General features: G+C 36.8%; 6 protein-coding genes, 2 long non-coding RNA genes and 2 pseudogenes across 14 annotated transcripts; 3 read left to right on the top strand and 7 right to left on the bottom strand.

The window, feature by feature from the left end:
- The first annotated feature begins 18,930 nt into the window (after positions 1–18,930).
- LOC144545894 (uncharacterized) lies at positions 18,931–24,863 on the top strand. Its single transcript, XR_013508621.1, has 3 exons — positions 18,931–19,513; positions 20,826–20,907; positions 24,402–24,863. It is a non-coding gene; the product is annotated as an uncharacterized LOC144545894 (long non-coding RNA).
- Positions 24,864–26,369: 1,506 nt separating this feature from the next.
- LOC144545801 (uncharacterized) lies at positions 26,370–30,461 on the bottom strand. Of its 4 annotated transcripts, none has more exons than XR_013508590.1 (9): positions 30,360–30,457; positions 30,041–30,157; positions 29,865–29,932; positions 29,487–29,769; positions 29,007–29,210; positions 28,233–28,643; positions 27,404–27,888; positions 26,991–27,130; positions 26,370–26,904 (listed from the first exon to the last, which is right to left on the bottom strand). XR_013508590.1 is itself a non-coding variant. In XM_078294367.1 (9 exons), the coding sequence occupies exons 2-8, from the start codon at positions 30,138–30,140 to the stop codon at positions 26,991–26,993; spliced, it is 1,752 nt and encodes a 583-aa protein (XP_078150493.1). In that variant the 5' UTR covers positions 30,141–30,157; positions 30,360–30,461; the 3' UTR covers positions 26,370–26,904. The 4 variants fall into 4 exon arrangements, 3 of the variants coding, with proteins under 3 accessions (XP_078150493.1, XP_078150494.1, XP_078150496.1); XM_078294367.1 differs by having other exon boundaries at positions 26,991–27,191; positions 30,360–30,461; XM_078294368.1 differs by having other exon boundaries at positions 26,991–27,191; positions 29,007–29,204; positions 30,360–30,460.
- Positions 30,462–34,526: 4,065 nt separating this feature from the next.
- LOC144545708 (putative inactive leucine-rich repeat receptor kinase XIAO pseudogene) lies at positions 34,527–36,103 on the bottom strand (annotated as a pseudogene). Its single transcript, XR_013508573.1, has 3 exons — positions 35,972–36,103; positions 34,935–35,884; positions 34,527–34,865 (listed from the first exon to the last, which is right to left on the bottom strand). The product of XR_013508573.1 is annotated as a putative inactive leucine-rich repeat receptor kinase XIAO pseudogene (transcript).
- LOC144545802 (uncharacterized) lies at positions 35,934–58,344 on the bottom strand. The gene is made up of 9 exons (XM_078294371.1): positions 58,195–58,344; positions 57,410–57,810; positions 55,439–55,587; positions 37,272–37,416; positions 37,101–37,182; positions 36,871–36,937; positions 36,598–36,767; positions 36,210–36,279; positions 35,934–36,108 (listed from the first exon to the last, which is right to left on the bottom strand). The coding sequence occupies exons 2-8, from the start codon at positions 57,486–57,488 to the stop codon at positions 36,213–36,215; spliced, it is 759 nt and encodes a 252-aa protein (XP_078150497.1). The 5' UTR covers positions 57,489–57,810; positions 58,195–58,344; the 3' UTR covers positions 35,934–36,108; positions 36,210–36,212.
- Positions 58,345–61,176: 2,832 nt separating this feature from the next.
- Positions 61,177–63,000, bottom strand: LOC144545827 (uncharacterized). Its single transcript, XR_013508601.1, has 5 exons — positions 62,775–63,000; positions 62,352–62,588; positions 62,182–62,265; positions 61,967–62,043; positions 61,177–61,710 (listed from the first exon to the last, which is right to left on the bottom strand). It is a non-coding gene; the product is annotated as an uncharacterized LOC144545827 (long non-coding RNA).
- A 9,652-nt stretch (positions 63,001–72,652) lies between these two features.
- Positions 72,653–74,917, bottom strand: LOC144545707 (protein FAR1-RELATED SEQUENCE 5-like). Its single transcript, XM_078294255.1, has 2 exons — positions 73,146–74,917; positions 72,653–72,751 (listed from the first exon to the last, which is right to left on the bottom strand). Exons 1-2 carry the CDS (start codon positions 74,892–74,894, stop codon positions 72,653–72,655), a joined length of 1,848 nt encoding a protein of 615 aa, XP_078150381.1. The 5' UTR covers positions 74,895–74,917.
- A 4,670-nt stretch (positions 74,918–79,587) lies between these two features.
- On the bottom strand, positions 79,588–84,606 carry LOC144545798 (uncharacterized). 3 transcript variants are annotated; one of them, XM_078294365.1, is made up of 10 exons: positions 84,206–84,606; positions 83,730–83,874; positions 83,551–83,618; positions 83,235–83,466; positions 82,476–82,586; positions 82,407–82,442; positions 81,758–82,063; positions 81,318–81,488; positions 80,908–81,020; positions 79,588–80,612 (listed from the first exon to the last, which is right to left on the bottom strand). In XM_078294365.1, exons 2-10 carry the CDS (start codon positions 83,833–83,835, stop codon positions 79,938–79,940), a joined length of 1,818 nt encoding a protein of 605 aa, XP_078150491.1. In that variant the 5' UTR covers positions 83,836–83,874; positions 84,206–84,606; the 3' UTR covers positions 79,588–79,937. The 3 variants fall into 3 exon arrangements, with proteins under 3 accessions (XP_078150491.1, XP_078150490.1, XP_078150489.1); XM_078294364.1 differs by having other exon boundaries at positions 82,407–82,577; XM_078294363.1 differs by having other exon boundaries at positions 79,589–80,612; positions 82,407–82,586; positions 84,206–84,605.
- Positions 84,607–89,351: 4,745 nt separating this feature from the next.
- On the bottom strand, positions 89,352–89,738 carry LOC144545800 (cotton fiber protein). The gene has a single exon (XM_078294366.1). The coding sequence runs from the start codon at positions 89,725–89,727 to the stop codon at positions 89,353–89,355; it is 375 nt and encodes a 124-aa protein (XP_078150492.1). The 5' UTR covers positions 89,728–89,738; the 3' UTR covers position 89,352.
- A 10,546-nt stretch (positions 89,739–100,284) lies between these two features.
- LOC144545569 (secreted RxLR effector protein 161 pseudogene) lies at positions 100,285–100,851 on the top strand (annotated as a pseudogene).
- A 17,380-nt stretch (positions 100,852–118,231) lies between these two features.
- Positions 118,232–118,642, top strand: LOC144545706 (uncharacterized). Its single transcript, XM_078294254.1, has one exon. The coding sequence runs from the start codon at positions 118,232–118,234 to the stop codon at positions 118,640–118,642; it is 411 nt and encodes a 136-aa protein (XP_078150380.1).
- Positions 118,643–123,636: the final 4,994 nt, after the last annotated feature.

Here is a 123,636-nt window from a genome sequence, read left to right as displayed (position 1 = left end):
ACCCTAAACCCTAAACCCTAAACCCTAAACCCTAAACCCTAAACCCTAAACCCTAAACCCTAAACCCTAAACCCTAAACCCTAAACCCTAAACCCTAAACCCTAAACCCTAAACCCTAAACCCTAAACCCTAAACCCTAAACCCTAAACCCTAAACCCTAAACCCTAAACCCTAAACCCTAAACCCTAAACCCTAAACCCTAAACCCTAAACCCTAAACCCTAAACCCTAAACCCTAAACCCTAAACCCTAAACCCTAAACCCTAAACCCTAAACCCTAAACCCTAAACCCTAAACCCTAAACCCTAAACCCTAAACCCTAAACCCTAAACCCTAAACCCTAAACCCTAAACCCTAAACCCTAAACCCTAAACCCTAAACCCTAAACCCTAAACCCTAAACCCTAAACCCTAAACCCTAAACCCTAAACCCTAAACCCTAAACCCTAAACCCTAAACCCTAAACCCTAAACCCTAAACCCTAAACCCTAAACCCTAAACCCTAAACCCTAAACCCTAAACCCTAAACCCTAAACCCTAAACCCTAAACCCTAAACCCTAAACCCTAAACCCTAAACCCTAAACCCTAAACCCTAAACCCTAAACCCTAAACCCTAAACCCTAAACCCTAAACCCTAAACCCTAAACCCTAAACCCTAAACCCTAAACCCTAAACCCTAAACCCTAAACCCTAAACCCTAAACCCTAAACCCTAAACCCTAAACCCTAAACCCTAAACCCTAAACCCTAAACCCTAAACCCTAAACCCTAAACCCTAAACCCTAAACCCTAAACCCTAAACCCTAAACCCTAAACCCTAAACCCTAAACCCTAAACCCTAAACCCTAAACCCTAAACCCTAAACCCTAAACCCTAAACCCTAAACCCTAAACCCTAAACCCTAAACCCTAAACCCTAAACCCTAAACCCTAAACCCTAAACCCTAAACCCTAAACCCTAAACCCTAAACCCTAAACCCTAAACCCTAAACCCTAAACCCTAAACCCTAAACCCTAAACCCTAAACCCTAAACCCTAAACCCTAAACCCTAAACCCTAAACCCTAAACCCTAAACCCTAAACCCTAAACCCTAAACCCTAAACCCTAAACCCTAAACCCTAAACCCTAAACCCTAAACCCTAAACCCTAAACCCTAAACCCTAAACCCTAAACCCTAAACCCTAAACCCTAAACCCTAAACCCTAAACCCTAAACCCTAAACCCTAAACCCTAAACCCTAAACCCTAAACCCTAAACCCTAAACCCTAAACCCTAAACCCTAAACCCTAAACCCTAAACCCTAAACCCTAAACCCTAAACCCTAAACCCTAAACCCTAAACCCTAAACCCTAAACCCTAAACCCTAAACCCTAAACCCTAAACCCTAAACCCTAAACCCTAAACCCTAAACCCTAAACCCTAAACCCTAAACCCTAAACCCTAAACCCTAAACCCTAAACCCTAAACCCTAAACCCTAAACCCTAAACCCTAAACCCTAAACCCTAAACCCTAAACCCTAAACCCTAAACCCTAAACCCTAAACCCTAAACCCTAAACCCTAAACCCTAAACCCTAAACCCTAAACCCTAAACCCTAAACCCTAAACCCTAAACCCTAAACCCTAAACCCTAAACCCTAAACCCTAAACCCTAAACCCTAAACCCTAAACCCTAAACCCTAAACCCTAAACCCTAAACCCTAAACCCTAAACCCTAAACCCTAAACCCTAAACCCTAAACCCTAAACCCTAAACCCTAAACCCTAAACCCTAAACCCTAAACCCTAAACCCTAAACCCTAAACCCTAAACCCTAAACCCTAAACCCTAAACCCTAAACCCTAAACCCTAAACCCTAAACCCTAAACCCTAAACCCTAAACCCTAAACCCTAAACCCTAAACCCTAAACCCTAAACCCTAAACCCTAAACCCTAAACCCTAAACCCTAAACCCTAAACCCTAAACCCTAAACCCTAAACCCTAAACCCTAAACCCTAAACCCTAAACCCTAAACCCTAAACCCTAAACCCTAAACCCTAAACCCTAAACCCTAAACCCTAAACCCTAAACCCTAAACCCTAAACCCTAAACCCTAAACCCTAAACCCTAAACCCTAAACCCTAAACCCTAAACCCTAAACCCTAAACCCTAAACCCTAAACCCTAAACCCTAAACCCTAAACCCTAAACCCTAAACCCTAAACCCTAAACCCTAAACCCTAAACCCTAAACCCTAAACCCTAAACCCTAAACCCTAAACCCTAAACCCTAAACCCTAAACCCTAAACCCTAAACCCTAAACCCTAAACCCTAAACCCTAAACCCTAAACCCTAAACCCTAAACCCTAAACCCTAAACCCTAAACCCTAAACCCTAAACCCTAAACCCTAAACCCTAAACCCTAAACCCTAAACCCTAAACCCTAAACCCTAAACCCTAAACCCTAAACCCTAAACCCTAAACCCTAAACCCTAAACCCTAAACCCTAAACCCTAAACCCTAAACCCTAAACCCTAAACCCTAAACCCTAAACCCTAAACCCTAAACCCTAAACCCTAAACCCTAAACCCTAAACCCTAAACCCTAAACCCTAAACCCTAAACCCTAAACCCTAAACCCTAAACCCTAAACCCTAAACCCTAAACCCTAAACCCTAAACCCTAAACCCTAAACCCTAAACCCTAAACCCTAAACCCTAAACCCTAAACCCTAAACCCTAAACCCTAAACCCTAAACCCTAAACCCTAAACCCTAAACCCTAAACCCTAAACCCTAAACCCTAAACCCTAAACCCTAAACCCTAAACCCTAAACCCTAAACCCTAAACCCTAAACCCTAAACCCTAAACCCTAAACCCTAAACCCTAAACCCTAAACCCTAAACCCTAAACCCTAAACCCTAAACCCTAAACCCTAAACCCTAAACCCTAAACCCTAAACCCTAAACCCTAAACCCTAAACCCTAAACCCTAAACCCTAAACCCTAAACCCTAAACCCTAAACCCTAAACCCTAAACCCTAAACCCTAAACCCTAAACCCTAAACCCTAAACCCTAAACCCTAAACCCTAAACCCTAAACCCTAAACCCTAAACCCTAAACCCTAAACCCTAAACCCTAAACCCTAAACCCTAAACCCTAAACCCTAAACCCTAAACCCTAAACCCTAAACCCTAAACCCTAAACCCTAAACCCTAAACCCTAAACCCTAAACCCTAAACCCTAAACCCTAAACCCTAAACCCTAAACCCTAAACCCTAAACCCTAAACCCTAAACCCTAAACCCTAAACCCTAAACCCTAAACCCTAAACCCTAAACCCTAAACCCTAAACCCTAAACCCTAAACCCTAAACCCTAAACCCTAAACCCTAAACCCTAAACCCTAAACCCTAAACCCTAAACCCTAAACCCTAAACCCTAAACCCTAAACCCTAAACCCTAAACCCTAAACCCTAAACCCTAAACCCTAAACCCTAAACCCTAAACCCTAAACCCTAAACCCTAAACCCTAAACCCTAAACCCTAAACCCTAAACCCTAAACCCTAAACCCTAAACCCTAAACCCTAAACCCTAAACCCTAAACCCTAAACCCTAAACCCTAAACCCTAAACCCTAAACCCTAAACCCTAAACCCTAAACCCTAAACCCTAAACCCTAAACCCTAAACCCTAAACCCTAAACCCTAAACCCTAAACCCTAAACCCTAAACCCTAAACCCTAAACCCTAAACCCTAAACCCTAAACCCTAAACCCTAAACCCTAAACCCTAAACCCTAAACCCTAAACCCTAAACCCTAAACCCTAAACCCTAAACCCTAAACCCTAAACCCTAAACCCTAAACCCTAAACCCTAAACCCTAAACCCTAAACCCTAAACCCTAAACCCTAAACCCTAAACCCTAAACCCTAAACCCTAAACCCTAAACCCTAAACCCTAAACCCTAAACCCTAAACCCTAAACCCTAAACCCTAAACCCTAAACCCTAAACCCTAAACCCTAAACCCTAAACCCTAAACCCTAAACCCTAAACCCTAAACCCTAAACCCTAAACCCTAAACCCTAAACCCTAAACCCTAAACCCTAAACCCTAAACCCTAAACCCTAAACCCTAAACCCTAAACCCTAAACCCTAAACCCTAAACCCTAAACCCTAAACCCTAAACCCTAAACCCTAAACCCTAAACCCTAAACCCTAAACCCTAAACCCTAAACCCTAAACCCTAAACCCTAAACCCTAAACCCTAAACCCTAAACCCTAAACCCTAAACCCTAAACCCTAAACCCTAAACCCTAAACCCTAAACCCTAAACCCTAAACCCTAAACCCTAAACCCTAAACCCTAAACCCTAAACCCTAAACCCTAAACCCTAAACCCTAAACCCTAAACCCTAAACCCTAAACCCTAAACCCTAAACCCTAAACCCTAAACCCTAAACCCTAAACCCTAAACCCTAAACCCTAAACCCTAAACCCTAAACCCTAAACCCTAAACCCTAAACCCTAAACCCTAAACCCTAAACCCTAAACCCTAAACCCTAAACCCTAAACCCTAAACCCTAAACCCTAAACCCTAAACCCTAAACCCTAAACCCTAAACCCTAAACCCTAAACCCTAAACCCTAAACCCTAAACCCTAAACCCTAAACCCTAAACCCTAAACCCTAAACCCTAAACCCTAAACCCTAAACCCTAAACCCTAAACCCTAAACCCTAAACCCTAAACCCTAAACCCTAAACCCTAAACCCTAAACCCTAAACCCTAAACCCTAAACCCTAAACCCTAAACCCTAAACCCTAAACCCTAAACCCTAAACCCTAAACCCTAAACCCTAAACCCTAAACCCTAAACCCTAAACCCTAAACCCTAAACCCTAAACCCTAAACCCTAAACCCTAAACCCTAAACCCTAAACCCTAAACCCTAAACCCTAAACCCTAAACCCTAAACCCTAAACCCTAAACCCTAAACCCTAAACCCTAAACCCTAAACCCTAAACCCTAAACCCTAAACCCTAAACCCTAAACCCTAAACCCTAAACCCTAAACCCTAAACCCTAAACCCTAAACCCTAAACCCTAAACCCTAAACCCTAAACCCTAAACCCTAAACCCTAAACCCTAAACCCTAAACCCTAAACCCTAAACCCTAAACCCTAAACCCTAAACCCTAAACCCTAAACCCTAAACCCTAAACCCTAAACCCTAAACCCTAAACCCTAAACCCTAAACCCTAAACCCTAAACCCTAAACCCTAAACCCTAAACCCTAAACCCTAAACCCTAAACCCTAAACCCTAAACCCTAAACCCTAAACCCTAAACCCTAAACCCTAAACCCTAAACCCTAAACCCTAAACCCTAAACCCTAAACCCTAAACCCTAAACCCTAAACCCTAAACCCTAAACCCTAAACCCTAAACCCTAAACCCTAAACCCTAAACCCTAAACCCTAAACCCTAAACCCTAAACCCTAAACCCTAAACCCTAAACCCTAAACCCTAAACCCTAAACCCTAAACCCTAAACCCTAAACCCTAAACCCTAAACCCTAAACCCTAAACCCTAAACCCTAAACCCTAAACCCTAAACCCTAAACCCTAAACCCTAAACCCTAAACCCTAAACCCTAAACCCTAAACCCTAAACCCTAAACCCTAAACCCTAAACCCTAAACCCTAAACCCTAAACCCTAAACCCTAAACCCTAAACCCTAAACCCTAAACCCTAAACCCTAAACCCTAAACCCTAAACCCTAAACCCTAAACCCTAAACCCTAAACCCTAAACCCTAAACCCTAAACCCTAAACCCTAAACCCTAAACCCTAAACCCTAAACCCTAAACCCTAAACCCTAAACCCTAAACCCTAAACCCTAAACCCTAAACCCTAAACCCTAAACCCTAAACCCTAAACCCTAAACCCTAAACCCTAAACCCTAAACCCTAAACCCTAAACCCTAAACCCTAAACCCTAAACCCTAAACCCTAAACCCTAAACCCTAAACCCTAAACCCTAAACCCTAAACCCTAAACCCTAAACCCTAAACCCTAAACCCTAAACCCTAAACCCTAAACCCTAAACCCTAAACCCTAAACCCTAAACCCTAAACCCTAAACCCTAAACCCTAAACCCTAAACCCTAAACCCTAAACCCTAAACCCTAAACCCTAAACCCTAAACCCTAAACCCTAAACCCTAAACCCTAAACCCTAAACCCTAAACCCTAAACCCTAAACCCTAAACCCTAAACCCTAAACCCTAAACCCTAAACCCTAAACCCTAAACCCTAAACCCTAAACCCTAAACCCTAAACCCTAAACCCTAAACCCTAAACCCTAAACCCTAAACCCTAAACCCTAAACCCTAAACCCTAAACCCTAAACCCTAAACCCTAAACCCTAAACCCTAAACCCTAAACCCTAAACCCTAAACCCTAAACCCTAAACCCTAAACCCTAAACCCTAAACCCTAAACCCTAAACCCTAAACCCTAAACCCTAAACCCTAAACCCTAAACCCTAAACCCTAAACCCTAAACCCTAAACCCTAAACCCTAAACCCTAAACCCTAAACCCTAAACCCTAAACCCTAAACCCTAAACCCTAAACCCTAAACCCTAAACCCTAAACCCTAAACCCTAAACCCTAAACCCTAAACCCTAAACCCTAAACCCTAAACCCTAAACCCTAAACCCTAAACCCTAAACCCTAAACCCTAAACCCTAAACCCTAAACCCTAAACCCTAAACCCTAAACCCTAAACCCTAAACCCTAAACCCTAAACCCTAAACCCTAAACCCTAAACCCTAAACCCTAAACCCTAAACCCTAAACCCTAAACCCTAAACCCTAAACCCTAAACCCTAAACCCTAAACCCTAAACCCTAAACCCTAAACCCTAAACCCTAAACCCTAAACCCTAAACCCTAAACCCTAAACCCTAAACCCTAAACCCTAAACCCTAAACCCTAAACCCTAAACCCTAAACCCTAAACCCTAAACCCTAAACCCTAAACCCTAAACCCTAAACCCTAAACCCTAAACCCTAAACCCTAAACCCTAAACCCTAAACCCTAAACCCTAAACCCTAAACCCTAAACCCTAAACCCTAAACCCTAAACCCTAAACCCTAAACCCTAAACCCTAAACCCTAAACCCTAAACCCTAAACCCTAAACCCTAAACCCTAAACCCTAAACCCTAAACCCTAAACCCTAAACCCTAAACCCTAAACCCTAAACCCTAAACCCTAAACCCTAAACCCTAAACCCTAAACCCTAAACCCTAAACCCTAAACCCTAAACCCTAAACCCTAAACCCTAAACCCTAAACCCTAAACCCTAAACCCTAAACCCTAAACCCTAAACCCTAAACCCTAAACCCTAAACCCTAAACCCTAAACCCTAAACCCTAAACCCTAAACCCTAAACCCTAAACCCTAAACCCTAAACCCTAAACCCTAAACCCTAAACCCTAAACCCTAAACCCTAAACCCTAAACCCTAAACCCTAAACCCTAAACCCTAAACCCTAAACCCTAAACCCTAAACCCTAAACCCTAAACCCTAAACCCTAAACCCTAAACCCTAAACCCTAAACCCTAAACCCTAAACCCTAAACCCTAAACCCTAAACCCTAAACCCTAAACCCTAAACCCTAAACCCTAAACCCTAAACCCTAAACCCTAAACCCTAAACCCTAAACCCTAAACCCTAAACCCTAAACCCTAAACCCTAAACCCTAAACCCTAAACCCTAAACCCTAAACCCTAAACCCTAAACCCTAAACCCTAAACCCTAAACCCTAAACCCTAAACCCTAAACCCTAAACCCTAAACCCTAAACCCTAAACCCTAAACCCTAAACCCTAAACCCTAAACCCTAAACCCTAAACCCTAAACCCTAAACCCTAAACCCTAAACCCTAAACCCTAAACCCTAAACCCTAAACCCTAAACCCTAAACCCTAAACCCTAAACCCTAAACCCTAAACCCTAAACCCTAAACCCTAAACCCTAAACCCTAAACCCTAAACCCTAAACCCTAAACCCTAAACCCTAAACCCTAAACCCTAAACCCTAAACCCTAAACCCTAAACCCTAAACCCTAAACCCTAAACCCTAAACCCTAAACCCTAAACCCTAAACCCTAAACCCTAAACCCTAAACCCTAAACCCTAAACCCTAAACCCTAAACCCTAAACCCTAAACCCTAAACCCTAAACCCTAAACCCTAAACCCTAAACCCTAAACCCTAAACCCTAAACCCTAAACCCTAAACCCTAAACCCTAAACCCTAAACCCTAAACCCTAAACCCTAAACCCTAAACCCTAAACCCTAAACCCTAAACCCTAAACCCTAAACCCTAAACCCTAAACCCTAAACCCTAAACCCTAAACCCTAAACCCTAAACCCTAAACCCTAAACCCTAAACCCTAAACCCTAAACCCTAAACCCTAAACCCTAAACCCTAAACCCTAAACCCTAAACCCTAAACCCTAAACCCTAAAACCTAAAACCTAAAACCTAAAACCTAAACCCTAAAACCTAAAACCCTAAACCCTAAACCCTAAACCCTAAACCCTAAACCCTAAACCCTAAACCCTAAACCCTAAACCCTAAACCCTAAAACCCTAAACCCTAAACCCTAAACCCTAAACCCTAAACCCTAAACCCTAAACCCTAAACCCTAAACCCTAAACCCTAAACCCTAAACCCTAAACCCTAAACCCTAAACCCTAAACCCTAAACCCTAAACCCTAAACCCTAAACCCTAAACCCTAAACCCTAAACCCCAAATAAATCAATTCGCATAAGCAAAATAGCAAGTTTATCTGCCACCACGTCTGAATAAACCTAACAAACGACTAGTTCTTCTGGTACCAGTGGAAGGTGCGGCATTACTTGTAGAGGCTTGGCTACTAGATGATTGGCTTACAGGAGGAGGGGGTTGTGTTCTACCGGTTGCTTCAGCAACAACTCTGGCATTTTCTCTTTCGTTGTGTTCGTTTATTGCATCTGAATATAACAATGCAATTCAGTTAGTAATATAATTAAAGCATAAATAAATTTTGTACAATTCTACGTACCTGCCCTGCGCCTGTCGGAAACAGAACGGCGAGCCCGATTTTCCGACGGTCGCCTACCACCCATCTCGTCCATGGTCATTACAATACGCTTGTGTCTCCTCCTGCCCTTTCTTATCCATCCTTCTGAAGGGAGTATTCTATCACCGACATATGCAGGCCACTCATGCTGATCGGGATAAGAATGGAAAGATCCACCCCAAGTGGAAGCAAGGTAATCGGTACGGTACATGTCAGCAACATAGTGATCCTCACAGTAGTTCCTCACTCGGCATATCGCCATCACGTGACTGCAGGGTATGTGACTTAGCTAGGGTCCTTGGCATGTACAGGTTACCGCCCTGGCATCTCCGAATTTAACCACGTACTTGCAAGCCCTCTTGACAAACGCCATAGTGCCTTCTGGTTTACGGCTGGTAGGAACGTACTCATTTGGATTTTGCACTTCGAATTCTGTTTCATCATTACCTATCGGGATCACGGTCATAGTTGCACCTTTGTCCCTGTGTCGTCTTAGTTTCTCCTCCACCCTTGTTGAAAATGACTGGTTTATCCTTATTAATTCTGCGGCCTTAGCACGCCGTTCCTGAAACCAGGCATTTAACTTGTAGAATGTGTCCTCTACAATTGCAGCCACAGGCAACATCCGGCTCTGCTTGAATACTGCATTCAGCGACTCGGACCCGTTGGTTGTCATAATTCCCCAACGCCAACCTCCATCACGGGATTGATATATTTTCTCGTATGCTGGATCTTCGTTGACATCTCGGGGATTATTTTTGCCCACCTTCATTAGGTAGAGATTTTCCTTTGGCATGTACTACACAAAAAATAAGGAAATAGAATAATGTAAGTAAACAATTGTACTAAAAAATCATTTTCTTAAAGTACAATAGTATATGTAAACAATTGAAATACATGTACCTTTGCAAAACTGCTAGTCATCTCTACCACCCTTCTCGGTTTTTTCTTTCTGCAATTCCATCTAAATGTATCAGTAACCCACTTGTCACCCCCGGTTGCCTTGGAAAGGTTCTCCGCAACGTGTTGCATGCACAACCTGTGCACACACTGGCCAGTACGGGTTGATCAACCGTAATCTTCACGATCAAAAACATATTTTATTCCTTTATGCTGGTCTGATATCACGCAGAAAAACTTCCCTTCCCCAATCACCCGTCTTCTTAAAAACTGCATAAAGAATTCCCAGTTCTCGCCGTCCTCTTTATGAACAATGACAAACGCCAAAGGCAACAGCTGGTTCTCAGCATCATATGCGCATGCTATCAGTAGCCTCCCCTCGTAACGGCCAGACATGAAGCATGCATCAATGCTGATAACGGGTCTGATGTATGGCACAGCCTGGATACAAGCACCGAAAGCCCATGCTATGCCCTTGAATTGTTGAGCTCCCTCTATTAGTACTCCGTCTTTTTCAAAAAAAGGGCCATGCCATCGCTCATATACGGTGCCGACATTTGTACTTGCCATGGCCTGGAGCAATGGTGCCAGATAGCCATACGAATCCTTCCAACTACCGAATATCCTGCAGATAGCAAGTTCACGACCTCTCCACAGCCTGTTGTATTTTGAGATTACATATTTGTATTTGTGTCTGACGGTCATAGCCACCGCCTTGATGCTCATCGATGGATCCAACTTAATGTCCTCCTCAATTGCATCGGCAATTAGTGATGTCGTCAGCTGCGCATGGTCTGTCCTTGTGGACGCAGACTTGCATGTATGAGGTGGTTCACACTTCTTAATCATCCATGCTTCCCCTGAACCCACAGGGGTTGCAAAAAGGCGGAACTCGCAGCGCGGGTGAGTTTTACACAGCACAACTAACCTTGTTCGGTCCCTTTTGTGTAGTATACATTCCCAGTTGCCGTGAACATGAGTCTCATTTATTTTCTTTACAAGTTCGTCTATGTTGGTATAAACTTGCCCTGCGGCAAGTTCTTTATTGTATTCAACACGAGGACCGAAGAAACTAATGTCTGCCTCTTCGAAAGCTGTGGTGTCGTTGAATGTGGCGACCGGATGCTTACTTCCCCGACCTGTAATCGGAAATTTTTCTGCCCTGGATAAACCTGGTACATTTGCATCACCATCTAATAAGTCATCAGCTTCCCAAACCCCTTGGTATTCGTCCCCCGTTTCCATTTCCCTCTCTGGTATGGCATCAATAGCATCAACATCAATATCAATATCATTTCGATTAACGGGTACCGATCCTGACTCTGGCATAGTTGGAAATCTAGGGATTATGGGTGTCTGTCTGGGTGGTGGTGGCAACTCTTCAGTATTTTCTGGGGAGTTGTGGTACCCCTGGTTGTCATAACCGGGGCTATGGTACCTCTGGCTGTCATAAGGGGACTGCTGGTGATATCCCTGGTTGTCATAAGGGGATTGCTGGTGGTACTCCTGGTGGTCATAAGGGGAGTGCTGGTGGTACCCTTGGTTGTCATAAGGGGAGTGCTGGTGGTACCCCTGGTTGTCATAACCCGAATTGTCATAACCTGAAGGTCCGGCCCTCGTTCGGGGAACCCTCTTCGAATATATGTCCATTACCGGGACCCCACAAGCTACAAATTGAGTATACACAACTCTCCACAAATTGGCATCTGTTATTGGAAACTTAACAAAGTAAGGTCTACCCCCCCCCCCCCCCGCGTGAGTTGTCAATCCGTGTAGCCAATTCTATTTCATACCTGTTGGGGTTTACAAATGTCTTTTCGTATATTAGCTGCTTCAGTTCCTCATATGTAGTATTTTCATTAATCTCGAAGCCAAATGCGACTTCTTTCGTGTAATGCACGCCATCTTCATCCATTTCTAGCTTGCCGCCGACATACAGTGCAACTAACATCTCTTCTTTAACAAACTACATTTTAAAAAAAAATTTACAAGTATTACATGACATAATAATGGGTACAGTAATAAATGACTAATTGAAAATAATTTTAAAAAAGTTTTTAAAAAATTACAATTTTTCTACAGTACGATACAGTAATTACAACAGTCAGATACAGTAAATGTACAGTGCGCTACAGTAAGTACGATACAGTAATTACAACAGTCAGATACAGTAAATGTACATTGTGCTACAGTAAATGTACAGTACGCTACAGTAACTACAACAGTCAAAATTAACTACAGTACTCCGTCTTTATCAACAGTAATGACTAATTATTATAATTAAAAACATACCTATTCACTCAGTTTCTCGCCTCGAGCGAAATTCTCAAATCGGGAAGTGACAGAGGCAGAAAACGAAGGGTTAAATCAGATTAAATATGGGGCGCCCGGCTGTGTGGCGCCTCACTTGTGCTATGGGCCGCCCCAGGGGCTGGCACCCCATGGGGAATTTTGGGCCGCCCTGGGCCCAGGCGGTCAGGGCATTTTAAAAAAAAAATGGGGAACAAGGGCATTTTTAAAATTTTGATTTTTTTAGGGATATTAATAAAAATGGCCGCTCTATTGTTGACTGAAAAAAAGAATTTATTGTTTTGGAAGGGATTATGTAAACTTTCTAAATTTTACTTTTAATTATATAAGTTGATTTAAATACAACAATTTCTATCTTTTAATTTGAATGCTCACTTGTCACTTGATTTATTTTTATTTTTATGTTTTGTATACTCAACTGAAAGAAAGAATACGTTTCAATATATTTTTGATACTTCCTAAATGATTTTTGGATAATTTTATTTTTTACTTAAGTACTTTAAGAAATATATGTACCTCAGTTTTTTCAAAAAAAAATTTTATTTTATAGTTAAAATTTAACGCATGCTATTTTGGACCGAAATTTAATTTGATATTTTTAAATATCAGATTTATTTTATTATTCTAAAGAGCCTTTAGAAAATATTGTGGCGATGTTATTTCTAGTGAATTCTACCATTAGGTAATTAGTGAATATGGTACGAAATTTTTTTATATGGTACCAAAAATGAACAATTGTTATTAAAAAAAAAAAAAAACAATTATAGCAGTTTTTTTTATATATCTGTATATTTTAAAATTTTAGTAATATAAAAAATATTTAAAAAATTGAACAATTATAAGTCCATAATTCTGACATTTAAAAAGAATTCTAAAAATTTAGCAATTCAAAAGAAAGTGCAAACTTATCTTAATACCAAAAATAATGTAAAAAATTAACAAACAAAATTTTCGAAAAATACAAAAATGGCATAAAATAAACATGTGTAGGTAAGAATACCAATTAAGTACAACTCGCAAAATCAATAATTACCCAATAATGAAAGTTGTGAAGCATTAAATGATCAGCACAAGAAATTTAAAGGAATTCTTTTATAAATTTAATTGAGTTGTCATATGAGTAGAGTTTGGCAAAAACCCGGGTCGGGTATACCTGTCCGTACCCGCCCGTACTCGCCACCCGGGGTATCCGTGCCCGAGTCTGGGTATGGGTCGGGTACTCGGGTACGCGGGTACGGGCAAAAACCGGACCGGACCCGTTATTTTGGACCAATACCCGACCATACCCTACCCGAGTTTACCCGTACCCGACTACCCGAGTACCCGTACTCGTATACCCGACCACTGTTCATCCCATTTCAAAATTCAAAAAATCTGATATTTTTTCCCCCCCAAATCAACAAAAAAACAAAAAAACCAGAAAAAAAAGCAAAAAAAAAAAAAAAAAACCAACAAAAAAATAAAATAAAAAACAGCAAAAAAAAAAAAAAATACCCGTACCCGTACCTGCCTTACCCGTTAAGGGTACACGGGTAAGGGTATAGGACGGATAGGGTATGGGTTTTGAAAATTATACCCGCCATACCCGTACCCGAATACCCTTGTACCCGAGTATACCCGTACCCGAGACGGGTATACCCGGGGTACCCGTACCCGCCCGAGTATAAATACACTACATATGAGGACTCTCTCTTGCGTGCGCTGTTGAAGCTGCCTCTTGGATCCCACCTCTCTAGTCTTAGTCTACATCTTCTCCTGTCGCTTCTTTCTTAATATATATAAGAGAAATGTTTTGGTATCCCCAAGCCATTATATCCGAGCGAGTCCCCCAAGTAGTTTAACAGAAAAAACTTTCAATATTGTCTAACTTCTAATTCCAGCGCTAATATCCAAACATTTAAATCTATGTTTATAACATTTTATAATACTACTCACAAGCATAAAAACTTTTGTATGAAAGCATTAAAATTCTAAATCTGTATAGTTTTAACTCCTAACTACTTTTGTCTTCAAGCCAAAAATGAAAATATTCTTTTTACCCACTTTTTTTATATTTTTCTCTGATTATTATAATTTATTTTTTCGACGATCCGTGATTAATTTTACAAATCTAAAAATACAAACGTCTTCTATTCGATTGTATCTTTCAAATAAGATCCATGAATAAATATTTTTGAGTAATTTTAAAGTCATTTGTTTTTTTTAAGTAAAACTCATGAGCATTTTAAATTTTCAAGTTTTTAAATCTGAGTCTACAACCATTAAAATTTTTAAGGCTTTGTACATGATATTTATATGTTTTGTAAATGCAATGTTGTTGTTGAGGTTTATATGCTTTGTAGTATTGATAGGCCTAAATTATATACATATTCGATCTGATTTTTATCACAAAATAACACCAAATATCTTGTATTTTGAATATAAAGTGAATAGAATACACCTAGGATCAAGTTACTGCGTTTGTTTGGTTTTAACTTGCAGGAAATGAAGAAAATGAAGAAAACCGAAGAAAAATATCCACTGCGAATGCACGGTTTACGATACGGCCGCACTAAGTACTTAGATGGATTTCTGGACGCGCACCAATTTTAAAAAGGTATAATAAGCTATTCGTCAAAATCCGTGCGGATGCACGGATATCGATGTGGACGCACGGATCTCGATGCAGCCGCACTCTGGTCGCACAGGAAAAGTCCGAGCCTAGTGCGGATCTCGATGCAGCCGCAGTGCGGGTGGTGAAGACGCAGTGCGGATCCCAGTGCGGATGGTACTGTAGCAGTGCGGGTGGCCTGGCCGCACTGTAGCATAACGCATAATTGGAGCCTGATCTTAAAATAACCATAACTTTTGACTCGTAACTCCGATTTAGGCTTGCGACCACTTTTTGGAAAGCTAGGAAGAAGATCTACAACATGAGAAACTAAAAAAATGAAATTTGGAGTCAGTAGGACGCAATAAACTCGCAGACTGCCAAAATTACACGTTTTCAACACGGTTTCTATTTTTGGCGCACCAAGGACACGTTTTTACAGCTAAACTTGGACAAGGCATCCTGGGAAACAATCCAAATATAGCACCCACTAACTCCACTTCCTAGCCTCTAAATTGGGCATGGTCTTTAGTTATAAAAGAGGGGGTTCATTATCCATTCAAGGCATCTCTTCGCAAAGATCAAAAACACATCCATATCCATTATCTCATTCTCTCTCTCCACACATAGCGATAAATTCTGAAGTAAGGAAAGCTTTCAAGCAAGGAGAAGAAGGGTTTCCTGAGCAAGAAGTCGGCAAGCTTGAGGGCTTTGATCAAATAAAGGGTGTAATCATTTCTTTATTTCATTTCTTACTTTGCCAAATTTTTGTAATGGATTTCTCCATGAGGGAGTAGTTCTCTCTCTAGAGGTTTAGGTCAATGCATGAACTTGTTTAATTGTATCTTATTCGGTTATTTGTCTTTGTTATGATTGTTTATTGGGATTTGATGTTAATTTCTGTGATTTACCATTTGTGTTAATTACATAATTAGTACTTGAAATCGCAGTAGTCCCGCTTTGGTATCTCTTTGTCAAAGGATCCAAAGAAGTTAGGACGAGAGGAGAGTACCAAATTATGAATGCAAATACCCTAGGTTTAGATTAGGATTGTAACCAATTTGTAATCTAAGCCGGAACTACAGAAATTAAGGTTAGGAATTTGGTGAAGAACCTAACCGTGAAGGCAAACCCTAATTAGGACATCTCAAATCGAATCGGGTATTGGTATGAAGGACTTAATCGTGAAGTATCAATATTTGAGGAGATGAGAGACTAACAAGAGCTCAATGGGTGTAGGTAACTAGGGTGGGGGACTTCATCTAGAAGTTCGAGTTACCTAGGCATGTTATTAATTCACGAAAGTGACCCTTAATGACATATTAGGTTAGAAACCTCATCAAATCATACATGAACTTAAACAAATACCGAATAGATAGAGTTAGCAAGGGAATGTAGACCAAAGACCCCTAGATCTCTAAATCTTGAAAGCAAACCAATTCCTTTCTTTTACTTTTATTTACAATTATTGTTTCGAACTCCTTTCTTTTGGGTATTGAACCCAACCTTAGGAATCGTTAGAACAAACCCCCCCAATTTACTTTCCTTTTATTTTCTGAAATTTATTACTAAAGTTTAAACTAAGTATTTATCATACTCCCTGTGGATCGATACCCGACAATATACTACACGATAGGATTGTATACTTGCAATCTGAACCAAAAGTGTATTTAGGGTTAAAAGGTACATCTCATTGTACTGAAGCTTTTTACCATACCATTTGGTCGTATCAAGTTTTTGGCGCCGTATTATTGTTGAGGTTTAAATTATTTGTACATGAGGTTTATATGTTTTATTCTAAAAATTTAAAGTGTTATTAATGAGGTTTATATGCTTGTAAACAAAGGTTTAAATTATTTTGAAGCAAAATATAAAAAAAAAACTGAAAGTCACAAAGATTTAAAGTGGTAAAAAAAATTACGACACAAATATAACTCAAAAGTTATTCTTCATGGATCTCATTTGAAAGAGAAAATCAAGTAAATAGATGAGAATGATTAGAGAAAAAATTAAAAAAAGTGGGTGAAATAAATCTTTCCGTTTTTAGCTTGAAAACAAAGGTAGTTAGGAGTTAAAACTGTACAGATTTAGAATTTTAATGTTTTCATATAGAGGTTTATATGCTTGCGAGTAGCATATATTGTAAAATGTTACAAACATGGCTTTAAATATTTGGATATTAGTGTTAGAAATGTAAGTTAGATAACATTGGAGGTTTTTTCTGTTAAACTACTTAGGGGATGCGCTCGGAGATTTTGTTTGGGATACAATTATCAGGCAACTATATATAATATATATTCTCAATAAAGAAAGAAATATCTACTGGAGATATCCATTGTTAATTATATATAGAGAAAATTTCTAGTGTACCCATTCAAACTTTCAAAATAGCCAATTTCCCTATCAAAACATTGAAATTTCTTATTTCTCCATTCTAAATTGAAATCTTTTATAATATCCCCATGATGTGTTGATTAAAGCTAAATATTTTTAAAAAAATTTTATAATTTAATTATTTTTTCAAGTTTAAATACCTATTTTGCCCCCTCTTCTAGTTCTAGAGATCATTTCTTCTTCTCCACCTCTATTTTGCCCCTTTGCTGCCATTAACATTGAAATGATAAGATGTAAAACTAAATACAACACTAGAGCTCAAACTGCACAATAGGCCCATAGAGAAGCGGAGGAATTTGGACACATACAAACATACTACACAGATACAAACTAAAAAAAAAATAAGAAGTAAGAAATGACTCAATAAGCAGTGAAGTGCTACAACAGGTTTGACAAATCTGACCCCTTAATAGCTCAATCACGTTAATTTTTAATTTTTATTTTTCTGATTCCATCAAAGTCCAATGTCTAGACGGATAATATTCGAAGGGAATTGGACTAATTAGGGCAAATTTATCCCAAATTAAACTGCCATCTTATGAGTTTGCTAATTCCTTTGGTGTGCTAAAGCAACTAAAACGAGTATTTGAGTATTTGAGTAATATTATTATAAGTTTCTTTGTTACAAAACAACTGAATAATTAACAACTTTTTATTAATCTGTATGATGGTTTTAAGTTTCAGTAATATTAAATAATCTTAAAAAAATCGAACAATTATAGGTCTGTAACTGTATCATTTAAAATAAATCCTGAAAATGTAGCAATTCAAAAGATAGTACAAACTTATATTAATACCAAATACAATGCAAAAATAAACAAAATATTGAAAAATACATAATTGCAGAAAATAAACATATATACTATATAGTTATGAATAGCAATTAAGTACATACAACTGCTCGCAAAAATCAATAATTGCCTAGTGTTACATTCCGAAATTTTAAAACTTGATTAAATTGATAAATCGATCAATTGGCTTAAATAAAAAGTTTAATTAAGTTAACGATCGTTCAGAAATTTTCTGACCGACTAAAACGAAACAAAAATTTCGTAATATAAATAATGTATGAAATTATGTATAATAAAATTTAGAGATTTAGAAATAAAATAAAATATAGCACTAGGAATAAAATTATAATTATTCGGTAAATTAGAAACTTAGAAAGTCCGTTACAATTCTTTTGAATTTTTAGGAAAAAAGAAATTTATTTAATTAGATTCGTGTGAATAAATAAGTAATTGAATTCCAAATAAAAATATAATTATACGAAAATATTCGTACAAATAAAATATAGAATTTATAAAGCTCGTTCATTTAGAACTTTTAGATAATTAATTGAATATACATAATTATATAAAAGGAAATCAAATTATTCGAATCTTAAATTGAGAAATAAATATACGAATTTTATGTGCGAATATATTTACAAAAATTTACGAACTTTCGATTTGAATTTATAAAAGAAATAGACTTTAAAACCAATTAAAAGAAACAATGTTTATATTCTGAATTATTTGGACCATTGGATTCCATCCAGCACGGATCTTGAAGCAGCCCCATTTAATACACCCCTCTCCCTCTCTTTCTCTCTTCTCCCTCCCTATCCGTGAGCCCCAGCCCCCCCCCCCCCCCCCCAGCCCCTTCCCTCTCTGTTACGCCAAAACCAGAGGGGCTCCGCCCCCTCCCCTCTTCCGTCGCCGGCGAGTCCACCAGACCCGCCCCACTCTCTTCTCTCTTTCTATGCCTGTGAAGCCCCCACAACAGCGCCTCATCTCTCTCTTTTTCGCCTCCCCTCCCCTCCCATGAAACCCTAACCCTCACCCTTGCTCGCTGACCGGCGGCTCCCACCAGGAAAAAACCTCCTCTCTCTCGTGCACGCCTACTACCCGCGCCGTGCCGTTCTCTTGGCCGATCAGAGATGGAGGTGTTCTTGCTCTCTTCTCTTGGAGGAAGGTTGTTTGCCTTCAAGTGCAAATTTGAAGCAATAACCGGTAATCGAAACTCCTCTTCCTTTTTCTAAATTGTTGTTGATAACTGGAATTATTAAATACCCTCCTTATATTCCTATTTTTCCCTTGTTGGGGTTGAACCTGATCCGGCATACACGTGGCGTCGAGGTCGATGGAGAAGCAAAGACGAAGAGACAGCGGCAAGCAAGGTTCGATCCCCTCTGTCTTGGTATCAGCTTTCCGTTGGCTGTCCTCCTTGTGATTTTTCTCTCTCCCGGGTAAATGTTGACCTCTTCCTAAAATTTTTCGTAATTAATTGAATTACTAATTTTGAGTGCGGGTTGTTAATTTCCCCGACTCGATCGAATTGATGATAGTTATGTGACTTGTTTGCTAAGTTGAAATGTCGCTCATGTTAGTACTTAATTCATTGTGAAATTTTGCTTGAATGATAATATGGGTTTAAGCCCTTTATGTGCACTGATTTGCTCGTGCCCTTTTTATGTGCATATCTTATCTCTTTGATATGTGATGTAAATCACTTGAATTCTCTTTTAACCTTTGACATGAATAAATTTGATTAAATGAATTAATGGGACAATGATCTTCCTATAACTGATTAGGTGATGTTGGGAAATTTATTTGGAATGCTTGATCTGTTTTGGTTGTTTTAATCAAAGAAACTTGTTGCACACCCTCTAATACAAAGCACTGCAACAATAATTCTAAATTATCTATCTCACTGGTATAGCCGGTACCACTACTGGTACGGTTTGTGTTGTTAGGAACCAAAGTATAAATTTTATAAGATAAGGGACTGACTTGCTAAATTTTGAGGTCCTTGACAAATTCTCCTTGTCAGAGGGACTAAATTACAAAATAGTTATGCCTTTTTGGCCGACAAAAATAAATAAATGAAGAGATTTTGGGATAACTAAATTAATTAATTTAACTTGATCTTTTGGTTGGATAGATAAATAATATAGAGTGGATACATAATTTTAGTTGAGCTCTCTCGGCTTAGTTCCAAAAAAAAAATAACATTTATGTAAATAAGAAGGGATTGTACAACTTGCCCCTGGTTCGAAATATATAATAGAACCGTGTATATTCAACATGTAGACTTGATTAAACTCTTGAATTATTGATTAGTTGAATATGGCATAAATGAAATAAATTGTGTAATTATTATTAAATATAAATTGCATATCTAGCTTATTATGATTTCAATCCGAATTATCTTACATACTTATTTAGCATGTGTTAACTCATTACATGATATAATAATGAGAAGTTATGAACTATATATGATCTTATTTTACCTTGATCCTTTAGGTCTGTGATATGTGATAAGAAAATTTAACCTAGTCTCTTCTAGGCACTGTCTGAAAATTTAAAGGTAATAATGAAATTAAGTATATCTATTATCTAGATTATGTTCATATTATTAGAACACTTGATTTCTGTTGAGCAATAAAATTTATTATCAAATAAGATTATGGTAAGGAAAGTATAAAGAAAATAATATCACTCAAGTAAGCAAATAAATCGTCGAACAAAGATTTAAATTAAGTGTATATGTTGATATAGGTGTAGATTCGGTCGAACAAGACTTTGCGGGACAGTTCGAGACGTCTGATCCTTAACTAAGCGGTACGCTCGTCGTAATCAGGTGCGGGATTCTTGGACTTGTTTGATACTTTATTTTCAGGAATTAAACTGTTTATTCGTTTGTCATGTTGAATGATTACTTGTTGCATATTTTGGAATTCATGCTGCATATTGATTCTTGCATAAATGAGAATGATTGAATTGTTCGGTTAAGATTACTTGGCATGCTGGTATGGTTACTATTTGATTAGTTCTATTAATTGTTCTTGGTGTGAATGAATATGCCAGGCCGACCTGTTTAGGTGGCTGGATAAGGTGACGGTGACCTATCCGTTGACCTGTGTTTATGAATTTGCCAGACCGACCTGTTTAGGTGACTGGATTAAGGTGACGCTGCTGACTTATGCGTTGACCTGTTAGAATTTGCCAGACCGACCTGTTTAGGTGGCTGGATTAAGGTGACGCTGCTGACTTATGCGTTGACCTGTTAGAATTGGCCAGACCGACCTGTTTAGGTGGCTGGATAAGGTGACGGTGACCTATCCGTTGACCTGTTTAATGAATTGTGCAAAGCTGATAGCTGATTGTAATTCTATTTGAATGAAATTGCAAAGTTGAGCGGTATGGCTGACTTTGATTCCGTGTGATTGCATTTGTGTCAAGTTGACCTGTATAGGTGACTTGTAACCGGACCTTAGGAAATGGTTAAGCCAAACAGCAATTGCAGATGGGTGTCTGATAAAGGGTCCAGCTTGGTTGGCCATCTGTAGGCGTCTGTAACCCTACAGATGTGGGTTTGATAACGGTTCAGCTCGAAAGAACATCTGTGGTTGCTACCAGTCATAATGAAATGAGTTAAGCCAAAATATATGTTGTGTTTTGAAAACCATCTTGGAAATTCCGTGAACTGTGTTTCAGGTTGATAAATTGTTGTCGAGCATTGGCATTCTGTTATTTATGATTATATATATCTGTTTGCATTGTTATTGTTTGGGTTTCATTGTTGAATATAGAGTTTGATTGCAAGTCCAATAATCTAAACTGTGGCAAATTTCGCACTGAGGATTTATTCTCACCCCCTCTCCCCGATTATTTTCAGGTTTGTTACACGGAGCCAGCGAATGAGGATATTGGCAATGCATATAAAAGATTCACTGCCTTGCGTGTATAGGTGACACTAGATAAATACACGCGGCAGGCTGTCAGACCCGGTGGATTTGGGGTGTGACAGTTAAGATGGTATCAGAGCATGAATATGTAGTGCCAATAACTCATTTGCTGTCGAGTGAACGTCAGTGAGATCGTATTGAGTTATTAGTATTATTACGAATTCCATTTTTGGTTTATTGGTGTTATCTCTGATATGAAAAGTGAAATGATATAGAAACTGAGTTGGTATGAAAATTAAACAGAATATTGGAAGGATCTATTGATGGTAAACATTGTAAAGAGGGGTACATATGGTAAACGTAAACGGTTATATATATGATACGATTGTTATTGAATTTGTGAAATAAATGTGAAAGTGTAATTCTGACGATTGATTATAAGAATCAATGATATAGGTACGTTTATATGAAAATATATTATAGACTAGATCGTATTATAATGGTTGATCTAAATGTAAATAGTAACGTTCTGGTGAATATGTATATATAAAAGAAGAGATTGTCAAAGTATAAATACAAGGAAATATATAAATATATTGAAATTGAATCTTTAATGATTAAGCATGAATCGAAAATAATTTAATTATGTGACTCAAAATTTTGATTCCTTGAATCCATTAGTTTCCTTTTGTGATGGTGAAATCTGTTCAGAATTGTTGCACCGTTTATTGATACTGAGATTAGTCAGCATTTGTTTTATTCTTGTTCTCCAGATGTGATTTGAAATATGGTTTGATCAAACAGTGAAACTTGAAATCTGATGAAGTGTATTTCTGTAGAGTGTTGCGAGTAGATCTTGTCAGGACAATCAAACTGAAAAGTTTTAATTATAAGACTTGTAAAAAAAAAAAAAAAAAAAACCCGCTAGATAGGTTTATATGTACTGGACATATTATATTAAAAGTAATGATAATTTCTTTCCAATAAATATTAATAATCATAGAGAAAAGAATATTGATAGTTTTGATATTGTTATGGCATTAGCACAATGTTAATTGTTACAAAACTAATAGTAAAAGGAATTCACTAGAGGACATAACATATATTGTTTTGGATAGTAAAAATGAATTGATTTGATTTACTTCAAACTTTATAGATTTAAATATTATTAGAAAATTTCTTTTAATTCATTGGAAATAATTAGTAGGTAATCTTTATAAGATTATTGCATATACATCAATAGTTTTGTTAGTTAAATATGATTTATTTTAGGGCTTTCTTGATTTATGGAGTCGTTGCATATATGTGCCTTATTGGTTAAGAGTATTGCATATGTACACTAATATATACTTATGGTTTATAATTATTTATGTAAAGACCAGTATAAAGATCACTGAGATTCGATCAAGTCATTATTATCGTTTACAAAATTCCCTTGTTTATTAACGACATATCTTAATGGAAGTCGAATAGGGTATTATATTTTTAATAGACTCATCTACAGATATAAAAGAGGAGTTTAAGATATAATGGTAACACTTTGAAAATATAATCCAAACTCTAACATATAAATTTTCATGATAGTTATAGTACCAAGACGTTGTGACTGTGAACCATTTTAAGTAAACATCTATTAAGAATATCTAGCTAGATTATTTAGTGATATTTGGTACGAACACATATGGTAAACATTGTTAGAAAAATATATAGTTTTCTAATATAGTTACGTATAAATGTTTAGCGACACAAGTAAACTAAAATATATAATACTTCTGTAATTTTTAAGTAAAGTGGCGCCAAACAATTATGAGAGTGATATGAATTTGTTATCGTGTGTACGCAATATATTATATTGTTTTATAATTGTGATAAACTTGTAATAGTAAATTAACGAATAATTATTTTGGAATAATCTTAATGTTGTGGTACCAGCTAAATAATTTTTGAATGAAATCATAATTCTTGTCGAATGGCAATCATTAGTAATTATTTTGACAGTACTTGATGGAATTTTCGTACAAAATATTTCGATCAGAGTAGCGCAGCGGAAGCGTGGTGAATTTATACAATTAATTAAATTGGTTAAACTATGCATCTTAAATTTTCGTCTAACTATTTTAGATGAAGAAAGATACTATTTTCTATTTTGATTTTTAATTTCGAGGACGAAATTTATTTTTAAGGGGGGAAGAATGTTACATTCCGAAATTTTAAAACTTGATTAAATTGATAAATCGATCAATTGGCTTAAATAAAAAGTTTAATTAAGTTAACGATCGTTCAGAAATTTTCTGACCGACTAAAACGAAACAAAAATTTCGTAATATAAATAATGTATGAAATTATGTATAATAAAATTTAGAGATTTAGAAATAAAATAAAATATAGCACTAGGAATAAAATTACTAATTACTGACCTGATGTACTTCTCCTTTTTCAAAAATAGACTTGTCTATGAAATGTGCCACAAGCTTTTCGACAAAGGTGATGATGGTGTTGCTGCTGAGGAAGATGACGGCAATTATACTAATCTTCTTCAGTTGAAGGATGAGGCTGCGATGCATCTTCGGTGACTTTCGTATATGGAAGATCAAGAATTCATCAGATTGGTGGGGCCATCAATGGCTCGCAAATATGAGGATGATCTAATAGAGATCAAGAACTCCATCACAAGACTTAAAATGAAAGAATTCAGGATGGGTTATTGAATAGTTACTACAATTCTTCGGTAGATTATTGTGAAATTAGGAGGAAGTTGAAGTTTTTGTAAGTTTTAACTATATATTCCTCTCCTCTATGGTTGTTGTTTTAATTTGAAGCAAATATATATTTTGTTGTTGCTTGTTGCTTCTGCAAAAGCAAATATTTTGTAAACATTTCAATATATATAGCTGCCATGTTGAAATTATTTTGTTGCTTCTGCACCGGCATATTGAGTAGTAGTGGTACAAGAATTTGAGGTCAAAATGATTCTGGTTTGGATGATACTATCTTGAAATTGCAAAACGAACTAACAAAAAATAAATAAAATCGCAAAGGTGGCCAGCAAATTAAATTAACAGGTACTTACTGGTAGGTTGACAATAAACTATGCATGCATAGGTGTGGCATTTAGTAGATAAGGTATTGACATGAATGTTGAAATTGTTTTACTGGTAAATTGAAAATTTATCATATGTCCATCTGGTTGTTAACATACTAGTAATGTAATACAAAGAAAAACTAGCTCATCTCTAGAGGGAAGATGTAAATTACTGATTAAGAGTCTAATCATTCCGACCACACCATACATAGTTCCCACTTTTGCATTTTGCATGTGCTGCAGCATCTCTCCTGCACACAATTTTCATAATTCCTTAAAATTGAGAGCACTCATATTTTCTAAATGTCTTACAACATTGCTCAACAAATAAAGAATGTATAACGCTAAGAATAAAAGCCCCATAAAATGAAGGATTAAGTGATTGATTGATAATTGGAAGAGATAATTGTCGGGTCTCGGTTGGATTCAAAATTAGATGGGTCTATAATGTTCTTTGTCGATACTGAGAGAATCAAGTTCGAATTATAAGTACAACTGATTCAAACTCAATTTCTATTCTCTACAACACGAGCTCCGTTATAAGAATGAAAGAAGACGTGTGGACTATGTACTTGAACTAATTAATACAGCCTTTTGAATTGAACTCTTCAAATAAACCGTCGTTAAATATGCCATTTACCTTCTCTTCTCTAATCTCTATTACCATGTGTCTATGTCCAGTAGCAGTGCCTCCACTGAAATATGCCATTAGGAATAATTATCAAACTCAACTGAAATACAATAGTTAATAATGAGCACACAATGAAAATTTATTACTACATCAGTCTTGAAACCAAGTAAGCTTAAACCAACCTCTATAATAATCAATATTAAAAGATTGCACCACACATAAATAGCCGTAAATCTCCATCACTGACACTATCATCATTTAAACTCAACAACAACCACATTATTTCTGTACCAATGAAGCCTCTAAAACAACGATTAAAGAGAGACTTACCTTCATCTGACAACCCCAGCATTCGCTAATAATAATAAGATTCTTAACACTCGTATCTTTGCATAATACTAAGATTCTTAACAAAATTGAGGCTGCTGAAATCAGATATGAGGCTTCAGACTTTTCAACAGTAGCTGAAATCCCATAATGGTACAACCTTTTTTTTTAAGAGAAATGGGGGTCATGTCCTCATTTGTATTAGAAGAAATAGTTCAGTTATAAGAATATGGTAACTACCATTGAAATTAGAAATAAATATGCTCAAAACAGTTGAGCCATTGCAGAAAAAACAGAGGTAAAAACGAAGGGTATACCAGCATCTGTGCCGTAGTGAGCAATTCCGATCTTGCTCTTGCACTGTGCCCGGTATCTGATTCCGTAGGGCATACCAGCATCTGTGCCATAGGCATATTTGAATTGGTGCCAGCAGCCACCCCCTCGTATAATGCCCTTGTAAAACCACATTAGTTGAAATATGATGTACTGTCTCAGCCTCGGCCTTGCACAGTATGATGCCCATGATGGTTACAACTTAGTACCAGTTTCAACAAAAACAAAATTCTTCCAAAATCATTCATCTTTGTCATAAAACAACTAAAAATCATATATTAAGTAACACTTACTGATTAGCATAAGTGGATTAACATAATCCTTAATTTGGCAACAAACACAAAATTCACAACACAACTTAAACTTCGTGTAAAGCTCTTGGAACCTATACTTACACAAAACCAAACCAAACCAAACCACAAAAAACCCTTAAATATAATAATCAGCCCCTTGGATTACACTGGAGCATCAGACCTGGTGTCGTTGCCATAAATAGTGTTTCAATAGGAACCAACATGTGATCTTGGGGTCTCACATCTGCCTCCTTTCCAGTGCAGAATATGGCATATGCATCAGCTGCATACCTGAAAAGCAAAAATAAAATGGTTCACAAAGTCATTTGTTCACATTAATTGTAGAATAAATATACATGATGAAGCAACTTATTTTCCAATGCCATGGAGAGAAGTGACGTGAGTCCAATCAGGACTTAAATACTCCTCCGAGAGGCGTTTAATCATTTTAGCACGCTTCTTTTGCAATCCCAGAGTGCAAATCACATTTTCAATTTGTTGTGCGTCAACTTTTGTTGTAGTGTCAGCATCAGGACATAGAGAAAAGAAGTCCTCTATTATTTTCTTAACCTATTTATCAATTTATAGCATTATTAGTTTGACTGATCGATGTTACGATTATTTCTTTTTGTCTAATATAGGTTTGGTAATGGGTTTCTCCAAATTAGTCCAGAATACTTGGGATGAAAAAATTGATAATGCAAGGAAGGTGTCTGATGAAATGCCAAAGAGCAAAATGAGCATATGATTTTTTTTTATGGGATGAGAGTATATGTATATACCTGTTTTCCGGTTGTCATATTAAGAAACATGCAGATGACAAGGACCCGCCAGTGATCAAAAGTGTGATCCTCTTGAATGAGGTGGTGACACGAACGAAGCGGCTTAAAGTTGAAATCAGGAGGCACTCTGCGGTACGCCTCCAACCTTTTCTCAGCAGCCCTAAAAGGAGTTGTTTTCTTCTTCACTGTCACGGTCTGAGGAGGAGCAACAACCCCAGCAGCCACGGAGGCATTTGCCTTTGCTAGCTTGCGTGATTTTCTCACTTTCTTCACATTGCCAGTACTAACTGGGGCTGAAGTAGTATTCTCAGCAGCAAAAGAAAAAGCAGTTGGGCGTGTACATTTGAGAGGTGAGGGGGTGGGTTTCCTCTTACTAATTACAGAGAGGGAAGGAATCCAACAAAGACCTCCTCCTCTTCTTCTTCTGCTGCCGGTCCAGGTACCGGTGTAGCGGAAGGAATCGAGCAAATCAAATATCCCTTTCCCTGCCATGTATACACACTACTTCAATATATTCTTGTTCACAAACTGCTATACTAGCATCATAGTTTCTGCTTTTCTAGATTTTCCCTTCTTGGCATCACAATAGTTATTATTTGATGGTCGATTTTCACCATGGCTTGATTTAGTTGAATTTCTATTCTCAATCTTCTATTTTAAAGTTATGTAATACCTATAGTAGGACTGGAAATTAAGCATACATATATATATGAACAAGTATTTAGTTGTACATAATTTATCACGGAAATTAAGCTTCTTAACTCTATAAGAATGACTAAATCAATTTATGACCATCTAATCTAATTCCTCTTGAATGGCGTGTACGTACCTTGCAACTCTTCTTCTCCTTCTGTCCTCTGTTGTGTTGGTATTAGTCCTAGAGTAGTAGGATCTTCAAAAGATGCATTTCTCTTGCACTTCTTCTTCTTCTTTAAAGAAGTATTTATAGCTTCAGTTGGGCCAGCAAAGCAAACAACTGGTTGGTTATCAGTATCAGTATCAGGCCTCACTTGATTTCTATCTTCTATTTGAGGTTTATGCTTAACCTCGGATGGAAGTTCAGAACAGGGGCCCTTTGTCTTTGTCCTATCCCTTTCCTTTTTTTTCTCCTCTGTCAAAACTACTGTACCAATTGTTTGAGTCACCTCTAACAAAGATCCATCCTTCTTAATTATGTCGCCATCTTTTGTAACTACTTTCTTCTTTGCATCATCATTTTTAGCTTTCTTCTTTGCTGGTCCTACACCACACACACACACTTTGGTTAATTAGCATCTTTAATCATATCTCATTACTCATTTTCATTTCTTCCTTGATCAGCAATTTGGTTGAATTTGGTTGTATTAATTTACTAGGATTGCAGAAATCAAAAGGCATTGTGTCTAAAGCTTAATTAGGCTTTAAATGGGATCTGGGCAAATTTCAAATTGGTAAAAAACAATACCTAACTTTTCATGTAACATTTCATTACCGGTCAGTGCAGAGAGTTGGCATAACAACCATAGACAGGCAATTCAGAATGCTGTTTTAGCTGTATCTGGTTCAAAAAGAAAAGAAAAACTTGTGATTTTTAGAACAATTGTAGTTCATAACAGTCTATTACCTGGAATTTCTGGTGACTCAGAATCATGCCTCAAGTTTTTTCCAGATATGCCTTTCGCTTTCTCCGAGCAGAGAGGTTCTTCTTTAATATATTCAGCTTCACAAACTGCTATACTAGCATCATTAGTCTCTGCTTTTCTAGATTCTCCATCCTTGGCATCGCAATAGCTATCATTTGGTGGTCGATTTCCACCATGACCTGTCACTAAATTGATTAAGCTGAATTTCCATTCTCAATCTTCTGTTTTAAAGGTGGTATGTAATACTTATACTACGAAAGGAAAGGTATTCAATTCACTTAGAAGAGAGGTCTTGACATGATTAGAAAATTCAAATGAGCTTATATATATGAACAAACTATCATTAAGTTGTACATACATTTAATTTCTCAAGGAAATTAAGCTTGTTAACGCTCTATAAGAATGACTAAATCAATTTATGACCATCTAATCTTAATTCCTGTTGAATGGCGTGTGCGTACCTTGCAACTCTTCTTCTCCTACTTTCCTCGATTGTGTTGGTCTTAGAGTGGTAGTATCTTCAAAAGATGCAATATTTCTCTTGCGCTTCTTCTTCTTTTTTATAGAAGTATTTATAACTTCAGTTGGGCCAGCAAAGCAAACAACTTGCTGCTTATCAGTATCAGTATGATGCCGCAGTTGAGTTGCCACCAAAGCTTTGAGAAAACAGTCCCCCTCCATCTGAAGGACAACAGAGATCTGCAGGGTTTCCGACAAGCGGTACTCTTTTCCTTGCCAACGTGTCTGCAAGGCCAGGCCAGGCCATTTGTATATAAATTAAATCAAATTAAATTACGTGTACAGCACAACACAACACAGCTTAAAGGAATATGACCGACCGTAAGAGCCTCTATGTTGATTTGTCCAACTTCAGGGAAGCAAATTTCATGCTCGCTCACAAACTTTCCTGATTAAAAAAAAAAAAAAAAAACTTTCTTGTCAGAGATTCTGAGAGTGAAATTGTTTGTTTGTAATGAGTAGAAAAATTGTGAGAAGAAGAAGAAGTAGTAGGTACTTTTGACAGAGGCAACGGTGTCATTGGGAGAGACAGCTATGGCCAGATGAGTGTCGAGAGAGGTATCAACAAAAACCGGGACAAGACCTGACCTCACCATCGGCGCGCGCTTGAGTGCTACAGAAAATTTACACAAAAGTGCTTGTATTTATAATATTTTGGTTTTGGTCCCTGTCATCACATTTCCATTACCAGAAAAAAGAAAAAAAATAGAGTGGAGCCAGATCCAAACAAGTCTACTTTCCGCAATTCAACTCAACACCGAGCACAGGGGTTAAAGCAAAAAAAAAAGAGGCTAGTTGGCGAAATGGTGGCTTACCCGAAATTTGCTCCAATGGTGAAATGGGCCAAGGTCGGTACGGAGGTGGCCAAGCCAACAACGAGAAATGGGAAATCCCCTTAATTAATTAATTATCGGCTTCTTATTTCTTAAGGGGTTAAGGGTTTAGTAATTCGCACATTCAGAGAAATAGAAATAGAGAGATTGAGAGAGAGCTTCGTTGCAGACCAAAAAGGGTTTAATGGGGTGGGGGGTCGCGTGGCCTTTCGTGTGGGGAGTTGTTTTATTTCCTTTCGGGTGCAGAGTGCAGACTGCAGACTCAAATCTATTTTTAATTTTTTATATTTAATCCTGGAAGGCTCGGTTAGTGTTCTAACAATTATAATTGTTGTTTTTCATCCGTCCAATATGTATCCGACGGTTTTCAGCTATCATTATTTGTTCTCTCTTTGCACTGTGGACATGTTATTTCCCCTTGAACACATTAGTTGTGTATCAATTTTTATTAAATTCCGAAATTATTTCATGTTTCACAAAAGATAAACTTTTATCAAATTTCAATATTTTTAGTATAGATAGTGGACCAAAATTATTTTAATTTGGCATATACACACATCACTCGTAAAGTAGATGGTTTCAATGGTTTGGATTCGTTGTTTAAAATCAATCCGATATAATTTTTTAATTGTGCTCACTAAATTCTCTTGATGAGCATAACACACCCTAACCTCGCTCTAGTGTATGAAATATATATGATATTTACTTGAAATTACACGTTATTTTATATGGTTGTGAAGGTTAATAAAGTATTAATGCATTGTTAATGAATCTCCATTTTTTTATTGCCTTAAATATTTTATGTCTTTAATTTTCTCAACAATTTACTTAAAAAGAAAAAATCTCAACAATTGATAAAAATATATTGATTGGATTGCGTTGTTGAATGAGTAATTAGGAATTCATGGACAGACCACTATTCAATCTATGAATTTAATTATAATTTCAAATCTTTTGAGTTAATATAAAAATCACGTCAATTAATCTTATCAGTTTCTACGATTTTCTACTCATATTACTTGGATAAATTATAAATTACTAATTAATATTGGGAGAGAGAAAGAAAAAAAGATGAGATGCTAGATATGTTCCGACTTGCGAGCAGAGATTAGCAGATATGTTTTCTCAATTCTCATAATCTCTGCTTGAATCGAAATGATCCCACATATAAAGAACCACAGAACATACCTTCCGCCTTCCTCGTGAGTCGGGAGGCAGTGCATTACAAATGCATTGAGCAACACCCAAAAACACAAACTTGATAATTAATAGTGTACGTCATGTGCACTCGGCAATTTTTAAATTCCAGTCAATTTTTTTAAGTTTACGAATAAATATATTAGCTGGGTCTGACCATGCATGCTTATAAAATTTTGATATAGTTGCTTAGAAATCCATATGTTTTAGATATGTTTTATTTTTTTACTTCTTTACTTTTTACATGATTTTGTTAGTCCAGACTCCAGACTCTACACGCGCGTAGTATACTTGTAGAAAGGAAAGAAATATCCGTAATTTTATCCTACCATAAAATTATCAATTTAGTTGTTTGTTTGTTTCGTTTCTTCTTTTTTTTCTTTTTCTTTTTTCTCAAATTGCTTAATTTCTTAAAAATTGTAAATAGTATCAAGAAAATCAGATGGAATGTGACACGGTCGAAATGTGAAAAACGAAATCTTATTATTTTTTTTTTTTGGGTCAAAATAACAAGGAAAATGAAGTCAAACTGTCAAAGCCTCTGTATATTAAATTACATGTCACATTCATATAGAAGTAGATATCATGAGTTGTGTGAATCATTGAATTGTGCCAATATGAGAGCACCCACTTTGATCCATGCAATTAATTAGTTCAGATTCCTGCGCAATATATTAAACATTATCTTGTTAAATAATACACGGTCAATAGTCAAATAAGAATATAAATCACACCCAATAAGAATTTATATAATTGTAAAATGTAAATCCAATAAAAATAAATATAATTGCATTACTGCTACATGAGATCCCTTTAATTTAGCAAAAATGCAAATCCAATATATATATATATATATATGAGGAGGGATCAAGTTACAACATTTTTTGAGTTACAACAAGCATTATTTACATTTTTAAAGTCCAAATCATCGATCCAAACCGTTAGATGTGATCTCTACAATAAAATGTGCTTCGACACCAAATTTTACATTTTTTGAAATTTTTTTACTATTTATTAAGATGGGTACAAAATTCAATGGTATGAATTTGACTAGTTTTTGTACCACCTTAATAAATAGTAAAAAAATTCCAAAAAATGTAAAATTTGGTCTCCAAGCACATTTTATTGTAGAGATCACATCTAATGGTTTGGATCGACGATTTGGACTTTGAAAATGTAAATAATGCTTGTTGTAACTTGTTGTAACTCAAAAAATGTTGTAACTTGATCCCTCCTATATATATATATATATAGAGAGAGAGAGGGAGGTTGGCTAAGATCAAAGTAGTAGTTCCTGAACTTTGGTGCTACTAATTCGTTTTTCAATTTTCAAAGTTCAAGACGTCAATCCGAACCGTTCAAGTTGTTCTCCATATTAAATTGTGCTTGGAGACCAAATTTTACATTTTTCTGAATCTTTTTACTATTTATTAAGCCACTTTGAAAACAGCTGATCAAACGGTGACTTCTTATTTTACTGTTTTGTTAAGCCACCGTTGGATCAACGATTTTCAAAGTGACTTAATAAATAGTAAAAAAAATTCAGAAAAATCTAAAATTTGGTCTCCAAGCACAATTTAATATGGAGAACAACTTGAACGATTCGGATCGACATTTTCAACTTTGAAAATTGAAAAACGAATTGGTAGCACCAAAGCTCAGAAACTACCACTTTGATCTTAGCCAACCTCTATATATATATGTATAGAGAGAGAGAGAGAGAGAGAGAGAGGATTTACTTACAACATCTTACAACAATTTGATTTTGTGATTTTTAAATTACAACAATTTGATTTTGTAATTTTTAAAGTCCAAATAATCAATCCAAACTGTTAAACATGATCTCTATACTAAAATGTGCTTTAAGATCAAATTTTATATATTTTTTAATTTTTTTACTATTCTGAACCACTAAAAATGACAGTTTTATAAAATACATAATAAATAGTAAAAAAAATGAAAATTTTGATCTCCAAGCACATTTTATTATATATATCAAGTTGAACGGTTTGAATGTACTATCTAGACTTTGAAAATTACAAAATCAAATTGTTGTAAGATGAGACAAACGTAATTTTGAAGTTTTTGACGGGTATACACAAAGTTCTCACTTTATCATAGTTGGCTACAATTTCAGTAAATTTGAGATAACAAAAGGCATGAAAAGTAACTAAATGCTGAGCTGCTTCTAACAACAATGCCTCACAGCAAATCAGTCCATTGAATACCCTCAACAGTTTTACAAAATAGTCCAAACATGTATTAATTCTTTAATAATGCTCTTCTTGTAGTTAGTACTAAGTATGGCTAATATAACATCAGTGTCATTTCAGTCTATATAATACCAACTTCAAAACCTATCAAATCAAGTTCAAATAGTGAATTCAAACCGTTCAAACCAATTTACTTTATTAGTGATGCGTTTACATGCAAACTTTTTATATTTTCAAGTTATTTTAGTATCAAATCAAGTGGCAAAAAAATTAAAAAATGAATGTATTAAAATTAACTTAAAAACTCAAACATTTGATGACTTGATATCAAATAAACTCAAAAACTTATAAATTTTACATGTAAATGCACAACTAATGAAGTAGATCGGTTTGAACGGTTTGGATTCATCATTTTAACTCGATTTGATAGGTTTGGAGTTAGTGTTATATAGACTGAAATGACACTGATGTTATATTAGCCATACTCGTTAGTACTAGCTCAAAAGTTACAATAATGCCCTTCTCGTAGTTTGAATCCTTAGTACCTAGCCTAGCTCAAAAGTTGCACATATTTTGAATTTTTCAACACATACCCCCTTGAAGCATATCAAACTGATATTGATTCGCTATTGCCAATGAGCCCGTCAAAAGGAAGTGCCTGGGCAAAGGAGAAATGTTAACAATGTAATTTAGGTAACTTCTTGGCTAAGAAGCAAAATGGAGAAAGAGACATAAATACTTGGATTGTACAGCATACATGAATAATATGATTTGTTATCAAGGCATTTTCCTGAATCTTTTCTAGTTTTAAATTATACCAAACAGAACTTTTATCTGAAATATTACAGCTTTAACTAAGTAGCAGTCATCTCCTAAAATGTAAGTTACTGGTACCGGCATATAATACCACTGGTACTAGCCATTGCCTAATATCACCAGCTCACCGCTTCAATAATGAAAAATAAATTCAAAAATCAAAACTTAATCAGCGAGAATACATCAGTCATTCAGTACCTGATACCAATATCACCAACAATCAGTCAGTCTCAAAGAAGAAGCACCAGTACAATAGGAGGAGCTGAAAATTTGAAAATGCGAAAATTAGTACAAATCTATCTTTTCAACTACATGAAAATTTGGAGGGAACATCAACAACTAGCTACCTTTTCAAGCAGGGCAGTGGTGGGAGGTGGGGTCAGCAGAGGAAGGAATATCGGGCCCCACACGGCAGCCTTCGAGCATGAATACCACATCTGTCATAGCTGGCCGTTCCAATGGATCGGGTGCCGTGCACAACAAGCCGACTTTCACACTGAGCAAAAACTCCTCCCACTCAGAAGACTACGGATCCAGTACAAGCAAACCGGCTCCAATAACTCTGCAACTTGCCCGGTTTGCAACTGCCGCTTCACCCGCTTGACTATATCCTCCTTTCACCTTCAAACATACCGGATTTCTTACCCGTTAACATCTCCAATAGCACAATCCCATAACTGTACACATCACCTTCTTTAGTGGCTTCTCCTACTGCAATGGTATCTGGCACCGCGTAACCCAACGACCCCACTGGTGCCGATGACGTGGATGTCGCTGCTGCAGCAGCAGCAGCCCCCGCAGTGACTACTATTGGTTCAAGGCCAAAATCTGACAAGTGGGGCTCGAAATCTGCATCAAACAAAACACCTTGCGGCTTCACGTCCCCATGAATTACACCTGTCTGATGCAAAAACACAAGCCCTCACAAGACACCAAGGGCAATCAGGTGATGCATTGGCCAATTGAGAATGTGACAGTCTGGTGCGATGCTTCCTGTAGCAACGTAGCGAGATTGCCATTTGGCATGTAGTCATAGATCAGCAATCGAACATCTGGTGGGGGGCCCGCGTAGTACCCGTGAAGCACAGTTGGGTTACAGTGCTTCACTTTCCCTAGAGATTTGGCCTCTTTCTTGAGTGCCCCCTCTTCTACCACAACTGCACCGTCTGATAACGTTGGAAGGGAGGCGAAGAATGGATAGAATGGTTCCGTCAGAATAATTCCACTGTGGGCATTACACTTGTGATTCCCAAAATGACCATACACAAAACACTTAAACCCCTATAAGTTGCAATCAATCAACTAATCACAACCAAAAACTGTTAAAACATGTATCAGTTAGAAAGCAGGAGCGAGTCTTTTCAAAGCCTCAAGAATGCCGTAGTAATAATTCCACTGTGGGCGCTGATGTGGTGTAATGGCAGATTGCCCAAATGGGTTTTCCTTCACAAATTCTGGAATGTTCTCAACTGCAGCTATTTTTTCTAAATATATCCTCATTTCTCCTCCTCTACCTGCTCATAACAAATTCTCAATTATAAGAATTAACCAATTAGATCATGCATTTATTATTAACATTTATTATTTTGAAAATGAAACAAATAACAAACTAACCCCAAGGAATTGTCCTCTTTGTTGTAGAATGTGTATGGATATGGAAAAATCGCTGTGTAAGGCTGCAATAGAAATTTAACAAGTGATAATTAGAGACTATTAAACATTGACAAATTGATCATTCATACTAGGTTTGGAAATCATGAACATATATGCACAATTGTGATCATTTTTGCTTTACTAATCCTTAATTTTCACATCTTGTAAATAACCAACAGATGCTAACGCTAATGGTTATATAAACTTGTAACTCAGTAAGATGTTGAGATAAATTGCAAATCAAATGAATCTGTTGATATTCTCAGCTGCTGCTGCAAGTAAAAAAAAAAAGCCAAAAAAAAGAAGAAACAAATAATAGGGCTGTAGGTTAAGCAACATACAGGGTTATGCAAGGCCTTGCAAGGAGAATCGTCAACAAGAAGCATATTAGATGGTGTAAATCACCCCTTTTCCCATGGCAAATTAGCTTCAACAGTTTGTTTAATTCTTTAAAAAACAAGGGCTTATTTTCCACGGTTTTGAACTTTGTATCTATGCATTTTGATTGGTCCTGTGAGTAATCAAGGCAAATAAAATGAAAAAAATATCAATACAACTCAAGGAAGAGAATTTAAAATGTATATAACTGAAGACTATAAATAAATTTTGCGTACCCAACAAAATAATAGCTTATTTTTCATTTCTCCAAAAAGATGGTGGACAGCTTCCACTAGGTTATGCCTACAGAATCAGAATAATTAAAAAATATATATATCAGTAGGAAGATCAAACTTATGTTAAAAATCGAGACTAGCCAAAACACAATAGAACTGGTGCTTCAAGAAAGCGGAAAACGCATACCTACTTCTATATAGTATTTATATAATTCAAAGATCAAACTTACTGCTTTCTTGATGACCAAACTCCAACTTCAAAGTTTGCGAAACAAAACTTGATAAAATCAACACAGAAGGGCCTCTTGAAACCTGACAGACATAAAAGAAAAGTAAATTAACACCAAGTAAATACATTACTCTGTAGTATAAGAATTAAAGAGTAATAATTGTTTTGTTACCTATTTTGCCGCTGATCTTGAAATCTGCATATTGTTGATATTTATAATCTGAAGTAATATCAACTAATATCCCATTTATATCAAGAACAAGAAGATTTTTCTTGCATGGTGGCAGCAATTCTTTGCACAGAAGGACATTATTACTGTTAAGAATCCTATCAATATCTGTCAATAATCCTACCAAAATCTGTCAAGAATCCTATCAGTCCTCTAAGGATTTCCTTCTATTTAGGACCTCTCCTCTCTGCACTACTTTGGAAGTTTATTCAATTTAATTATCTTTGTAAATATTGTTCCTTATTTAGAAAAGCTAGGTTACAACTGTGTATATAAACAGATGTATATGGCTCAGAAAGATATATATCAGTTTTGAGAGAATTTTCTTTTTCTTCATATCTACTTTTCTGTCATGGTATCAGAGCCGTGATTTTACAAACATCGCGGTTCTCTTGTCTTGGTACTCTGTTGAGAGGTTTCTCTCAACTTCAAGGGACTTGTGCACTTTAGTGAGATACAGTTGATACGGGTCTGATTTCTGACTCGAACCAGATCTGTCTTAGTGTGCCCGGCTTGTGTCTTGCGGTTTATTCATCTGATACGGGTCTGATTTCTGACTCGAACCAGATCTGTCTTGGTTTGCTTGACTTCTATCTTGTGGTTAGCATCTCTATAGAATTTGTTTACTTTTAGTTTTCCAAATGGAATTTGGTTCAAAGAGTGCAATTATCCCGGTGTGTTTGAATGGGAAAAATTATGGTTTATGGGAATTCAACCTCAGATGTTTCATCCAAGGTCATGAACTATGGGGTTATATAGATGGCAGTGAAACTAAACCTGTAGCTGGTAAGGTGGGGTCTGATAAGGATAAGGAGGAAACTGATAAGCAGAAGGTGGACCAAACACAGTTAAAAAAATGGACTAGTGAAAACTCTCGGGTAATGAGTTGGATTCTTGGATCTGTTGAACCACATATCGGTCTCAATCTAAGACCCTATCAAACAGCAGCTGATATGTGGACATACCTTAAAACTATTTATCATCATGAGAATGATGCTAAGAAATACCAACTTGACTTGGAAATTCATGAGTACACTCAAGGGCAGAAAAGTGTTCAGGAATATTATTCAAGTTTTATGTCCCTTTGGCTTGAATACAACTCTATCTTGTACTCCAAAGTTCCCATTGCAGCACTCCCTACTATACAGGAACTACAAGAGAAGAATATGAGGGATCAGTTCCTTATGAAGTTGAGATCAGAGTTTGAGCCGATTCGACGGCAACTCATGGCTCGATCACCTATACCCACCTTGATTGAGTGCTTTAGAGAATTGTTGCGAGAGGAACTGATACGGATCAAGTCCCGGAGAACGAGACCGTAAGGGTTTGGTGGTTTCGGCAGCTCGACTCGTCCCAACCCCGAAGAGCTTGGTACGAGTCTCGCGATGGGAACTTGGGGTAATTATGGAGGTACTCGTACTCTAACCTGTTGGTACCTTTAATTGTCCAAAAGTTCAGCCCCTAATACCTTGGGATTCGGGGCTTATATAGATCATTCTCTGACAATCATTCCGTGTTGTCAGAATTGTCAGAGTCCGCATATTGTCCTTCGTGGCGTCCCTGCGGACGCCCATAGGGTGACCCAGCCGAAGAGGCCTTCCGACCGGGTCAGTGTTGGGCTCGTATCGCTTTGCTTGGGATCGCCCTGGGTAGGCCTCGGGCCTTGGTTATGCCGAGCAGGCTTGACTGGGGATGAGGGTCTTATTCTTAGTCCCGGCCTGGCCCAGTCCGGGATCCGAGACCGAGTTATTCATGACCCAAATCCGTTCTTCTAAGGCCTTGTCTACATGGGCCTATCATTAGCCCCCTAAGCCGAGATGCATTCGAGCAAGGGGCATCCGAGTGAGAAGCATTTTGGCTTGAAAATGTCATTTGCATCGGCGTTGTATACCTGTGGGATACTAAGTACTTTGCAATTCATCAGGAAAAATGGATCACAAGATAGCATAATTTATAATAAGCGGGACTAATTTATAATAAGCGGGACTGTTGTTTTATTGCTTTGCGAGACCGTTATGTTCATAGTTTATGATAGTTTCTTTGAGTGCGTTTCTCGTCTGTGCTTCTCAATAGCGCATGCAGGGTGGGTGAAATACTCCTATTTATTCCTCGTACGTGAACATCAGGTGTCGTTTGCCGAATTTTTGGCACGTCGGTCAGAAGTCGACCTTCTCTTGTAGGCGAAACGTGGCGTTGGCTATTTTCATGTGTCTCCCTTAGTATGATGTTGGATTGTTGTTCATATTTTAGGACTGGGCATTTGATAGGGTAGAATGAGAGAGTCAACTGCTATCCTGCGTGGTTATTATATGTAGTTGTTTGCCAGTACTATAGGTATCGATCGCTATGTCGAGCCCTTTGTTCATTCATCATCATTTTTTTTATTTTTTATTTTTATTTTTTTAGAGGCGATCAAATGTCGTCTGGTGAAACTATGTAGATACATGCGGGACCCATAACGAGTTGGTGGAAATTGTAAATAGTGCGAAACAGTACCAATTCATAAGCGAAAATAAGAAAACTTATCAAAAACATAGTCATTGGAATATAAAAATAAGAAATCCTAAAACGGGAAACTAGAAAGGATTTCAGCCAAATGTTTCTGGTGTCGGTGTGGGACACTTAGACGGAAGAAGCGCATCTCGTTAAATCGGGATCTTGTAGTCAGACTCCATTTCGGAGTCTGTGTCTTCGTAGTGGTTGTCCTGCTCGATGGCGGCTTTGGACCTATAAGTGAACTTGTAGCCGGGGTCTACTTTGGGATCGGGTTTGCATTGTGGGCAGAGCCAGAAACTAAAGTATGGGTCTTGACGACCATCTCGCTCAGGCTCGTCTGCACACCAGGTGTGATACCAGTATCCGCATTGGCGGCATTTGACCATGTCATCCTTGTGACCAAAGTTGTTGCAGGTGATGCAGTGGCGGATGGAAGCGGTTTCCTCCTCGGTGTCGTCATCGGTCGGTGGTTGGTAGTCTTCACGGAGGAGATCGTCAAAGTGGTGATCTGGGAAAGACTTCTTGGGGGTAGGTGGTCTGGCGGCTTCCTGTGATAGGATCTTATCAACGAAGTCACCAACTCTGGTCTCGGTGTTATGCATGAGCCAGTAAATTTCTGATATGGAGAATCGTCGGCCAAGGCGATGCCATTCGTCTTGGGTGAATTCACGCGCGGGCGTCGGTTGTTTGGGAGCGTGCGAGTTGCTGGTCCCGCCCACAGCGAAACGAGGTCTGCGGCCTTTAGAGGCAATACGCTTGAAGTATTTAGGAGGCATAGTTAGAATGTGAATGATGGTTGTCCCCCTGGTGGGGAGTTTGTTAGTGTATTTATAGGGGCTGGCTGACACCGGTGGGCCCCATGCAGTCGTAACGTCGTGATGACGTCAGGGGCTTTAGTACATTTAATGTGGCGGGTCGTGGATGATATAACGAGCAGAGATAACAAGCTACTGCAATTAAACATAGTGACAATAAGCCTGAGACATGTTTCGCATACATTTAGTGCAGACAAATGCGAAGTAAAGACTAGCATGTTTGTAAACAGAAAATAACAGATAAAATGACTTGTTACGACAACTTGTCATGGTAATGTTGTGGGCACAAAATATGTATGCGAACTAAATTATTCATTGAAGTCATCATCCTCAGAAATATCTCCGCAGCTTGTCTCATCTGTCTCATCTGCAGGGATGCGACATGCTGCCAAGTCGGAGCAAGCAAAACCGTCGAGATCAGAACTGTCGTCATCACTGTCAGGTGGCAGGGAGGCGTCGACACCGGGGTTGTCATCTTCGTCATCTGTCTCAGCAAACAGGAAAGCCGGGATGGTGATGGTGTAATCAAGGGGGAAAACATCTTCCGCTGTGGTTGTGGTGTTATCCTCGTTGCCGATGTTATCCTCATCAGCATCATAGAGGGAGAACTCGTCCATGTGAATCCAAATGTCAAGGAGTTTCTTATTGCTTGGGTCGGAAGATAGTAATAATGCCCTGATATCTTCGGCAGGGGCCTCTTCAAGCAATCCGCGAAGGTGTGGCTGGGGGATTGTGTGTAGGATGTCAGGTGTGTCAGCATGAGCTGAATCCGGCGCCATATTCAATTGCAGTGTTGGGGGAGGTGTTGGGTGCAACTCCGGAGACGAATTGGGCAATGAGGGGGCACCGGAGGTCTTAGCGTCGGCGGGGGATGATGGGTGGGCCTTAGTAACGGCAGGGTTATATCGGGCGACATCAAATGACTTAGGAGTCGTGATAAAGGAGTATCAGTATGCGTAGTAATGTTGAGGAAAATCCGGAATGAGGGGGGAGGCTTGTGTATTTATATGATGTAGTGTAATAAATGCTGCCAACTACCAGGTAAGATGCATTAATGATACTGTGTAAAAGGAGGTGCATGCGAGAGGTGTCTGATATTAACAAGTGCACGCAGCTACAATTGTAAACGATGTTCAAGTGACAAGTTTAAACATATAAGGGGTGAGTCAATTACATCAGGACAATGCTTCATGTAAACGAGACCTGGTGATGACAACAGATGGCGGAAATTGTAAGCAATACTGGCTATCAAGAAACGTGCACAACGTATTTTATTGACAAGTCTTATTCTAAAAATAGGTGTTGCCGCTTGGCACAAATGGGGCACATATATTCGTGGAACCGTCGGTCGTAGGTGCTACTGGGAGGGCGTCGAGATACGCGCTTGGGGTGGAAGTTTATCTCGCGGCCGTCGCAGGTAAACATGCGCGATGCATGGTCACGCGTGTCACACTCAGGGCATAAGTCCCATGTCAGGTTGTTATCTAGGATTGTTGCATGCGGGACGGTTGCTGGGAAAGATCGGTTGGGGGTAACGGCGCCACTTCGGGGATAAACTTCCACTAATGAGGGTGGTCTGCCGGAAGGGTTTATGCCAATTAGGGTGGAGACAGAAGTCGAGGCGTCCGAGGAGGCTCCGTCGATACCGATAAGTGGTGTTCATGCGGGTATGGAAATCCATGAGTTACTTCCTCCCGACAACCAGGCGACTCGAGTTAGGTTTACTTCCGGCATTCCGCGGAGAGAAAAGGGAAAGGATGTAGCTGCCGAGGTGGGTGCTGGGTCTCAAGGGGCAGAAGCTGCTGTTGACGACTTAGTTGTGGGCATTGGGGAGGAAAACTTGCAGCTGGATGTGTGTGACCAAGTCGAGGGGGCGTGTAGTTTGGGCAAGGGTACCATCTGGAGGCGCCCTTTCCCGGGAAATGATCCAGATACCTTTGCGGCATATCTGCCGCGTCTCTCCGAGGGTATGGGGGGAGAAAGGACGGAGGCTTGGGACCAGATGTGCACGGGGCTGGCTACCATGGTATGCCCTGAATTTTTGAAGAACGATTTAACAGAAAACACTGATGCCGCCTTCGACCGGGCCATTGGGCATGCTATGTACAACATGTGTTGTTTCGCGCGCGCCCGATGGTTGTCGCTAGAGAGCAGCGATAGAAAGAAAATAAAGGAAGCGACAAGTGGTAAGCAGAAGGAGCTTGAGGAACAATTTGGGGGTACTGTTGAGGAATTTATTCATGAGGCGACCAAGAAAATTGAGGTTCAGCGAGAACAGTTGGACCGAGACTTGAAGGATGTCTTGAAAGAGAAGGAGAAGCTGGAGGAGGATGCTGTCGTCAGGGATGCTGAGAAGGCGATGGTGTGTGGTGATCTAGAGGAAGCTAACGCCAAAGTTGCATTGCTTGAGGCTGAGGTCGCGAAGCTAAAGAAGGACAGGGATAGCTTGGGCGACAACAACAAAGAGTTATCAAAAAGCGTTGCAGCGGAAAGGGAAAAAGTAACCTTGGCTAGAGCCGAAGTGGCGAAAGCGGAAGAAGAAGTGACTCGGGTAAGAGGCGAGGCGAATGACGTGGTTGACCGTTTTTGCGCAGTGAGGCTTTTAGGCATGCTGCACTGATCGCATCGGAGGATGCTATGAAGGCCGTAATGTATCAGGAACTGTGTAAATTATCAAGGCACTACCCTTTCACGCCGGAACAGCTCAGCTTTGCGGCACCACCAAAGGATGAGGTGGAAGTGCAGGCACTGGGAGGATACACATGGAATCAAAAGGACGACGAATTGAAGGATCGTAACGGCAAGACCCCGCCTAGTACAGTTAAGTTGGTTGGGTGTCAAGGTGTAAAGGAACTGCCTCATAGGTGGCTTCATGTGCATCCGTGGCCTAAAGATGTGAACGTGAGCGGGGCATATGGGTGGTTTGGTTCCCCTGAGAGGGAGACACCGAAGGAGGATGTTGAAACTGAGGGAGGTCGTGCCGCCATAGCAACTGAAAGCACATCGTCCGGAACGAGCGCGAGTACCACGGACTCTAGTCATGACGGGAGTGCCACTGAAAGCGAAGGTACCGGCAACGGGGAAGGTAAAATAATTCGTCTTTCCTTTGTTAATTTCAAAGATACGTATTTTAGCAAAAGGGCGTGATATAGCCTTGATGTTATGACAGATGAGAGGACTGAAGATGTCTGAAGACGGGGCGCCTCGCCTGTGCGACATCAAATGTGTTGTATGATTGTGTGGTGAAGGTTTGTGGATGTAAAACATTACGCCCCCGGGATGTGGGGGTTTGTCAGTGACTTTTATGTAAAATGTGTGTGCCTTTTTTTTGTATTATACGGAACTTAATCGACTGTTTTGTGACAGGGAATACACCTGTGCTTTTGTCTTCTTGTATTGATGTCGTAAGTCATTTTGTTGAAATCTTCTTGAGTGTGGAATTTTGTTGTATGCGAGACTTGATACGCGTAATGTCGGTTTAACTGTTGCCAACGCATCTGAGCGCCATGCAAAGCCCGAAGTTGTTGGGCGAGAATTCATAAGTGTGACAGAGGGATGCGTTGCCCAAGGGCTTTCGTTTATTCCGCTGCCGACACTTCGTTTGGTGGTACGCGTGAGTGTAGATGTATTCAGGCGAACCACCCATATATTCATGCTGTGTTTCCCAAAGGACTTTGTTGATTACCATACAAGAGTGGACATTCGTTGTTGCTAAAGTCATTCATGATCCTGCGGGATATTCGTTGTTAGTGGGGTTATTCATGATCCCGCAGGATATTAGTTGTTGGCAAAGTTATTCATGACCCTGCAGGATATTCATTGTTAGCGAAGTTATTCGTGATCCTGCAGGACATTCATTGTTAGCGAAGTTATTCATGATCCTGCAGGACATTCATTGTTAGCGAAGTTATTCGTGATCCTGCAGGACATTCGTTCACCTTAATTCATTGATTCATCCAACGAACACATAGGGAAAGCAAACATTCATTAAGTAGTGCTCATAGTTTTGCACAAATAAAGTGTTGTGAGCAGACAGAACTTGTCTGATGTAGAAACGAGAAAAACATGCATAAAACATAGATAGGGTACAATGATAAGAATTTTACAAGCCATCGGGCTCAGGTGTAGAATTTGCGGAGATGTTCAATATTCCAAGGTCTCGGGAGAGCGGTTCCTGTGGAGTCCTCCAGTTCGTATGATCCTATCCCACGGGTGCGGACGACTCTGTATGGCCCGTCCCAGACCCGCTGCAGTTTACCAACCGACTGTCCCGCAGCGGTTACTTTCCGTAACACTAAGTCGCCTGGCTGGAAATGCTTCGGCGCAACATGCTTGTCGAAGGCGCGTTTGATACGCCTCTGATACTCCATTGTACGGATTCTTGCTGTGTCTCGTACTTCCGCGACTAAATCCAATTCCAACCGACGTGCCTCGCCATTGTGTTCTTCGGAGTATGTCTCGATCCGCAAAGATGGGGAGACCAGCTCCAACGGAGTGACGGCTTCCATCCCGAATACTAGCGAGTATGGTGTGTTGAGTAGCTTCGCGTGGGGTAGTGCGATATGCCCACAGGACTTCGTCTAGCATATCGGGCCAATCCTTCCTGTTTTCGGCAACCTTTTTCTTAAGACCGTCTACAATGGTTCTGTTGCTGACTTCTGCGAGACCGTTGCTTTGCGGGTGACTGACAGAAGCGAAGTTGCTGCGGATGCCCAAACCCTGTAAAAAAGACAACGTACTGGTCGCATTAAACTGAGTGCCATTGTCCGAAATAAGCGCTCGCGGTAGGCCGAAACGGTAAATAATGTTTTTCCAAATGAACTTTTGGATGGCGGTAGCCGTGATGGTTGCCAAAGCTTCGGCTTCAACCCACTTGGTGAAATATTCCACTGCGACCACCAACCATTTCCTCTGTCTAACTGCTGTGGGGAAATGGCCGACAAGATCAATCCCCCACAAATCGAACGGCCATGCACTGGAGATAGACACCTGGTCGTAAGCTGGAGTGTTGCTCAACTTGCAATGGAACTGACATCGGTCACATTTGCGGACTAGGTTGGCTGCGTCCTGATGGATTGTTGGCCAGTAGAATCCAGCGCGGAGTATGCGCTTGGCGAGGGTCTTGGCACCTTGATGGCTGCCACATATGCCCTCATGTGTTTCAGCCAATATTTCCTGTGCTTTGTCCTCGCGGAGGCATTTTAACCAAGGGCGAAGATAGCCTCGCTTGTAGAGGTGATTGTTAAAGATTGATTAAAGGGGGGCGATCTTTCGCAGTTGACGCGCCTCGGTTGCGTCCTCTGGTAGGTGACCGGTAGTAAGGAAAGTCCACATTGGCGTGAACCACGCGCTCCCGGTGTCGCCGACTACAGATACATGCCTGATACCTGTGTCAATACTGGATGTCGGGACTTCCATTACGATAACGGGCTTATCTTTGTCGAGGTTTCCTGCCGCGCCGAGCTTAGATAGGGCGTCAGCTTGACAATTTATGTTGCGAGGAACGTGGACAATTTCGACTTTACGAAATATCTGCATTAGGGACCGTAGTTGGTCATGGTATTTGCGTAGCCTTTCATTGTCGACCCGGATCTCGGCATTGATTTGCTTTACAGCTAATTCTGAATCACTGTGAAGATGAATTTCCTTCGCTCCCAATTCCTGGGCCAACTTGAGCCCTGCGATCATAGCTTCATACTCCGCTGTGTTATTAGTGACGGGGAAAAGGAAATGTAAAGCGTAGTTCAAGGTCTCGCCCATGGGTCCTGTCAGAGAAATGCCCGCCCCGGCACCTTGGATGGAAGCAGCACCATCAACGTAAATAGTCCATTTTCCGTCGGTCGGGTCCGGGGTGCCAAAGTATTCTGCTATGAAGTCGGCGAAAATTTGCGATTTGATAGCTGTCTGTGGGAGAAATGAAATGTCGAACTCGGATAATTCCAGGGCCCAGGACAATAGTCGGCCAGAGGAATCGAAATTAGTGAAGGCCTTTTTGAGCGGAATGCTAGTGTAGACTTTGATGGGATGTGACTGAAAATACGGGCGCAACTTTCTAGCTGCCACCACCAACGCGTATGCAGCCTTCTCCAATTGGGAGTACCTGGTTTCGGCGTCCCGGAGGACGTGCGAGACAAAATAGATTGGGCGTTGTTCATTCTTTTCCTCACGAACGAGGGCTGCGCTGACCGCGTGACAGGTAGTAGCAATATAGAGCACCAGTGTTTCTCCATCGGCAGGTCGGCTGAGGCAAGGAGGCTTGGCGAGGTACTGTTTTACTTGTTCGAAAGCAGCGGCACACTCTTGTGTCCACTCGAAACGGGCCGACTTGCGCATAGCTTTGAAGAAAGGGAAACAGACATCGCCTAGTCTTGCTATGAACCTGTTCAGAGCGACTAGCCGTCCCGTGAGGGTTTGCAACTCCTTCAAGTTCTTTGGGGGTGTCATGTCTAGAATCGCTTGGGACTTAGAGGGGTGGATTTCTATTCCCCTTAGGGAAACCATGAACCCCAGAAACTTGCCCCCAGTAAGACCGATGAAGCTCTTTTTTGGATTCAACTTCATACGAGCCCTGTTTAGAGTGTCGAAAGTCTCCTTCAAATCCTCGACATGTCCCGCGTCAGTCATACTTTTGACTAGGAGGTCATCCATGTATGCTTCGAGGTTGCGCCCAAGTTGTGGTTTGCAGACAGTATTGATCATCCGTTGGAATGTGGCCCCGGCATTTTTCAGTCCGAATGACATGACCCTGTAACAATAAAGACCAAAGTTAGTAATAAACGAAGTCTTCTCCTCATCAGCCTCGTGCATCATTATCTGATTGTATCCAGAGAAGGCGTCCATAAAACTGAGGTACGCGTGTCCCGAAGTGGAGTCCACCAGTTGGTCGATTTTCGGCATGGGGAAAGGGTCCATCGGGCAGGCCTTGTTGAGATCCGTGTAGTCGATGCACATCCGCCAATCGCCATTAGATTTTTTGACCAGTACAGGATTGGCAGTCCACTCGGGGTATTGGACGGGACGGATGAAACCTGCCTCCAGCAGTTTCTCCACTTCCCGTTGGACAGCCATCCTCCGTTCAGGACCCATGTTCCGTTTCTTTTGTCGGACGGGCTTGGCATCGTCCCTGATGCATAGCCTATGCTCGGCGATGTCTCGCGGGATACCTGGCATGTCGGCTGGGGACCAAGCGAAGATGGAGAGGTTCAAACGAAGGAACTCGAGTAAGGCGTCTCTTGCCTTGCCCGTGATTGCTTTGCCAACATTCAACAACTTGTCGGGCGCGACTTCTACCTGATCAACTTCATCCACGGGTTCCGCAGATCGTGGAGGGCTCTGGTCCTTGGGGTCTAAGACTAACACAGTGCCGGGTGGCATGAACTCGTTCTTTTGGCCCTTGCCCTTATGTTTACTTGCACTGCCTCTATCGACTTGATGCGCGGTACCACCTATTTCGCGGATAGAGGTCATGTAGCATTCCCGTGCAACGTCCTGTTGCCCGCACTCTTCACCAACTCCAGTCGGTGTATGGAACTTTACTTTTAGATGTGGGGAGGACACTATTGCGCCAATCTTATTCAGGGTACTTCGCCCGATAATGGCGTTATATGTTGATGGGGCATTGACGACAAGAAAGTCGACCAGCACCTCTACGGTTCTTGGAGGAGTACCGAAGATGACCTTGAACTGCGCGATACCGCGCAGTTGTAAGGTATCGCCCGTAAATCCCACTAGGGGAGAAACGCCCCCTTGTAGGTCCATCATTTTACCCTCCATTTGTTTGAACGTGGACCAGTACAAAATATCCGCCGAACTTCCTGTATCAATCAAGATGCGTTTTACCCGGTGTATTCCTATCTTGAGCGATAGGACGATCGGATCCTCGTGAGGCCACGTCACGTGTTTCATGTCCTTTTCTGAGAAAGAGATGACCTCGTCATGTCGAGGTCATTTCCGGTCTATGTCTTGCTCGACCGTCATGACTGTCGGAAATGGTTTGACACCATGATGAGTTTTTGGCTTTTAAGCGGTATCTCTGTGCCCCCCACTAATAACATGTATCACGGGACTACGCGGCGGGCTTTGCTGTCGCTGTTCCGTACGATGGTTATCACGGGTGTTCAGTAACGGATGCCTTGGCCCTGCGTAATCGTCCCGGTAAGGAATCTTCTTTCGGTAGTCTTGTTCTGTACCGTCATACCTTCTTTTGTATTGCTGAAAAAACCTCGGGTCTAGAAATTCGGGCAATTTTCCTTCCCTAGCTAGACGCTCCAGGATATCTCGCAACTGCTGACAGTCTTCTGTGGAATGCCCGTGGAATCCATGGAACAGACACTTCGCGTTGCTGTTTTTTACCTCAAAAATGGCCTTTGGCAAAGGGCGAGGCATGCGGAATCTCTCGAGAGCGATATGGTATAGCTCGGGTGCGGTGGTGTTAAACTTCGCGTAATTAGTGTAGTGTTGCCGGTATTCATTGTTACGCGGTCGGATTTCTTGCTTATCACGATTGTTCCGTCGAGGATCATCTGGTTGCCGAAGAAGATCAAGTAATGTGCCGCCCTTGCCAGCCATTACTAAGTTGTCGGGGCGACCGAGACCTTCATTGTATCGTGTCTCGGACATCGTTCTCTGCTCTAATATACCCTTCTGCTAGTTTCAGGAATTCGCCGAGGGTGTGTATCTCTTTGAGGTGAGCGTCATGTCTCAACGTTCCGACCCCGCCTCGTCGGAGTCCCTTTCGCAAAGCTGCGATGGCAACCTCTTCATTCAAATCATGTACCTTCCTGGAAGCATGCATGAACCATTCCAAAAATTTGCCGGTTCCTTCTTTCGGTCCTTGTTCTAAGTCAAACAGCATTTCACAAGTGACTCTGGGCTGGCGGACCGCCAAGTACCTAGTCAGGAAGGCTTTGACCAAATCGTCAAACTTGTTGATGGATTTGCGTGGTAGTCGCATGTACCACTCCCAAGCTTCGCCTTCCAGACATGTAGTAAAAACGCGACACATTATTGAGTCCGAAGCCCCTTGGAGGCGAAGTCGCTCTCGGAAGCCGAAAATGAAGCTTTGCGGATCTTGGGAGTCCCCACTCCCCCGGAAGGAAGGAAGGTGATTGTGGTACTTGAAGTCAACCATTGACTCGGCATACACTCCAGGTGCTAAGGGGCCATCTTCCTCATTCATAGTATAGGTACACCATCCCGACTTCTTCGATTCATATTCCTCAAGCTTAGCTGCCACTCGTACCTGGATCATTTCCTCTATTTGCGTCAAACTCAGCCTTCCAGCTGGGCTCCCGGACTTGCGTTTCTCTTGTCGTCCGTGTTTATCACGATATCTCCCTTTTTCTTGGGAATTCTGTCGCTTTCGCCTGTTATTCTCGTGACGTTCCCGCCTGTCCCTATCTTTGGGGGGCGAACGTTCCTTGTTCCTTCGGGAGGATATTTCAGCATCGTGATGAGAGGCTTCCCTTCGCAGGGAATGTGGTCGACGATCTCGCCTATCGACAGCGTCCTCATTTGGAGGGGACCGCTGGCGTCTATCTTCCTCATCCCGCTGGATTCCAGTGTTATTCCCCGCATTCTCTCTTCTGTTGCCTCCCGCTGATGCTGGCCCTGTCCCTTCGGGATTGTCCATGAGGTGTTCCGGCTGCGATCGTTCTGCGTGCCCTGTTTCTCGAGCAGTGGAACTTTCGCCGCTCCCTTCGGTTCTGACATTATAGAATTCTTCATCCAGGTTACGGATCGGGATACTGGGACCTGTTCTGTCACGGTCCGGGTTGTTAAGTTGGAGACCTAGGTGAGAGACAGTTGGGCGGACCGGTGCTATGGGTTCCCGTTGTCCAGCTGGTGAGGGATGTGGAAAGTAAGCAAGGGCAGGAGCAGAGTATTGGCCTTGCATTGTCGGATGGGTCTGGTATGCGTAATGGGTGTGCGGGTGGGTAAGGTGCGCATAAGCGTATGATGGGGGATATGAAAATATTTGTGGAGCATAGGAATACGAGAACATCTGGCTGTATGGGTCCAATGACGGTTGTTGCCCTCCTTGGGGGGTGTAAAGAGGTGGGAGTTGCCCTCCCGGCAGAGGTGGGACGAATGGTCTCGGGTTGACCGAGACATCGGTGTTAGGCGAGACGATATTCCCTCCTCTTGTCGGTGGGGCAATAGGTCTCAGATTGTTCGAAACCTCGACGAAAGGCCGGGTACTGTTGCCCAGCTGCAGATTAGGAAGAGTCTCGGGAGGGTCTAAAGGCATTCCTAAAGGTAATGTCCCTAGGTCTCCTCCCGTCCCTTCTTGCGTCATCTAAAACTCAGGAGGTGAAGCTCATCTAGCCCCACGGTGGTTGATACGGATCAAGTCCCGGAGAACGAGACCGCAAGGGTTTGGTGGTTTCGGCAGCTCGACTCGTCCCAACCCCGAAGAGCTTGGTACGAGTCTCGCGATGGGAACTTGGGGTAATTATGGAGGTACTCGTACTCTAACCTGTTGGTACCTTTAATTGTCCAAAAGTTCAGCCCCTAATACCTCGGGATTCGGGGCTTATATAGATCATTCTCTGACAATCATTCCGTGTTGTCAGAATTGTCAGAGTCCGCATATTGTCCTTCGTGGCGTCCCTGCGGACGCCCATAGGGTGACCCAGCCAAAGAGGCCTTCCGACCGGGTCAGTGTTGGGCTCGTATCGCTTTGCTTGGGATCGCCCTGGGTAGGCCTCGGGCCTTGGTTATGCCGAGCAGGCTTGACTGGGGATAAGGGTCTTATTCTTAGTCCCGGCCTGGCCCAGTCCGGGATCCGAGACCGGGTTATTCATGACCCAGATCCGTTCTTCTAAGGCCTTGTCTACATGGGCCTATCAGGAACAAACTATGGCTACTCGGGTTAGTCTAGAAGAAACTATGGCAGTAGGAGACACCTCGAATATGGCACTCTTGAGCAAAGGTAAATTTAGTAACAGAATTGGGAGGGATGTTAAATGTTACTCTTGTCAAGGTTTTGGGCACATTGCCAAAGATTGCAAAAAGAAGTTTTGTAATTATTGTAAAAGGGAGGGACATGTAATCAATGAGTGTCATCGGAGGCCACAAAATCGGAAAACTGCACTACATGCTCTGGCTGTACCTACGTCACAGGTTTCAGCTGGACATAGCCAAGCCAACTCGGGGCAAGGTCAGGTGCCTACACCCGAACACATCACTCCTGAGGTAATCCAGCAAATGATACAATCTGCCTTGTCTACTATGGGGCTGTCAGGTAAAAATTCATGCAAATGGTATATAGATTCAGGTGCATCAAATCATATGTCTGGTGTACCTAACAAATTTCTAAGTTTGGCACCTTATTTGGGTCCTGAGAAAATCTCTACTGCTGATGGTACAGACCTTTCAATTGCTGGTGTTGGTACAGTATTAGTAGACAACAAACCATTGAATGATGTGTTATTGGTACCAAAACTGTCTACAAATTTGATTTCTGTCGGACAGCTAGTTGAAAATAACTGTCATGTGCATTTTTCCCCTAATGGTTGTGTGATACAGGACCAGGAAACTGGGAAGGTCATCAGGATGGGGCATAGAAGTGGGCGACTCTTTCTTGTTGATGATAAACAAAACCTGAAAAATTCAGTTGGATCTGCTTTTGCTGTTTCTGAAATAGATAATCCTTGGGTCTTGTGGCATAGGAAATTAGGTCATTTAAATTCTGATAGCATGTCTTTGATGTTTCAAAAAGGTTTAATTCCAAACAAAAATGCCAGTTCTAGTTCTTGTTCAACGTGTACTTTAGGAAAAAGCAAAATTCTTCCTTTTCCAATTAGTACAAATAAAAGCAAACGGCCATTTGAACTTATTCATTATGATGTGTGGGGTCCATCACCTATTTTGTCTGCTACTGGATACAAATATTTTGTACTTTTTATTGATGATTATACTAGATTTACATGGGTTTATTTGTTAAAACAAAAATCAGAAGTGTTACAGATGTTCAAATATTATGTTGTCATGATTGAAAATCAATTTGACAATACCATTAAAAAGCTCAGATCAGATTCTGGAGGAGAATATATGTCAAATGATTTTCAATCATTTCTCTTAGAAAAATGAATTCTTCATGAAAGATCTTGTTCAGGTACTCCTCAACATAATGGAGTAGCTGAACGAAAAAATCGACATATTTTGGACACTGTAAGAACAATTTTATTAGAATCTGCCATGCCTTTTACCTTTTGGGACGAGGCAGTACGAACCTCTGTATTTCTAATTAATCGTCAATTATCAAAGAACTTGCAAAATGAATCACCATATTTTCGACTCTATAAAAGACAACCTAATTATGATATACTTCATACATTCGGTTGCATTTGTTATGTTCATCTTTTACCATCTGAAAGGACAAAACTGACCCCACAATTAGTTGAATGTGTTTTTCTTGGTTATGCTATGGGACAAAAGGGATATCGGTGCTATGATCCTAAAATAAAGAAAATTCGCGTTTCTCGTAATGTCTTGTTTCGTGAATCTGTTTTCTATTATCATCATTGTACAACTCTATCACCAAATATTTCTGCTTCAGTCTTGCATTTGTTCCAACCACTAAATGATATTCAATTTTCCTCCACTAGTTCCAACCGTTTCAAACCAGGTTTTGTTTATACTAGGCAAAGAAAGAATGGACCAGCTACTATGTTACAACCTGAGAACAACCCACAAAACCTAACCCTGTGTCCTCAGCCTTTAGTGGAATGTGATCCAGAAGAAAATTCAGAACTGATGTCGAGATCAGTTCATGGAATAGAAGTTGAGGCTGATCAATGTGATGCACCCGACACAGATCAATGTGTTGCAACTGAATCTGATTTAAATGGATCACATGTGCAAGACTTAGTAGATCATGAGTTGAACCCGAGTTTGAACAGATCATGGGTAAGACGATCAACTCGTCCAGTTAAAGTTCCAGACAGGTATGGTTTTTTGGCTACTATTCCTATGAATTCAATTCCCGGATCATTCAATGAGGCAATTGCACAAGAATGTTGGAAAAGTGCTATGAAAGAGGAGTTGGATGCTTTACACAAAAATGAAACATGGGATTTGGTTTCTTGTCCAGTTAATATGAAACCTATTGGGTGTAAATGGGTATACACTATCAAATTAAAACCAGATGGTACTTTAGACCGGTACAAGGCTCGTTTAGTGGCTCTTGGTTACAATCAGGAATATGGAATTGATTATTTTCAAACCTTTGCACCTGTAGCCAAAATGACTACAGTTTGAATTATTCCTACTATTGCGGCTGCAAAGAATTGGTCTATTAAGCAGATGGATGTGAAAAATGCATTTTTGCATGGTGAATTGAAAGAGACAATTTACATGAAGGCACCTCCAGGTTTGCCACTCTCTAAGGCAAATGAGGTATGTAGGCTAAGGAAATCTCTATACGGGCTTAAGCAAGCTCCACGCGAATGGTTTCAGATTTTCAGAAACGCTGTTCTATCTGCTGGATTTCAGCAGAGCCCGTATGATCCTTCTATGTTCATCTTCAAGTCTCCAAAAGGTATTGCAGTGGCACTTGTTTATGTTGATGATATTCTAATCACAGGTGATGACATGCAAAGCATATCAAGGCTTCAAAATACCTTATCAGCTACCTTTCAAATGAAAGATCTTGGGGAGGCACAGTACTTTCTCGGTCTAGAAGTACATCACACCCCAAAAGGGTTATTTGTGAATCAGCACAAGTACCTCTGTGAGATTATAGAGAAGGCACATCAGCAACATTCTGCTACTGTCAGAACCCCAATGGAAGTGAACCTCAAGCTAAGCAAAGAAGATGGGGACTTGTTACCTAACCCGGAGATGTACAGAAGCATAGTTGGAAGTTTGGTGTACCTTACAATTACAAGACCAGATATTTCTTTTGCGGTACATGTGGTAAGCCAGTTTATGCATGCACCGCGACATTTGCACCTAGCTGCTGTTCACCGCATTATTCGGTATTTGAAAGGTACACCAGAAAGAGGATTATTCTTTCCCTCTGAAAATGATCTCAAACTTTCAGCCTATGCTGATGCCGATTGGGCTGGATGCCCGGATACTAGAAAATCTACTTCAGGATGGTGTGTTTTTCTAGGACATGCCCTTCTGTCTTGGAAATGTAAGAAACAAGATCGAATCTCAAAGTCCTCAACTGAAGCGGAGTATCGAGCAATGTCATCAGCATGCTCAGAGGTTGTATGGCTTAGAGGGATACTTGAAGAACTGGAATGTGCACAGACCTCACCTACACTTCTCCACGCTGACAACACCAGTGCCATTCAGATTTCAGTAAACCCAGTTTTTCATGAACGTACGAAGCATATTGAGGTCGATTGTCACTACATTAGGGATGCATTCGAGCAAGGATTGATATCACTCCCTCATGTACCCTCCAATCTTCAAACTGCAAATATTTTTACAAAGGCGCTAACCACTACCCGACATGATTTCTTCGTAAACAAATTAATGCTGGTTTCTTTACCATCATCAATTTGAGGGAGGGTGTTAAGAATCCTATCAATATCTGTCAATAATCCTACCAAAATCTGTCAAGAATCCTATCAGTCCTCTAAGGATTTCCTTCTATTTAGGACCTCTCCTCTCTGCACTACTTTGGAAGTTTATTCAATTTAATTATCTTTGTAAATATTGTTCCTTATTTAGAAAAGCTAGGTTACAACTGTGTATATAAACAGATGTATATGGCTCAGAAAGATATATATCAGTTTTGAGAGAATTTTCTTTTTCTTCATATCTACTTTTTAGTCAATTACTATAAGTAGATGAAGCAGCTTCCATCTCAGTAATGGCAGCTTCCTTCTTATTCTCATGGCATGATGACATAATTTCTTTTTCATCACCTTCCCTTTTCTTTTTGGTGTTCCCTCCCTCATGACTGCCACTCCATGTATCTTCTTTTTCACCTAGTTGTAAAAGGGCATATATCAATGTTAAATCAAGACACAAGTATCACCTTTGCTCATAATTAACTATATATATATAGAGAGAGAGAGAGAGTAAGGCTACGCTACTTCATGAATTAATGAGGTTGTTTTAATTCGCGCTCATATCTCTAGTTTCAAAGACCAAATAGCCGATCCAAACCGTTAGATGTTTAATCTATATTAAAATGTGCTTGGAGACCAAATTTTTACATTTTTTGGAATTTTTTTACTATTTATTAAGATGGTTTTAAAATCGTTGTTTTTATTAAAATTCTGCACCATTAAAAAACAACGATTTTCAAACCATCTTAATAATTAGTAAAAAAAATTTCAAAAAATATAAAATTTGGTCTCCAAGCACATTTTAATACAGATTAAACATCTAACAGTTTGGATCGGCTATTTGGACTTCGAAACTAGAGATATGAGCGCGAATTAAAACAACCCGTTTAATTCGCGAAGTAGCGTAGCCTTACTCTCTCTTTCTATATATATATATATCCAAATAGCCGATTCAAACCGTTAGATGTTTAATCTATATTAAAATGTGTTTGGAGACCAAATTTTATATTTTTTGGAATTTTTTTACTAATTATTAAGATGGTTTGAAAATCGCTGTTTTTTAATGGTGCAGATTTTTAATAAAAACAGCGATTTTCAAACCATCTTAATAAATAGTAAAAAAAATTCAAAAAATGTAAAATTTGGTCTCCAAGCACATTTTAATATAGATTAAATATCTAACGGTTTGGATCAGCTATTTGGACTTCAAAACTAGAGATATGAGCGCGAATTAAAACAACCCGTTTAATTCACGAAGTAGCGTAGCCTTACTATATATATATATAGAGAGAGAGAGAGTTGGGCTATGGTGCATTGCAATGCATGGAGGGGTTTGTGCATTGGACCATAAATCTTAAATTCAAAATTCAAATGGCCGATCCAAACCGTTCATCTTGTTTTCCATATTAATATGTGCTTGGAGACCAAATTTTACATTTTTCTGAATTTTTTTACTATTTATTAAGTATTTTACAAAATTGTTGATCCAACGGTGGCTGCTAATTTTACTGTTTTGTTAAGCCACCGTTGGATCAACAATTTTGTAAAATACTTAATAAATAGTAAAAAAATTCAGAAAAATATAAAATTTGGTCTCCAAGCACATATTAATATGGAGAACAAGATGAACGGTTTGGATCGGCCATTTGGATTTTGAATTTTATATTTATGGTCCAATGCACAAACCCCTCCATGCATTGCAATGCACCATAGCCCATCTCTCTCTCTCTCTCTATATATATATATATATAAAATGGGCTGATTGGTATGGTAAGAAAGACCTTGTAATCACCTACCTGGTTTCTCTACTTTCTCCTTGTGTGAAATTGAAACTTGATTTCTATCTTCTTCTACTTGAGGTTTATGCTTAATAATTTCTGGGGATTCAGAATCATGTCTGGAGTTGTTTCCAGATATGTCTTTCTATTTCTCCAAGCCTCTAGTGCTTCTTTAATATATTCAGCTTCACAAACTGCTACACTAGCATCATTAGTTTCTGCTTTTCTAGATTTTCCCTTCTTGGCATCACAATAGCTATCATTTAATGGTTTAGTTTCACCATGGCCTGTCACTAATGGTTTATTTTCACCATGGCCTGTCACTAAATTGATTTAGCGGAATTTCAATTCTCAGTCTTCTATTTTAAAGTTATGTAATACCTATAGTAGGACAGAAAAGGTATTTTTTTACTGTTTAATATAATTCCTCTTGAATGGAGTCAAAAAAGGTATTTTTTTACCTTGAAACTCTTCTTCTCCTTCTTTCCTCGATTGTGTTGGTGTTAGTCTTAAGAGTAGTAGGATCTTCAGAAGATGCATTGCTCTTGCACTTCTTCTTCTTTTTTAAAGAAGTATTTAAAACTTCAGTTGGGCCAGCAAAGCAAATCAGTACCAGTATCAGGCCGCACTTGATTTCTATCTTCTACTTGAGGTTTACGCTTAACCTCGGATGGAAGGTCGGAACAGGGTCCCTTTGCCTTTGTTCTATCCCTGTGCTTTTTTTTCATCTCTGTCAAAACTACCGTACCAATTGTTTGAGTCACCTCTAACAACGATCCATCCTTCTTAATTATGCCGCCATCTTTTCTAACTACTTTCTTCTTTGCATCATCATTTTTAGCTTTCTTCTCTGTTGGTCCTTCTATACCACACACACACACACACGCACTTAGGTAAATTAGCATCTCATTACTCATTTTCATCTCTTCCTTGATCAGCAATTTGGTTTTACTCATCAATTTGGTTGAATTTGGTGTATTAATTGTACTAGGATTGCAGAAATTTGGGTGTATTTATTGTACGTGTCTAAAGCTTAATTAGGCTTTAAATAGGATCTGGACAAAATTTAAACTGGTAAAAACCAATACTTAACTTTTCATGTAACATTTCATTACCGGTCAGTGCAGAGAGTTGGCATAACAACACAAATAGGCAATTCAAAATGCTGTTCTAGCTGTATCAGGTTATAAACAAACAAACAAAAAAGTTTTTTTAAAGAAATTGTAGTTCATAACAATCTTTTTACCTGGAATTTCTGGGGACTCGGAATCATGCCTGGACTTCTTTTTAAATATGTCTTTCTCTTTCCCCAAGGAGAGCAGTGCTTCTATAATATATTCAGTTTCACAAACTGCATCATTAGTCCCTGCTTTTTTAGATTCTTCCTTCTTGGCATCACAATAGCTATCATTTGATGGTCGATTTTCACCATGACCTGTCACTAAATCGATTTAGCTGAATTTGAGAGGAGAGCGCTGGTAACAACTGGAGAGAACTGGAGGCAATTTATTGAAGGACTCTTATGCCAAATCAGCCAATTAAGGGAAGATTTGTAATATAGACAGGATTAGAAGGAATAAGTAACCAAATTTCTGTTATTTTCGTATCTCTATTCTCTACCATCGCCTATAAAAGGCCTTGAAGTGTATGTACTCAGTTTATGAAATAAAATAAGATTTTCTTTACTGTTACTTATATCTTAGATTCAGTTGTTTGAAATTGAATCGAATTGCTTGATCTTGTGTTCAATTCACGATCTCTGTTGCTTCGCTACGTCTTGGACGTAGCAGAGATGGAGTTTTGAAAGTGAAATAGAGAGAGAGAGAGAGAGAGAGAGCTTTGTTTGTTAGTGTAGGGTACCTTTGGGCAGAGTCGCCGAGAGAGGGAGGCGGAGGAAGACCAAAGTAGCCTCAGCGATCGAGCAGCGGAGGCCGGAGGGATTCAGTTCAGACTTCAGAGAAAGCATAGCATATACGGATGGATCGGTTGGTTGGGGTCCGCATGTAAGAGGTAGAGGGGCAAAAGCAAAGGGTTTAATTGGCGGTGGGATACAGCTAGTATGTTTTAGATATAAATAATCAAATCGGATCCGTTAAAAGGTTTAGCAAATCTGTTCCCAAATTTTTATTAATAGAAAATTAATTAAATAAATATTGATAATGGAGAATAAATCTGATTTTTTTTTTCGAAAGATAAAGAAAACGTGACAATATATAATAACGTCATCTGGACATTATAGATTATTATGGCTAGAATTAACAATAAACTAATTACCGCACTTATTAATTAACTTTAAAAAAATCACTAGACGTGATTGTTAATCACGTCCAGCAATCAAATTGCCAAATGCAGCTATTTCATTCGAATTGGCCCAATTGATTGCTAGACATGATTAACAATCACATCCAGTATTTTTTTTTTTTTTTGCTTTTTAAGTTAATTACTAAGTGTAAGTGCATTGGCCGTGATAGTCTATAACGTCCATATGACGTTATAAACTATCACGTTTTTCCTATATCTCGAAAAAAACTCATATTCGTTTTCTATTATCGATATTTATTTAATTATTTCTTATTAATAAAAATTTCGGCAAATCTGTCTTTGTACTCACTGACGAAGGAGAGGCGATCAAGATGAATGATGAATGACGGAGAGGGTCTAAGGCCAATGATGAATGATGAATGAAAATTAACATAATTAATATCTTCATGTTTGAATGATTAATGAGAGAAAATAGTTTTTAACTTTTATTTTTGTCTTATTTTTTATTTGATTGATTAAAATTTATAAAGTTAATGAGAAATTCGATGGTTGCTGTAGGTTTGTGACAAAAAACTTGTATGAGAATTATATTAATAAAATATAAAATTGAACATTTGTGTATCCATCAGTTACACCTCTCAAATTGAGAGGGAAACCAATTCTATTAATTACAATGATATAAACATTTCACCTCTTATATCCTTCACCTCCGACATAATTTTATCAACCAATCACGATTCAACGGAAAATTTTCTTTTCTTTCCATTCTCTCCCTTTCTCTATTCTCCATCCAAACAAGGTGTTAATATTATAAAACATGATAATAACTTTTCAGAAGAAAATAAATTAGTACCTCATGCTATGGAATGTAAACAATAATCAGTCTGGAGAGCACCTGATGAAGAAAAACAAATAATGCCATGAGGCAAGAGGTTTTTATCATGTAACAAGTTTTAAATCAAAATTTATGGTTTAAAGCAGCAATTCATATATAACAAGCACACGGACATTGGGTTCTCTAAATAAAGATATTTCATCATATATAATATTAGTGTTGCTAACTTGAGATTGGCATATATTTGCACTTGCAAATTTCTGTTAGAATAAAATATTTACTTTCTCATTTTATGATTTAGCAATGTTGATTCTATTCAAAGATTAATGTTACATTTTTGTGATTTCTTCATAGAAGCTTACAAAATTGTAATCAACTTTTGTTCAGCTACATTAGCATAGAAGACCTTGTCAGGAACCAAAAATTTCAGGAAATTTGCGGGGTTTGCTTCTGTTAAATGTTATAGTTCACTATCCAAGATATTTTCCGACCTGTTATGATACAAAAACATCAGGTATTGCATTTTTTTGGGGGCTCCCAGTAATTAGCCTGAAATAAATGAAAGTAAAAAATGATATTAGCTAGGAACATAAGGTTTCTTTACTAGTCATTAAGCAATGCTGTGACATTCGGCATACAATTAACCAAGTCAAAAAAAATGTACAGTGTTTTCCAAAGAACACCCTGTAGTATTTGCAAATAGCACCCAATGTTCTCATATCCACAAATAACATGCATATCCTTGTATTTCAAGATGTAGAAGGGAATCAGTAGTGAACCATATCATATAAGTTAGAATCAAGAAATTACAAGGTTAAATAAAATACAAATGATGTTGACTAAGCATTGTGCGCTCATATCCCATTCCGTTTTCACCCCTGGAAGGAGGAAGTGGAAAGAGATACCCCGACTAAGCTTAACAAGAGCAAGAGAAAGGATTTTAATGCAAACATTGACACCTTAACTTACCCTTCTGGTATTTATATCACTAAAAGGAACCCAGTGTAGCAAATGTACATATGTATCCTTGGATCTTAATAATTGGAGAAGGAATCTCCTTTAACATCAGAAAAGTAGAAAAGGAAAAAGTTTCAACATCAGCATATAATCCAAGCAAAAACAACCACAAAATGAACCCACCAAAAATCATTAACAACAACTTATATCAAGACGCAGTTGATTTCATAACAGAGAAAAAAAAAAGACTATTGATTCCATTAACACTTGGTTTTCATTTTGTCACTTGATTTCATAAACAAGACCGAGCCCGCTCCTCTATGTATCACAAAAAAAAGCCACCATTTGGTTGTCAATTTCGCCCCCTAATTGTTAGTCATCTAGCAACTTAAATACCATAAAGACGTCTTCTAAGCCTAGTTGCAATTGGGCCAGGAGATGGAGATAAATTACCAGTATGCCCCTCTCCTTTCTTTCTCTTAACCTAACGATGATGTTTTCCCATATTTTCTCCATCATTAATTGTACTAACCACTATTATGCTCTCATCAGTTTTCTCTGATATAATCATTTCAGGTTTTGGTTCATTTTCTTTGGAAGCTTATCTGACTTGGCACCTTTTATTTCAGAATAAGAATTCGAATTGGCTGGCTTCCGACGAGTTTGGATCAGATAATGTGCCACTGATTTGTAACCAAGTTTGACAACCTACATTTGCAATTACAAATAAATTATGACAAGTAGGAACATAGTTGAAAGACAAAAATAATTCTTTTCATAATATGTATACCAACCAAGCAAATTCCTACAAGAATTTGATGGATTGATTGACCATATTTTATTAATTTTACAGAGGCATTTGTGATATTTTGGGGGTTTTGTAGGGGCTTTTATAATATTTACAACATATCAGCAAGGGGCCAAATTTCTATGAAAATAAAAGAAAAGAAAAAAGGTCACTTACTTTCTTATAGAGAGCTCCAGTGGGGTTCCATCCTTTTTTAAGCCTACATAGGCTGCAATTGCAAATGCCTCTACAAACTGGACACATTCAGTCGGGATTCTTAATTGCTTCTATAACATTTTCACCATATTTGTATTGCTTTAACAAAAGAATACAATTAAAATACACTTTAGAAGCTTATAAAATAAGCCAATTACAAATTTACAACAATTCACCTCATATAAAGATAGTCTCCACAGAATTGACCCTGCACAATTTGACATTTGCAACAGCGGGTACGATAACCCATTGTCTTCTGCCTGAAAATAATTATTACATTTTTTTAAACCAAAAAAAAGTCACTTATATCAATTTAATTGAACCATATAAATATATAAATATCCACCTGCATTGGTGACATGTTTTCCCTTTGACCGGGTCATAAATGCGCTTGTTATCGTTACCATATCCATCCACAAACAAGGTCTATGGTGCCTCGCATGAATCAAGCAATTTGCCATGCTCTTCAGTATACAATTCCTCTCTCCTGCCTTCTTCAACCAATGCTACATCTGATTCAGTAATATCATTGCTTTTCTTGCCATGGGCTTCTATGTAATTTACCGACGCCACATTTTGCAACCTAAAAATATTGTTTTATATAAGATATTCATATTTGCCTATGATACTGATATATCTCCTCTATTAGTCCAATTAAGTTTTTAATTTTCCTATTAACATTTAACTGGCACATGTAGTTTTTACTTATAATTACTCTATCTTTCAGGGGTTTGATAGAAATAAGTCTCAAAAATCATAATATATATACCTAGATGAGCGCCTAGAAGGCAAAGGAGGGGTTAGTGTTATAAAATCAACATTCTTCGTTCCATCTGTCAGCAAAAGAACCTGCCTTGAATCAGGGGTTTTGAAAGCAGTATTGACATGGCGAGAGAGATTGAGGATGCCAAGCTATTGCATCCTCTCCATGTTCGATTTGATCCTCTTCTCCCTGCACTTTTCGTAATCCATGGCTTCATATTTCATCAATCGCTCTCTTTTTGTTGCTAAAACCCTCCTAATTAAAATCTCCATTTCTTTCTTGGGAAACTTAGTGCAGTGCCTTTAGTCCTGTACAATTAGACCGTTCAGTGGGGCCCACATCCCAGTGACTTTGTCAAGGAGCTGAATGAAGAAACTCGTCCATATATACGGATCTGTATCCTCCCAGGTACCTGACTCATCACAATTGAAATGGACGACTCAGATTTACTCTTAACCGGTCGGGATTCGGGATGACAGAGGGCGCAGGATTAGTTGTGCTTTGAGATCCGTGCCAATCCATTTTCGGACCATCCGATTAAATTCTACTCAGTCAGGTAACCTGAGGGGATACGAATTCTCATTTATACGACTTGCTCGGAAGTCGGGACCCGTTCAGAAAGGAAAATTGTAGTATATCATATTGTTTACTCTCAGAGCATAGAGCACAGTTGGATTTGATAAATGAGGCAGATGTCAGCGTCTAGAACAATTGTTAAGGAATGTAGGCCAAGTCCAGAGAGATATCTTGATATCCAAACGATCGCTTCCAAGAGGTATTCGTATCCTCTGAGATATCTCAAACTTTGCGTGACTTTATGGAAAATCCCAACCGTTTAAATACGTTATGCACAAATCTGAAAGCACCCCTACATCACCCCCGAATAGGCACCGGACACGTCGGTCACGCAAAAGTTGAGATATCTCAGAGGATACGCACTCTTGGAAGAGGAGGAGAAGACAAAATGAGAAGTATATTGCATTTGATTTGGTACTGAAGGCGATGCAGCGAGTGTATTCCATTGGTCGGTGGATGGGAATCCAACGGATAAGATATGAGTCGGAAGGTTACAAGGTAAACGATCGAACAAATAAGTTTGGATAGAATCATGCATACAAATTCTTTCTTTTACCTCGGAAAGGTAAAAATCCCCAAAGCGGCACTTCTTCTGGAACGCACTAATAATATTTGTTAATCAATTTTCATTTCCTTTTTCGTAAAAAAAATTATATAATTCCTTTGTGCCCAAATTTCTATTCATATTCTAAAAAAATAAAAATTTCGAGTAAGGATCAATAGGTATTTCTTTTGCTATTAATTCATGATCTAGGTCTAGTTAAAGAAATCAAGGAGTTATTGTTTTAAATTACATAATTACAAAATAGATAATTATTTTAAATACAAATTTTTTTTTACAACTTTTTAATATTTTTTATAAATGTGTATCAATATTTATATTTTATAAAATAATAAATAATATTTGTATAACTCTAGTTATGTGCCCACGCCGGCCGTTCTAGTGGGGATTGATAGTATTATATATTATTGTAATTTTCTAATGGATGAAAATTAAAATGACGTACTGTCTCTTCACTTCCTCTTTTTTTGAGAACTAGTTTTTCTTCTTTCTTTAGTTTCTTAACTTTGAAACTTACTCTTTTTTTTCCTTTATAAAGACACAAGATGTGTCTAAATTACACAAGTCAATCAAAACAATAAATTATTTGAAAGATCGAGTGCAATTAATTCAGAAGTTAATTAATTTGCCGTTAATAGATCGATTGCATGTTATTAAAACAATATAGACTATATATTACGTACATGAAGTTTATGTTGACTCAAACCAATCTTTAAGTTTACGTTGACTCTATTTGGTACAGGTTTTGATTAGGAGTAGGTAATTAAAGTAATGAAGTTAATTAATTATGAGATAAAATTCTTTCTCCAAATTAGTAGTGCATATTTAAATAGAATATTGATAGATTGTACTACAATTAATGATCAAATTTTATTTTATGTTAAACTTCCTCACTATGAAATTATGGCGGGTATCCTCCCTTGCCTATGATAAAACCGGTACCATAGACTTTAGACTTAATTTACATCAAAATTGTAACTACCTAATCTAAGAGCCAATATCAAAAATCAATGACAACAATCAATTACTTCTATCCCTTACATTTCCATCTGTACCAACATTTACATAGTCCATACTCTCTACATGTTGAAAATTTTTTATCTATAGAAATTATTAAAGTCACACGTACCGAATCATAAAAAGTACTTGATTTCCAATAAATCTAGAAAGGTCTTGACTCAATGAGTCCAATCTAAATATATGGATGGGTCTCAATGATCTAGATCCACACACACATATATATATATAGAGTTAGGCTGGGGTGCTATGGATAGCATAGTGGCCTCCCGTGCTACGGCTCAATATTCGAGTTTTCAAAATCCAAACGGTCGATCCGAACCGTTCATCTTATTCTCCATATTAATATCTGCTTGGAGACCAAATTTTATAATTTTCTGAATTTTTTTACTATTTATTAAGCCACTTTGAAAATCGCTAATCCAACGGTTTTACTGTTTTGTGCAGCCACCGTTGGATCAACAATTTTGTAAAATACTTAATAAATAGTAAAAAAATTCAGAAAAATGTAAAATTTGGTCTCCAAGCAGATATTAATATGGAGAATAAGATGAACGGTTCGGATCGACCGTTTGGATTTTGAAAACTCGAATATTGAGCCGTAGCATAGAGGCCTCTATGCTATCCATAGCACCCCAGCCTAACTCTATATATATATATATAGAGAGAGAGAGAGAGAGAGAGAGAGAGATGGGCTATGGTGCATTGCAATGCATGGAGGGGTTTGTGCATTGGACCATAAATCTAAAATTTAAAATTCAAATGACCGATCCAAACCGTTCATCTTGTTCTCCATATTAATATGTGCTTGGAGACCAAATTTTATATTTTTCTGAATTTTTTTACTATTTATTAAGTATTTTACAAAATTGTTGATCCAACGGTGGCTGCTGATTTTACTGTTTTGTTAAGCCACCCTTGGATCAACAATTTTGTAAAATACTTAATAAATAGTAAAAAAATTCAGAAAATGTAAAATTTGGTCTCCAAGCACATATTAATATGGAGAACAAGATGAACGGTTTGGATCGGTCATTTGAATTTTGAATTTTAGATTTATGGTCCAATGCACAAACCCCTCCATGCATTGCAATGCACCATAGCCCATCTCTCTCTCTCTCTCTATATCTCTCCTCTATATTATGCATCTTAAATTGAATTGGATGACAGAAAGTTGTGTGGCTGGGATTTATTGATCTAAATTCGGATTGAATCTGAACCTACGGTCAAATAATCTTCCTTTCTTTGATTAAATGCATCCTTTATATGTATATAAGTCTAAATTTAGTTCAAATTGGACCCGTTACATGTATAGCCACACATCTTGTCACAAATATTTTTATTATGCACCGTTGGATCTGAATCAAAAATCGTACTGATTGAATCTTAGATGTGCAATTTTTTTCGCTGGGACGCTTGTTGCCTGTCCCCCTCTCCCAGTCCCCCTCCCCGATCCCTTCTTTCCAAAGAAAAAGAATGAGAAAAAAAAACCTAATCGCCTCAGCATCTCCGCAACCTCTCTCGCTCTCTCACCTGACCCGTGCCGAGAATGAGAAAAAGAAATTTGAAAACTACTTGGATCGGAACCCCAAACCCTTCTCCAAAATCTATCGTCTTGCCTCTCCCTCCTCCGGTGCCGATCGCCTTTATCTCCTCTGGTGCCTCTCAAGCGGCCCCTCTCCACCGTCCGCCGTCGCCTCTCTCCTCCTAGCGCATCACCGTCGCTTCTCCAGGTGCCTCTCTAGCGATACTCTGCGATAAAATCTCCATCTCTTCTCCAGTTGATCTCCGATTGAGTCGGCCATGACAAGGAGCCCACCAAAGCATCGCCACGATGGCACCTCTCCTTTGCGGTACTGGAGTCCACCGCCCAAAAGATGGGTATGTATAACTTTACGAATCTCAACTAGCCTATTTTCTGGTATTTATTCAGTAAACCGAGGTGAACAAGTTGTCTGGTAGTTTTCACGATAAGTCCGGATCTTGCTTAAACTGGCAATTTCATGTTCTCTCTCTTGCTTGTACTGATCATGACCTTGTTATAACTACTGAGCTGTACCTAATTGCTAAATTTTGATCATGTTTTTGCGTTAGGACATCCTATTTGGGTGTTGTTCCAGTAACAGTGAGCTATCAGCTGTTGCTTGTTTCATTGGCTTTTCCAAGTGCCAATTATTTGCATTTTATAGTCTGAATTTGATTCTGTATTTGGTTTATTATGTTTGTATTGGCAATAGATAGAAATTTTTCAGAGAATTACAAAACCAAGGGCATCTATGAAGCTCGAATCAAAGACATCGTTGCTTCAGCTGTTTCAGGATTCAATGGTAATTAAATTTATTAATATTTGATGATTAGATGGAAACTAAAAGAGGGAGAAATTTTTGTTTTTATTTTCTTTATTGAAAGAAGGAATTGAATAGAACTTGATGCTTTTCATGTTTTACCCATTCCACTGTTTTGCTCTTTGCGGTTCTGATTTGTTGTCTTTGGATGATGACATACAGGTACCGTTTTTGCATATGGACAAACCAGCAGTGGTAAAACACATTCTAGAAATGTTAATTAATGTGTCAATTGAACAAATTGCATCTCTCTCTTCTCTCGATCTGCGAAGCTCCTCCCTTCTCTCAAAGGTCAGTGTTTAATCTCCTCTCCTCTCTTCTCTCACAATTTGGTGTTGGAATTTGACCAATTTCTGCCCAATTTGATGAATTAGAGCTGTTGTCCCATCCTATCCTGAAGAAATACTACGATATTTTTGGTCTTGATGAGCAACAAGAGCCTTTGATTTCATTACCTAATTTAATTCCAATGTATGATTAGATTAAAACGATGATATCTATTTTCTTACATTTTATTTTCTGGTGTTATATAGGATGTTTATTAATTGCTGGTCATTATTTGCATAATCAAAAGTATGTTGACTGTGATGCTATCCAAGCAATAGTGGATAGTATTTGCGGACTTGTTAGCCTCTTGTGGTAGTTTATTATTTTGTGAAAAGAAATCATGGTAGGCCTTAGGAAGATATCTAACATGCATTTTGTTATTTTATTTTGGGTATCTGATAAAGTCTTTTTTTTTTTTACTTGTTTGTTTAAAGCCTTTGCTTATTTATATCTAGGTATCAAGGAGAGCTTTCAGTTGATGCTGTTATTGATTGGACAGCAACATATGTTCTCGGTTTGCCTCACATTTTGTACTACAAAGAAACACTGGTAATTATTATAGTTTCCTTTGTATGGATCCAGCGCCAAGATTTAGCTTTGTTTGCTGATACATCTAATTGGTATTTAAGTAGTATTGATAAATTAAATGAAAGATTAAATGTCCACTTGGAATTGAAAATGTTTCACTTTTATAATTCTAAAATGGACTATGCCATCTTTTATTCTTTACTTATTTGTTTATTTACATATCTGTATGATGCAAAAAAAAGGTCAAAATATTGCTCTTTTCAAGTACGGGTGAACGTGCTGCCCCATTCCTGCGCAAACTAGCACTGGAATATTCGAATTATGTGGCATTTGCAAATATTTTATGGACGGAAGAAGATTCTCAGTTTTGGTGGAACTCGTATGTTTTCAAATTTGAACTCTTAATTATACATCAGCTTCTTTCATTTTGTTACTTGTATGCTGGTACTGTACCTGAACCAGATTTTTGTGAAGGACTTTTTTACAACTGTACATGAGGAGTTAGTTTTGATCTGTATAATACAGTAGGGACTTTGAAAAATTAATATGTAAATGTTATTTAGTAAATTTGAATTATGTAAATGTGATATGAATTAATGTGGAATTAATATGTTATTTGTAAACATGATCTTCATGGAAAGAAACAGTAGTGTGATGGAGTTCTACTCGATGGGGTGGAAGAAGATGGCTGGCTCTGGGCAGTATGTCTTTAGGTGGCTCGCAGACTGGTCCGGGATGAGGCACCAGGGAGCCTGGCGTGACAACGGGGGGCCCCGCTTGCAAGGGCACGACCGTAAGGTTGGAATGGTTCACTTCATTCAAGGATTGTCAAATCGGGCACGATGCGGTTTACTTCTCTAAAAGTGGTAAAACTGTAAATTGAATGAAATTTTAGGAACTCTTTTCATTTATTCTCCATCAGAATGCCTGTTACTGATATTGTGTGCATTACAAAGTGTTTCATCTCCTTGCTTTTATTTTATATGTAACAATGTATCTTTAATTTATGTATAGATTGATTGTAGAGTATGTTATAGAGGCTTCCATCCTGGAGATAAGGTGCATAGTTGCTAAGTGCAGATCAGCCTTTCATCATTTCTGTGGCGAATCTAAATTTAAACTACCTAAACGAAAGATCAGCTAGCATGGTGAAATAAACAAAAAAAGAAAAAGAAAAAGCAAGCACAAATTTGCTGGTTCAATTTGGGTCTTTTTAGAATTGTGTGATTTGATTTAGTACCAACCTAATAATTACCAATTCTGTGTTTTTCATTTAAATATATTTTTTTCTCAATTATGTGTGAATGTCAAATAAAGATGTCTTTTTATATTCTATTTAATCTTATAATGTCTCCGCTGCAACGCACAGGCACGATACTAGTATATATACTAGTATCATACCCGTGCGTTGCAACGGAGACATTATAAGAAAAAAAATATATCAATTAAAATAATAATTATCCAAAAATTAAGACAGATGTTAATAGAAAATTATATGATTATGTATTTTTAATTAACTTTAATCGTGATCTCTGATAACAATTTGATGATGTGATAATTCTTTATTTTTTAAGTTCCAATGATATCAAATAATAGCTCGATTCAAATCTAAAATCAAATATCGTACAACAATTCAATATCGACATATAATATGATATCAAAAAATATAAATAAAAAATGTTATCGTGTGTATGTATAGGATATATATACACACACATACATATTATAAGAGAAATATATATTCACACACATGTTGCAATTTATAATCTTCTTTGTTTCTAATTTATATTCTTCTTCTTCTTTAATTTGTTTCCAATTTAGAATACACACACACACATTGATATATTATATATTGGAAATATATTCTAAATTACCCACAACAATATGTATAGAAACAAAAAAAGAGAAATGAGGAAATATAAAAAAAATATTTTCCATTGTGATCCGTATAGAAACGAAGAAGTAAGGAAATAAATAAATAAGAAGATGGAAAGTGGAGTCTTCTCAATTGAAGAGGAGAAATATGAAAACAAATAAATATTTCGCTAAATTTCAGAGTTTATTGAATTTTAATTGTAACGTATCGTGTGACAGAACATGCGGTGAGTATGTTTTTAACTAAATTTAGACTTCTGTACATAAAACATATGCATTTAATCAAAACAAGACAAATTATGCAATTGGATGACTGAGATCTAATCCGAAGTTTTATCTTTCAATCGTAGCCGTTGGAGGATCGGACACCCAACGTGCTTAATAATAGAATGGAGATATATATATATATATATATATATATAGGGATAGGCTATTATACATTGCAATGCACAGAGGGGTCTGTGCATTGCATTGTCAGCCGTTGGATCGTTGTTAAGATTCGTGCAATGCTGATAGATCTGATTTTAAAATTTGTCGCTGGATTTTAAAATTTTCGGAAATGGAGGGTCCATTTCACAAACCCTTCCCACCCGGTCCCTTCTTTCTCTCTTGCGCGGAAAAGGAAAAGGCGACACCCTAGGCGATCCGGCGGCGATTTCTTCTTCCTCCACGCGACCTCACCCCAGCCCCGACCCTAGACACGGCAGAGAGCTCCGACCCCCATTTCGCAGATCCTTCCCTTCCCAGTTCCCACCTAGTCCCTCTTTCTGTCTTACGGCCCAAGCCAACCCTAGGCGATTTTGAAACCGCTCATCTTCTGTCGGCGCCACCATCTCCCCGATCAGAGCCGACTGAGAGAGAGAGAGCGGCAACACCATCTCCCCGATCAGAGGCTACTGACCAGCCCAGCCCCGACCCTCCTCCCTAATCAGAGCCGATGCTCACCAGCTCTCCCATCGGTGCCAACACCAGTGACCTCGCCTGACCAGCTCTAGGCGAAACCGACGCTCACCAGCCCTAGGCGAACTCGACTCACCAGCCCTAGGCGAAACCGAGGTTCACCAGCCACAGGTACGACCTATGTGAACTAGCTAGGCAATAAGGGTCAGGTTCTTCAACCACTCAATTGGGATCATGATTACGAGATCTAATTAAAGTTTAGCACAATAATAGTTTGTGTGCTATAATTATGGTGCCATTAATTGTAAGTTTGTACATATCAAAGATCAGATGGATATGTATTTGGTTATGATAAGAACTTTTTGTGCTTACAATAAAGGTCAGGTTCTTAAGTCTGCAATCTACATCCAAGGAAATAATTAACCAATCTATTTGGGTTTCATGAAATTTGGGTTTTCAATAAGTGCCTGAAATTTGTCGAAATGGCTATTGACATGAAATACATATGAAAATAGAAACCTCCAATTACTGTAATTTGTCGAAATGGCTTCGGTCCCTCCCTTAACTCAACTGATGTTGAACTTCACTGAAAAATGTTAAATGTTGAACTTGGCTGTTAAAATGTGAAACAATGAACCAAAAATTGCATGTATAATGATAGTTTATAACAAGTGATGAAGAAAAAAAAGTTCATGATCTTTCTATAATCATCTTATCATCTTTTTAATTAAATTGTCTTTTATTTTTCTTTTCAGGGAATTGCACAAGGAGTGCTTTAGTGAATTCATGGTTGCATTTTGGTAGATTAAAAAGTGGAGTTTAATTTGACAAAAAGAGTTACAGTAGGAAATGTACTAGTTTGGTGTATCTAGAAAGGTTGTAATAGAACATATGATTGTTTTTGTGCTTGTGCTCCTGTTATGGATCTTTCACTGTGTTATCATTAATTTGTTGGTACCGATAGTATTATCATTAATTTGCTTGTGCTTGTATATTCTTTGTTAATTTATCCTTTGTATTTATGTTGTATGAAAAAGAATTTGCATTTACTGAGAAGTTTGATGGTACTTGTATTTTAATGACAACATTGCCTCTTCACCATTAATATTTTCATTAAAGAAGTATGTCATGGTTTTTGAAGGATAGTTAATTAATGTGAAATTGGGTTGACAATTGGAGTTTTTGTAATATGTGTGGTTGATGTCATTTCTGGCATATTTTGGATGCATTGTCCTTCTCATGAAATTAAGAATCAAATGATTTAGGGGAGATGGTGCTCTATGATGATACGTGTGGATAATATCGTTTCTAGCATCTCTTTGTGCATTGTTGCTAATATGTGGTTGTTTTCTGTAAAGCCTTAGTATATACATGTTTGTTGTTAATATTTTTTTTTCAATTTTCCATATGACACTCGAGAAATATGAGAAAGTGCACAGAAACTGCAGTTTGAGAACTCTCTTTAACATAACAAAGAACACTCGGCAAAATACCCTCGGCAAACCTTAACATAACAAAGAACATTAACAAAGAACATTAACATAACAAAGAACAATTCCACAAAATACCCTCAGCAAACCTTAACATAACAAACAAACATTAACAAAGAACAATTCCCAAAATACCCTCGGCAAACCTTAACATAACAAAGAACAATTCCCAAAATTCCCAACCCGATGCTTCTGCATTGTGGCGTGCCATCAGAGACAACTCAACGACACTCTCCATTGCTGAGCAGCTTACCGTTTGTCTCTTCATAAGCCTTCTTCGTCAGATTTGTTTGTCTCTTCCATATGTTGAACACCACTCTCCTCATCATTAGCCTTTCGTTTGCCTTTTCCATTTTTTTTCAGCTATTACAATGAGCAATTCACGAATTAAAATTGAGTTAAAAAAATATGTAATTGGTGCTTTATACTATGCATTATGTACTTTATACTAAGCAATAACCTTTCGTTTGCCTTTACAAAACTGGTAGTACCACTTTATACTATGCATATATAGTACAGACCAATTTTATACTATGCATTTAATATGCATCTATCAAGTTATTCAAGGTTCAATTTTTACTATGCATTTAATATGCATCTACCAATTTATACTATGCATAAGAAAACAATGAGCAATTGGTGCTTGCATAGTACGGACCAATTTATACTATGCATAAGGATAAACAGTGAGCTCCATAATATGCATTTTAAAAAAAAAAACTTAAAATTAAGGAAAAAGATGTAAATAGAATTGAACCATTGGGCAAGTTCTTGCGTTGTGGCCCTCTTTTTCGCCGCATATGCTACAAGTTCTGAGCTTCTTCAAAGAAGGAGGCACCATTCGTGTCGAAATCTTCTTTCTACCTTTACATTGCGACTCTCGTGGATCATGAAATATGGGATTGGCATGTGCTTCTTCAAAGGAGGCATCTCCCTGCGCTTTTTCAAAGAAGCTGGCACCTCCTTGCGCTTGCTTATCTAGCACCGACAACAATTTCTGTTTTCCACTTGCAATTATCTCCTTCATACAAATAAAAGCCTCTGCACTAACAGCCCCTAGTTCAGTAAGCTCTATCCAATCTAATTTTAAAGAAGCTTTCCTCAATGTCAGCAACTCTGCCGACTCTCCCGAATCCATACTTCTCTCACTAATGGGTCTCTTGGCACTTGCATTAACCCCTTTAGTCCACCGTCTCAAAATGTAATGGTCGGGTAGATCTGTTATACCCACGTATTGCATTACTTTTATTGCATGTGGGCAAAGAATTCCACTTGCATTATACCCCTTGCAATCGCAAGAAACCCTACACCTTTCCTTGTCCACTTTTACCGTGTATGACTCAGGTACATAATTATAAATTTCAGGATGTTCGAAAATATTAACCTTATAAGAGGCACCTCTCTCAACTTCGAGAACAACACCAAGTGTACTATCTTGTACCATCTCTTTGAACAACAAGAATATTTGCCGTGTATAAACTTGGCGTGCTTTGACCTCTATTTTGTATCTTGACCATAGTTGCTGCACCTCATTGATGGTTTTTATATCCTCATCACTCTCCTTTTGCCAAATACCCTCAATTAGCTTCTCAATCTGCAATACGAATTGATAAATAGATTTGTGGTTGTTTACCAATAGCTTAAAAAGAGCATTCATACTCTCACTCCTCTGAGTAGTTGACATGTCGGCCATAAAAGTGTCTCGAAAATAGGCTGGCACCCATTGCTCCCGATTTCTGTACATCACCTTGATGTAGTTAGAATTGTGCACGTTGTACGTGTCACACATAGCTTTCCAACGTTTCTCAAAATCTGAAACCGTCTTACTACGGATGATTGTAGCCTTTAATTCATCCTCGAAACCGGCCTTCTCATGGTACAGCTTCGCAAAGCGTTCCCTTGCCTTTCTCATTATATGCCACTGGCAGCATCTGTGGACAGTTGTTGGAAAAATCAACTCAATTGCCTTCTTCATCGCAGGATCTTGGTCGGTAATAATGGCAGAAGGATGCTTGTCGTACATTGCCTCTAAGAAGGTTTTGAACAACCAACAAAAGTTGTCTGCCATCTCGCATTTGAGAAGAGCCATGCCAAATAAGATGGATTGACGGTGGTGGTTGACTCCAATGAACGGTGCGAAAGGCATGTTGTACTTGTTTGTTTGATAGGTGGTGTCAAAAGTCACAACATCACCAAACTCTTTGTAAGCTCTCCTTCCTCTACCGTCAACCCAAAAAATATTCTTCACAACACCATCCTCATCTGCCAATACTGAATAAAACAACTCGGGATCCTCTTGCTTCTGTTTGAAATACATCAAAGTATTATGAACATCAACCCCTATGAGCTTTGCATTATCTCCCGCTATCAGATTGCTTATATCTTTCTTCTTGAACCGAACATTCCCCTTACCATCATTTTCGGTACCTATAATTTCCATAATTTGAGTTGTTCCCACATTTTGAGCACTCAATTTACGGATGGTGTGCTTCTGACCTGCCGTCATGAGCTTATGGGATCGCAAATTTCGAATCTTCGAAGAGCTCGTGATCAGCTCATGGTTGTGATCCTCCAAAAAAACTCTCACTTTCCATTTTTCACTTGCCATTTTTCTAATTCTAAATGAGGCCTTGCATTCAACCCTCGTAATCCCATATTCTTTCTCAGGTGCAGCAACATCCGTCGAGCATCCAATACGCATCTCTTTTCTTTTATGCCAACCTGATTTTCCTTCTTTGGAACAAACATACCGAACCGATGACAACCCATTCTTATTAGTTGTTGTAGAAAGTGTATGCATCTTCAGGTGTATTGAACTCCATACCGACATACGGCTTAGTTATATCATTTGACAAAGGCTCATCCGCTTGTATTGCTTCATAATAATGGATGTAGGGATCGTTGATATCTGACTGTTACAAATAAGCAAACCGTAATCACTTAACATTCTTGTTTAAGTTGCAATTGTAAATGTTTTAAAAATGAAAAATAACAAAAATTACCTGCATCTGAATTCTCGGATTATTTTCATCTCCATCTCCATCGTCATAAAGGTCATTTGAGCCTACCTCTACACTATCAGGGGCATCACATGCTAACATCCTAACACAATAATAGTAAAATTCTGATCAACAAAAAAAAAATGTACAAGTCAGGGGAGAACGGTTTGCTATGGTTTTCAATACTATTAAACAACTTAAATAAATAAATAAATAATAGATGCATATTACAAGGCATGCATATATTATGATCATATCATAATAACTAAATTACCCTCCTTTAAGGCATAAATCTGACAACCAAACAACCAAATATGTAGTAATAATGATCAACTAATTAATATTGCAGCAAATTTTATAGCAACTAAAATCCAGCATTACTAAATTTGGGGGTGCTGGAGTTACTAAATCCAACAACTAAATTCAACATTACTAAAATTCAGTTAAGATCATATCTCTAGTTTCAATCTAGGGTTACCATGAAACAACAAATTTTATAAAACAACAAAAAAATTACAGATCACTTGATTTACCTATACATACAGGAGAGTATTGCTGATTTACTTATACTTCCCAAGGGGTTAATTGTGTGCAAACAACAATTTATTTTACCTGCAATCAAGGTAGCGTGGTTGTATGCTGCTCCCTTGACAGGTGGTATAAGTCAGAGAACCGGCACCATCACAATTTACACACTGAGACACCTCATCTTACCAGCACCTTCGTATGCTTTTTCACTTTCTTGAGTTCATGAGAATCAGCAATACTCTCTCAGATTTGTCCTAATTAAAAAATGGAAATTCATATCAACAACGTGACCTAAACCACGAGCAATTAACACACAAATTTTCAGAAATTAATATTTCAAGGTAACAAAAAGGGACAAGACGGTTTACCGGTAATCGCCGAGGGAGGAGGGTCGGGGCTGGGCTGGTCAGTAGCCTCTGATCGGGGAGATGGTGTTGCCGCTCTCTCTCTCTCAGTCGGCTCTGATCGGGGAGATGGTGGCGCCGACAGAAGAGGAGCGGTTTCAAAATCGCCTAGGGTTGGCTTGGGCCGTAAGAGAGAAAGAGGGACTGGGTGGGAACTGGGAAGGGAAGGATCTGCGAAATGGGGGTCGGAGCTCTCTGCCGTGTCTAGGGTCGGGGCTGGGGTGAGGTCGCGTGGAGGAAGAAGAAATCGCCGCCGGATCGCCTAGGGTGTCGCCTTTTCCTTTTCCGCGCAAGAGAGAAAGAAGAGACCGGGTGGGAAGGGTTTGTGAAATGGACCCTCCATTTCCGAAAATTTTAAAATCCAGCGACAAATTTTAAAATCAGATCTATCAGCATTGCACAAATCTTAACAACGATCCAACGGCTGATAATGCAATGCACAGACCCCTCTGTGCATTGCAATGTATAATAGCCTATCCCATATATATATATATATATATATATATAGAGAGAGAGAGAGAGAGATGGGCTTGATGCGCGCAAAAGCGTATGCACAAAGTTTCAGTACAATACGATGTACCTTTTAAACCTTTAACACGCGTTTGAGTTAAATTGCAAGTGCACAATTCTATCAAAGTAGTATTTGAGGTGTCGAACCACAGGGAGTACGATAAAAATTAGTTTAAACTTTAATATTAAATTACAGAAAATATAATAAAGTAAAGTGCAATAAAAGTAAATGGGGGGGGATTTGTTCTAACAATTCCTAGTTTTGGGTTCAATACCCAAATTGAGAGTTTTAAACAATAAAAGTAAATGAATGAAAGAAAGATTGGTTTGCTTTCTAGATGAGAAGATCTAGGGGCATTCGGTCTACAATCCCTTGCTAACTCTATCTATTCGGTATTTGTTTAAGTTCATGTATGATTTGATGAGGTTTCTAACCTAATATGTTATTAAGGGTCACTTTCGTGAATTAATAACGTGTCTAAGTAATTCGAACTTCACGATTAAGTCCTTCATCCTAGCTACCTAGACCATATGCTCTTGTTAGTCTCTCATCTCCTCAAATATTGATATTTCACGATTAAGTCCTTCATACTAATACCCGATTCGATTTGAGATGTCCTAATTAGGGTTTGCCTTCACGGTTAGGTTCTTCACCAAATTCCTAACCTTAATTTCTGTAGTTCCGGCTTAGATTACAAATTGGTTAGATCCTAATCCAAACCTAGGGTATTTGCATTCATAATTTGGTACTCTCCTCTCATCCTAGCAATATTGGTTCTTTCGAATCCAACACGGGACTACTGCGATTTCAAGTACTAACTATGTAATTAACACAAATGATAAATCACAGAAATTAACATCAAATCCCATAAAACAATCATAACAAAAATAAATAACCGAATAAGATACAATTAAACAAGTTCATGCATTGACCTAAACTCCTAGAGAGAGAACTACTCCCTCATGGAGAGATCCATTACAAAAAGTTGGCAAAGTAAGAAGAAATGAAATAAAGAAATGATTACACCCTTTATTGAATCAAGAACCTCTATCTTGCCGAATCTTGCTCAGGAAACCCTTCTTCTCCTTGCTTGAAAGCTTTTCTTACATCATAATTTATCGCTAAGTATTGTGTGTGTGGAGAGAGAGAATGAGATAATGGATGGGAAGAGATGAATGAACCTCCTCTTTTATAGCCAACGACCATGCCCAATTAAGAGGCTAGTTGTGAGGTGAGTGGGGGCTATATTCGGATTAATTCTCAGGTTGTCTTGTCCATATTTAGCTGTCAAACACGTCCATGAAGTGCCAAAAATAGAAACCGTGTTGAAACTGTGTAAATTTGGCTTTCTGCGGCTCCAGTGCGTCCGCACTGGATTCAGTGCGTCCGCACTGGATTCAGTGCGGATAGCTGACCCAAACTGGATTCTGAGTTTCCTCATTTAACTTGGGAAAATTCCTGCGAGATCTCCTCAGTGCGTCCGCACTGGATATGGATGCGGGTGCGTCATCCGCACTGGTGAAATTGCTGTGTTGTTCTGAAGCTCAAGAAAATCGGCTAAGTATTGAGTACGGGTGGTTGACCCGCACTGGCTTCTGAGTGCGGACGCATTACGCTCGGGAAAAATTCCTGGGTTTGCTGTGATCTTGGAAATACGGCTAAGTGCTGAGTGCGTCCGCACTGGATGTCATTTTCTTCAGTTTTTCACCTTTTCCTGCATTTAATAGTCAAACAACCGCAGTAACTTGATTCTGGGTATATTTTAATCAATTCTTATTTGAAATACAAGATTTTGGTGTTAGAATTTGCCAAAATATAGATCAAATGTGTATATAATTTATGCTTATCAGGGCTACCGTGAGTTGCGAAGTAAAACGCGTTTCTACTTCACGCCGTATTTTTATTTTGAAAGTCCAAACGACCGATCCGAACCGTTACATGTTTAATCCATATTGAAATGTGTTTGGAGACCAAATTTTACATTTTTTGGAATTTTTTTACTATTTATTAAGCATTTTTTAAAATTGCTGTTTTGCTGTGAACAGTAAAAAACAGTAAAATTTTCTGGACCATCAGATCAGCGACTTTCAAAATTGCTTAATAAATAGTAAAAAAATTCCAAAAATGTAAAATTTGGTCTCCAAGCACATTTCAATATGGAAAACAAGATGAACGGTTCGGATCGATGTTTTAAACTTTAAAATCAAAAAATATGAGCGTGAAGTAAAATAGTCGCTTTACTTCGCAACTCACCGTAGCCCACCTCTATATATATATATATATTTATTTATATTTAAACGGTGAAAAAGGAAAAATTTGTATGTCACATTTCATAAGTGGATCTGACTAAATTTTTTTTTTAATTCTGTAGAGACCGATCCTTCTCTAATTTTTTTCTTAAAAAAAAAAAAAACCAACTTGGATCTTCATCATTGAGACCAATCCACTTTTAACTGATTTTCTGTGGCATCTAAATTCCAAATTTTCCAATCAATATCTATTTTTTTAAATAAAATATATCTATGAATCTGAACCATTGAAATATTTGGATCGGACTCATTGAGCTCTATCTTTCTAAATTTGTTAGAATCCAAATACTCTTTCTGTTTTCGTACGTATGAATTTAACAATTTAAATTTCCCTGCATGTTAGCAGAATTTAAACCATAACTTTTTTATTTTTATTTTTATTTTTTTTTATCACAGCCTCTTATTCAATCATGTCAGCGAACAGGTACGCTCAACGCTGGTACCATTTTCTCTCTAAAGACCAACGCATTCTGTTGTTTCCAAATAATCCATATTATTCTTAAAAACCAAGAAATCCACATCTTTGTTCTTATCTTGCCCTCAGTTCTTGCTAGCTCCTCTGAGTGGCACCACACCTCCTGTACCGAGTCACCCGGTACCATTAGCTGGCAACCCACCTCTTTGTTCTTATCTTTCTCTCTAATTTACATTACGTTCTGTAGTATTACTGGTCTGTGTATATTCACAACATAAAACTAAATTGACAAAAACAAAGCATACAAGTAATTAAATCAATTTCCTTTCAACTATTTTCAATAATAAATTTCATAGCTCAACAACTGCTATGGAACATGTACATCAGAAGACATCTTGGTCATCCTCATCAGACAAAGCAAAATCACCAAATGGGTCGGCTTGCAACTTTTTAAAACACCCAATGAAATCATATGCCTCTAACATTAGTGCACTTTTGGCATCCTTCAAGTCTCTAGCTTGTGTCCCCAAATCAACCTTCTTCTTTCCCTTTTTACCACCGGCCCTGACACAGGCCTTTCTCCTCGCATCAACAGAATGGAGATGATCGAGATATTTTTCATGCAGCTCCATGTTCTTCACCTGTTTTAACACTGCCGGGCTCGGGTCAGGTTGGTTCTGACTTGAACCAGGCTTCAGCTTAATTTCAGGATCTGAATTCAAACTATCTTTGCATGAGAAATCTCTAGGGAATTTCACATCAGAGGGAAGGTTCACCGGTGAGGCCTCAAATTGGTAGTAGTAGTCAGCATCCTGGACCTGATCCATGAGTTGTTGCTTCTTTAATAGATGCCGCACGTTTTTTCGAGCATCTCGTATTTTCTTCAGCTTGGAAACCTTGCGTGCTTTTGGAGAGTTTGGCTCCAATAAGTTGAATTTTTTAAGTGGAGAGTCCATTCGGCTTCCTTTGTTCCATCTTTTTTTGGAAGGGATCGAAGGAGGTGTTGCAAAGTTTGAGTGGATTTTATTGAAACATTGTTGAGCATTTTTCCCAGGTACCTGCTCAAATTGACATCTAAGTGTTTGAGTCAACTATCAACTAAAAAAAATTATACCGTATTGTAATAAACAGGAATGTGCGTCATAACAATTTGGTTTTTAATTTGCAACCCAAAATGAGGTAAAGTTTGTTACGGTCATCTGAAATTCATCTTTAGGTCAGGACTGCAACTAGGTATATATATAGAGTGTACCAATGATGCAAGAACGTTTATACATGATTCATACAGTAAGAGATCAATATGACTACAAAAATTAATAAGGCTGATCTATGTATGAAAGAAGGCCAAATTACCATTTTGGACACTTTCTTCCAGAAATGAGGTGAAGGCTGAGCCAAAAAGAAAGCATTACGCAAGGCTATCTCTTCTTCTCCTGTCCATCCATCCAAACTTGCAGCCTCAGTTTCTGCAAAGCAAACAATTGGTTGCTTATCAGTATCAGGCCGCACTTGATTTCTATCTTCGACTTGAAGTGAAGGTTTATGCTTAATGATTGACGCAACCTCAGATGGAAGGTGAAATGCAAATGAAGCACAGTTGCATATCTCATTGCGTATGCATATCACACATAACTTTTATGTCTAAAAGTGACTTCAATTACAATTATGACATTTGATGAAATTCATTGTAGGAGATGACCTAATTATGCTGGTTTTAGTGAAGTTATTCAATGAGACCAAAAGTTTCCACTCTCCATTCTAACCTGCATTCTTTGTAAAATGAGCATCGTCAGCCTCCTTGCTTGCTTCCTTCTCTAGCATGAGATTACTCTCTCCCTTCTTTGAAGAATCATTCTCTATTGCAGACAGCTCTCTCCCTTGCTTGTTTTCACTATTCTTTCTCTTCTGTTTTGAAGCAACTCCAGGGTCTCCACCTGTTACATGTAATCTAAAAAGGATAAATATCTCAGAAAAATTCAATGATATCTGCAGGAGTGAATTAGGGTTTCAAGGTCAAGTTCAAAGTCGAAACACAATGTGCTCATCCACACATGTAGCTTTAATTTATCGCATACAAGCTTACATATGCAGTACTACATTATGGTCAATTCTAGCAAACATAAACCATACACTAATACACTACATTACTTGAGCATATATATATTAAAAAAAATGAAGTTTATGTTGCCATTCCCATGGTTACCTGCAATGTTGATCAGACTTGTATCTACAACTACAACCTCCTTAATTATTTCTTTCTCTAAAATGAGGTCATTCCCTTTCTCTTGACCAGATTCATTCTCCGTAGCCTTGTTTTTCTTACGCCTTCTCTTCTCTAGAGAAAAAACTCCAGGATCCCCACCTTTCACATTATCCTTCTCCTTTATAACCTCCATCAAGAAAACATTTCCTGAGTCTTCCTTACTATCAGCCATGGCCACTGGAAAACTTATATCACGTTCTACTCTCTCTTTATCAAGCTGACATGGAACTGAATTGTCTGCACCACCTAAGCTACTTGAAAAAGATAATATCATTTCATGAAGGATATGATAACCTATTAAAAAATAAGGCCATACTATCAATTCTGGTTCAGCAAACTTCAGTCAAACAGTGCAGTTTTCATGTCAGGGCTTGTTCATATTGGGAACCAATATCGACAAATCTTGTAGAAAATAACAAAGCCAAGAAACTCCCCTTGCCTCACCCAAAAAAAAAAAAACAAGATATGATTAAAAAGAGGTGAGTAGGTATCATTGTACTGTTTCTTTGCATTAATACCTGGTGCTGCCTGATCAGTGGATGAAAAATGATCCTTTAGTTTTTTTTTTCAAAAGCCCGAATGACAATACCTGATTTCTGTGGAATCTCAGAATCTCTCTGTTTCTCTACAATTTGATTGCTCTTATGCACTTTGTCACCTGCTTTTTCAGAATCATCCTCTCCAATCGGTGGGACCTCGTGTGGAATGTCCGAAGAGGAAACCTTCGTTTTCGTACGCTTCTTCCTAGACCTCTCCTTCACTGCTTCAACTGACAAATTTGCATTAACAATTCAAAAAATAAATTTTTAATAGTCAAAGATTCATATTCAGTAGCAAAGTTGTGATTTCCATTTTCATACTTTTTCCGCAGCAACCGGTCAACTACTCTTTCTATTTGATACAGTTTGTTATTAGCTGCCCAATTGAGGAAAAATTAAAGCTAGATTGGATATTTTAGTGCTTATAACTGCACAAATTAAACTTGAAACGTGTTATTAATATAAAGGTCCGCCTTGCAAATTTGGGGAAACCAGCAGTTACTCACTCTAGAAGGTGCCATTTCATTACCAATAAAGGCTGACAGTCGGAATGCAAACAGAGAGAGGCGGTATGTGCAACTAAAAGAAAAGACAATTTGAACAGGTTGTACCGGAAAAGATAAGAGTAACTTGCTAAGTATTGCACACATGGAATTTCACGAGTACGTAACATGATATGATTTATAGCCTTACATCAGAAGATTTGCCCATGCATCCTTACATTTTATGAGAATAAATAATTTGCATACAAATGCCCTTAATAAGCAATATTCAAAACAGTCAGTAACAATCAATCAGCCTAGCCCTTGAATCTACAGTTTGCATGCATGATTTCATAGTACATAAAGTTATTAATGAGATCTAAATCATTTGCTTACCTGCATTGTTTCTGAAATCAGCAGCTCCGACCTCGCTTGTTTCATTTACCATCAAATCTTCAATTGTGCCCCCAATTGGTACCTTTAATTCCTCATCAACCCTCCCATTTCTTAGATTCCTCTCATGATTTGTGGTCACTGCTTCTACGTAGCACAAAATATTGCCATCATTAAGTAGAGTAGAAACTGGAATAGAGTCTGATAATTTGAACATAACTCCTTTCAAACCAGTCTGCAATGCCAGCCAATTGTAGTGTCTAGTCATACTTGAAAAGATAGAAAATCGCTTCAAAAATTTAATATAAAAAAAAACTACCTTAACAGCTCGTACAATGATCTCTCCCATAACTGGGAAGGCAACCGGATGCTCAGCCATAATCATTCCTGATAAAAAAAATAAATAAATAAAAATATCACTTTTAGTTTAAAAAGAATTATCTGAAACAACAAACAACAACAATGAGTAGATAGATTGTGAGAAGAAGAAGTGGGTACTTTTGACAGAGGCAACGGTGTCATGGGGAGAGATAGCTATGGCCAGATGAGTGTCGAGAGATGTATCAATAAAAAGCGGGACAAGACCTGACCTCGCCATCACCATTGGAGTACAGGCCTTTAAAGAAATAGTCTCTATTGCTGCCTATAAAAAAATTCCAATTTCACAATTGAAAAAAATCAATTGCTGTCTTTAAACTATTTCATCTATTGCTGTCTTTAAACTATTTCATCTATTGTTGCCTTATAAAAAAAGTATCCATAAACCCTTAGAAGAAGGCTTCCCAAAAATTAAGTACCATCAATTCACCATCAATACCAACAAACAGAAATTGAATTGATATTATTGAAGTAAGTGCCACAAAATTCATCACTTAACATCCTTATATATACCTACTGTCTCTTTATAAGGATAATGTTGCTACAAATTTCAGCACAATTAATTCAATTGATATACCTACTGTCTCTATACTTACTGTCGGTACCAGGACGGAGGTTGGAACCTTTTCCCTCCTTCACACTCAAGTTGAGTTTGCAACGGTGGGGTTAGATAGTAACTTAATTTAGCTCTTAGTTGAAATTGAGAAAGGAAAAGAAGACTGCGCGACAGAGGGAGGAGCAAAAAGGCGGGAGGGAAGGGATTGGGAGAGAAAAAGCGTTTAATTGGAGGTGGGATCCTGATGTAATGCAAATAGAGAGAGAGAGAATGGTTAATTCCATCGGAATTGCCATAACTGTGTACAATTTCACTGATAAAGCAAAGATTTTGTGAAAGGATTAAAGAAAAAAACCTTCTTTGTTGATGTTGTGAATTGAATCAGTGATCTTAATTAATTACTATATTTTTTTATTTTTTTTACCGAATAAATAAATTCGAAAATTTATAAGTTTTATATGGAAACAAAGTTCTCATTAAGGAGATTGGTTCTCAATAGATTTTAAAACTGGAAGCATATTGTTGATATACTAGAGGAAGTGTGTTAGCTGTACTCGTAGTATGTGTGTGTGTATCTATCTATCTATCTATTCTTATATTATGCACGTAGATGTCCTGATCCGCCAACAGCTACGATTGAAAGATAAAATTTTATATTTAATATTAATCATCCAATTAAATAATTTGTCTGCTTTTGATTAAATGCATCTATTTTATGTGTAAAAATCTAAATTTAGTTAATAACATACCCGTCACACGTAGTGTCACGCCATATATTATAACTAAAATTAATTAACATTGAGCAGACTCCGCCTATAGAGATATATATATTTTTTTGTTTCCTTATTTCTCCTCCTTTAATTGAGCATATCACCCTTTTAATTGAGCGATATATTTCCATTTCTTTACAAATCACCCACGAAAAAATATTGCTCCATTTGTTTTCTTATTTCTCATCCATTTCTATACATATGAATGCAAATACAGCAATATTTGCCAGAAGAGACTACAATTTCTAAAAGGTACAAGGAGAAAAAAACCTTTGCAAAACCTTCATCTTAATTTTACGAATACAAAATTTATTGCCTTTACCTGAATCTATAGCTCTGTTTTCTACTGAAAATTTATTGCCCTTCTATTTATTGGTAATATTGATGTATATAAGAAGAGACCACAGTATATATCTGTTTTCATACAGTTCGTAATATTGTTGTATTTCTTCATTTCTCCTCTTGTTGTACTAATTAGGTCGGATGGTAAATTCTGTAATTCAAATTTGCATATTTTGAATTAAGTAGCTTCTTATTTATGTATTAATGTTACTTAAATTTTGGTTTTAGTTGCTACTTTTGGGAAATAATTTAGAAGGGTTAGGGTTCGTACAAGGTAATTGGGAATTGTGATGGTAAGTTCCAATTTTTTTTATTGAACCCTCAATTAGCTCAAATTTGCAGAAATATCTAAATAAATTGAAATTTGTGTCAATTCTGTGTATTTTTGAATGCTCTACATGCTAGTATAATCAATTTTTGAATGCTCTACATTAAGTTGGATATTAATAAAAATGTCGGTAAATTACGCTGCATGCAAACTAAAAAATTCTATAATTATTCATTACACTACAAAAACTCAAATTACACTAAACAAAAAAAATATTTTTATTAATTATGGCTTTTTTTTTAGAAAAAAAAACCAAGACCGAATGGCCATTTCGGTCTGGAGGAAAAAAAACCTTCTTACACCATTGGCCGCATGGAAAATTGTGAAAAATTGAAAAAACCTTGGAGACCGAATGGCCAATTCGGTTTGGAGGAAAAGTAAATGTGGAGACCGAAATGACAATTCGGTCTTTATGGTTTTTCAAAAATAAAAATCATACTGGTTTGCTAAATTTGATTTAATTAATTATGGTTTATAAAAAAAATTCAATATAGAGAGTTCCTAGCACCAATTAAAGAAGGGGTTGGTTTAAATGTGAGATGCAAACTATCTTGAAAATACTCTTCAAGAGGCCGATCTACAACTACCTCGCTCCGATCTACAATAGCAATCATATATATTTCAAGAATTGTTTTCATATGATATTTGATTCATTTTGTGTTCATTCCTTGTTGTTTATTTTACTCTTATTTATTATTTGTCTATCGGTTCAATTTTAATGTTCAATATTATAATACTAGTATCGTGCCCGCGCGTTGCAACGGAGACATATTATAAGATTAAATAGAATATAAAGAAACTTTTTATTTGACATTCACACAAAATAAAAAAAAATGAAAATAAAAGACAAATTAAAAAAATGAAAATCCAAATAATAAATAACAATAAAAGAAACAACAACAAATGAAAAAACGGATCAAATATAACATGATTTTTTTTTTAAAATATCATTGCGATTTAATATCTAATTTTCTCCACAAGCGAGATATGTCATTAAACAATTTAGAGGAGATAATATGTAAGGAAACAAATTTGAAAAATATATAATTAAATGATTCAAATAAGGATTTTCTCTACATATATATTATTCATGAAAATTATTTTAACAATAGAAATTTCCCTACATATCATTTATGTACACGAAAGTTCTAGATATTATTCATTTTCTCTTTAAATCAGAAAGATTTATTGTTTTTGTCAGCACAAGATCTGATATTCATCTATTTACAAAAATACAATAACCCTAAATAAAATCTGAAAAAAATATGATTAATTGTTTCCATTTTCACTGTCCTCTTCTCCGATACGATCAGTTGGTGATTCACAATCGCACCTGCTGCTCCACCTTCATACGTCCCCATTTCAAAGATAAAGGGGGGTAGCAACACAGAGGCAAAGAGAGAGCGTTAGCTGCTTATGGCAGTGCCCGACTAGCTAGCTCCAATCGAAGGTGCCCATGGTCGATTGAGATCAGCGGAGGCCGGTGTGGGAGATGAAGCGTGTCAGAAAATCGTTGCCGTTAATGTCAATTGAAACCGCGTGATTAAAAATGATGGGCGGGGATTACAATATCTTTTCTCTTATTTATTCGTTGAAGCCTAAAATTGTCGTTTATTTGGATTGCAAATAACAGAAAACAATTAATCAAGGAATGGATGGTGAGGATTACAAACTGCATATCTTTTCTCAACAAATGAGTTGAATAATCTATTGAGAGATAAAATCGTCATCATGACATTTATTTAATTCTCTTGTAGATCTAATTAATTAATTAGGTTTGTACATGCATGTTTGTATATATTATTAATTTGTTGCACAAGATATATATCTATTGGGATATAAAATTGCCATCGTTGTATATATATATTAACACAGGTACGGTGTAGTGGGCGCGCGCGCACACACACACATATATATATATATACTAGTATCATACCCGTACGTTGCAACGGAGACATATTATAAGAAACAAATATATTAATAAAAAATAATAATTATTAAAAATCAAGACACATGTTAATAAAAAATTTATATGATTTTGTATTTTTAATTAACTTTAATCGTGTTATCTGATAACAATTTGATGATGTGATGATTCTTTATTTTTAAGTACCAATAATGTCAAATAATAGCTCGATTCGAATCTAATATCAAATATCATACAAACAATTCAATATCGACATATAATATGATATCAAAAAACATAAATAAAAAGTGTTATCGTGTATATGTATATGATATATATATATACACACACACATATTATAAGAGAAATATATATTCACACACACGTTCCAATTTATATTCTTCTTTGTTTTCAATTTATATTATTTTTCTTCTTTGTTTCCAATTTAGAATACACACATACACACACATTGATATATTCTATATTGAAAACATATTCTAAATTGCCCACACCAATATGTATAGAAACAAAGAAAGATAAATAAGGAAATAAAAAAAAATTGATTTCCATTGTGATCCGTATAGAAACGAATAAGAAGTAAGGAAACAAAGAAATAAGAAAATGGAAGGTGGAGTCTTCTCAATTGAAGAAGAGATATATGAAAACAACGAAATAAGGAAACGGATAAATATATCGCTAAATTTCAGAATTTGTTCAATTTTAATTGTAACGTATCGTGTGGCAGCACATGTAGTGAGTATGTTTTTAACTAAATTTAGACTTCTATACATAAAACATATGCATTTAATCAAAAAAAGACAAATTATGTAATTGAAGGGCTGAGATCAAATCCGAAGTTTCATTTTTCAATCGTAGCCGTTGGCGGATCGGACACCCAACGTACTTAATAATAGAATGGAGAAATTGAGATATATCAGACCAAATTCGATCGTTCCAAATGATGATATGAGATTGGCATTTGAGAGGGATGAAAATCTGAAGACGACGATCGATCGAGAGATGAGATAAAGGAGGAGATTAAGATTGCTTAGCATCACCCAATTAAGACAAAATTAAGTCTGAAACGGAAATAACGTACCCATATATATATATATATATATATATAGGCTTCCATTTCACATATCAAATTAAGCAGTCATTGAAATTAAATAAAAGGAAAGGAAAACCAACAGGGACTGTACATATATATATACCAGTGCGCTTGCCAGTGCAGCAAAATGGGAGAAATGGATGCCTCCATTATATAGTAAAGTGGAGGAAGAAAAGGAAAGGAATTAATTAATTGGGTCGAAAAGGAAAGAGTTCATCTTTTGCTGCATGGGCTCAAAACAAAAGAGGGAATTAAAGAAAGGCTTAGCTCAGCTGGCATGGGCCGAAAGAAAAAGGTTTCGATCGGGGCATTAATTAAGATTGTTCATTTGTCTTTGCAAGTACAATATAATATTCCAATGCCAGTGAAATAATTAAATAATTGATCATTAATAACATTCTCTCAAGTGAAATTAATAAATAAAATTAGCATTCAGAGAAACAACTCACAACCAATATATATATTTGCTTTCCCATATGCAATGCCTAATTAAATAAAATAGTAAACCAAAAGAATAATTCATGAATCTAATTTATCAATAACAATAGTAACTCAATCTAATTTACAAAAAATATATATATATATAGCTCCCAAACTGTATGTCTTGGTCGTTGTTTTGAATATATATATGACGAATAACCAAACAAAAAAAAGGGTTACTCTAGATCAAATGAATAAATATTAACAAATCGATCAAAAGGAGGCAATTAATTAATTCTTTCAAAAGTAATTAAGTAATGTTCTCTTGACGGTACCGCAGCTCTAAGGAAACCTGTCTCTCCATCTGAATATGATTGTAAAAGTTTGTGATGAAGATCTCAGCCCTCTTATCAATGTCATCACTCGACGAAGCATTACTACTTGTCCTTGTAACTTGTGATGCATTACTGGTGGTTCTTGACACACTACCGGTAGAATTCGAAACCGGTGAATCAACCGGTGTGCAATCGAGTAGACTAGGTTGTGAATTGAAGCTTACTCGGCGTGTTGTAAAGGAACCTCTAAGAGGAGACACAACCCATCTGGTTGCATTGAAAGATAGGAGAAATTTTATCTTTTGGATAGCTCTCTTGAGCTTGTTGAGGAGGGAGATATCAGTAATCATTGTAGCCGCCAGCATAGCTAGGTGATGCATATATGTGATCATAGTTTAAGTTTAATTATAGAGTAGCTTGCTGGTACTTATATAAAATTGTCTTGTTGGTTACTTAAGATGAAGTTTAGACTAGTTCAAGGAATAATATATATATATTTTAGATGACAAAGAGAAGAAAGAGACGTGCCAAAGAAGAATTCTACTGTTACAAGCTAACCAGCTAGTTTAAACAAAGACTCAGTCTATATACTAGTTTTTTTTATTATTAAATCTTCGGCTGTTTGGCTTCACCCAAAAAGCCTCCTAGCTAGCTAGCTAGCATGTATCATTGTGTTAGTATATATAATTAATAGTATTGATCTTTCTGTGCACAATCAACGAACAAATATTTAATTTTAGTTGTGAACTTGTGATTAATAATTAATGAATAGAGAACGTTGTTTGATCAAATTTAGATTTTTAGCATTTTGAACTCTACTTAGATCGAGAATACATCTTCATTTCATTAATTTCAAAATAATTTGGAAATTAATGTTTGATATGAAAAGTACTGTAATTTCAATTGGAGGGAAGTGAAGTAATTGCTAATTTAGCAATTTTAATTGGCAAACTGATAAATTGTTTAAATATGACATGTTATCTTGCAATAGACAATTATAGATTGTGAAACTTAATTTTACGGCCGGGCCATTTATTTATGAGTAGTGTTATACATTTCTGGCTAATGAATTATTTAATGTGAAAAAAGATTTTTCTAGAAAGAATATAATTAATTAATTAATATGATGATAGTCACTGAATAGACAACATAAAAACAATATATAAATATATATATAAATGATTTTATCTAAATATATATTTAACATTAATTTGTCTCTGCATGGAGTGATCAGCTAATTAATTAAGAACCTGGGGCTAAAATTTTGTGGTTGTGAATAGAAACCTTTAATTAGCAATTTAGCATGTGCAGTTGCAGTTGCAGTTGCAGTATCCAAGAAATTTCAAGGTGGTAATTAAGCTGTTACAGGCAAGAGCAAACTTAGTGGCCAAGTTTTATATATGTTTCTAATTAATTTTCCTGTAACCGTAAAGTCTGACTGAAAAAAACACCTGCAGGTCGATCGTTGACTGAAGCTAGCTAGCTAGCTGCATGGAGCTAATTAATTAAGATCAATATTAATTTAATTAACTGTGGGGAAATTAAATATTTAATTATGCCATTAATGTTTTTTTTTGTTTTAATTAATTTTATAATTTTATTAGTCAAGTCAACAGTCTTCGTCGCTATAATAGCGAGGATCTAGTGAATGTGAATGCGTATATGATTACGCGTCACGCGGTAAAAAGTGTGAAAAAAATAATTGACGTACGCCTTGAAATTGATCACTTAATTTCAAAGTTGAATAAGTATTACTGGTGTTTCTTTTGATAATTATTATTATTATTATTATTATTATTATTATTTTTATTATTTTTATTATTTTTTCTTCTAATTTTCTTAATTAAATTTTATTGTGTATGATAATTATAATTATGATCATATGCGAGAATTAATTTATCATCTAGTTGTTTATATATATTTTACGTATAAGAGGTTATGTTGGCTTAACATAAAAAAGGGACAACTTGTTCAAAAATATTTAAAATTGAAAGATTAATTTAATAAGTTTGATCTATATATTATCTTTAAAAAAATGATGAAGGCTATGGTTTATAGGTAACGTGTTCACTTCTAAGTTCTAACACTATATATATATACAGAGAGAGATTGATTAATATGCTTTCGGTAGCACTTCGGCCAAAGTGTTACCGATTCAAATTTGAAATTTCAAAATTCAAAAAGTCGATCTAAACCGTTCATCTTGTTTTTCATATTAATATGTGCTTGGAGACCAAATTTTATATTTTTCTGAATTTTTTTACTATATATTAAGTCACTTTGAAAATCACTAATCCAACGGTGGCTTAACAAAACAGTAAAATCAGAAGCCACCGTTGGATCAGCTGTTTTCTAAGTAGCTTAATAAATAGTAAAAAAATTCAGAAAAATGTAAAATTTGGTCTCCAAGCACAATTTAATATGGAGAACAACTTGAACGGTTCGGATCGACGTTTCGAAATTTAAAAATTGAAAAACGAATTGGTAGCACCAAAGCTTAGGAACTACCACTTTGATCTTAGCCAACCTCTATATATATAAGAAACAAATATATATGATTCTGCGTTGCAACAGAGACATATTATAAGAAACAAATATATCAATAAAAATAATAATTACTAAAAATCAAGACACATGTTAATAAAAAATTTATATGATTCTGTATTTTTAATTAACTTTAATCGTGATATCTGATAACAATTTGATGATGTGATGATTCTTTATTTTTAAGTACCAATGATATCAAATAATAGCTCGATTCGAATCTAATATCAAATATTATACAAACAATTCAATATCGACATATAATATGATATCAAAAAACATAAATAAAAAGTGTTATTGTCACACCCCAAACCAGGAATTCTGGATTAAGGCGTGATCAACCTCGCCTCGTGCTTAATAAATCATTAAGCACGCCAGGCTAAGATAAACAAAATAATAAATCAAGCAACAGCGGAAGCATAATAATATAAAACATCAGCATCAGTCACATATCAGATAATCAAATACAAATATAAATATCATACAGTCCAATCCGTCTCGGATCCAAAATAACATCATCTAATGAAAGGGGATAGAAGATCTACCTGTTGTTCGTACAATAATCATTTTCGTCTATTTGACTAATTTGTAAAAACATACAATTATTGAATTTTACGATTTCTTCTATTTTAAGATTATGTAGGTCCAAGAAGAGTTGGAATTGCAGAATAATATGCTTGGACTGAAGAAATCATGAAGACTTTTATCAAGAATACAAATTGCAAAATCAAAAATGGTAAAATAAGTTTGAGGCTGTTTCTGCAGAAGTAAAACGTTGGTAACGTTTATAAAACGTTGTAACGTTTTAATTCTGCCAAAAACACTGAAGTAAAAGCTTGATTAAAACTCAGAAATAACTTAAAACGTTATAACGTTTTTACAAAACGTTGTAACGTTTTAGGATTAACAAAACGGCTGAAGCACAGGTGTACAGAACAACTTAAACGTTGTAACGGTTTTTGTAAAACGTTATAACGTTTTAGGATTGTCAGTATTTCAAGTGGAAAACGTTGTAACGTTTTCATAAAACGTTGTAACGTTTTAATTAAATCTGAGCTTCAAACAATTCCTGTTTTGATCAAGATTTTACAGAACAAAACGTTATGTAACGTTTATAAAACGTTGTAACGTTTTTGAACGCTTTTTGCTGAGCTGTCAGAAAACTAAAATCCTAAGTCGCAATTTGAACTAAAACGTTGTAACGTTTTGGTTCAAACAGCTTATTTTTGAGCTGACACAATAAATAGATGAGTGAGGTTTTCTTCTCACTTATCTCAGCCGACCCTAATTAATTCAAAAGCGATTTTCTGAGAGCTTAGCCTACTCCATTGTTGTGAGAGCTTAAAACTTCAAAATCCCTCAAGTAACCTCAAACCTACTTCACTAATCTTGATATAGATTAGGTTAGAGTGATCTATTGAGTGTTTCTCTTGTGTTCCTAGACAATCGAGACCTTGTTCTCATCTCTTTGAGTTGGCCGTTTGACTTCCCGCTTGGTGTGTAAGGGCTCAACGGTTCACAAGTTGTAATCCTTTCGTATTGGGTAATAGAAAGGCGCACCTCACAAGGTTGCGAAGCCCCGGAGACGTAGGCCCTTGTTTTGCCGAACTCCGTTATCACCCCGCATGTCAAATTTCTCTAAACTCATCTCTTTACTTTCAATTGCAATTTAATTTCAGTTTTTGAGCAATTAGAGGTGCCCCTAAGTGTAACACTACCAAGCCCGTATATATAACATAAAAAATACGGGGCTCATAAACCTAATCAAAAGTATAACTCTAGCTAATCAAACGGTGTGGCCATCGGGGACAACTCCGGACAACTCCTGCGGCGGATCGCCAGATGCTGTACCTAAAACTCACGAAACAACTTGTGGGTGAGCGACGAATCGCCCAGTATGTGACCCAGAATTATCCCCTCAGGGATCTCTACGATCAAAGCACTTTTATTTCTAAAATGAATACAATTTTAAAATATGCACATGTGTTATCCTATCTCAATATCTAATAATACTTTTCATTAATGTTATAATGCGATTAATCTATTATGCCAACATGCAGAATAAACCCAAAATAAAATCAAGGTGTAATATCGGATATAAATCAAGTCGGAGTCCAGTACCCCTAGCACTGTGTGCCCAAATATAATAATAATAATAACAATACGGATTCTCTTTACTTTCAATTGCAATTTAATTTCAGTTTTTGAGCAATTAGAGGTGCCCCTAAGTGTAACAAAGTGGTATCAGAGCAAGTTACTCGAATTAAGACACACTTAATTGGAGATTAGATCAACTTGACAAATGGCACCCTATAGATCCGTGAAAGAACCCCTAATTTTTGGTACTACTACCAAAAATTTCATGCATTGGAAGAAAACCATGATTAATTACTTGAATATCCTTTAGGTATGGTATGTGGTTGAAAAGGGGTATACACCAACATACACAAATGTTGCTACCGATAGTTCAACCGATGCCAAAATTGAGACCGTCGATTCCAAACAAACCAAGAAAGACAATGACTTAGCAACTAATGCCATATTCAATTTGGTTAGTGAATCGGTAGCCTCACTCTTTGGGAGTGCATCAAGTGCAAAAGAAATGTGGGATGCTCTTGTAAACCGGTATGAAGGAAATACCCAAATCAAACGAACCAAAATAACCGGTTTAGAAGCAAAATTTGAAACCTTTAAGGTTGAAGATGGTGAAAGCATCGAGGATATGTATAATAGACTTATGCATATCCAAAATGAGTTTACCGAATTGGGAGAACCACTTTCTAACAATAAAATTGTAGGAAAGCTATTGAGGGTGATGCTCATGAGGGATAGATGGTCCGGATTGGTGAGTGCTCTAGAGGCAATCCAAGGCACGCACGACACATTCACACCGGATGACCTCTATGCTCATTTTAGGAGTTTTGAAGAAAAACTTTGACAATCCGGTGATTTGAAGCAAAGCTCAAAATCCAAAATCGTAGCTTTTCCGGCACAAAACCGTAACTTTCCAAGCTCCCCAAACACCCGTCTTTCAAATGATCAATTTATCAACAAAATTGATCATGAAACATCCAAGGATGCCCTTCTCTTATCCAAGATTTTTCAAGGAATGCTTGACTTTGAAAGAAAATACAACAAGGAACGAGAAGAGAAGAACAAAAGAGTAATGTGTTTCGCTTGCCATAGAGAGGGGCATTCCATTCAAACATGCTTCAAGCTATTTCCACAATTGAAAAACACGGATGGTGAAACACAACAAGATCGAAAACCAAGACAAAAGTATGATGGGTACAAGAAGAAGAAAGCCAAAGCTATGCAAGCTTTGTTCTCGGATAGTGAGACGGAACAATCCGATATGGAATCGGAGAATGAAGAGGAGATCAACCTTGCATTGATGGCAAGTGTAGATGAAGATCCCTCGAAAATTGACATAGACTCAATTATAGCTAGCAAGAACATCACCGATGAAACAACTATCAACTTTCTCATGGAGCTTGTTAAATCAAGGAATGCCAAGGAGGGAGAGGATGGAGTCAACACCTCAACAAATTTCGCTAGTGAGGTACACTCAACACTTAGTCTTGATGGTTATGAGACCGAACTTGAATGTATAAATGAAGGTGGTGAAGAATATAGTGGTGAAATTGATATTGAAAATTGCATAATCACAAATGAGACCAACAATGACTTGTGTACCAATAGGTTAGACACCAATGATGCGAGCACTTTCAAAAATGAAATTCTAATGCACGATGATCATGAATCTAGGTTGAAATCACTTCTTGATGAGTCCAATAGAACCTTGGTTGAGAAGGAAGGTATTATTCAAAAACTAATTGCTAAAAATGACATGTTAGAACTTGAAAATAACAAGTTAAAAGCATCACATTTAGGTGAAATAGGCATCTTAAAAGTTAAAGTTCAAACCTTAGAAACTGAAATTCGGGCATTGAGATCCCCTAGTGAATTATCAAAAGTCACTAGTCTAGATCCCTACTATGTGAGCAAGTTGATACATGATCAATCATATTATAAAAATGATAGAGTTGGTCTTGGATTTGAGAAGGGTAAATCCTCACTTAAATCTAATCACATGCGAGGCCCTAAAGGAAAAGGGGAACATTCTCAAACTTCAAGTATTCCAAATGCCAAACTAAAGTTTAATTGTGAACAATATTCAACTTATCAATTTTTTACTAAAAAGGGCTTAACTCCTTTGAAGAAGGAGTCATCAAAATTGAAGTCTTCTCATGTTTCAAATGCTAAACAAGATCAAAAGTTACCAAATTATGCATTTAGGTACAAGTACAATAAAAGAATTTCTAAGAACAAAAATGCCTCTAAAGATAGTGATAGGAACACTCTTAATCCAAAAGGGTCAAACAAAACATATTTCAAAGGACCCGATGGATGGCTTTATGAATTCAAAAATAAAATTGCTTTACAAAACCAAACTCAAAGAAATGGTTTAGCTAGAGATGTTCCCCAACATCACAATAGATTTGATTCTAACAAAACCAAGAGCATTGCATCTAAAGTTGTAAATAGGTCACATGGTAATCACAAGAGTAATATGCATGAAGTGAAGTACAAATCCATTCTCAAACAAGGTTCTACTACTCAAAAGCAATCAACTACAATGTGCAACTATTGTTGCAAATTTGGCCACACTTCCTTAGAATGTAGATTTAGGAATGTAAACAACAAATATAATGTTGTTTGGGTTCCTAAAGCTATACTAGCTTAGGTTCACACTTAATCTCCCCTAAAAGTATTATAATTGTCAAACATAAAGGGGGAGATTAAAGACAAGGTATATGTTAGTTACTAACTCAATAATAACTAATATATACTTTGTAGGTGTGTTTGATTTCATCTCAAAAGGAAAGTGCTTGGATCATTGATAGTGGATGCTCACACCATATGACCGGTGACAAATCTAATTTTAAATTCTTAGAACCATATGATGGAGGTACGGTTACCTTTGGGAATAATCAAAGAAAGAACTCTATTATTGGTATAGGCTCAATTGGTAACCAACTAGGGGTGCAAACGGATCGGATACGGATCGGATAGTGCTCAACCCATATCCGTATCCGTATTTTTTTTCGGACACGGATACGGATCGGATAGTAACCGGATACGGATACGGATCGGATATTAAACGGATACAGATACGGATCGGATATTTTCGGATACGAATACAGATACGGATATAATTCGGATTTCTAATTCAAAATATATATCTAATTAACTTGTTACACCATTACAAAATATATATCTGATTAACTAAAATTCACCAACATAACTATACAATACAAAAGATAAATAGACACAAAATTTTTTTCTCAAATCTTAACATATCTGGATGGAATATGTTAGCATGCTATGCATAGCATAGAACCCCTCCATGCAACGGCTCGGATTTCGAGTTTTCAAAATCCTAATGGTCGATCCGAACCGTTCATCTTGTTCTCCATATTAATATGTATTTGGAGACCAAATTTTACATTTTTTGGAATTTTTTTACTATTTCTTTAGATTTATTGAAAATTGCTGTTTTTTATGGTCCAGATTTGCTGAAAACAGCGATTTTCAATAAATCTAAAGAAATAGTAAAAAAATTCCAAAAAATATAAAATTTGGTCTTCAAACACATATTAATATGGAGAACAAGATGAACGGTTCGGATCGACCATTATGATTTTGAAAACTCGAAATCCAAGTTGTTACATGGAGGGGTTCTATACTATGCATATTATGCTAGCATATTCCTATCCGGATATCCGAAAAATTAAAATATCCGGATCCGGATAATTATCCGTATCCGTATCCGTATCCGATTCCGAAACTCAACCCGTATCCGTATCCGAATCCGCATAAAAAAAAACCCGTATCCGTATCCGAATCCGTAACTATCCGTATCCGAATATCCGAATCCGCAAAAATTCGGATACGGATCCGGATTCGGACGGGTAATATCCGACCCGTTTGCACCCCTATAACCAACACTTGACCATATCTAATGTATATCTTGTTGATGGATTAGATTACAACTTACTTAGTGTAAGTAAGCTATGTGATTCGGGATATTATACCAAATTTGATGCTAATGCTTGTCACATAGTTAGGTCCTCGGACAATGCTCTAATTTATTCGGGTAAACGAAAGAAAAATGTTTATTACTTGTATTTTACTCACTTTGATTCCGGTGAAACATGTCTAAGCGCCATATCTAATGGATCATGGTTATGTCATCGTAGATTAGGTCATGTTTCAATTGATACCATTAGGAAATTAGTGAAATTAGATCTTGTGCGTGGTTTACCAACACATAAACTAGAACTTGAAGGATTATGTGAGGCATGTGTTCAAGGTAAACAAACCAAAAGTAGTTTTAAATCCAAGGATATGGTTTCAACCGATCAACCTTTGCAATTATTACATATGGACTTATTTGGACCAATAAGTGTACCAAGTTTAGCAAAGAAGAAATATGCATATATAATTGTAGATGACTATAGTCGCTTTACTTGGGTTTTGTTCCTACAACACAAGGATAAAGCAATTAGCAACTTCATTGAATTTTGCAAACGAGTTGAAAATGAAAAGGGATAAAAAATCATTAGGATTAGAAGCGACCATGGGGGGGAATTTGAAAATGCAAAATTTGATCAACTTTGCTCTAAAAGGGGATATAAACATGAGTATTCGGCTCCTCGCACACCTCAACAAAATGGGGTAGTTGAGAGGAAGAACCGAACCTTAGTTGAGCTTGCCCGAACCATGCTAAATGAATACTCCTTACCCAAATACTTGTGGGCCGAGGCGGTAAATACGACATGCTACGTGGTAAATCGCGTAAGCATAAGGACCATATTGAATAAAACTCCATATGAGCTATGGAAAGGGTACAAGCCTAAGATATCTCATTTTAGAGTATTTGGTTCAAAATGCTTTGTTCTTGATGAATCTCCCAAAGTAACCAAATTTGATTCTAAATCAATTGAGGGAATGTTTGTAGGGTACTCAAATTCAAGTAAAGCCTATAGAATTTACATTCCATCTCAAAGAATCGTAATTGAATCCGTGCATGTTAAATTTGATGAAAATGCTAATCAAAAGGTCGAGAAAGGTATTGAAATTGTAGGTATTGAAGTGCCAATTCTTGATCAAGATGAAGTTGAGACAAGGACCGACACAATTGAGAATCAAACCGAGCAAACTCAACCCAAAATGAATACAACCAACAATAGTGAGACGGATCAAATAATTGAAGATGCTACCAATAAGGAGATGGATCCAATAGTTGAAGGAATGCAAACCGAAGAGATACAACCTCCAAGAATTGAGTACCAAATCCCCCAAGACCTAAGGAAGTACCATCTCATCCTCTTTCTAATGTAATTGGTGATCCTAGGGAAAGGGTTAAAACAAGATCCAAATTAAATCAAATGATTAGTCATTGTGCATTTGTATCTCATATCGAACCTAAAAATTTCAAAGATGCAAATGTAGACCCTAGTTGGATTTGTGCCATGCAAGAAGAACTTGCTCAATTTGAAAGGAACAAAGTTTGGGAACTTGTACCTAAGCCAAATGATAGAATGATTATTGGAACCAAATGGGTCTTTAGAAATAAAAAGGATGAAGATGGGAATGTAATTCGCAACAAAGCTAGGTTGGTAGCTCAAGGGTACAAACAACAAGAGGGTATTGACTTTGAAGAAACCTTTGCACCCGTAGCTCGTCTTGAATCCATTAGAATGCTTTTAGCATATGCCTCAAACAAAAATTTCAAATTATTTCAAATGGATGTTAAAAGTGCATTTTTGAATGGATTCATAGATGATGAGGTGTATGTTAATCAACCTCAAGGCTTTGTTGATTCAACATTTCCTAATCATGTGTATAAACTCACCAAAGCACTCTATGGACTCAAACAAGCCCCTAGGGCATGGTATGGTAGATTAAGTTCCTTTCTAATTGACAATGAATTCATTAGAGGCAAAAATGATACAACTCTTTTCACTAAGAAAAGGAATGGATCACTATTGGTAGTGCAAATTTATGTAGATGACATAATTTTTGGTTCACCTAATGCGGCACTTGCCGAGGAATTTTCTTCTCTTATGAGTAGTGAATTCGAGATGAGTATGATGGGTGAATTGAATTTCTTCTTGGGACTCGAAATCAAGCAACTCATGGATGGCATCTTCGTGAGTCAAACCAAGTATGCGAAGGAGTTGATCAAGAAGTTTGGGATGACCGAAAGCAATACAAGAAAAACTCCAATGGCTACGAATGCCAATCTTGACTCGGATTCAAATGGCACATCGGTGGACATCACTTAATACCGAGCTATGATAGGTAGCTTACTTTATTTAACCGCTAGTGGACCCGATATAATATTTGCGGTATGTCTATGTGCTAGGTATCAAGCAAATCCCAAAGAATTGCACTTGAAAGCCGTTAAAAGAATTCTTAAATATGTCAAGGGTAGTTTAAACTTGGGATTATGGTATGGCAAACAATCGGATTTAGACTTGATAGGATATGCCGATGCCGATTTTGCCGGGGATTGTATGGATAGAAAAAGCACAAGTGGTACATGCCAATTTCTTGGTGGTTCACTTGTATCTTGGTCGAGTCGCAAACAAACCTCGGTTGCCCTTTCCACAACGGAAGCCGAGTATGTAGCGGTCGGTAGTTGTTGCACACAAATTCTTTGGATGATCCAATCCCTAAATGATTATGAAATTCGCTTCCGCAACGTACCAATTATGTGTGACAATACTAGTGCCATTATGATATCTAAAAATCCGGTCCTTCATTCTAGAACCAAGCACATAGAAATAAGGCATCACTTTATTAGGGATCACATTGAAAAAGGTGAAATAGAACTCATACATATCGACACCAAAGAATAAATTGCCGATATATTCACAAAACCATTGAATACTCAACAACACAATGAATTAAGGTTCAAATTAGGCATGCTTGAACTGAGAGATTAAGGCATACTAAAATTTTGTTTCAAATTAATTCGAACTAGTCAAAATAATTCATTTCATGTTAAACTTTACAGTACAAAACATTATGTAACGTTTTATAAACGTTGTAACGGTTCATGCATTTTCTGAGCAAAAATTACAACTTTCAATATAAACGTTATAACGTTTTCTTAAAACGTTACAACGTTTTCTTAAAACGTTACAACGTTTTATAACTGATACTTACAAAAATCTCAGGGAAGATTCAATACCTAAAACGTTATAACGTTTTCAGAAAACGTTATAACGGTTTTCATCCGTTACTTAGCTATTTTTAAGAACATTTTTCCTATTTAAAACGTTATAACGTTTTCAGAAAACGTCGTTATGATTTAATTAAATGTTTCAAATTCAAAAGTTGCAAAATTGGTCATTCTGAGACAGAAGAAAACGTTACATAACGTTTTGAAATCGTTGTAACGTTTTAGGTCAATAACGTAGTAAATTCACAAAACGTTGTAACGTTTTATAAAACCGTTGTAACGATTTAGGCCGAAAAGGCGTTTAAATGAAGATCCGACCCGTTTCTCTTTTATTCTTCTTCTCCAAGCCGCCTCCTTCTCTCCTTTCTCTCTTTCTCTTCCTCTCTCCGCCTCTCTCTCTCTCTCCACCTATTCCTGCCAACATATCCTACGAAATCAAGAAATTTTTCTTGATTTCTTCTCTCCTCTCTTCTCTCTACCCAATTCCTCAATCAAAATCTCCATTCTCTCTCTCTCACCTCTTCTACAAAACCCTAACCGAAACCCTACTTGCAAATTCGGCGATCCGACCGTTGGATTGACGATCCGAGATCATCACTGCACTTCTCTCGCCTCGCTCTTCTCAATTTGTCCATTGCTTCTTCAATCGGTAATCTCTCAAACTTCTCTCAATTTAATGGGTCCAAGAAAGCAAACGGGTGAAAGGGAAAAGAAAAGAGCCCGTATTGGGGATGGTTCTGGAGGAAGTAACACAGAACCAAACTTTGAAATAGACCAAGAGAACCGGTATCTCTTTCGGGATATAGAGGCATATGACAACTATATCGGTCAATTTCAAACCCGAAAACTGTGCAAATGCTACTATTTTGACAAAGCAACTGTTACTTTTAGCCCACCAGAGGATAACAAAATACTTGAATATCTGAACCATTGGAACTGGGAACCCCTAGTGAAACTTGATGAACCATTTGCGGAACTCACTACCCGTACCTTTTATGCCAATTTGACTTATACCGAAAGCCCATTTGTAATGACCTCATAGGTAGGCGGAAGAGAAATCCGCATGAATCTTACCAATGTTGCCCAATGGTTGGATCTCCAAAATGAAGGGGAAGAGAGCTATCTGTTGAGAAATTGGCCAAGGGGTGCCACTGAAACCGCTGACTCTTACAAGAAATGGTTCGACAGGAACAATGTGGCCGGTGCAGCCATTTATGCAACCCCTCTTCCATCCTTACACCGATTGTTATTTCTCTTTGTCAACAATATCCTAACCCCTAAGGCTCAAATCAAAACCAACATTGAATACGGTGCCATGTATTATCTTCGCCATCTCATTCAATTGGATGAAATATCGATCAACATTCCTTACATCATTCTCTGTCATATGCAAAGTGCATATAGAAGCACCGTGGCCAATTTGCCTTATGCCCATGTCATCCACAAAATTATCAGGTTGAGTGGCATAATTCTTCCAACGGACCTACCCTATCGTCCCCCTAAGAACCTGACAACTCTTCTGACAAAAATTGGGTGGAATAAGATGTACTCTCCTTCAGGACAGCTGATGTTCTCTCCCGATACGCGGGATATCAACTCATGGATATTCTATCAGAATGCCCTGCCAAACCAGTATTGGGATCCGGATGAGATGGTTCAAGAACCACCAGTTGAAAACCCTCAGGAAAACCAACCCCAATTTTACCCTCAACCAATGCCTCAAGTGAGTCAACAGTTACCATTTCCTCCAATTCCTCAAAACCCAAATGAGCAAATGATGTGGATATGTCAAAGAATGCAAGAACAACACATGTCCATGATGACAATGCAAGCGGGGATGGTTAGAATGGAAGGGACATTGAAGAATCACACCAAAGCCCTTAAGAATCTTGATGAACGCCAACAAAACCTCTCAAAGAAATTCATCAACCAATTTGGCGCGTCGTGTGGCTCAGCTGCATCTCCTGGAGAAGAACATGAAGAAGAACCGAATCTTGATGATATTGATGAAGAAGATGAAGAAGTGGATGAAGAAGCGGATGAATCAACTCAAAACCCACCCGCGCAGTAGAGTTACCTTTAAAATTATCTTAATTGCATTTTCAAAATTGACAAATTGATATCTTTGCATGAACTGTTAGTGTTATTGTTGCATGTTTTAATTTTGAACTATAATTAGGTTTAATTCGTGTTTTGAATTTGTTGAACTGTTGCAATTATTAGCTAGCTATGATTTAAATTGCAAACATCTAGGGTTCAAATTGCAAAAATTGTGGTTTCTATGCTTTTCTTTAAATCTCATGTTACACTATGCTTGAAATGTTTAATTTTTTTGAATTGCATGAATTGATTGAATTGACATATTGGATATTTGCTATTTGGTGTAGATATGTATGAGATGTAGATATTTTAAATGTGGTATGTGAATTGCTAACTTGTTAGGGGCTATATTGCACAAATTGCAAAATTGGATATCTTGGAGCCTTGACAAGTGGTATTGAATTGCTTGGATTGCATGAATTGAAATGTTTTATATGCATGGTTTATGCATATTGATATGCATAATTTGATATGGTGAATTGAAATTGAAATTTCTTGCATGTTAGAGTAATGCCCTCAATCTTATTTTGTGTGTGAATTATCGTTGTTACATTGCTAAATTGAGGGGGAGTGCATATTTTGAGGGGGAGCACTTAAAATTAGTGCTAATTTCTATTCCCTTTCGTCGATTTCCAAAAGGGGGAGAAATTGGTACCAATTGCTAGATATACAAAATCAAAATTGAGTGAACCAAATTGGACAATTTTCAAAAGGGGGAGATTGTTGTTTTATGCACTTACTCGCATTGTATGTTTTTGCAAATCGTCAAAAGGGGGAGATTGTTGTTCGTACAATAATCATTTTCGTCTATTTGACTAATTTGTAAAAACATACAATTATTGAATTTTACGATTTCTTCTATTTTAAGATTATGTAGGTCCAAGAAGAGTTGGAATTGCATAATAATATGCTTGGACTGAAGAAATCATGAAGACTTTTATCAAGAATACAAATTGTAAAATAAAAAATGGTAAAATAAGTTTGAGGCTGTTTCTGCAGAAGTAAAACGTTGGTAACGTTTATAAAACGTTGGTAACGTTTATAAAACGTTGGTAACGTTTATAAAACGTTGGTAACGTTTATAAAACGTTGGTAACGTTTATAAAACGTTGGTAACGTTTATAAAACGTTGGTAACGTTTATAAAACGTTGGTAACGTTTATAAAACGTTGGTAACATTTTAATTCTGCCAAAAACACTGAAGTAAAAATTTGATTAAAACTCAGAAATAACTTAAAACGTTATAACGTTTTTACAAAACGTTGTAACGTTTTAGAATTAACAAAACGGCTGAAGCACAGGTGTACAGAACAACTTAAATGTTGTAACGGTTTTTGTAAAACATTATAACGTTTTAGGATTGTCAGTATTTCAAGTGGAAAACGTTGTAACGTTTTCATAAAACGTTGTAACGTTTTTAATTAAATCTGAGCTTCAAACAATTCCTGTTTTGATCAAGATTTTACAGAACAAAACGTTATGTAACGTTTATAAAACGTTGTAACGTTTTTGAACGCTTTTTGCTGAGCTGTCAGAAAACTAAAACCCTAAGTCGCAATTTGAACTAAAACGTTGTAACGTTTTGGTTCAAACAGCTTATTTTTGAGCTGACACTATAAATAGATGAGTGAGGTTTTCTTCTCACTTATCTCAGCCGACCCTAATTAATTCAAAAGCGATTTTCTGAGAGCTTAGCCTACTCCATTGTTGTGAGAGCTTAAAACTTCAAAATTCCTCAAGCAACCTCAAACCTACTTCACTAATCTTGATATAGATTAGGTTAGAGTGATCTATTGAGTGTTTCTCTTGTGTTCCTAGACAATCGAGACCTTATTCTCATCTCTTTGAGTTGGCCGTTTGACTTCCCGCTTGGTGTGTAAGGGCTCAACGGTTCACAAGTTGTAATCCTTTCGTATTGGGTAATAGAAAGGCGCACCTCACAAGGTTGCGAAGCCCCGGAGACGTAGGCCCTTGTTTTGCCGAACTCCGTTATCACCGCGTGTCAAATTTCTCTAAACTCATCTCTTTACTTTCAATTGCAATTTAATTTCAGTTTTTGAGCAATTAGAGGTGCCCCTAAGTGTAACACTACCAAGCCCGTATATATAACATAAAAAATACGGGGCTCATAAACCTAATCAAAAGTATAACTCTAGCTAATCAAACGGTGTGGCCATCGGGGACAACTCCTGACAACTCCTGCGGCGGATCGCCAGATGCTGTACCTAAAACCCACGAAACAACTTGTGGGTGAGCGACGAATCGCCCAGTATGTGACCCAGAATTATCCCCTCAGGGATCTCTACGATCAAAGCACTTTTATTTATAAAATGAATACAATTTTAAAATATGCACATGTGTTATCTTATCTCAATATCTAATAATATTTTTCATTAATGTTATAATGCGATTAATCTATTATGCCAACATGCAGAATAAACCCAAAATAAAATCAAGGTGTAATATCGGATATAAATCAAGTCGGAGTCCAGTACCCCTAGCACTGTGTGCCCAAATATAATAATAATAATAACAATACGGATTAAAGTAAATCACCATGTGCCGTGCCAATAGGATCGAAAGATCCAAATAATATAATCCAAGGACTGCGATCAGAGTGCAATGATACACGTTGCCTAGTGACATCGAGCATTGCCCACAAGATAATAGCACACTAGCCGATGGTTATATCAAAATCCGGTGTGTCATCTCGCCTAAACGATTCATCAACCAAACATATAAAATGGCGAAATCATACAATGCAAGTCGTAAAATAAGTCAATCTCATCCCTCATGAGCAAGAGAGAACTCCATTCATCCGGCTGGATTCATGGGATCAGTAAGTAGTGCCAGCCTCGAACTGGTGCACTAAAGTGCCACGGCCTCGAACCGTGCAACACAACGCCACGACCTCGAATCGTGTAGCGTAATATCAAGGCTGCCAGTCCAGCTGCGCAGCCCTGAAACAATGCCATCGGGGCCTCGAACCACCGATGGGGTAACCCGTCCTAAGCATGTAGCTCCTACTGTAGGTGGGAAAAACTTTCGAATCGTTCGTACATCCGGACTTGAACCGGTGCACGTAAAAATGTAAAATGAACGGAAAACATATATAGTTCCAACTGGTACATAGAATATAAATCCTAAGGCCATCCGAGAATCAAGTGACGCTCGGCTCAGTGGCTATCGGGCCGTCCCATACCAAGTGACACAAGACGGAACGAAGTCACTCGACCCTGCTCAGCTCTCACTAATGCATGCATATGCACGTAAAATAATAATATAGTCTTCTACAAGAAGAAGACAGCTAATAACCTAATATTCTAATAAGATATATATATATATAGTATTATTTAATTACTCTACTCTTAAAATACAGTAAATTCGGGTTTTTCAGGGTTTATGCAATTCTACCTACAATGCAGAAAAGGATAAACATGCTCTAAAGTTTTAATGCAACTACTTAAAAATAAAGTGCGGATGTCAGGTCAGATGGAACGACTAGTAAGAGTATGCCCACGAAAAGAATAATTCAGATATCCCACACCTGAGGGGATTGGAGTCTCTGTCGCTAAAAATCAGCATGCTCCGATCTGTGGGTCAGTCGGATCGGTCCACGGGTCGAACTCGTACGGAGTTGACTGAGCTGTAGTCACGTAATTTAAACTTATTAAAATCTACGCTAATTTTATTCTAACCCTCGCCCCATTTAATATGTTTAAGTCGTATTCTCGATTATTTTGATTTACAAAACTTGTCACTTGATTATCTACTTTGATAAATCTAATCTAATTTAATTTTAAAAATAAAGGATATTTTTATTATTTTAAATTTGAAGACAAATTGCTTGTAAAAATTATAATGTCGAAATATTCGCAAAATTAATTGTTCGTGAGCTACGATAATTTTAAACGTGCCTTACCTAATAATATATCGTAATTACTTATCTATTTGATTTATTTTAACTTAACTCTAATTAGTTTAATACATTTTAGTCATTATATAAATTAGATACGTAATTTTTTTATAACATTCTAAAAATGAAATGTTTATCTATTTTACGCGTTTTTAATTATTTCTAACTAAGTCGCACAATTCACTATTTATTACCATTCTAATTCTATCATTTATTTGTCATTTCGAATCTAAGTACAAAAATAATATTTTTCGTTTAAGTTTCAAAAATGTTTCAAATATTTTAATTTAAAAACTTATTATGAACTTTGATTTTATTATGTGTTGGGTGTTTTAATTAGGTTTGTTTCGAGATCATACAGGTGTACAATCGGATTATTTTAGTATCTGCTCAAATTATGTTATGAGCTATCATCAGGCATCAAGACCCTGGACGGTATAATCATCTCCCGATTTAATTTAAGTTTACATAAGCATCCGGTTTTATTCAGTTACATTATTAAAACCTAAATTTTAAAGCCGTGTTTTATCCGACAATTACGCTTTTTGAAAAAACATTCCAAATACCATAATTATAAATAAGGTCAAGTCCAATCCATCTCTTTCATTTTAAATTTCTGTATAGGCCCAAACAAAGAAAGGCCCAAGCCTTTTTTATGAATGAATTAATTAATCCAATTTAGGCCCAACAGAATTAAAGGCCCAATTTCATTCTTCCTTATTATTTTTACAAGGGCCTAAGCCCAAATCTTAATTTTTCAGCCGAACCAAACAAGAAAAAGGGCCAAGCCCAAATTACAGCAATATTGCACCTTGACCCCTCCTCTTTATAAAATTCCCAAGGGTGTGCATTTTTGCACAATTAACCTCAAATTAATTTATTTATGATTTGGTCCCTGTCAAGTCAAAGCCTGGTACATGAATAAATTCAGCACAATACCAATGGTATCACTGAACCAGTACCAATTGGTACCAGCCTTACATACACATCAACAAGCACAACCAGCACAATAGAACAGCCCAGGCCAAGCAACATCAGAACCAGCAAAACAGATCAGACAAGGCCAAGCAAACAACAAAACCAGCAAAACAGATCCAAGCCCGAGGTCAGATCAGAACAGGCATGCCAGAAATCAACACATGGCTCAAGCCTCAATTTAGCACCAGTTGCCGGGAAAATCAACAACCTGAGCAACGGTGTATTTAACTATTATTCCCTCAACGAAATCTGATTAATTGAACAAGAGGCTCGATAATTTACCCGATTAGAGCTAGCCCGGTATGGAGAGAGCAAAAGGGGAAAAGGGGATTTGACACCAGCGCCACAACAACCAGCACCAGCACGGCATAGCACCAACCAAGCACCAAAACAGCACCAGCCAGGCACCAGAACAACACTAGTCAAGCACCGGAATGGTACCAGCCAACAGGCGTACCAGAACAGTACCAGAACAAACCAGAACGACAGAAAGGGGGGAAAATAGAGGGGTTTTTCTCAGCACATGAGCAAAATCAGAGCCAACCTCGAGAGAGAGAGAGAGAGAGGTGTTTATATATACCCACGAGGAAGGCAGTAGGGGGTCGGCCAAGCCCAAAGGGTAGGCACGAGATAGACCCTGGCAGGTGTACGATCGCGCACAAGTCAAAACTCTCGCGTGGGAGAGAGATGGGTTTTCTGACAGCCGACGGGACGGCACAAGAGAAGTGCGGGGGAAAAACTCAAACCGCGAAATCTTTCTCCAGGAAGGAAGAAAATGAGAGAGTACGAGAGAGGTGGGTCCCAATAGTAAGTGAGACAAGAGAGGAAGGAGGTCGGGTGTGGGGTGCGCCACGCAGAGACAGAAAGAGGAAGGGCTTTGCCCCTTTGTTTTGCACGGAAGGGAGAAGAAGGGAAACGGGGAGAGGAGACAAAGGAAGGGGGGCCCACGGGTCAGTGTAGAAGAGGGGAGGAAGGGTCATGGACCCGAAATTTCACTCAAATATAGTTTATTCTCTATTTCACATCCAGTCAAGGATCAAGGGTTGAGGATGCTTCAAGATTGGTGCAAGATGTAATCTAATGGTTCTGAAAATTTTAGAATTTCAATATGGATTCACTTGATTCAAAATCAAAGGTTGAGATGACTTCAAAATCCGTGCTTGAGGAGATCCAAGGGTTAAAATAAATCAAGCAATAAAATGGGGTCCTAATGAATATAATTGGATGAAATAATTGATTTCAAATGAAAAATTGGTTTTGGAAATATTTGTTATAATATCCATTCACACCTATAAGTATCCAATTTGACTAAATCATTTATTATGAACGAGAATTGTAGATTTTTGATAATTTCGTTTGCGTGAACATCTATATCCTTGTACATCTAATTAATCTTGTTCGAATTATCTATTTTCACATACCCTGTTAGTTTATTTTCAAAGTTTCTAATATTATATATATATACATCTAGAAATTTCTAGTTTATGTTTTAATTAGACAACAACTATTTTCTAAATGACCGTTTGTTTAATTAGGAATAAAACTTTTATTTGAGTGGAACTTTAGATTAGTATCATTAATCCTGTTTTAAATTTATGAGATATAACAGTTATCGTGTGTATGTATATGATATATATACACACACACATATTATAAGACAAATATATATTCACACACACATTCCGATTTATATTCTTCTTTGTTTCTAATTTATATTCTTCTTCTTCTTTGTTTCCAATTTAGAATATACACACACACACATTGATATATTCTAAATTGCCCACACCAATATGTATAGAAACAAAGAAAGAGAAATATGAAAAAAAAAATTGATTTCCATTGTGATCCGTATATAAACGAAGAAGAAGTAAGGAAACAAATAAATAAGGAAATGGAAGGTGGAGTCTTCTCAATTGAAGAAGAGATATATGGAAACAAAGAAATAAGGAAACGGATAAATATAACGCTAAATTTCAGAATTTGTTCAATTTTAATTGTAACGTATCGTGTGGCAGCATATGTAGTGAGTATGTTTTTAACTAAATTTAGACTTCTATATATAAAACATATGCATTTAATCAAAATAAGACAAATTATGTAATTGGAGGACTGAGATCAAATCCGAAGTTTTATTTTTCAATCGTAGCCGTTGGCGAATCGGACACCCAACGTGCTTAATAATAGAATGGAGATATATAGGAATATGCTAGCATGCTATGCTTAACATAGAGGGCCTCCGTGCAACGGCTAAATATTTGACTTTTCAAAATCCTAACGGTCGATCCGAACCGTTCATCTTGTTCTCCATATTAATATGTGTTTGGAGACCAAATTTTACATTTTTTTTAATTTTTGTACTATTTTTTTAGATTTATTGAAAATCGTTGTTTTCAGCAAATCTGGACCATAAAAAAACAGCGATTTTCAATAAATCTAAAAATATAGTACAAAAATAAAAAAAAAAGTAAAATTTGGTCTCCAAACACATATTATATGGAGAACAAGATGAATGGTTCGGATCGACCGTTAGGATTTTGAAAAGTCGAATATTGAGCCGTTGCACAGAGGCCCTCTATGCTACACGTAGCATGCTAGCAGGTTCCTATATATATATATATAGTGTAAGGCTACGCTACTTTGCGAATTAAACGGGTTGTTTTAATTCGTGCTCATATCTCTAGTTTTGAAGTCGAAATAGTCGATCCAAATCGTTAGATGTTTAATCTATATTAAAATGTGCTTGGAGACCAAATTTTACATTTTTTGAAATTTGTTTACTATTTATTAAGATGGTTTGAAAATCACTGTTTTTATTGAAATTCTACACCATTAAAAAATAGCGATTTTTAAACCATCTTAATAAATAGTAAAAAAATTCCAAAAAATGTAAAATTTGGTCTCCAAGCACATTTTAATATAGATTAAACATCTAACGGTTTGGATCAGCTATTTGGACTTCAAAACTAGAGATATAAGCACGAATTAAAACAGCCAGTTTAATTCGCGAAGTAGCGTAGCCTTACTCTCTCTCCCTCCCTCTCTCTCTCTATATATATAGGGCACGGCTAATTTGCTGCCGACAGCATTTTTGCCGGTGGTGCTGCCGCTGTTTTTTTTATTTTCTGATGTCCAAACAACAAATCCAAACCGTTAGATGTTTAATCTATACTATAATCTACTTGGAGACCAAATTTTATATTTTTTGGAATTTTTGTACTATTTATTAAGCTTGTTTGAAAACCGCTGATTTCAATGCTGCAGAAATTTACTGAAATCAACAGTTTTCAAATCAGCTTAATAAATAGTAAAAAAATTCCAAAAAATGTAAAATTTGGTCTCCAAGTAGATTAGAATATAGATTAAACATCTAACAATTTGGATTTGTTGTTTGGAGATCAGAAAATAAAAAAAACGGCGGCAGCACCGCCGGCAGAAATGCTGCCGGCAGCAATTTAGCCGTGCCCTATATATATATATATATATATATATATATATATGCGTTGTTCATGTTTTTACATTGAATTGATAGAAAATTGTTATATCATATTTATATAGGTGCCACCTTTTCATCAGAAAATGGAGAATTTGAAAGCAAAAAAGTTTCCAACCAACCAATGTAAAGAATCCCAAAGCCATCCATCCCCATTTCATTAAATTAAATTATCTTGGGTTTAAGGCCCAATATAAATACCCAAAAGATTAGGCCCAGATTGTCAATAAAACATATATAAAGCAGTAAAACTCAGAGTAGTGGGGTACTTAAAATTAAATTATATTGAATGATTCGAATCTGCTATTTTAATCTTAAAATTGCAAAATATAAACAGAAAATAAAACAAAGATTTTATTTCCCAAAGCGGTTCTGATAAATTGCTGTGTCAACAATTTCTGGTGCAGTGGCAACATCAACAATGGGTCAAGTATTTACCTGAAGGCCCATTAAAAGGGAAATATCATGACCCAAAATGTAAGGCCCATATTGCTGTGTCAACAATTTCTGGTGCAGTGGCAACATCAACAATGGGTCAAGTATTTACCTGAAGGCCCATTAAAAGGGAAATATCATGACCCAAAATGTAAGGCCCATATTGCTGTGTCAACAATTTCTGGTGCAGTGGCAACATCAACAATGTGTCAAGTATTTACCTGAAGGCCCATTAAAAGGGAAATATCATGACCCAAAATGTAAGGCCCATATTGCCACTAACAGTTGGTGCGAGTATCACCTGGCCTCAAAAAAAAAAAATTGTAATAATCAAATCAAATAATGGAATCTGGATGTCTGGATGCATCGAAACACACAAAATATACAAAATTGACCTTTCAGATGACATTGTACCACGTGCCTATTAATATGGTGCTGGTTCATTTGACAGATCTGGTCTGGTCTGGTGGGCCATGAGACATGTTCATTTTCGTACGGATCACAGTCTGTAAAATCAGAAAACTGTTGGCTGATACTTGTGCAACTTAATTTTGCAAAACACACCCCAAATCATGCTGTCCCATTCATTTCTCATAATTTCACCAAACTTAATTTAAACCGTTATTACAGTTCTGTGGCTTTGGAGAATGTCAAAGAAACATACAAGTTATTATTTATCAACTTACAAGTGCAACCGTTTTATAAAATGAAGAGGTTTTAAATGTTATATATCTATATATATATATATATATATAGAGAGAGAGAGAGAGAGAGAGAGAGATGGACTTGGGTGAGACGCGAAGCACCACGCGTTTGTACTTCACGCCATATTTTCATTTTGAAAGTCCAAACAACCGACCCGAACCGTTAGATGTGATCTACATATTGAAATATGCTTGGAGACCAAATTTTACATGTTTTTGAATTTTTTTACTATTTATTAAGCCACTTTGAAAATCTGAAAATTCGGATGAACAGTAAAAAACAGTAATTATTTCTGGACCACCGGATCAGCGATTTTCAAAGTGGCTTAATAAATAGTAAAAAAATTTCAAAAAATGTAAAATTTGGTCTCCAAGCACATTTCAATATGGAGATCGTGTTGAGCGGTTCGGATCGGTTGTTTGGATTTTAAAAAAAAAAGAGGCAGAAATGTACCATGGAGCACCAAACGCGTATACTCCGCGTCTCACCCAAGTTCATCTATATATATATATATATATATATTATGCACAGTAATGCAACAGTATGAAAATTTTGTTACTAATTAAAATTTACTTAAGGTTGGAGCAAAAGCCAGCACAATCTTTAATTACTTGAGATTTGATACCCCAGCAGTACCAAATTAATTATAATCATCTAATAGAATTCATTGATGCATGGAAGAACAAAAGGCAGTTGGTCCACTTGACCAAAATAAGCGACGAATTAAAACTAGTTCTTATATATTAAACTGCAATATTAAATGCTATTAATATATAACAGACAACAAATAAACTAGTTCTTAATTATATAGAGACTTAATAATTAAATAGTTCTTATATATATATCTAAATGGACCACATACATATTCAAAAGCAAAAACAAATACATAATAGACTAGTTACTACCATTAACTAATCACATCAAATTACAACCTAATTAATTAATATAAATTGCAACACAAAAAGAACATCAAATGTATCTTCTATTAATATTTTTGTACCGACGAATTAACTTGATTGTGTGTTAACCCAGCTCGATTAATTGTATTCCCCCGGCCCCATATATATTTTCATGAGGAGGGTTCAAATGCCTCCATGTTTTTGTGCCTCCATCATGCCTCCATCTCTCTCTATTATTTTCAAAGTTCAAACAGTCGATCCGAACCGCTCAACCTAACCTCTATACTAAAATATGTTTGGAGACCAAATTTTATAAATTTAGGAATTTTTTTACTATTTTTTTAGATAGGTACAAAATCAGTAAATCTGAACCATCTAAAAACAGTATTTTTGTACCTATCTAAAAAAATAGTAAAAAAATTCCTAAAAATATAAAATTTGGTCTCCAAACATATTTTAGTATGGAGGTTAGGTTGAGCGGTTTGGATCGACTGTTTGAACTTTGAATATGATGGAGAGAAATGGAGGCATGATAGAGGCACAAAAATATGGAGGCATTTGAACCCTCCTCTATTTTCATATATTAAGAGAAATAGAAAAGAGAAAGTTAATCATGATAATATATAATTAATAAAGAGTGAAGAAATCAGTTAAATACAGTCCATTAAGATATCATGGTCGTCACTAATAAAGGCGATCGATAATGCTTACTAGGCATACTAATTAACACGTACTGATGATGAGTATATATATATATATATGAACTAATTAAGATAATGCAAATATCTTATTCTTCCAACCTTAAAAAAAGAAAAGAAATTGCAAATATTTTTACAGTAAACCTGATCCTACGTACAATTATATTTAATTTATAAAATTGTATGCAAAATTAGTATCAGAGGTGCATGGTTATATATATATATATATTCTTATAGACGAAACCAGATCAGTAGAAATGGAGAGCGATCTAGAATTTTTTTGTGTTGATCTAGCGCTCTTATCTGCACGGAACTTACGATTTGAGGTTGGTATTACCTAGTTAGGTTGAAATTCTAATATGAGTGACGTTATGGTACTATGCATAGTGCAAATTGGTTTGTACTACAAATCAATATATCAGTTTTCAAAATCTAAATAGTTGATCATAACCGTTCAACGTGATCTTCATATGAAAATGTACTTGCACACTAAATTTTACATTTTTTATAATTTTTTGCTATGTTTTTAGATAGGTAGACAATCACTGCTCTTGAATGGTCTAGAATCTTTAGATCAAGTGATTTTCTTCTAGTCTAAAAATAATAGCAAAAATATTCTAAAAAATATAAAATTTGATTCACTAGTACATTTTTATATGGAGATTATATCGAACGGTAGTTCAGTTGATTGTTTGGACTTTAAAAATGGAGATATTGGTTCATAATACGGACCATTATGTGCTATGCATAGTACCATAGCCTCACTCATCTAATATTATGATATTAGTCGGACGGACTCTGTAGTTAAAATTTTAATATTATATATAATATTAGCCGGACTCATTTATATATTCTAAAACATAAAATTAGTTTTCATGATAAACTTTTATTTTAATAAACGTGGGAAAAGCCAACAATTTCGTTGAAACAATAATAAGATTGACATGATAAACTTAATATAACAGATTTGAATCCTGTTGGAGATACATAATACAATTCGCTCTGTGGGAGCTACACTTATCGGGTACCCATAGCACAATACAAGGAAATTTTGCATATTAGACCCTTTTCTCCTTTTCTATTCTACCCTCATCTGCTTCTATGTTTGCCTAAAGTAGAAATGCAGCATGTACATTTTTTAGTATTATATCTAACGGCCAGGGGTGGAACCAAGGAGGTGCGAGCAGGGACAGCCATCTCTCATAAAATCTGATTTTTTTTTATTGAATCTAATGTACACCAAAGAAGTAATGTTCATGTGGCACTCCCAAACTTATCAAATGTAGGCTTTCTGGTTCCGCCTCTGCTAACGGCCCTCCAGGCTCTAGCCTTGGAAGTATATATAGAGACTTAATTAAGCTCTTTCTGTAATGTATGTATGACAATTAACTATTCAATAAAGCAAATAATCCATTCAATCAAATTATTAAATCCAAAAATCGTGTCGAATGGATTAAAACTTAAACTTGCAAAAGGTTGCTCGTGTTGTGAGGAGTAAAGATTTATAAGAGTATATATAATAATAATAATAATAATAATAATAATAATAATAACCGAATTATAAGTATAACTGTCCGTACGTATCTTAAGGTCAGTATATATACTATTATATATACAGATTAATTAGTCGCTGTAAAAGTATATATGCTGGTGCAACATATATATATATATAGAGAGAGAGATGGGCTATGGTGCATTGCAATGCATGGAGGGATTTGTGCATTGGACTATAAATCTAAAATTCAAAATCTAAATGACCGATCCAAACCGTTCATCTTGTTCTCCATATTAATATGTGCTTGGAGACCAAATTTTACATTTTTCTGAATTTTTTTACTATTTATTAAGTATTTTACAAAATTGTTGATCCAACGGTGGCTTAACAAAACAATAAAATCAGCAGCCACCGTTGGATCAACAATTTTGTAAAATACTTAATAAAATTCAGAAAAATGTAAAATTTGGTCTCCAAGCACATATTAATATGGAGAACAAGATGAACGGTTTGAATCGGCCATTTGAATTTTGAATTTTAGATTTATGGTCCAATGCACAAATCCCTCCATGCATTGCAATGCACCATAGCCCATCTCTCTCTCTCTCTCTCTCTCTCTCTCTATATATATATATATATATATATATATTAATTACTAGTAGCTAGCTGCAATTTCTTTTTGACTGAAAATTTTATTGGACATTTAGTTGTTTGCTTTAATTTTTTTTTATTATTTTCAAGGACGGACGTAGTAGAAAAGAAACAGAGAACAATTGAATTCTCTATCTCATGCATGCGTGCTTAATTAAACTTCACAATTAATTCCTGCTGGGTTCTGGAAGTGGATACACAGTACAATAGATTTCCTCTTGTTTGGAGTATCCTTCAAAACTAATTGAAAATACTGTAGGCTGCAGCAGAATAATATATATGACAAAGAGCTAGATAACAACAGTATTAATTATTACTGCTCAATTTTGTATCACTTGTATATATTCATGAGAAAACAATATGTCTCTTTTATTGCATCTGATCGATCAGATACTACTGCCATATTAGATGCATGGGCCCGAATGACCTGGATTAATTTCTTTTTTTTGAAACTCTGATAGTGGCTATCAGAAGGGACCTGGATTAATTTCTTTTTTTTGAAACTCTGATAGTGGCTATCCGAAAGGACCTGGATTAATTTCATTCGTCCACAGATGCTGTAATTTGACAAAATCAACCAATAAAATTAATGTTAGTTTCAGAACCCAGGATTGATAAAACGATCATTCTCTGCGCATATCTAGATGACTTCAAAAAGTTATTTTTTAATCTTTAATTATATTGGAAGGAAAACAAAATATAATTAATGTACGTATAATGAGAATGTTTTCTGCAAAAACAATATTTATATATGCACTTCAGCAACTGAAAAAATGAACTGCATCATGCTGTTAATGATAATATTAATACTAATATATTATGTACATGCATGTCTAGCTAATCTCAGAAATTAAATTAAGTAATTAATATATATGAAGTTATGAACGTACTAGATAAAATAATAATAATAATAAAATTCTCCATAAGCTTGCTGTTATTGATTCATCACTATATATATTTGTTAATTAAACACCCAATTCATCACTATATGTATCACAGCAGTTTAGAAAAAATGATCGTACGTTTGAATAATATTGATTATTTTCGACTTTTCATTAACCTTAGAATTTTTTTACTTATTATATTGATACATTTTTTTCATATATATCATGCAAAGTCTGAAAATGTCCACACGTACAAAAAACTTTACATAAATTATTTATGTCTCTGTGCATTCCGGCGACATGTGAATATCGAGCGGCGATCTTGGACAACATGTTACAACCTCAACAGCAGTATATCTCTATCTCCAGATTTGCATTTAATTATATTAAAAGAGGTAGAATAGTATAGTGGCTTAAGCTTAAAGGTCAGTCACTTGTTTCAAATTTGCAAAACTGACTAAATTTCACAGTTTTTAATTTTAAAACAAAAATTTCACTTGTTAACAACTGAAAAATAATTTTTTTTTTTTAAATTTCGTAACAAGTAACAAATTAAATTTTAAAATTTATCTTGCGGCAGATTCAGGGATCTAATTTGGGGGTAATATTGTACTTTTGATTTTCCATCATTACATTTAAAGACAAACACTCCCCACAAATTCTGTACCTGAATCCTCTCACTGGTCCCAAGTCTCACATCTTGATTAATATTACATAGATACAGACATGCATTCAATTCCTTATTAACAAATAGACCCCTATGCTTACTTGACTATCAATCGAGCGACTAGAAGTCCTTAGCCATGGAGACGGATGTGGAAGGCGTTAACCTAGACCTATCTCTTGAGCCGTTATCACTCCCTGAGCCGGAGCCGGAGAAAGTGTTCATATGCATCTACTGCAATAAAAAATTTCAGACATCTCAAGCCCTAGGAGGGCATCAGAATGCACATAAGCTAGAAAGAAGTATAAAGAGGACCCGAGAAATGGCCGCTGCCACGCGACCTCCCTCTAGATCTGGGTCAAGTGAATATGCAATAAACGGGGAGAGTTCTAAAGAAGGCTATGTCCGTGTCATTGAAGAAAGAAATTATGTTGCTGGAAATTTTCAGAGACAAGAATTAGGTGGAGTGTCACAATTGGAAGTGAGGAACAGAGAGGTGGAAGAAGATAATTATGAGTCTAATGAAATTGACCTGGCCCTCAAGCTGTGAGATGTTTTTTTTATTTGTTTCTTTAAATGAGGGGATCCACAAAATGTCATTACAAGCTTTGAGATGTTCATCTTCATCACCTAATTAAGGTTGATATTTTTGCAAGACCATAATTTTTTGTATTTGCTTGTTTGTTGTTATCTTGGTAGATCTCTTCATAATTAATGATTTTCAATTCAAATTAACTTGATGATTAATCTACAATACTACAAGGTATGCACCCAAAAATGGCTAACACTTACAACTCCAAGGATTTCACTTTGGCATATTGGTACTTTGGTACTGAAAATTTTCATAGTTGCTCACCAATTCAAAGAAAAGGAAACTTCTATAGTTAATTAGTCTTTTTTTAAGAAAAAAAAAAAGATCGATCCTCATAATATATTGCTTTCCGGATACATGGATCTTTCCAGATATATTACATCTGATTTAGTTTCTTGATAATCAAGCAGTTTTCCATATAACATGTACTCTGAATCATTAATTTCCTATTTTGTATTTGCAATTTTCTAAACCTAACAATTGACCGGGTGTGGGAATATCGTATTGGATATTAGTTGGGAATTGAAACACAACTAGAGGTGGAGTTGTACTAGACCAGAAGGAGGAGGAGGAGAAGGTAAAGCCAGAAAGATCAGAAGCCATTAGGGGTGTCAATGGGTACGATATGGGTCGGGTGGTGATATTTTCATATCCATACCCATTAAAATTGATCTTATCCATACCCTACCCTTATCCATTAAAAATTGACCTTACCCTATCCTACCCATACCCGCTAATATTATCGGGTAACGAAACGGTAGCAGGTGAATAACATACAATACTAATATAATAATTAATTTTATTATATTTTACAAATAGAACATTAAAAACTCATTCATTTCACACATGTGTAATTGAATTAATAATAAAAATAAATAAACATGCAATCAATTCCAATTAAATTATTTTCTATAAAGCAAGAAAATTCAAAAATATGAATATCACTTCAAACAAATTCAATTATTTAACTAAATAGCAAAATATGCAAATAAAAATAATATGTTTAATATTTTTTATAGCAAAAACATACAATACTAAATAACAAAATTACATCATTAATTAATTATTGCTCAAAAACACATTTAACAAAAGAGAAGCACAAAAAGCCACTGAATAATAAAAGAGAAACAAAAATATATAAAATAATATATTCAAGCATATATAGTTCAACTGAGACATAATACTTCTGCCAAAAATAATTACATTGTTCACGAACCAATTTATCTGAAATAAGTATCGGGAACACTGTCAGAGATTAACAAGCAACACAACCTTAATGATATATCAATAATCAAGGGAAAATATGAATTCTCATTCTAGGAGGAAAAGACAAAACAAACATGAAATTCACAAAACTAACGTCATATCAAAAACTTTGATTTATTATACTGTAAACATTTTCCAAAGTTAAGAGGAAATTGAATTGGAAATGAGAGTATTCTCGCAGAGTATACTTTTCATCCTTATGATTGAATAAAAAGACAAGAAAACTAAGATGGAAAGAAAAATATATAGGAAAGAGTAAATTTAGGTGTTGGAATAGAAATACACAATTAAAGTGCGCTAAAATAGAAAGGCACAATTAAGAAATGCTGAAATGGAAGAGTAAATTTAGGTGCTAAATTGAATATATATAATTTAAAATTTTGTAATTACCCTATAGGATAACGGATACAAAATAGCTATTATCTGTACTCTTATCCATTTGACTAACGAAAGAAAAATCTTACCCATATCCATATCCGTCTTATCGAATACGATACCGATCGGGTAAACGGCTAAAAGGTACCATTGACACCCCTAGAAGTCATGATTGTATATTGCTATATTTGGTAAATTCTTCAACATGCATATCATCGATCCTTATTTTTTTAGTATGATGGTTGCATCTAACATTAAAAAAGTACAAAAATGGGAATCTTCAAATGTATATATTATTTAAGATTTCTATATCTTGACCTGAAATAGGTTGCCAGATCAGACTTTAATAGATTGATGATTGACAAACTTTTCAATACATTGTGTAAGAATTGATGTATGCAATCAATATACTTTAATTTATGTAATTATTTAATTAAACATTGTAGATCAGTTGTCTCTCCGAACAAATTAGGAAATTTTAGATACATTACTTTTATATTTCTCGGTTGTAGGAGGCATCAATTGCATTATCGGTTGTGTAACTTTTTTTTAGGACGTTGATAACAATCTCCGCAAAAAACCCCGCACTAACTGGCAAAAAAGTCATGGGGGGAACCGCTCAATCATTAATACTCCGCAGAAAATGTTAGTATTTAACTTGAAGCATCAAAGTATTTATCCTGGATTTGCAAAGTATTAATCTCTATGCAATGATCTCTATTTATGACTGAATAAATCAATCCATTAATTGTCCCCGCACAAAATTTCCTTTTTTTTTGAATTGTCCCCGCACAACTGGAGACCATTAAATAAACAATCTCCTCATAAATACTTGTCAGTTATCCCCGCACAAAATTTTCTTTTTTTTGGATTGTCCCCGCACAACTGGGGACCATTAAATAAACAATTCCCTCACCCAATGATAAATACTTCTCACACATAATGATAAATACTTTATGTTACATAGATAAATACTTCTCAGACATAATTGTAATTTTCAGTAAAAACATCAATGATAAATACTCTCACACATAATGATAAATACTCTATGTTACATGGATAAATACTCTATGTTACAAAGATAAATATTTTATGTTACATAGATAAATATTTCTCAAACATAATTGCACTTATAGTAAAACATCAGTGATAAATACTCTTAGACATAATAATAAATACTCTCATTATAAAGAATAAATACTTTATGTTACATAGATAAATATTTCTCAAACATAATTGCAACTTACAGTAAACATCAATGATAAATACTCTCAGACATAATGATAAATATTTTATGTTATATGGATAAATACTTTATGTTACATGGATAAATACTTCTCAGAAATAACAAATAAATATTTATTAACGGGGATTGTTATTAGATAACAGTATAATTAATGCGGAAATTGTTTTTAAAGGAATAATTAATGCATGAATTGTTATTAGAGGAAAGCATAATTAATGCAGGGATTGGTATTAAATGACTCTAATTTAATGCGGGGATAAATGGAAATTTTTAGCCAAATAAGTGAGGGGATATGACAATTAAGGAAGAGGGAGAGTGCGGGGATAAATGGGGGGACAGGGGTGGGGGGATTGTTATAATTATTCTTTTTTTTAATATATAGAAAAATAAAAATCTAGCCTTCCAACTTTTATTTAATATTCATAAAAAAATCTATTATTTGGAATTCGAACACACGACCTTCCACACAAAAGTGTTATCGTTTGCCACTAGACCAATATACACAGTGAAGTAAAAGAGACACCTTCCATACAAGCTTTTATATTTTATTATTTTGTTCCGTCTTGTTATATGCATACAGTGTTAAAAAAATAATTTCCAATATAAACATTTTTTTTATCTTTCCTTAATTTTTAATAGATGATTTTTATATCATCATTTTCTCTCCTCATTTAAAAGATGTGCTGACGAGTCTAATTAATATATAATATAACTCGTATTATAATTAGTTTGTGTTTTCTATTGAGTTATTGTATGGCTAATCATGTCTTTTGTCATTTGTTCACAACATCTTTAATTGTTTCGAAAAGAAATTTGTTTCATAAGTTTTCTAAATGCAAAACAATTTTCTTTCTAGAAATGGTCTCATTTAATATTTGTTCTTTTTTCAATAAATGTTTCTCCATAGTAACTATCACTTCTCTCTTATTAAGCAATTAAGTAGATATTTTGTTCTGCTAACAACTGTGATTAAAAGATGAAATTTGAATTGAATATCAACCTTTTTGTCAAATAGTCTGTCCTTTTTACTTATTCTATGCATTTATTTTATGTTTTTTTACGTGTAAAAGTCTAAATTGATTTAGGCATGTACTTACCACACGTACTCCTTGATGCCACTCGAGCATTCTCTATCTCACATAATCTACGCTTCCTCTTTCCTATTTTTTAAATTTCATAAATTCTCTTATTTGATTGTCAGATACTTGATTTTCTGATTAGTCATGATTTCTTTTCACATTTTAAATGTTATTTAAGGAACTTTTTTATTTTATTTTGATTGATAATTAACTGATCGTGTCTTAATTTTTTTTTTCCATTTTTATGTCATTTAAGGAAATTGAATTTTCTATTTTTCTAAACACCCCTATTTCATTGCCAGGAAGTGAATTTGAAGTTCTTGAACAAATAATAAGACCTCGAATTTTTTTTTTTTGATATGTTGCTTAATGGAAAATAGCTATATATAAGTATATAACTATGATATCTTCAATTTGCACTAAGTCGGCATTATTTCTCATTATTTATTATTAGAAGTTATGCTAATGTACTTTTTATTTATAATTTGAATTTAGAATCAATCTATTTTAGTATCATTCATAAATCTAGCTTGTTGAATAATTAGTTTTTTCACTGATCTAATATTGTTTCTGAAAATATCATTTTGCATGTAAATTTTTTTTTTCTCTTACAAACAAACACATAGACACGATACTAGTAATATTTTAATTGCAAACACTTGTATTGTGAATCGCCTATCCAAGTGTAGTATTTGTTGTTTACTAATTAATACTAATTTATATCATAATATTGTTTACTAATTTATTATGTTTTCTTTTGTATTGATTTTTAATCATAAATTTGGCAGATAAAGACAAAAATGTTGGGATTTCTGAAGGGGATCGATACTTGGCAATTCCATGCACTGATAATCGTATGAATCTACATCAATTTTTGTTTGATTGGTTCTCCTAGTTAAATCTGTGCCACAGTAGCTAGGGCATGAACAAATGATGAGGACATTATTTGTTTGGCATTTCAGCATATGCCAAATTTCTGTCACATG

Source organism: Carex rostrata, chromosome 28 (genome assembly GCF_964058835.1).
Source record: "Carex rostrata chromosome 28, lpCarRost1.2, whole genome shotgun sequence".
In the NCBI taxonomy this organism is placed as follows: Eukaryota; Viridiplantae; Streptophyta; class Magnoliopsida; order Poales; family Cyperaceae; genus Carex; species Carex rostrata.
Note: the sequence above shows the minus strand (reverse complement) of the source record. Positions and strands in the feature narration are given on the sequence as shown.

Bases quoted from the DNA above. Each gene is read 5' to 3' on its own strand.
- LOC144545706 (XM_078294254.1), top strand. From the start codon at position 118,232: ATGGAGACGGATGTGGAAGGCGTTAACCTAGACCTATCTCTTGAGCCG.
- LOC144545707 (XM_078294255.1), bottom strand. From the start codon at position 74,894: ATGACGGCAGGTCAGAAGCACACCATCCGTAAATTGAGTGCTCAAAAT. The intron at 72,752-73,145 runs GTTCAATTCTAT...TCATTGTAATAG, and splicing joins ACGCAAGAACTTGCCCAATG to CTGAAAAAAAATGGAAAAGG.
- LOC144545798 (XM_078294363.1), bottom strand. From the start codon at position 83,835: ATGGTGATGGCGAGGTCAGGTCTTGTCCCGCTTTTTATTGATACATCT. The intron at 83,467-83,550 runs GTAGTTTTTTTT...CTGGCATTGCAG, and splicing joins TCATTGTACGAGCTGTTAAG to ACTGGTTTGAAAGGAGTTAT. The intron at 81,021-81,317 runs GTTAGAATGGAG...TTTGCTTTGCAG, and splicing joins TCATTTTACAAAGAATGCAG to AAACTGAGGCTGCAAGTTTG.
- LOC144545802 (XM_078294371.1), bottom strand. From the start codon at position 57,488: ATGCATCTTCTGAAGATCCTACTACTCTTAAGACTAACACCAACACAA. The intron at 37,417-55,438 runs AGTAATTGACTA...AGGATTCTTAAC, and splicing joins AAGCTGCTTCATCTACTTAT to AGTAATAATGTCCTTCTGTG. The intron at 36,938-37,100 runs GTAAGTTTGATC...CTGATTCTGTAG, and splicing joins GTTTGGTCATCAAGAAAGCA to GCATAACCTAGTGGAAGCTG.
- LOC144545801 (XM_078294367.1), bottom strand. From the start codon at position 30,140: ATGGTGAGGTCAGGTCTTGTCCCGGTTTTTGTTGATACCTCTCTCGAC. The intron at 29,770-29,864 runs GTCGGTCATATT...CTGGCCTTGCAG, and splicing joins TCAACATAGAGGCTCTTACG to ACACGTTGGCAAGGAAAAGA. The intron at 28,644-29,006 runs GTAATAGACTGT...TGTGTGGTGTAG, and splicing joins TGAGTCACCAGAAATTCCAG to GACCAGCAAAGAAGAAAGCT.
- LOC144545800 (XM_078294366.1), bottom strand. From the start codon at position 89,727: ATGATTACTGATATCTCCCTCCTCAACAAGCTCAAGAGAGCTATCCAA.